Genomic DNA, 111,526 nt, shown 5'->3' with positions numbered 1-111,526 from the left:
AACCTGCAACTCACCTGAAAAAATTTGAGGTATAAGCGTGCAGTCGAATTCATTGTCTAGGAGGATTTACGCGTTTTATACCTCAATAAGGTGAATTCTGTTTTTCCATATCATTTACCAAAAACATGCTCATAATATCTGTGCCCTCTTTTTCTCTGAAGTTTCAACCGTTTTCAATGGTGTTAGAATCAAGTTAGATATTATATAGAATTTCATCGCATTTTATGATATTACATTATTTACAATAGCTAGTCCAGCTTTAGCAAAGCATAATTGTAAAGGATTTTTATCAAATACTTTGACTAGATTTAGATTTTGCTTAATTCAAGTACATCGCTATAAAACAAAGCACTCGAGTTTTCTAAGTTTCCGAAAATTTCAACTGCTCACTGAAAGTCTTGTACAGGAACAGAAACACATAATCCGCCGACGTCTTTCAGTCGACAAAAGTCATTGCAGTCTTATGAAAATGACTCAAATGATTGGCTCCTGTTTGCTGCGATGATTTTATTTCTTTCTTGGGTGAAATCGGTATGAGCAAGTAGATATATAACCTCACATGGAGCCACCTCAGTAGTAAATTTGATTTATTAAACTTCACAGTCGTTTTGAGACATACTGGCGCAATTCGAGTATTCAAAAACTTGTACACCCTAGGTGTCCGATGACCATCGGTCCTGACCTTTTTCTTAGAGTATCCCTGCAATCTTCTTCTAAGAGTACGCCGTTGTTTTGTACTCGACTGCTCTGGGGTAGAATAGTGGGAAATATTTGGCCCAATTCCAAAGAGTTTCATGTTTCAATTCATTGTCAACATATTGTTCAGGTATCTTTGGCAAAACAGCTGAAGTTTGTTCACTTGATGACAAGAAACAAAGCATCGGTGGGAGAATTAAGTTATCTAGTTAAGTGAAATTAAATTAATGTATACGTAGCGCGACCAAATAAATTTTTTTCCTAAAACATGGTTTAGTAAATTCTCTTAAATCTGATAGATTTCCAGCTAACAGACCCATAATTTGTATAATGTTATTAATCAAAAGAATTTTGCAGTTCTTTCGGGACTGTTTTTTTTCTTTTCCAGACCCTTTAGTTCTTTAGGAAGTAAATTCTAATCCTTTGACGCTGTTTTTACAATTGAAGGTTCTAATTTTTGATTGTGGCATGAATTTAAAAAATATATCACAGCTTCCAATGTTCTCTTTGATGCAATATGGTGGAAAAAGATTGGGTATCTGGAGGATTTTGGGCCGGAAACTTTATCTCTGTCAGATGCCTTCGAGGTTTCAAAATTGTTTGATTTTGACAGTTGGTTGATGTTTCAAGTCTATTCAACCATTCAGTCAAAAAAAGTGATGTATGATGGACGTTTTAGTACCCTGGTTGAGGCTCCGGAGCAAACTCACCCCTGAGTAGAAAGAACGTAAGAGGTCAAATTGACATCTAAACGGATCCGACAAGAAGAAATTACCTCTGACCAGACCATATTCGGCCAAAGCGACTTCTGAACAGATCATATTAGGCCAAAATGACTTCTGAGCAGATTAGGCTAAAATGAGTTCAGAACAGACAAACAGACAACAGGTTAAAATTACCTCTCTTATCAGAATACGTAGCTCGACCAAACAATGTTTTTTTTTCATAAAACATGGTTTAGTGAATTTTCTTAAATTTGATCGATCTCCAGCTAACAGACCCATAATTTGTATAATGTTTGTAATCAGAAAACGTTTGCAGTTCTTTCGGGACTGTTTTTTTTTCTTTTCCAGACCTTTTAGTTCTTTAAGAAGTAAACTCTAATCCTTTGACGCTGTTTTTACAATTTAAAGTTCTAATTTTTGAGTGTGACATGAATTTAAAAAATATATCACAGCTTCCAATGTTCTCTTTGATGCAACAAGGTGGAAAAAGATTGGGTATCTAGAGTATTTTGGGCCGGAAACTTTAACTCTGTCAGATGCCTTCGAGGTTTCAAAATTGCTGGATTTTGTTAATTGTTTGAAGTCTGTTCACCATTCAGCCAAATACATTGACGTATGGTGGACGTTTTAGTACCCTGGTTGAAGCTACGGGCTAAAATCACGCCTGAATAGAACATAAGAGGTCAAATTGACATCTAAACGGACCCGACTAGGAGAAATGACTTCTGACAGACCATAATAGGCCAAAATGACTTCTGAACAGACCATATTAGGCCAAAAAGACTTCTGAACAGATTAGACTGAAATGAGTTCAGAACAGACAAACAGACAACAAGTTGAAATTACCTCCCATCCCAGAAAGACTTCTGAGCAGACAGACCATCCGTGCCAGAATGGCCTCTTATAAAACTGTCTCCGACAAAAATTTTTTTATTGCACAGCACACTATTGTAGATTTAAATTCATTTCCAATCTGACTCCAGACGACGGGAAGCCTTTCTAACACATACGTCACCATCATCGCTCTCCAGAATTTTTCTTTTACAAATTCCAGGCGCTCAGTTTCTGGTTGTAGTGATAAACATTTTAAAGCGTTTTTGGAGGTAATTTGATTTAATGATAGAAATTATAACAGTGATATTACAATACGTAGCTTCTGTTTTTTTGTAAACTTGATTAAAAATGCTATACATATCTCCTATAGAGATTAGTATTAAATTTTTTTATTTATTTGAGCGCTTTTATTTATTCGATATAGCTTCTGATTAGACTAAGGGGCGGTCCAACGCATCTCATCCAGCATTCCACTGCTCAAAGATTTTTTTTTGTGCTGAAAAACGGTTCTGATCAGACACTATTGCGATCGAAAATGTCGCCGACCACGATATCTTCTGTTGGTAGATAGGCAAAAATTTGTACTCTCGAGCGTACCTGGTGGCTAGGAGCAGAAATTTGACCTCAAAATTAGTAACAACAGAAAACTTTAACGATACTCTACCTACTATGCCCGTTATATGCTACCTTTTAAGATACCCAGGATGTATGACGGTCAAATAAATTCAGTCAAATAAATTGATGTATGATGGACGTTTTAGTACCCTGGTTGAGGCTCCGGAGCAAACTCACCCCTGAGTAGAAACAACGTAAGAGGTCAAATTGACATCTAAATGGATCCGACAAGGAGAAATTACTTCTGACCAGACCATATTCGGCCAAAACGTCTTCTGAACAGACCATATTAGGCTAAAATGACTTCCGAGCAGATTAGGCTAAAATGAGTTCAGAACAGACAAAAAGACAACAGGTTAAAATTACCTCCCATGCCAGAATTCGTAGCTCGACCAAAAAATGTTTTTTCCTAAAACATGGTTTAGTGAATTTTCTTAAATCTGATAGATCTCCAGCTAACAGACCCATAATTTGTATAATGTTTGTAATCAAAAAACGTTTGCAGATCTTTCGGGACTGTTTTTTTCTTTTCCGGACCCTTTAGCTCTTTAAGAAGTAAATTCTAATCCTTTGACGCTGTTTTTACAACTGAAAGTTCTAATTTTCGAGTGTAACATGAATTTAAAAAATATATCACAGCTTCCAATGTTCTCTTTGAGGCAACAAGGTGGAAAAAAATTGGGTATCTAGAGGTTTTCGGGCCGGAAACTTTAACTCTGTCAGATGCCTTCGAGGTTTCAAAATTGTTTGATTTTGGCAATTGATGTTTCAAGTCTGTTCACCCATTCAGCCAAATACATTGACGTATGATGGACGTTTTAGTACCCTGATTGAAGCTCCGGGCCAAAATCACCCCTTAGTAGAACATAGGAGATCAAATTGACATCTAAACGGACCCGACAAGGAGAAATGACCTCTGAACAGACAATATTAGGCCAAAATGACTTCTGAACAGATTAGGCTGAAATGAGTTCAGAACAGACAAACAGACAACAGGTTGAAATAACCTCCCATGCCAGAATGACTTCTGAACAGACAGACCATCCGTGCCAGAATTGCCTCTTATGAAACTGTCTCCGACAAAAATTAAGTAATTGCACAGCACACTATTGTACATTTAAATCCATTTACAATCTGACTCCATATGACGGGAAACCCTTATAACACATACGTCATCATCGCTCTCTAGAAGAACATTTTCTTACAAATTCTAGGCGCTCAGTTTCTGGTTGTAGTGATAAACGTTTAAAAACGTTTTTGGAAGTAAGTTGATTTAATAATAGAAGTTATAACAGTGATATTACAATACAAAGCTTCTGTTTTTTTGTAAAATTGATGAAAAATGCTGTACATATTTCCTATAAAAAATAAATAATATATTTATATAATATTATATAGAATTATATAATACTATTCTATATATTTTCTCATTAGACTAAGGTGCGGCGCAACGCATCGACGATTTTTTGGGCTAAAAAACGGTTCTGATTAGACACTTTTGCGATCGAAACTATTGCCGACCATAATATCTTCTGTAGGTAGATAGCCAAAAATTTGTACTCTCGACCGCACCTGGTGGCTCTGAGCAGAAGTTTGACCTCAAAATTATTAACAACAGAACACTTTTACGATATTCTGCCCACTATACCCGTTATATGCTACCTTTTAAGATACCCAGTTTGAGGTCCCAGACCGACAGTCGATGTGTCCAGAACAAAACGAACGCACAAGGGGTGTCTCACGAAAATCTGAGCATACTCTGGTTTCAACGCACGAAGAGTGCAAAAAAATGTGGACGCACGATATTCTGGAGATAGAGACTGGGACATGCTCAATTTCGGCCTGGGACTTCAGTCTGGGTGAAAATGCAAATCAAATTTCACCGCAGAATTTATGCTGAAAAACGAACCAAATTTCTATAGTGACAAGGCGACTCGGTAATGTGTAGTAATTGCACATAAGGTTCTGGCCCAGCTCATCCACAATTTTGGCATGGTTGTCTACCAATTGAGGAACATAGAAAAACCCAAAATTTCAAGTTTTTTTTAAGTTGGTGTTTGAACAAAAAGATAGCCTCCAAAGCAAATAACTCAGTGGTGGAGTGAATAATGGTGCATTAGATTGATGAGATGTGCAAATATTTAGAAAGCAAGTCAAGACAAACAGCAAAATCAAACAACAACAACAAAAATTAGTTACATCAAAAACTTCAAGTCTGTTTTAAAAAACAAAATTTAATACCAAAGTCAAAATAGCGTCAGATAAAACTGATATTAAACAAAATAACTTTTGATTGACCAGAAAAGATATGGGACTACTCAATAAAAAGGTAACAATTAGACAAGAAAGAACAGAGTTATAAATTTCGCAAAGTTGTAAAAGAACAAAGAACAGTAAAGTTGTAAATTTCGCTTATTTTTTTAAAAACAATTAATTTCAAAGTAATCAAAACCATTAGAAATGAAATAACATATCCCATATGTGTACGATTAAGAATTTTTCTATAGAAGGAATTAAGAACTGCCGGTATTCAATTTTTCATGCGGTTACAAAAAGAACAACAAAAAGACAACAAACAAAAAATCAATTAAAACTTGGCAGAAAACGCTTTCAAAACCGTAAAGCCATACTATGGCCAACAAAATATGTTCTATTGCACTTTTTGAGAGCACCCGTAATGTATTACGTAACATCTCATTAATGAAGCTAGATAACAAGTAGCTAAAAATGAGTAAAATGCAAAATTAAGCAACACTTCATTTTTTTTTCGAAAAAAAATAGTTCCAAAGACATTAACGCCATTAATTACAGAATGAAAAAATTAAGCAGGTTTGTTGATTCTTCCACAGCAAGCCCTTGAGAATTGAAATTATCCAGAATATGTCTTAGTTCAACAAAAAGAACGTCAAACATGACAGAAATCAAAAATTAATTTACCTTTTTCCCGTGTCGAAACCAGTAAAGTCAACAAATTCTTTAAAAGCATTAGATTGTGTTACACGACTCCCTCTTGCAACCTTCTTTTGACAACAATATTGTCATATTTGGCCGGTTTTTAACGAAACTAGATAACAAACAGACAATAAAATTGCGAAGTTACAAAGTGTCTCTTTTTAATTTATAAAACAATTGTTTTCAGAGTCATGAAAGCCATCAGCAAGCTACTAATATCAAAATATTGGATCATCTGTTCTTCCATGAAAAGTCAATGAAACCGGGTCATTGTACTGGAATTTTCATACGACTAAAAAGACAAAGTAAAAAGGACAGTTAAAGACAAAATTTTAAAAATTCAAATCAATTCTTCGAGAAGATAGTGTCGAAGCCGTTAAAAGCGCAATCTATATCTTCAAGGATTTTAATATTATCAACTGTACGTTATTTAGAAATTCAATAATGTGATATACGAACTCTCAATAACGAGATAATGTGAAAAAACTAGAAAACGTGAAAAATGAGCAAATCCCTAAAAAATTTTAAAAATCGAGAAATCTAGTAATATCAAAGCCAGAAAAACATAACTTAAGGCGTAAAACCGCAAAAAAGATTGAATCTGATTTCAATAGAAAGAAAAAGCATTCTTTCATTGCTGACAATAAGCTACAAGATGACCAAACTAAGGGGCAAATTTCAATAAGTCATTATTTATTTAAAAATCAAAAAGTTTTAAAAGTCAAAACAACCATAAGCTTTCAAGTAATCAACTAGATACAACAATGTGGAGTTCATTAGGAATCCAACTGGACCTATCATTAGTAAATTTTGGTTTGAAATGTTCTGTTATTTATTTAATGTAGAAAAGATCGATTTTTCGAGTAAAAAAGACCGACTGATTACAATCCGAATAATTTTTGGATTATACCTGTCCAAGATTGGTTCAAAACTAGACCTGCTAAAGCTGTGTGTCTATTAGGAACACTTAATTGTTCGAATGTTCTAGATATGGATATTTTGTTTGTTAAAACCTCAAAAATAGATGATGCGTTTTTGATAAACAACAATTATGATCATCAAAATTTAGCAAAAAACGGCCAAGTTTTAATTACAGAGCACTCTCAACGGAATTTGAAGTAGAAAAAGACCCATTTTGAGTCTAAAAAGATTGTGGTAGTGGTGTTTGGGTCAGTACGTCCGGTAAATTTATTCAAACTGGACTAAAGAAACTTATTTCGTGCTGTTTTTGATGAAAATTTTTAATTTTGAAATATTTAGCCAGAATTTTTGAAAAAAAAAATAATAAAAATAGCCTACAATAAAATTTTTTGTTTTTACAAATAAAAATAAACAGCATTTTTAAAAAAAAAATTAACAAATTTTAGCAAAATTGACAAAGTTTTAATCAAAATTTCCGGAAATTCTGAATAAAATCTCACCGGAAATCACTGTATTTTCTCAAAATTTAAACCTCGATAACTCCCTGTAAAAAACGAAAGATAAAAAAACTTTTTAATTCCATATTCTACGCTGGACCAGCTTTCTAATGATACCAGTCTCAACTCTCTACGATGAATATATCGATCGGTCAAAATTGACTGAACAAAAAAACCCATTTGAGTATATAGTTCCTTCCCCCTCAAGAGGGGTCGGAACAATTAGCATTTATTTTGCATTAATTTCGTTTTGCAAAATTCAGCTGAATATCTCATTGGTATTCATTTTCAGGAATTATTTGCTCTAAAAACTAACTGATTTCAAGACTGAACACTAGTCAACATCAAAACGCGGTCCAATATTTTTTATCAGAACAGTTGCCAAAAATTTTACTAATTAAGATTGAGGCAATAGTGGATCCTAGCTATAACTATTGATGAAAAGCCAATTGATTTCTCGGACAAGATTGTGAACAATCTTGTTAGCAAGCACTTTGCAACGGATTGAATTTTGCGTTAAGAAAAACGTCTTTTTTTTGAATAATTTGTTATTATACCTCGTTTCTACGGTAAATTTTGGCGAGGAGAATGGCGTTTGTAATAGTGTACTGTTAGGACTGCTCGACCGTCATTTGCAAAAAGCTGTTATTTGGTTCTCAATGAAAGAACTGTTTTGTTCCATAATTATTGCGCTAATTGTTGTTTTCAGCCGTGGCATTAAAACTTGTTTACACTATTTTACAATATTCTAATGCGTATAAATGGTTTTTCTCTTCAGTATATTAATTCGGCAGTATTGTAATTCGACAAAACAGACTGAGTTGACACTAAAACAAGATTACTAAAATCATGAAATATCCACTCTAAGAGGTCATTATTAAGCAATTTATTTGCATTGTGTTTTGTATGTAAATCTCTATGTACAAAATTTGATAGCTAGCAGATTCCTCAGAATTGGGAAGCAGTTTTCCTTTTCGATTTCTTGTTGTGGGCTCTCAGCACATAACACTTTAAATTTCTTTATCATCTAAATTATGGTAATGATAGAACAATCGAACTGTTTCAAAATAGATTTCAAAAAAGCGCCTTAGTTATAATGCATCTCCTCAAAGTCCTTTGACGCTTACAATAAGGCTGATACTGGTGCAGGAACACAAAATTTGTTCACGTCTTTTGGCCGAGGAAACAGATCACAATTGAACGGAAAGGGCTTAAAAATTTGTTTCTTGTGAGTCTTAATAAGTGCGCTGGTCTCTTTGTCAAACTCTTTAACAGCAAGTCGACACACAGCCCTACACGGAGGCATAATTTGAACCAGAGGTTCGTCCAACTTTATCGTCGCATTGTTACATACTGGCGCATAGAGCGTGCTCAGAAAGAGATAAAGTTTTGGCAACTCAGTCCCAGTGAGATTCGTGATTTTGTTCATTTCGTCTGAGAGTAAATCGATAACTTCAACTTCGATATTGGGTAAATGTCGATCGAAGCTTTTGTCCCAATTCCCAAAGGGCTTCATATAATTGTCAATGCAATGTCCAGGTATAGGTTTCTCTGTCCATGGAAATATTGCCGTCTGTCCACGCGAGGAAAAGGGCAAAGTCATAGATAGGACAAAAGCAAAACCAACCAGCTGCTTCAACATTGTAGCGAATTTTGCACGATTAAATCTAGTAATTTAATACAGAAATCAAATGTTTTAAAACTATACAAAAGTCAAATAAGAATCTATTTACTAAAGTGCTTAATTTGGGTAAATTAGGATTGGGCAGATGAGAAGAGCGAATGATCCATCTTAACAAAGAAAGATTATTTTAGGGGCAAAGTTGACTTGTGGGTTCTTGTCGTCTTCTTAATTTACTTTAGACTGGTTCACTGGTTTTAGGTATTTTCGTCAATCAGTCAAACATGATAAAATTTAACTGTCGAAATCTTTTAACTTATAATATCAAAGGATATTTGCATTTTGACAGTTCCCTTTTGATACAAAACCATTAATCACATATCTAAGCTCAAGCGCTGACTTTGTAATCAGTCTTTTGCTCTGAAAATCTCTCTCTCTCTCTCCAATTATTTCAGTATGTGCGCATAATTTACGCTCCGTTAAACTCAATTTGCTTTAAAAATTAGTATTCTCTATGAGGTTATAACAAAGGTAGTGAGAGGTAATGAGAGCAAAGGTAATAGTCAAAACGTAAGAAATCTGATTCACTATTGTCAATGATTGATTGTTCAATCCCCTGCCACATAATGCTGCCTACGTGAAAATGGACCCTCACTCAACCACAAATTTTGGTTGATCGCAGCTTGACCAATATAGGTTGCAAAGATTATATTGCTCAAGAAAGTAAAGAAAGTAAACATAAACAACAAAATACAATACTGCTTATTGGAAAGATCAGGTGAATTGTAATGAAGTATATAAATAGCAGCTGAAAAAAAGTTATTGGCTAATGCTCGTCATTTGTAATTGATAGTTACATTAATTCCTTGCAATTGGCAAATATAAATGGAAGCGTAGGACTTTTCATCCATCTTACCGAAAAGGAAGAAAAATTAGTTTTCAATTGTTGAGAACTTGAAAACGGGAACTTACGGCTGACTGAAATTTAATTTGCCGTCAAACACAAATCTGCAAAATGGAAGCCTAAAAACTATCTATTTGACCAAAAACTAAATAGAAGAGCGAAAAATTGAAATTAGTCTTAAAAACAAATACTACTTATAAATGACTCTTGTTATTTTCGTTATAAGAAATTGTTGTAAAATGTTACACAGAAAACTTTGTAACTCTTTGTTATATAGAAAACAAAATTTATTGAAACCAAAAATGCACTCCTTTAGAATACTTAAAGTAAACAAGGAGGCTCGGTAATGTGCGTACGCACATAATGTTCCGACCCCGCTAATCCACATTCTTAACTTAATTGGCTACCCAAATTATGAAGAGATCAAAAACATAGATATCGTTCAATAAACAACCAATGGAATATAATAATGCCAAGCTAGAGGGCCGACGACAGTTTTTGATAATAGAACTACTAAAAAGGACCATTAGAAAAATCAAAAATCAAACATTGTGTACGACCACAACTCGATGTCTACAATAAAAAAAATCATAACAAAATCAAACTCGCGTCAGATAAAATCTAAACAAAACAGTTTAACGTATGCTTCATTAGAAAAAATACGGAACCAGGTCTCATTGCTACTGGTTAACAGGTCAACAAAAAAGTGAAAAAATAGCAAAGAGGTGCAAAGTTAAAAAATTCGTTTCATTCAAAATTTCTATTATTGAAAACAATTAACTTTACACATTTATTAATGTCATTAGATATCACCTGAAATCACTGAGATTTTCCTTTATATCGCCGTAGGAAGCAATTGAGACATAACAGAATTCAATTTTCAATTGCACAAAAACTTAAAGACAATGGGACTTACGATTATTGTTATAAACCAAAAAGAAAACAAAAATCCTCTAAAATGTGCAAATATATAAAAGTCTCAAATATTTATGAAGTCTCGTAGTAAAAGTAGTAAAAAAGGCGAGAAACAAAAGTTTGAAGCTAAAACTGTTTCAAGGGTTAATTTATAGCTCACTGCAAACGGGTTGTTGAGTGTGTTTACAAAGACTGAACTACAGTTTGACCGAAAATATATTTTAAAAAATGACAAAGCTCAAAAAGCCAAATTTGTTTTGGAAACAAGTTTTTCCAAAAGTCATAACAGGTTTAAGATTTCAACAAAAAGCAATGGTTTAAGTTGCAACACCTCAGGAAGCCAAATGGGCCTATTAATATTAAGACCACGACACGTCCCAACAAAATAACAAATTTATAGCAACCACACAAGGAAGCCAAAACTTCAATCAATTTTACAACATCACACTATTCAAGGCACTATACTTATAAGATGTTACCTGCAAGAACTGTAAACCATTTTTTTCTCCTCATCCTAACATCAACAAGCCTTCCTTATAAAACGACAATGTAGACACGACAACAAAAAGAAACCCGAAAATTGAACAGTATATAAACCTCGAAAACTTTTGTTTGAAAATAAATGGTCGAACTAATCAGTCACAACGTATAACAAAGCGCAATAAAAGTGGAGGAATCATCAAGAAATTGAGTTTTATTGTGACCAAATTGAAAACAAAGGAGACAGTTGATAGAAACTGTTTTAAAAAATTTAGTTTGAAATTCATTAAACCAAACAGCTATAAACTGAAATCTTTACCTAGGTGGAGTCATACACCCTGGGAAAGCAATTGAAACAAATCGTTATCAGGTATATGACGAACAACAACAAAAGGAAAGACAAACATAGGAAAAACAACAAAAAATCAACACAATTTTTTGAGATAACTTGGTCTCAGCCCAAAAAGCATAAACTATTCAACAAAAACAATTAAAACATACAGATACGCATTTTTACAACGCTGTTAAAATTTACTACTTTGCTTTCTTTCAATTAGATTTGACAACAATGTGATAGTTCGAGAAGGAAACGAAATGGACTCATAAGAAATGCAATTACTCTCAAAAATGAAAATGAAAAAAAAAATTATTTGAAAACGCGTAGTATCAAAACAAGGAAAACATAATTTGATATAAGACCGTTTCAAAAAATAAAGTATTACTCTCACGGAATTGGTTTTTGCCTGTTTTTACTGAGGCTGCGCCGGACGTTCAGGGAAATAAGATAACATAGAGGCAAAGTTCAAAATTTCACCGATCTTTTCTTAAAACAAATATATTCAAAGTCATAAGAGACATCAGATAACAACTGAAAAAATTGTCTAGGTTCATCTATACCTTCTAAAAATGTAACTGCATCTTTTATTGGGAACACTAAGACGTTGGGCTACAAAAAGTATAACAAAACCATGAGCTTAACTCTTAAACCATATTACAATTTCGTTGGACATCTTTTTTGCAAATATTATCTGTCATTAATTGAGCCCTGATTTGATTTTCTCGTCAGTAAGTTATGTAAAAACATTTACGTAGCGGAAATGCTTTGAAAAAGTTGTCTTGCCCCATTTAAATCTAAAAATTTTTAATCGTAAGGATCCACGGTGAGATCAAGAACAACCCAGATTTTGCTGCGCGTCTAACAAAACATTCAAATGTTCAAATGATTGCGAAATAGATCAATTTTTAAACAGAATTTTCAGTTTGTTAAAAAATAAATAATGCTTTTTTTGTAGTTTTAGAGTTTAAATTTGCAAAAAACTTGAAGAACTACAATCCATAAAGCCAGCGGGATTTCAACTAGCTCCCTTATGAGCTTAAGAAGATTTCAACCGCAGTTTTAAGGTGTCTACTTCAAGCAAATTTGAAGCACGTTGTCTAAAAAAAGCAAATGTGGTCCTATTTTTCTCGAAAATATTTTGATTTTTGAAAAACTTAGCATAAATTCTAGCCAAAAAATTCGGATCAAACAACTCAGCAACCCTCTTTTATCATTAGAGAGGAAATAAAAAGCAGTACAGTCGAAACATTTTTTTAAGCAAAATTGACAAAAATTTGGTCAAAAACACTGAAAATGTGAATAAAAACAGCAATTATTAACAAAACTTTAAACCTCGATAACTCCCTATAAACAGAGAAAAATGAAAAAATCTTTTTAATTCCTTTTTCTACGCTGCACTGGCTTTCTAATGATACCACTCACAACTCTCTACGATGATTATATCGATCTGCCAAAATTGACTGAATAAAAAAACCCAATTGAGTATATAGTTCCTCCCTCCCTACTAAAGTGGGTGTCAGAACAATAAAAACAAACATCTAGTACTCTCCTTTATAAAAACTACAAAAAATTGAAGGATTTTTTGTACGAATATCCAAATTAAGCCAATTGAAGTATATCTAGTGGTATTTAACTTTGCTATAAAATTCAATTATCCAGAAATACTAGAAAAAGTGCAGTTATTCAAAAAGTTCAAAATCCTTTGCATTTATCCAACTAAAATTTTTGGTTTTGTTCGTTGTTTTTTTTTCTATTGAGTAGTAACAATTTGTCTGAACGGAGATGAAAAAAAATATATCTCTATTAAAACATATTATTTCTCTCTCGAGTCTGAATTTGATTTTCAAGATCTTCTTCGATCTAGTGTCTCATTTCAACAAAGTGACAATTTAATAAATTTATGAATCTGCGAGCAAAATAAATATTAAAAAAACGTAAGAATTTACACGAGCCTTAAGTTTTACAACCACTTTTTATTTTAAATTTTGTCTAAAAAAACCTGAGTCACGTATTCTCACTTAGCTCTTCAATAGCCAAATATAGAACCGCTAATTGAAAGCGTAGGAAGTTCATTAACATAAAGAATTTTGACAAGAAAAACAAAAAAAATTTCTTTGAAAGTTTGGGATGAATTTATGTTATCAGTAAAAAGAAACCGTCGGTTGATGTAACTAACATTTTCACGATTTAAAAATTTCAAGGCAAAACTACATTTATTGGGCAACCAAAAATACCATCAGCTTTTTATAAAACTACTTTTAAATACAACCCAATATATTGGTCTTTTCAACATAAAGACTGCTTTGAGAACTAATTAGTAAATCTTTTCAGAACAGGAAAAAAGTTTGATGAATTTCTCTTGAAATTAAAAATGGAAAAATACTTGCTGGTTTTGTTGGTCTCTCAAAAGTTAACAAATGTTTTTACGTTGAAATAAAAGCTTTGTTTTTGTACAAAAACTTTTAAAAGGAACTGGCTGAAGCAAAATAGAAGAAAAATCATTTCAGGTGAAATACTAAGGGAGACTAGGAATGATTTAAAGGCACCATAAACAGTGAAAATAAAGAAAACGTCGTATTGAAAGGACTGACAATCTGATCTACACAATGCTTATAGATTGTAGCTACCCTTTCGCAAATTCCATATTACATGACTTTTCCCCCTCAAATAATTTTATGAAAATTTTTTTGCTAACGACTTCTTCCATTTATTGCTTACAAAAGAATGTCCAAAAGTATAAATATGATTATAGTTGTATCAAGAACTTATTGATATCAAATTTAACCGACATATGTTTTGCGAAAAAAATCAAAAACTGTATAGGAAGTGCAAATTCTGGATGTTATTTTTCAAGATCTTTTGCAAGATCTTGCAAGATTAGCATGAAGTTCAAAGAACTGGCCCCGAAAACTGCTCAAAAATTTTTTGGATTACTTATCTTCTTCCTGAAATTGTTTGTTTGCGCTCTCGAGAATGTGTACCTCGAGAACATGAACCATTCTGTTGTTTTAATTGGATACCTTGAAAAAATGATGGCAGTATTGACAATTATTGATTCTAAGTATAGCAATAAAAATTTTTAAGAAGACAAAAACCACAAAAAAATTACAATATTTGAATGTTCGGATAAAAACGAAAATTTTCTCTCTAAATTTTTGCTTCAAAGATTAAGAGAACAACTGCTGAGCGCTTCTTAAATGATAGATAAGTTACAAAGAAAGCAAAAGGAGATAGGAGCAAGTAAGAGGAACGTTGAAGTAATAAACTTGTGGTCATTTCCATTTTAGGTGATTGTAAATCAGTTTTGGTTCTGTAATTGACATCAGTATAGTGAACAAGACCAAAATTTAATCAAACATAACTTAGCAAATTTAAAGTTGTTGCGGTTCAATAATGTTTTGATGTGGTTCAATAATTTTTTGAGACTATCAAAAACAGAATAGATTGACTTCGTCGCAGCTAGATTTTTTCTACAAATTGTTACAGTATATCTCAACGAAGAACTCCTTCAAGCGTCTTAAAAGAACACTGAGTACTTTTTGTTGGGGGGTCCGCAGGCGTAACTACTGTGAATATGGACCAATACTGCATTCGAACCAGCATCTCTTACATGCAAGCCTACTGTGCTACCCATTTGCACCAACTGGCCCTAAGCTCTCGAACTCAGGCATCACTTATAACCCATTCTCAGGTTCTTTCTTGATCCTCAAGGCTTCATTTCTCCAGCCAAGTACACTTTCGACAATCAGAGCTTCTTGTTAAACTATGTCAAGCCTAGTTCAAGCACAATTTACGTTAGGTTGTCCTCTCTCAACCTTCTAACACATGTCTTAAAATATTTCCGTTTTTCCGTTTGAGAACTGTGCAATTAGAAACTCTGTAACTTAAAAAAAAGCTACACAAAATTTATTTAAATGAGCTTGCGGAAACACCGACTGTATACCTCAATTGAGGGTTGCATATAATAACTTCTGATTTTTTGCATATGTTATTGATTAAAATTTTGGTCCTTTTACAAAGAAAATTTGGAAAAAATGTAATTGCCTCAGACCAAAAGATTGCATCATCAGACCCATCCGAAGATCCGATGATCAGTTTATCGCTTATTAGTTTGGTGCGCTCATTATTTCGTTCAGATGTTCGTTTGGTCTTTGATTGTTTCATGTTAATTTGTGCGTTCTCGATGGTCTGATTATAAAAAATTTTGAACAAGGACCTCAACCTGGGATACTACAATCGTTGGTTCGTTCAATCGACCTAATAGAATAAAAAATAGTCGGGGATCAGATTTCAGAGAAACATCTTTAATGACGCATCTGCTCAGAGCAGCATGGGTATAGGAACACACAATCTCATGATGTTTTTGGCATCGGAAACTTCTCTCAGTTCAACGGAAATGGTTCAAAAACGTTGTTCTTGGTTACCCTCGTCAGGGTTTCTTCATGTCTTTTTCGTTGCCTCCTGGTTGAGATATATATTTTTTAAATATAAGAAACTGTCGGTATCGTTGTTTTTTCTCTATCCAAAAACGACGAAAGTTCCTCCAATTTTTTGTCAGCATCATCGTTTTTTCAGTATGTATCATAAGAAAGATATGGTATCATCGTCGTTACTAAACGTAAGCGAGATTCGGTATTGTCATTTTTAATCATAAGGGAGACTCGGTATTGTCGTTTTTCAAACCTAAAAAATTTTCGGTATCATCGCTTTTAAGCGGAAAAGATATTCCGTGTCGCTATTTTTCAAGCATGAGAAAGATTTGGTATGATCGATGTCGTCGTTTTTAAACGCAAGAGGTATTTGGTACCGTCGTCCTTAAACGGAAGAGATATTCGTTATCGTCGTTTTTCAAACATAAAAAAGATTCGGTTTCGTCGTTTTTAAACGTAAGAGAGAGAGAGAGAGAGAGAGAGAGAGAGAGAGAGAGATTCGGTATTGTCTTTTTTCAAACATAAGAAAGATTTGTTGTCATCGTTTTTAAACGCAAGAGATATCGATATCGACGTTTTTAACGCGAAAGAGATTTGGTATTCTCTATCGCCATTTTCTTGGATTATGATGATAAAAAAATATCGAAAAATGTTCTAAAGATGATTAAAATTTTCCTGTATTTACTGGAGGTGCTTTCCTCCTCTTTTCTCATTCGGGATGGGGACTAGTTACGGCGGAGTTAGAAACAAACAACTATAGGAAAAATGAGTCCAAACAAACGGTAAAAACTGCGCCCTAAAACTCTCTCCAAACAAAACAAAGAACATAACGTAGTTAAATGTAAGCAGCAAGTCAACATACTGCCCCACACGGAAGCACAAATTGAACCATTGTTTCGGAACCATTGTAACTTGCATCGATACATACAGGCGAACTCAAGTTGCTGAAAAACAGACAAATTTTTAGTAACTCGTAACCGGTGATTTTGGCAAATTTGTTAGCTTCTTCTGTCAGTAAAACATTGTTTTCAATATTGATGTTTTGATGGAAAATTTAGCTTCAGTTTATCATGGTCAGTACAATTTCCAAATATAGGGTTTGGTGACAGTTTCAGTAATGTCTGTTCGTTTCATGAAAAGACTGAAAGCGTTGTTATCAGAATGGTAATCAGTTGGTTGTTTAAGCATTGAGAGCCATTTTGTAGCTTAAACTCTGCTAGCTCAATATCAAAAGCTAGTGTATTAATGCTGCAACCTTCAAAGGAGAATCTATAGTTATTAATGTGCTTAGTTTGGAGGGTTATACGATTTGGCGAATCAGACGACCTTATACGGGTCTGACTTAACAGTTCTCATCCTAACCTCACTCTAGATCTAAATTGGCTTGTCAAAAGGTGTTGTCTTCCAACTTATTTCATTATTGCATTTGCTCATTATTTGAGTTTTATTAGTTTTTTAGTATAGCACATGTTTATTTGTTGTTTATTAGTTCATTGTGTTATTTTTTTAATATCAATAAAGAAGTAGCCGAATTTTGAAAAATGAGTTAATGGCAATTGTTCTTTTTATTCTGAATCACAGTCTTTTTCCAACTTTCTGTCTCTATTTTAATATAAACAATATCTTTTTGAACTCCCAGTTATAAGGAGAGCAACAAAAATCAAAATAAGAATCTCGAGAAACTTTATTTTTTATTCTCATTGTGGGTTTTATTTATCAAATAAGCCACTTTGTTCTTTGAACTGCAGTTTTTTACCCAATGAGCTGAGATGGGGAGCGCAAATCTTCTGGAACGACTATTAAATTTTTCAAATATCACTTTTTTGACGCACTATTTCGATTTCGGAAAACTTTGTCGATAAACATGGTTGAAAAAAACCGACACCCTTGGGGTTTTTAAATGACAACAAGCAATCAAACGTGCAAAAATAAGAACTTTGTCTGGCTTTACAAATTGCAACCAACTAAAAACCAGAGGTTTACACAAGAATTTTGTGAAACTATATCTTGTAATGTCTTACTCAATTGTTGATTACACTGAGATCTAGGCTATTTTGATATTGAAACATGTTAAGAGATCGATTGAGAATATTTGAAACTCTCCATCTAGAGTTCAAATCCATTAGAAAAAAATTTTCGGCACAGATTTTCAGCAATTTTTGAACATTTTTGACACCTGACGAAAAACACAACAAATATCTACTATCTCAGTAGCAAACGTAATGACAGTGGCCTTTTTGGGCACTGTCGTCATATTACTCTCGTCTATATTCTTTCTAAAAAAAATAAAAGTTGCTAGAATAACAAAGAAACAGGTATACATTTTTGCGTTCGAGTAAGCTCCTCAAATTTGAGCAAAGAATTGTTAACCAATGCTATGCAAAGATTTGTGAATTTTCAATTATTTGAAATTTCATTTTTTGCATCTTAACCCAAAAAGGTTAACAAAAGACTTAAATTCGTCCGGGAAAATTTTGAGGTCAGTTTTTCAAAGAGGAAAAAACGACATCTTTAATACTTAATTCTTAAAAATGCCGAACTTAAGATTCTTAGGAAATTATTATGAAATTTTTCAAAACAGGTTTCTTCATAGAATCTATGTTTTCTTTCTCAAAAAGAAAGGAAAATATGAGGCTTTCAACGCTCAACTGGAAGTCAGAGAAACAATACACTTTTAAATCTGTTTTATCCAATAGCTTGGGCAATACAAAAAAAGCGCTATGAGTTAACTTAATCTCAATAAAAATTATTTCAAATTTTTGTGTGAAATTGGGCAAAAAAACATCGATACAAAAAATTGCTTTGAGATGGCAAAATGGACTTTTGAACAAAAGGAAAGCAAAGAAAAAACATTTGTTTTCTTTAACAGTAAGGAGAGCAAAACCGGAAACATGGTTGTTAAAGTGAGCAAACGCAAAAACTCAATAACACATTTTAATCATGAAATTTTCAGTGCCTTTCCAAAATAGAAAATTCACAAAATGCACAAAAAACTCTGATGATGGCAATTTCTTGTGATAAGATTACATTTGTCGATCTTGGTTCTAACCGTTAACCGACACAATAAAAAAATGTAAAACTAGAAAAAATTGCGCATGCATAAGTTCCTAACAACTTAAACAATTATCGAAAAAAAGGTTGCTGTTTCGAAACAGAGATAATTTTTAAGTTCCTGAAGTTCATTGTCCTTCCGGCTTGACTTTTCTTGCCTGAAAAACCAAAGGACTCTTTTTTAGAGAAGCTCAGAAGCTCACAGTGTCTCCAAAAATTGCATAATTGAAAAAGTTGTTTTTTAAAAAGTTCTTAAAACGATGCAAGTCAAGTTACCAAATTTGATTGTGAGAGCATTCTGCTGCACACAAAAACATGTGCGTTTCGTTATATATTTTTAAGCAGATTTTTCAAGAGAATGAAAAATGATTTGATTGCTCATTTTGTTCAAGTTGAAAAAATTATTCGGAAAAAACGATGAACGTCCAGAAAAAAAATTGTGAAAGGGAATTGAAGAATTATGCATAAAAATTGCTAATTATATGAGAAAAAAAAGACGTGCCAAAAATTTAGAAAAGTTTATAGAAGTCTTGAAAATATCAAAATTCGGAAAAGTGGCAACGGCTGTGAACCTTAGAATACCGTTGCATCACTTGATTCTAATTTAGTTCCAATAACTAAACGTTCAACTTTGAAATAATTATTTTTATACAGTTTTTGTTAATAACTCAAACTATGAATTCAATTTGGAAACTCACGTCCCCAAAATTTGTAGCCTGGTAAATTGGCTATAATTATGCAAAGCTTCAACCTGCTATTGTTGACAGTTTCCTACAGATGCGCTCAAACGAAACAATATTTTTGAAATTGTGCTCAACTCTTGATCTTTCGCTATGACCTACTTTGAAACCCAGGATCAAATTACACTTGCTTTTTTGGTTAAATTTTTACTTCGTACTTGGTACAAATTCCTATTTTGGTTAGACCCGTTCTTGCTCGTGCACTTTGCACGTTGCACAAAATTTCTACGTTGCACGAAACTTAATCCCTATTTTTCAATTTCAAGTAACTTGAGTGTTGTTATGAATTGGTCTGTATGAAGTGATTTGCGAATCCTTTCATTAAAATGTTATCAAAAAATTTTTGAAGCGTCCTTGGAAAGTAAATAATTGTCACCCTTACTTGAATAGAATTCCCAAAACATCGATTCCAGATTGTTTGTATTAAGCAGGTGACTACGCAAATGTCAGAAGTATAACAGAACACATGATAATTCAGCCTATCAATGAAACACAGGCACGGCAGTCATAATGGTGTGCTTGAATCTACTTTTTCTCAGGCCCATACCAGTTAGAAAATGCACTTTTCTAACTCACCTGAATTACTTTTGATTTTTTTCTGATCCTCCCCTCAATTCTGATCCCCCACTTCTGATTAAAATATAATACAAATAAAAGCACTGCGTGCAAAAAACAGAACAACAGAACCCGGGTCAGGGCTCATGTTTTCGTTAATTTATAGCTAATAATATGGCTCACAAAAAAGAAGAAGAGATAATACCGTACAGACTAATACAGTCCTAGAGCAAACTTTCATTGTTGGGGCTGTCTGGTTTCTTGATTCGACAAACCCGAACCCCCCCAACTATGTACATTAATAAATAAATTCTCCTTTGTCAGTTTTAGTTGTAAGATAGTAGATTATTATAATATTAAACAAGAAGATTTATTCTGCAAAGTCTGCTGTAATGTTGAAACAGCTGATCAGTTTCGTCATTCTCTTGTATATGATTTTGTTCAATACATCGCATGGGCAGACAGTATTCGAATTTTCAAACCATCCTATACAGGGAGAATGCATCGAAAACAATGTGAGACAAAAGGATTTTGGGAACTGGAACAAAACATTCCATGAAAAGTTAGCTTTCAGCGACATCGAAAGTGTTTCTATACTCGTGCAGGAAACGAAAAAGATAGCTAAAATCACTGGCTATGGGTTGCCAAAGAATTTTGGGTTGTTATGGACGTTGCTTACACCAGTATGTCTCAATGCGACAGTGAACTTTAATGAACCAATGGTACAGCTGGTGTCTCCATGTAGGGCTGTATGTCGACTAGCTGCCAGAGAGTATACTGAAGAGATCAGCGCAATTATGACGTCACATAAGAATCAAGTCTTTCTACCATTTCCCCTTGACTGTCGCCAATTCCCTCGACCGAAAGACGTGAACAGATTATGCGTTCCTCCACCACTACCGCCTTCTTGGTGAGCATCAAAATACTTTGACTGGAAACTTGCGGCATAGAATTGCCTTTAATAGAATTTAATTTGGAATGGATTTCATTTTGTTAGGTTTCTTAGACTAAACAAAATCTAAAGCTTATTGAGTAACATAAAAAAGTGTTTAAGAAATGCTGTTTTGCGCTGAGAATCGTCAATACCAGAAAAGGAAAACCTCTACAGATGTTCCCAAATTTCAACTTTCGAAGATCCTGCAATCTAGTGATTGTTAAGGGATCTATATGTAAGAAACGCATTTTTAAAATAATATACTAAAAAGTTGATCGTGAAGAATTTTTAATCTCATAGAAAAAAATATTTAATAATCGCCAGTTCAGGAGGTTAGTAAGCGTTAACTTTGCGGCGATATAGTGTTAATCAAGTATGTCGTGGTAACTATGCTACCGAAAAAATAATTGATGACTTTGGTTTCTACGTAATCGCTGCAGAACAGCATAGTTAATGAAATCTTGGTTCATAAAGAAAGAAAGAAAGAAAGAAAGAAAGAAAGAAAGAATTTCGTTGTTGAATAGTTGTAAATGAACAAGCAACGTGGACAAATAACGAGATCAGAGCGATCTTCTTTTTCAATTTGCCCAATAAATTACCGACAACAGTGACTTGATATACGTTCGTTAAATACATGCAAAATATAGCATGCAATTATTCAAATAGGAAATCAATTCAATAAACTAGAGTAGCGGTCATAACCGATCATTGATATTATTATCAGCTCCGTTCAAATCAGTTGGAATCACGCTCGCTATATTCTTGGCAAAATCTTTGGAGTAATTTCTATTCTCCCACCCAAATTTTTCCAGCCACTAGTTTACTAAACAAACGGTCAAACAGAAAATTAAGAGCTCCCCACTCATTGGACGAGACATCAGAAACTCATCAGCTAATAGGTGGCATATTTTTCAAAGAAGTCTCCACTCTTAACAGGTAAAAATAAGGATTCAAAGGCTTGCTCGCGTTCCATAATTGCCAATAATTTTGCATCTCTTGCAATCAATATGATTGCAAAATCGCGAATAGCTGTAAAAGAGACTGATTGAAATAAATTATTGAAAGCTAGAGATAGCACCAGCAGGCTTTAAACTTCTGATATCAGCCAGAATGGCGATTCGTTTGGGGGTCTTACGAACAGCATTAAGTCACAGCAGCTTTTTCTCAGCTGCCACTTTTTCATAATTTTCTACACATTTCCGCCTGTTCTTTTCGCGAGCAGCAGAGCTCATGTTTGGTGCACAGTTTTCTTTAATGTTCATTGTCTTTATAATTATCAAAAATCACGTCTTTAAAAAATCAGTTATCCGCAAAACAAAGTTATCAGATGATTAAACTATTAGTTTAGCAAACAAAGAACCGAAGAATAAAGACCGAATAAAATTATGAATTTAATTAACAATGACGAAGTAAGGTTGGTTTATTAATATCGCATGCAAATCACGGCGAAGTAAATCGAAAGAACTACAGCTTAATAAACTTGAGAACTCTGAGAACTCAGTTAAAAAACTGACAGAACTCTTGAGTTTAACTCAAGTTGGTTGATGAAAAAATTAGTTTGCAGCAAAATTAATAGATGGAAAACCTTTTTTCCTAAGCTATTACGTTAAAAAAACTACATTTGGCAATTGTGAGGCTGTTTTTGTATTTCGTTGACGTCAGTAACAGTACCTCCTCACAGATTTTCAATTTACCTAACTGCTGTCCCCGATCAATAACCGATTTGTTAACTATGGTCAACAAGGACACAAAAACATGAATTTGGTTAACCAAACTCACAGATAAGGTAACTTTGATAACAATTTTGAGCTTTCAATCAGCCTAAAAATTATTGCTAGAATTCTTTTAGTAAAAACTTGAGAGCTAATTGAAAGTCCTAATTCTTCGTCTGAGCTATAATAAGAGCACTTTCAAAACTTCTTATTGTCGTTTCAATCCCTAAATAGCGTTGTGAGGGACATTTCTGAAATTAATCATGAACAATTCATTTTTTTCCAATCGGTCGGCTTGAGAAGTTCCTAAATATTTGAAACAAATTTGAACTACATTTCATTGCTGTTCAAATGTCTACAAAAGTTGTCTTGGGCAATGTGACGTCTTCTTGTAATTTTACAGGCGCCAATGTAGTTTTTGCAACGTAATATCAGCTAATTCGTCTACTGAATGTTTTTTGATAAATTAATTCAATTATACGCCATTTATGTGCTCCTCCGGAGATGGCCCAAACTCCACATTACTTCAACGTTGGCCATATATTTTTGCCAAAAAACGGAGATTTAATTTGGAGCAAATTGATTAGGTAAAATTAAATTGAACTGTTTTAAAACCAATTTATCTTAACAATTTCCTTGAAGTAGCATTACACCTCAATCAATGGAAAACTGAAATTTTTGTAAGCTTTATAGAAAAAAACGTCATATAAACAAATAAATAAAAATGAAATCAAACCAAACATGGTTTCCACCATCTTGGTTTTGCCCCACTTAGGGGAGGTTCAACTTCGATAGAGGTTTTCTAACGGATCCCACCCAGAAGTTTAGCAGTAGTATCTGAAATTAGATATTGCTTCCGCTTCAAAGAATTATGTCAATTCTCTAAAACGTTATGGGATTCACCAGAGGCGTATACCAGGAAAGATTGCAGGTGAATGAAAACGCATTGTTAAATTTAACTTCACGAACAAACAAATTTTAAATTTTTTTGCACCGCATCTGTCTCATTTCTCTAGCATAAATCAAGACTTTGCCTCTGGACCTTGTATTGAAGTAGTGTGAATAGATCTCCCAGAAATCAAGTGGATTCAGAATAGTCTGTCTAACAAGTATTTTGTTCAAAAGAAGGAGATCTGTAAGGACCAGCTTGTACCCATTGGGCAAAAGACCTTGGTTAATCAGACTTAACACATAGCCTGACTCCGAGATGTTCAATTTTCTACAAATCCATTAAACACATCTTCTTTGAACTTTCTCCACACGCTGTAGATTAAATTTACTGAGGCACCAAATAATTGATCGGGGGTAGAGAACTGAAAGTAAATAATTTTTAGACAGAACGCAATTAACACTCGCTTTTGCTTCAGCAGGCATAACTCGTCGAAAATGCACTAGCTTCACAATAATAATAATTCTAGCTTTACAATAAAGTCAGTGTGAATTTCGCAAAAAGAGTTTTGAGAGAAATTTACCCTAATATCTCTTATCGACTTGAACCGTTCAATCTGATGTTCTCTTGCTTGAAAAGACAATTCTCGGTCAGCGCGATTTTGTAGAGACATTTTCATAAACTTGAACTTCGTGAAATTAAAATTCAAATAGTTCTTTTTACTCCACGTGATAGCACTATCAATATCATTTTATAAAAATGCTTGATGGGTTCCTGAACCAACAATTTTTGTGTCGTCCGCGAATAAAATCTTTTATTCAAGAAAAACTCTGGTAAATCATTTGTTAAAATCATTTATATAAATCAGTTATATATGAACTCTCGAAACGCAGACTTCATCGAGGAAACTTACAAACATAATTCGATCAAAAAAACGTGTGAAACTACAGTGTTTTCCTTACTTGCGCTGTAAACTCTCAATTTTTCGAAACTCATATTTTTCTAATTTTTTTTTCATTTTTTTCACTATAGGATGTAAAATTTTGTATAAGTTTAATTTGTTTATGGGCTTTTCACACCTCTTATAATTAGCAGAAGAGGCGGACGACTTCGTGAAAACCAAAAATTTGTATTCACATAGTTTTTAGTAGCATTTAAAACTTTCTATGCCAATGGCAAATTATCTGATCTTGCGCAATTTTTAGGACGTTTTATACTTTCCAATTTTGTTAATTTGTGACAGGATAGAAATTTCATTCAAACAAAGGAATCGAAAATTCTATGTTTGTTTAAACATGAGATCAACTTCTGTTTCATTCGTACAGAGCCGATGATTGAAATCTCTGAAAATATTTCCAGGATTTAATTGACCAAAAAACTGCGGTTTGTCAATTTTGTCTCAAAAACTGTTGTTTTGTGTTGAGAAGTGTTCGTCTATTTAATCTTTGGTACAAGAAAAATATTCCTTTTCCTGATTTATTTCCTTCAAAATTGCACAGAGTTATTGTCTAAAACAAGATTCATTTACCTCGTGGCTGAAAAAGCAATGTTTGGGTTTGCGCTCAGAAATTATAATTAGGTCCAAAAATTTTTGCGCCCAAATATAAAACCGTTTACATAGATTGAAAGCGGCATTAGTTTTCTTTTGTTTCATTAGTTCACTATGTTACGCTAGTGTTCACTACTTTGGACTGGTTATGATTTGAGAATTAGATTACTTGAAAAACAAAATTTTTTAATCTAAGTGCCTTCTATGAGATAATTGTCCAACTGTTACCAAAACAACAAACCGCTTTTCAACTGTTTCGCTATTATTCTTCACAATATTTTCTATTCATTTTACACCACCTAAAGTCTGTTCATCCCCTAATCTCTCGGCTGTAGATTTTACTCGATTGCCGCAAAACGAAGAAAGAAAGATAAATTTTTCCTTTATCATAAAAATTATCAACAATTTAATAAATTACATAATACATTAAATAATTCATAATATATATCAATTAAATTTTTCACATATCAAAGGTATCTCGGAGAGGACAGATAAACGTGGCTATCAAGCCCACCTAGTATCTGCCCTGACTAAAGTTAAATAGCTTAGAAGAGAAAACGATAATTAAGAAAAAAAATGCGAACTTTTTGGTATTTTTTGGTTCACTTTATTATTTAGAAACTATTTTGAGTTCTGAGTGTATGTTACTTCAGCTTTTCAACAAACTCACCAAATTTGGTTAATCAACTATTAGACGTTTACCGCATTGGCATTTGTTACTTGTCCATTGTTGTTCGTCAAAGGTTCTTCTAAAGTTTGACTCGTTCTTCTGAAGTCGTGCACAGAGTGATTTTAATCCGTTCCCTTAAATTTGGTTTTAATTCTCCTGAATATCCAGGGTAAAAACCGACCATGCGAATTAGGCGTTCGTATTGTGGATTACGTACAATTTTAGGGTCTTTCCCATTATAGCCCCCCCCCCCCATGAAATTATAGCCCCCCATTATGGAATAATTACCATGTTTGGGGGCTATAGGTTATCTGACCACTAAGGTGGGGGGGGGGACTATAATGGGAAAGACCCCAATTTTAACTCAAAAACATGAACTTTTAAAAATTTCTGCTATTGAACTGTTTTCCTTCCTGTTTTGAACATTTTAAGTTCAACATTTATGCTCAAGAAGTACTCAACGTGATGATTTTCAACGTTTTTTGGTCATCAGACAAAAATTTTTTCCTAATGAAAAGCTTACAAAATTGCTGAATGGAAATCTTCAGAAATTAACGGATTTACCAAAAATACAAATCCTGTCGTCGTTTTGTAATATTTGAACATCAGTTCAAAAATTCTCGTTCTTTTTTATCTTTCTGTTTGAGCTAATAAACAGTCGTAAAGCGTCCAGAACAAGAAAAGTACTTCAAACTTAATCCTTAGAAGTCTCAAAATCAAACAGCTAGTATTTCATTTCCTCCTTTTTGTACTGATTTTGCTTGCTTTTGAATAATGAAAATTTCACATGGAGTTGGGAAACGACGAAGTTGTTCAATTCTGATCTAGAAAAAAAGTTCACCCAAAAATGTGACTACAATATTTACTTAAAAATGCTTTCAACAGCAATGCACGAAATCAAAACCAAGTCTGGATCCTTTCAACAATTGCCCCCTTTTGCAAAAGGGGGGCTATTCTTGAATAGATTTTAAGCGAGCCATTTTATTAACCAATCAGAGACGACTAACTTTCCACGCATGCACATACTATGTTAAATAGAATAGAATAAAATACGGCACGGTATAGCAACTAGCCGAACCGGAACTCTTAGCGAAAAGAATTTCCGACTGGCGGGTCGATGGGCGCGATTCACGCGCGTCGCGGCTTTGCCGAGATAACCCACAGGCGATTTCCGGATTACATCCCACATGAGAGGCATGGCCATGAACAGCGGTCCGCAATTGCGCTTAAACTATTATTCGGTTATCTAAACTGTAGGCCAAGTAATATCGCGGTAAAATATAGCACGGAAGGGGTGGCGATTCTCTACTAGGTACCAAGGGGGGAATTGTTGAAAAGATCCCCAAGTCTTGTAATTGGAATCGAAGAAAGATCAAGCAGTCCATGAAAACTATGTATATGTATTTGACTTTTAACTGTGTTAGATAGGGTGCAACAAATTGGCAACTAGGTCCAGTAGCGTCCAATTTAAGCAATTTTTAACGTTAAACATTTAATTAGAAGACAACTAACTACGCGGCAGCTTTGTTCACAATTTAGAGTACAAACAAAGAGAAGAAGATCAAACATTTCGCAGCCAAACAACATCTTACGAAAAAAACCACCTTACAACAAAACCAATACAACCACAACTTTTCAGATAGCAAGAACAGGAGCGCCTAAATATTACAAGAACAGCTGTTTTTGAAGAGTACGGCTTCATATTCGTCAGTATTTCACCTTAATAACAAATCACGGCGATAAATTTAAGCTTATTTCTCAACAATTTTGTACATCTCTTGTTGAATTTTTAAAACTCTTGATAAATTTGGACAGGGTTTTGCGGGCAGTATGGAAACATAAATCAACTAATTCCTGAAGAGTTGCTCTCGAACGAAAGGCAAGGCAATTTAATTCAGGGGCGGTAGTCTAAATAAATTTTTCCTTATGGGTGCAAAAACAGTTGACCAAGATGGCATTCGGGTCACGAACCTCCCACTCCCTCACCAAAACACTACCCTCTTCTTGCTATGCTGCAATCTATATTATTTTGACAAGCTTTACTTAGGAGTGCGAGTAATAGAGATCACTCAAAATGAAGAACGAAAGCGTGAAAAAGTCACTTGAGAAGTCAAAGAATGTTCTAAAAGAAAAACCCAAAATGATCACGCGAAAAATTTTCATAACATAGCTGGCAGATTGCCAGAAAATAGCCGCGATAGATCTGCAGTCTCAAAAGGATAAAAGAAACAGACCAAAATTTCTTTTTTTAATAAATGCTGATGTTATATTTCTTATTAAGAATCTGTTTATCCCCATGCTACTTCTATTCACTGCACTCAAATAACCTTCAATTAGAGTGACGCACACTCGCTTGACCTTATCTCTTTGAATTAAAGTGATGAAAAGTCAATTTTAGAGTGAGGAAGTCATTTTTGAGTGAGACAAATCACGTGTGACCAAACTTTTTCACGCGAATGAAAACTAGCTCCAATAAGTGAAAAATGGTCACGCATGCACATCATTTGAAATTGCATGAACGAATGAACAAAAAGCAGATTTGAAGTGATTGTGACGTCATATGGTCGTAAAAATCTTGACGACGAAATAAAACATAGGACAAATCCTGACGTACAATTCAAAGAACTGACTAAACAAACAACTAGACCTAGAACGGACTATGAGTCAATTGGGATAACCATTTCTAAAAAAATCAGATAAAAAATCCGAAAATCAATGTCAAAATGCCGCATGTGAACAAAAAACCACTAGCGAGAAAGCAAATTTTGGTTAAAACAAAGAGCTAGGCCTAGAATTAACTATGAATGGATTGAAAAAACAGTAAAAATCAAAGTGAAATTGCCTCATGGGACCAAAAAACCACTAGCGAGAAAGCGAATTTTTGTTCAAACACCGTTTTCTCACTCTACTTTAAAATTAGAGTGAAAAAATTTCACACTGCAAAACCTTTCGCATTTTCGCTCCACTTCCTGTTTCGGCGTGACCAAAATCACTACTCCAATTTGACTTCAAATATCATGAAAATGTGTGAACAGTTCTTAAAAAAAGACAGCGTCCGAATACAATTCAAATTCTTTGAATTGTAAAAAAAGAGAAGGCCAATAATAGCCTCAGCTATCGCTTCGCGGCTATTAAAAAAGACCAACACGTTTACAATAATTGCTACGAACTTCGTTCGAGAACAATTAAAAACGATATTTTTCGTATCCAGAAAATTCAAGTTTGGCATTTTGACTCAAAGGAAAGTTAAGCTTAACTCAGATTCACAAAACTGGTGCCCCATTACCGTTTTTATTGCACATCTTGTGCATGCCAAGGAAACAATTACTAGAGCATTTACATCTAGTCTTTTACTTAAGGCACATTTAAAAAACTAACGTGAAAACCAATGTTAACTTTTAGCTCAGTAAAGGACATTTTGGTTTCACATGAGAGAGTGTCAATTTCACATGAAACCGTCAAAAAATAGCGCATCAAATGCCACTCAGAAATCAAAATTAGCGGAGAGCCATCAAATTTGCGCTGATAAAAACTCCATCTAGACGACACTGTAAATTTAAGTAATTCTGTTTATCACAGCTAAATATATTCTAAACATACACATTGCAGTTAACGTCCATTGTTTTGATTTTAATACCAGACTCGGGGCTACTTCGGCCTTCAAACAATCTCGAGTTTAAAGCTTCTCAATAGGAGGCAGCGCTTCAGCTACTAGCTTGAGAACATCAATAGCATCTTTCCTCCAATTCTGAATATCTTTCGACACTTTACACCAATGCTCCCCGTGCTTCGGATCTGCTTTCTCACAACGCGCTTCGATGTCCTTCAAAGTCTCCTCTTTTCCAAATTGTGACTCGAACTTGTACAGATATGCCCAACTGTCGCCTAAATCTGAGTCCAGTTTCAGCGCTCTGGCAAACCATTCCCGGCTTTTCTGTATTTTGCGGTCGCACCAGAACAGCAAAGCGATGCTGAGCACAACGTGAGGGTCATGTTCGCATTTTTTCAAGGCGTCCAAACTCTTCGATTTGCGTTGTGGCCTGCCTTCCATGAAAATTGCATCTGACCATAATTTTCCGGCTGTTGGACATTCTTGCAATGCTCTCGCCATTAAATTATGTCCAATAACGTGATTGCAATTACGTAATTCAAGTCTTATTGCTTCCAGCCACAAATCTGGATTTTGTGGGTTTTTTAAACGAGCCTTTTCTAGTAACGCTCGAGCACGAATTACATTTTTCAAATTCTCTTCAAATCTTGACAGCAAAATCCATAATGTTATAGAATGCGGGCACTTTTTGAGACCGTCATTGTAAAGTTTTCTGGTCTCTTCTGAATTGCTTGAAAGTTGTTCAAGTTGACCCAGCATCATCCACATTTTGTCAAAGTTTTCATACATTTTGATTCCTTCTTTAGCTAACCGCTTCGCTTCGTCTATTTCGCCCAACGCCCATTCAAGCTTGATCGATTTCATAAGTACACGTGCTGTCATTGAACTGCTTCTTGCGTTTTTCAGCAAAGTTCTCGCTCTTGAAAAATGTCCGTTTTCACTCTCCAATTTAACAGCAGCTAGCCAGATTTTCTCACTATTCGGGTTGGCTTTAAAAGCCAGCGCTAGAATTTGCCTTGCAGCGTTCACATCATTGGCTAACCATTTTGTCTTAGCGCCCATCAGCCACAGATCTTCCGCTTTTGGACAATGAATAACAGCTTGTTGTAACAAAGATTCCAATGTTTCTCTGGAACCCTTCGCCCTTTCGAAATGCGCCGCCTCTTCCCATATTCTCTGATGACTTGGGAATATATGCAATGCATGCATGTAAATAGCCCGGGCACATTCTATGGAACCCTTAGAGGTCATAGTTTCAGCATCATCAAGCCATACGTCTTCTCGATCTTGCTCATCAACGTTCATTCCAACAACATTCGATATTATTGCTTGGCAGGTTAAAATATTTCCAGCTTTCTCGCAATTTTCAGCATCAGTTAACCATTCATCACGTGAAACATCAACTCTGTGACTTCGTAAAGACTCAATAGCTCTTTTGATAATCTTATCAACGTTATCTCTATTTCCAGCCGTGTCTTCAAGCTTTGCAGCAGTTAGCCAAATTTGCCGGTCATTTGGAATATTCTGCCTCGCTTTGTTCAACACTGCTTTTGCATTTTCATACTCTTCCAACTTTGCAAGAGCTAGCCACATGTCAACACTTTGAGGACAGCATTCAACTGCTCGACCAAGCATAATACGCGCTTCATCTTCGTCCTCCAAATCCACAGCTGTTTTCCACAATTTCACAGAATTTGGAATATGTTCCAGGGCTTTTCGGTACACTCGTTTCTTAGCTTTATTGTCAGTTTCAAGGTCGGCAGCCTTCAACCACAATTTAACTGATAAAGGTAACTGTCTCACCGCTTGAGCCACGACAACTTTTCCAGTATCACCAGGTTGCAACCTTATTGCCTCCAACCAACAATCTTCGCTTTTTGGACACGCTTCAGTTCCCTTCATAATCAGATTTCTAGCAACCTGTAGTTTTCCCACGACCTCTTCCAGTCTGGCAGATGCGATCCAGGCAGGTGCGTGACCCGGGTTTGTATCTCTGACAGATTTGAGCAACAATCTCGCTTTCTTTACATCTTGAATATCACCGCCATACGCCGGAAGCATAGACTGCAGGTCAGTTAGATAACCTTTCGGATCAACTGTAGTTTGTCCAGTGACAGAGTCTGAGACTTGTTTCAATTTGATGTCAATTAAAGTGTTCCTTGCTTCTCCCACTTTTCGGAGATCTACACTTGATGTTCCCAACGTTGACAGGGTTCCAGGAGTTGTCAAACCCGCATTCGGGTCAATAGAGCTAGTAGTCGCATCCTGCCCAGCAGCTCTGGCCAGAACCGAGTCTGGCAGTGGTGTCATCTGTTCAATTCGCAAGCTGCGTTGCTTCCTGTTCCTACTATCCCCCACTTCTGGGATGTTCAGCCATTCGTCACTGCTAACATCAGCTAATTTTCGCTTCAAATCAGAAAACTGTTGCTGAATTTTAGGCCTCTCCTCTCTTACCTTTCGGATCTCCTCCTGAAATTTCAACTCTCTTCTGTCTTTTCGTCTCTCGTCCAGTCGCTTGTCAATTGACTCGTAAATCATATCGGCCTCCTCGTCGTCTTTCTCGTAAGGCGCATTCCCAAACAGACTCCCTCCATAGCCAGCGAACTCGTCAAAGTTGGCGTCATTTAAATCTTCGTTCTCGTCTTCCTCATCATCGTCATCATGTTTCTAAACAAACCAAATGATTTATCATTGAAAAAAATCCGTCAATGAAAAATCTACAACAATCAGTTAACATCAAAGGAACTGCTCCCAAGGAATATTCAATTTGCCGTCATTGATACTGATAGCACAAAATAATGAGCGCATGCCACTGTCGGACTCAATAATTCATCATTCTCTTTCGACATTGTTCAAGTAATGAAAGCAGAGCAGAGCTAAAACCAACAACACATGTGAGTATAACGGTTCGTTCAAAAAAAATTAACATTACGAAAACTGCTCATTTGGAAGAACTACAGATAGTGTGCCTATAGAAAAACATCATTTATGTCTACTTCGACGACTATTGATATTTGTGCATAATTTTATTCACAGGGGCAAATTTAAAAGCACCCAAAACTATCAAAAAGGAAAATATTACAGGTCAGTAACTAGTAAAAGACTGTAAACATAATTCGAGGAATTACAAATACAGGACAACAATGAGTCAGAATAAGAAGTGAAGAAAAACTCCCTGTGCAAAAATAGTTTTGTTAAAAATCCGTCGTTATAACAATAAATACTACGAAAAAATGCATGCGACAAACTGAAAACCTACTGCTGTGATGGCCAAAAAATGCGCTACCAACTGATCAATCGAAGAACCCTTAAACAACCGATGTAACACGTCCGATATCTGGAACTATTCAGTGTCCTGGCACGATAGAATACTAAGTGCCAGCTCTATAGGGGGAATTATTGACTGTTGCGCCTTCCTTAAGTTGATTTTCATTTTCTAAAAGGCATTGAATTCACTTTGTACATCACAGCTGGGCTGTAACTTAGTTGAAAACTCAATTGACTGATGTAATGATTAAATATTTAAAGAAATATTGGAGCAAATACTTGAAAAGCTGCAGTTTCTAAGTTAATAACGGAGTAAAATTACTCGAAAAAAAAATCCAAAAACAGAAATTATTACAAGGATAAAGGTAAATTAAAAAACATACCCGGCAGATTGCCGGAAAATAGCCGCCGTTTATTCCCATAACTCTATTGGGATTGAAAGAACAGAAAATATCAACAAAAATTGATTTTCGTATAAAAACATTTTTAAGTGCGATTTATTTTGATGTCATTTTGTAATTGAACATACTCCTGTCTATCAGAGAGAGGCTACAGGGTCTAGTATCAATACCAAACATAGCCGGCAGATTGCCGGAATAGCTGCGAAAGAATAGACCTGCGTGCCATATAATAGAGATAGAAACAGATACAGATCTAAATTGAAAAAAAAAATCAACGCCGCTCAAAAAACTAGGTAAAAACATTCAGCGATAAATTAATAACGCTTGTTAAAATTCATTCCACAGAAGCCTCTTATTAGGGACCTTTACTGCACATATGAGTTCCTTTAACCTTAAACAAATTCAAATTAAACTTAAGTTTTAAAGTGCAAAAGTCATTTTATTGAGTGAGGTGTCACGTATTATCAAAATCTAATCACGCAAATAACGTAAAAACTTTTGCTAAAGCGAGTGAGAAATTACGTCACGCGCGCAAATGCCGTTAGTGAGAGGAAGAAGTCATACAGAAAAAATGGACTTTTTCAGCTTTGCTGTGTGAACAAATGTAAAACGAAAAAAGAGCATCAGACGACGAAACAAAAAACATAGCAGGACAAGTCAAAGTAGTCAGTTCAAAGAATTTTCATTGACTAAACAGAAAACTAGACCTAAAACGGACTAAGAATGGATTGGTAAAACCATTTAGAAAAAAAATTCGATCCAAAAAAACGGAAAAACAGTAAAAAATCAAAGTCAGATTCCCGCATGTGAAAAAAAACCACTAGCGAGAAAGCGAATTTTTGTTCAAACACCGTTTTCTCACTCTACTTTAAATTTGGAGCGAAAAAATTCACGCCGCAAAACCACTCCCTTTTTCGCTCCACTTCCTGTTTCGGCGTGACCAAAATCACTACTCCAATTTGACTTCAAAAATCATGAAAATGTGTGAACAGATCTTAAAAAAAAGACAGCGCCTAAATACAATTCAAATTCTTTGAATTGTAAAAAACCAAGAGCACCGCAATATAGCTTCCCTGAGCTTACAGCTTCGCAGCTATAAAAAGCATTATAGATAGTAACTAAAACTTATGAGAACAAAGTTCAAGTACCGGGCGTCTAAAAATGGGCTTTATGGGTTTATCCCGTTTCTATTTCTGACATTGATTTTATACTGACTCTTTTCATTTTGAATTGCTTTGCTGAGCAGCTGCTGTTTAAAAGCACTTTGAGCAGAATGACAGACGAGTGAAACTAGCCTAGAGAAGTCAAAAAGATTTCACGCAAAATGTCGAAAAAGCGGCAAAATGGGTAAAGATAAAAAAAAAAGTTAGACGAAGTAAAAAAAATAGGAGCGCTATAATAGCCGGCTGAGAAGATGAGCGCGGCTATTAAACAACCCTTGGCCAATATTGGCCGGTCCGATTTCCTCCCAGCTCTGCATCTGTCTAAGGCATTTTGTATTTCCCAATTTATGAATATGAGCACAAACGAAGACTCAAAAGCAAAGAGCGTGGCTCTCTTGGAGCTCCTAAGGAGCGCAAAGCTGATTATTCTTCCCAGGTAATCTGTCTTCTTTCTCGGCAGAGAAATTCTAAGCTCATTGTGTCAGCGCCCTTGAAGCTGAAGGACAGGTCTACCAGTTCAAGCGAGAATAAGTAGACAGAAAGCTGCTTCATCGATCACTCGTTGCTGGTATTCATTTTTCTTTACAAGTTCGTGTCATTTGTATGCTCCGGTAAAAATTTCAACTTTTTGACATTTGAAGCAAACTTTTGACGTAGAATTAGGTCTAACTAAATCTTGATTAACCAAGACAATTAGAAATGATGTCTAATCTTGAATCATCCTGAAATGTAGTTGACGTATGACAAAAAGTTACCCTTTGTAACGGCAGAAGAGCAGAATCTCGAAATCAAGGCGCACATCGAGAAAAATGTCACAAATGAATCTCGCTGTTCGTTTTCTCATAGATGTGTGCATCCTCCCTTTGGACAATTGAGGGCATAAACTAAAGTGAAATTTTCATTGCAAGCACACACAGATGGAATCTTGACCAAATACCACCACAGCGTAGAGCAATACCATCACGAAATTCGTTTTCCGTTTAATTGAAAAGATATTCCTTCAGTGGCATAGCCTTCACCCATCTTTGATGCTCCTTCTTAACTGACAGGATCAAGTGAGCTTTCTTAATTCGGTCTTAAAATTTGTCTTTTTTATTTGAGAACAAACAGTATTTTATAAATTTCAGATATGGCTATCAGTTCCATTTACTCATTTTCAGGGGGCGATAGAGATAGCACTTGAAAGCTCGATCGACCTTTTGTATTAATTAGATTTTCAAAATGCTTGAGCCACACTCCCGTAACGATAGCGAGAACTTCCCGGTACTTTGTATGCGGTATTTTGTATGCCGAAATAAACTCAGTATTAATTCATCATTGATCGCTTTCTGACAATCTAGAAAAAGATGGCAAACAATGGTGATTGAAAGAGTAAAAAAAGTTGGGTTAAAGTGAACAGATGAAGTGAACGTCTTCTGGCAAAAATTTGGAGTGATGGGAGATTTGTGATCTGTGAAGTTGTTGTCTGGACATTTACTTCCAGACCTCAAAACACTACCCAAAGATCTATCGACTATTTCTTTTTATCATGTGAGCAAATTCGCTTTGCATTTTCAATAAGTTGTTATTTTAATATGATATGACAATCAACGGCAGCGTAACGTTCCTTCAGCGACTCAAGAAGTTTTTGCGGACATTTCAGAGAGCTGACTGCGCTAGTTACCATAATCCTCATACGATTTTCAATTATTTATTTTTTATTTTGTCAGCAAGAAGTTCAGTTATAGAAATCTCATACATTGGAATTGCAAGCGGATCGCCTTGTGTGGCAACTCCTTGAGATGAAAGCGTTTCCGATTCATGTACGGATTTGACAGTTCACGTTATGAACTGCACGAAGCGGCATAGAGAAAGAAGGACAACAGTTTTCTATGTTACTGCAAGATCTATTCCACTTTTCGTCCCAAACAAAGTTGTTGCTCTTCGCCTAGTATCCTCACATCGTGATTCGAGTTCCTTCACCTATATTGCGCTTTAAGACCCATTCTAAGTCAATTGTCTAACAACCCAGACACTTATCAACGATTATCATCTTCCACGCGTAACAGGGAAGAAGGAAAGTCAGATCGACAGTTCCCATGTGCTTTGATTGTTTAGAACTGGCTGCAATGGGCCATGGCTTCAAGGCGTCCGGATTTCCGACTGTCTAACGGACGAGTCATTAAGTTTGTCAAATATTGACTGATGTTATGGCAAAACGTTCGGATAATCATTTCACAAAATGTACCTTAGTTTTTGGTTTTGGATGTTTCTCATGTAATACCTGATGGACAATTTTTGTCTACCTTGTCAAAGGAAAACACACACCTTTCCTGGATAGCCTTTGCTTCAAGACAAGGAGTCAAGGTGCCATTTTGATTGATCTAAGCTTGTTTTAAAAAACTTGTTTTGCCAGCGTCATCCTCTGTTTTTGTTCTTGAAAGTAATGGGCGGAGTATCACCATTGCGCATGAGGGCGTTTCCCCGTTAGCCTGTGATGGTGGCCGACAAAATTTTGCTTAAGATGTCGGATCACTTAAACCTTCTCTTTTGCTCGGCAATATTAAAGGACTGCCCTTCAGCGAAGAACCTCCCTCCAGATATTTTTGATGAGGTTTTTTCCATTAAAATTAAGCCAATACCTGCTGGGCTGAGAGCGGGTTTCTACCGAGGCTTGTGAAATTTGGATTTCATTAATACCAGCCCGTTTTTCGCACATCTAACACATCGGAAAATTACTCTTACATTTTGAAAGTTCCTTAAGTTTTGAGTTCTGATCAATAAAACCTGCCATTACATCTACTATACTGTTTTTTTTTGGTTAATACTGTAGCATGGTGGCCAGGTTAGCAAGTGTAGATCCTTTGAGTGTACTGTTGCCCTTGTCCCATGGGGTCCAAGAACTTATATTCCAATGGAAAATTTTTTCGCTAAAACTAGAATTCTCTTGGGTTTCAAACGAGAGGTCAGCATTAACCAAGAATAAAGTAAGGCAGTACACAGAGTTTATCAAAATTAACAATCAAAAACCATTTGAATTCATTAAAATTTTTCAATTGAAATACTTAGAGACATTTTTGTACTGAAAACACGGAAAGTCCGATATTCTACGATCGTTAATCATATAAAAAACAATTTATTCAAAACACTAATTATCTGTTTCAGGTAACTCAAAATGTATTAGTTGTTGTGTGGTCTACCACTTCTACAAAATGAAACATAACCGACTAACGTCGGACGAATTGCTCTCAAACGACCCACCCGCGAGAGGTTGGCTTCGTCTGTAGCTAGCCACGGTTTAGTGAGGCTAGCTTTAGCTTGATTCGACTCTGCAGTTTTAGTTTTCTAGCTTTATTAGTAAACAAATAAAAAACCTGATATTTTAAAAATTTGCAAGAATTTTTTTTAAAATATTGCAAAATTTAAAAGAAAAGCTTCCAGATTTCGCAGTGAAAATATTAAAAACTATTTTTTCTTTTTGGAGTTGTGTTAAGTAACCTATCTGCAGGACTTGAAAAGCTTCGTTGGCCAGTAATTATCGTTAAACTCAGAAAAGGACAAAAATATTCAAAAATTTTGAAACTGCAAATTTTTACAAAATATTGCACAAATTCAAGATATAAAAAATCTTCAAAACCATTTCAGTCTCAAGAGACTATCCAGTTTACCTATTTCAAGCTTTAAGTAGTTTCACTGGCTCATAAAGATCCACAAGCTGGAGTCCTTAAAATATTGATAACCATTTCGGTTACGCTAGAAACTATGCAGCAGTTTATTATCAAACCTGATGAGGTCCCTAGGACCCCGGTGCCGCAAAAACGATAAAACATCGAAAAGATTTTTAAAAAATTGAAAAAATTACAATTTTTTTAAAATTGCTGATTAAATCTTGAAAAACATTCTATTACATCTAGAAGCTATGCAGTAACCTATAATCAAACCCTAGAGGAGGCTCCTCGGCTCTTGAGGCTGGAGAAACCTTAAAAACGACAACAATTTTCAAAAACTTGAAAAAACTTGAAAAAGTTTTATCAAAAAAAATTGCAAATATTTGTCAAATTAAAAAAACTGAAGGCTATTCGATGGCAAATCAAATTTTCTCAGTAACTTATTATCAAACTCTTAAGGACGTTTTTTGGCCCCTGCGAAAGACGTGAATAATGAAAAAAATGTCAAAAAAATTGAAATAGCACGTTTTGTAAAAAAAACGCTGAAATTCGTGATGTTTAAATGTTGAAACCACTAGAAACTATGCAATTACCTTTTAAAAACCCTAGAGGAGGTTCCTTGATACTTAGGGCTGAAAAACTAAAATAAAATGACAAAATTTTTTAAAAAACTTGAAAAAATGAAAACATACCCGGCAGATTGCCGGAAAATAGCCGCCGTTGATTCCAATAAGCATGATTGGGATTGAAATAACAGATATTGAAAAAAGTTTTTTGTACAAAGACATTTTTCTAAGTCCGATTTATTTTGATGGCATTTCGTAGTTTAACATACTTCTATTTCTTAGAGAGAGGCTACAGGGGCTACTATCAATAACAATAAGCATTAGAGATGGTATATAAGACTTATAGAAACGACGTTCAAATAGCGGGCATCTAAAATTGGGCTTTATGGGTTTATCCCGTTTCTATTTCTGACATCCATTTTTGTACTAACTCTGTTCATTTTGAATTGCTTTGCTGAGCAACTGATGTTCAAAATCACTTTTAGCAGAATGAGAGAAGAGAGAAACTAGCCTAGAGAAGTCAAAAAGATATCACGCAAAATGTTGAAAAGGCGGCAAAATGAGGTAAAGCGAAACATTTTTTTATTCGACGAAGTAAAAAAAAGGAGCGCTATAATAGCCGGCTGAGAAGATGAGGGCGGCTATTAAAAATTAGTATGAAATTGCGATCGGTTGTTCGTCAGTAGCCACGGGAGGCGGTGGGCAACAGTGGGGGTGTCTTCAACCTCTAAGAACCGCCCTTCACACCATAAGTATAAGTCTCCGAACACTTTGAGCTGAAACAGAGCTGAAAGGCTCTAAGAGCACTTAATGCCCGCTACGCGCTACCTATTTATCCCGTTTTTGAGGACGAAAAGTCAAAAGCGTCAGACGAAAAATCGCATTTAAAAAAACCGACAGGACTAATATAATTGCTACAAACTTCGTTTGAGAGCAATTAACAACATAATTAATAATCCACCAATCTAGGCAACTTTTTCTCTTTAAATCAATTAATTTATCCAGGTACCTTTTTTATCAGAACCAAATTATTCCATTTTACAATTTTGGCCGATCAGTTTAGTCATCAAACGATCTATTTTACAAAATTACAAGATTTGAATTTTGCAATAAACCAACATCCTATGACGAAAGTCTTGTGAAAAGGCACATTCGAATAGTCTCCAAAAACATCATGGCACAGCGGCCCTAAAAATTAATTATCTCATTATAAGGCGAACATTTATTTAAGTGTTAATAAATACAACCGCATAAGAAGGCGTGCTGTGATTTTTTCATAACGTTAAACCATTTGTGAGCTAATTGAAGCGCTTCATTAATTTGGAACTACTGGCCCAAATTTCTCTCTCTCTCTCTCTCTCTCTCTCTCTCTCTCTCTCTCTGAAACCACTTTTCCCTGAATTCACTGTTCAGTTCAGTATGATGGAAACGGTAGACAGCACTCAAAATTTTAGTTTAACTTTGATTTGTTTAAGGTCCATTATCAATTTTGTTAATTTGTATTTCTATGTTGGTTGAGGAAATAAAAATTTTGACAACTCGGTACCACGAATGTGATTCAGACCAAGAAATTGATTATTTTTCATGTTGATATGCGTAAATCTAATGCTTAAGCTAGTGCTTATACATTTCAAGTTCTCCACTGTTGGGGTCGTCATATCCTTTCATTGATCCAGTATCACAGTTTCTACAGACACACCACACACGCAAAAATTCCATTGAACAGCTCTTATTTTGATTCCACGTGCTATTTATTAACGTACTCTTTGCAATCGTCAAGTCTTCAAAATGAGCTGAGATGTTAACCCACATGCTCTTTTACCGGCAAAGTGACGTTGTTGATTTGACAACACGTGCAGAGGCGCAAAAAGACTGCCACCAAAGAGTGCTTCCAAATGCATAGATCAATTTTGTGGTGAAAAAGTGCAATCCTTGGTGTTTCTTCGACAGCTATATAAAATCGAAATCTGTTTCAAAATGCAACGTGTAGCCATCTCTGCCGTTCGTGCGCATCGGGATAGTAATTGCCCGAAACAAGTTTAAAAGGCTGTTGATCCAGCTGCAGTAGGTTTAGTCAATCAAGATATCTCATTTTTGCGTAGAGATACAGCTCAAATTAATTTCATGATACAGTACCATTTGTGCTAGAGGGGTAGCAAGTTTCAGCCAGTCATTTGATTGCAATTGATGACCAATGCTGTTCTTCAGTATACTTTCCAAAAATGTCATGAAAGCAAAAAATCTTAGGTTTTAATTCGGTTGCCCGTTATTTCATGGCAAGCCACAAATAGCTAGCCAAAAACATGCCAAATTAACCTGAAGTTTGAGTTTTTAATCCCTGGTTCAGAAACATTGAGAACCAGCCATTAAGCTGTAACAAATGGAGTCCATAACTAGAAGCATCATTTAGAATTCAATAAATTTTAGTTTCCTTCTTTGTTTTCTTAAATTTTAATTATCTGTTTTCCATTTGATCGTACATCTTTTGGAAGTGCAACCACTAAAAAGAAATTTTATGGATCTTCGATGTTTTGACTAGCTTCTCTGCAGCTTCCAAAATTACTTCCCACAGGGCAGGCAATTCCAGCGCCAGCGGTTGCACGTTAGCCAGGAGACTGCTGTCAGCATTGCCGCCTTCTCTTCGTCAAATGATGACGTGATGACTCGGCCTCTCTTTCGTAGTTTGGCAATGACATCGGGGCTGGCCTGGTCGCCTTTGGCTACAACAACTGCGTACCCTCCATTTTCGTTACCATGTGATGCAGAACCATCAGTGTATAAATAGATGTCTCCCTTAAGGTTCCTAAGGACATCTAGCGTCGTTTCTTTCGGACATTTGGTTCGGGCCCCAGCTATGGTGTCCGCGACTGTCCAGTTTGAGGCATTGCATCCTTCCAATTGCGGTTTTTCTTTGTCAGGTTGTTGGCAGTTTTGTTTCTCCAGTTCGTCGGGGAGAGCTGAGAGTAGTCAATCACTCTGCACTGCAGTCAATCACTCTGCAGTCAATCACTCTGCACTGCTCTCTGGAAAAGAAACAATAGCACAGCTGGAATTCGTTCCTGCCTGGACAGCCACCACTTCAAAGTCATCATCCAATGGATACCAGGGCATTCAGATGTCGCAGGGAATGAACTAGCAGACTCCGCGTCCAAAAAGGCAGCTGTTACGACTATCTCAGAAGCCGAACCGACGTCCCTTCGAGCCGCATTGAGCTGCATCAGAAGAACTTTCAAGGACCCCGAGCCCTGCCACCATCGTGCCAAACTCACCTACAAAGACTACAACTTCAAGGCAGAAGCCAAAAAGATCACGAGCAAAGAGGACGCTGTCCTACTAGCACAGCTCCGCAGCGGACACTGCAAACTACTGAAGGCATATGCCAATCTGTTGGACCCCACGGTCGACCCAACGTGTCCCTTGTGCACATCAGAGCCTCAGACCCTCGAACACTGGCTGGATTGCCCAGCCACGGCCAAAGACCGACTTGAAATTTTTGGCACATGCCAAACCAGACTGGAATTGCTGACTGAGGCACCCGACGGCGCAGTGGCGCTCGCCAGACGAACTCTGGGCGCCTAAACCACACACACACGCGCGCGCCAGCGGTTAACGCTACAAAGGCCACGAGAATATCTATTCCTGTCTCTCTTCCGTGGTCTAGTTAGCTATGAGGATCTGAGATACTCCTTGGCTTTCAATTGTTTCAAGTTGGACCGCTTTACAACAAGTTTGACTAGTTCTGCTACTTGAACGTATTCAGAGAAGTATTAAGAAATCAGAGGTATTCACCTGTTTTCATTCATATAGGTGAGTTTGCTTTTGAATTTTTCGAGCTTATCGAAAAATGAGTCAGATGCATTTCAGATAGGTAGTCTGGGGAAAAGAACCAAAATGTCTAAATTTAAATTTTCAGCCAATAGAAATGGTCGGTACACAAATTTGATACGATTGGTAGTAGTTTGATTTTGATGAAAAGATCAAAAAGCACAATACGATCAATACGATGAAAAAGATCAAAAAGCACAATACGATCAAAACACTAAAGAAAAATCTCTTTGATAAAATTTTCGCTATTGTTGTTTCAACAATTTTACGCAAAGATTGAGAAAGATAACGGCGCGATTGAACATTTCACTACAATTACCCAGACAGTAAGAGGCAAAGCCCCCAAGGAAAATCGGTAAATTTAATTAAAACATCTGTCTTGACTTGAAAAATTTGTAATCTGGACTCGAAAATAAATTCATCTAAGATGTGAGTAGTTTAGTTGTAGGCATATTCAAGAAGTTCGAAAGATCACAGAGGAAGCGTCATATGCCAAAAGAAGCTCATGGCTGTAAATAATTTTTCAGACCGAAATTATTGCAAGCCTCATACTTACAAATGTAGTAAACAGAGGATTCTTTCGTTGTCGCAAAAGAGAGATGATGACGCCATTACCAGACGACTTGTGTAGTAACAATGCTGCATTTAATGAAAAAAAAGTAGTGAACAAAATGATCCAGTTAATTGAGTGCTTATTTCAGTTCGTCAACCAGAGTAATGTACAAAATGAAACACTAACAAGTACGTATTTTTCAGTTTTAATCAGGTCGTCACTTCTGTTTCTGATCGCTTTCCTTTTGTGCTGTTGATTCGTTGAGTTGTGAAAAACGTTCTCTATTCGATGCAGCAACTCTCTGGAAGATTGAGAAAGGTAACGGCGGGATTGACAATTTCGCTACAATTACCCAGACAGTGGCAAGTACCCCCAAAAGGGACAAACATGTGAGGATGTCGTGAGTTGCGAGAGTTGTCGATGATCAGCTCTTCTAATGTTGTCACACCTCATAAATTCGCGTTTGAAACTTTTTATGAAGCAAAATTGATCAAATTTGTGTAGTATTATTAGAAAGAAATTTATGTCTAAGCGGGTTTAGCAACACACAACTTGCAGTCCAATTTACAGTTGTCTTGAGAAATTATTGCCATGAACACACCTACAATGTATCCGCGTACATTTGTTCTTTCATTGAAGTTTCCGAAGAAAAACGTCCAGTAGATGTTGCTAATGTATTTTTTGTTCAAATCGGGCCCAATATTTTGAAAAAAATTTTGTGACTCAGTCATTTATGCGGGATTGTCATCAGTGCGGGATAAGCGATTTTTGCTAGATTTTATCTATCCTAGCGAGAATTGACGTGTTCGTACATTTTCTATGATTTCTGTTAACTCGGGTTTCAAAAACCATGATGTCCCCTCAAACGTGACAAACATGTGGACATGTTGTGCCTTTCTACTAACAAATAAGTTAGCAAAAATTTTCAAACAACCAAAATTATAAGATGGTCATAGTAGCTTGAGGTGTCGGTTAGCATCAATCGTGTCACTGTCTTTTAAAAAACTTCAATAGTTTGCATAATGCCTTTGTTCGACATCCAAGCAGCTGAGCAATAAGCTTGAATGGGCACGAGGTACCATTATATGCATTAAACTATGTTCTCCAGCCGCAGTGTTGAGATATAATTTTTAACATTAAGGCAAGATCCCCTTGAAACTCACCCCCTTTTTAGCTCAGTGTCCTCTAAGTTTGTGTTCCTATTTCCCTTGATGTGATGTAGTTTCGTTTTACCAACAGTAAGACTCATCGTATTTTAGCTAGAGCAATTTGCTAGTCTATCTCGCTGACTCAAGGTCAGTGTAGTTTGTCATTAAATTTGTCATTTCAACTTTATAGTCATTAAATCTATATGCTGATTTGAGAAAGAATTCCTTCTTAAGGGGATTTTCCACGTCGATCAGAATTGTACTTGATATTATTTTGGATGAATAATTAACAAGTTACCATATTTCCCAAGTTTCATGATTACCACTGTGCTCTGACAGCTCTCGAATACCGCGGATCCTTATACCCATGGTTGCGTTTGACTTGGCCGTATTTTTAACGGCTCCAGCGTAGCTTGCTTGCTTTTGTGCAGATACATTTTGTTCTTCAGATTGGATGTCGGCAATATTTTTTGTTGACTTTCCGAAATTATGTAAAGACGCCATTTTATCCTGTAACTAGATCTCCTGCTCACACGTTTTTCGGTCTCTTGAATTTTCAACATTAACTTATTTAACGACCATAGTTGTGTTAAAAATCTACATTTTTGTTACCGACAACTTGCTTCGGACGTTTGTTCCACATCTTAGACACTTTTAGTGAAAAAATTCTTAAAACAAGTGTGATTCTATGACTATCAACTGATGCTGATTTTGTCTATTCAATATTCAACATCGCTCTAGCAATTTGCTGCTCGTTCTTGAACAATTCGCAGAAGATACATGTATAATATCGCACTCCAAAGAAATCAAGGCCTTCATACAAAAACCAGTAGAAGTTTTCAAAAAACTGATAAGTATATGAAACAGAATATGTTAACATTGAAGAGATGAAACCAAAATACTTGTTTTTCTGAAAAGATCAGCCGCAGTCCGAGGAATTTTATTATAATGGAAGGATCATAAAACCGGAGGCCATTTGTCGTTATATGGGCTGATTGATTGACAATAAATTGAAATTTGACTCAACTAAACAAAATCTTGATGAAAATGGCGACTGCTATTAGATCAATCTCTTAGTGAGACATCTAATACCGTTAAAAGCACATATTGTTCTTTTAAAATCATTTGTCAGTTACATTTCAATTTCAGTGCAGATTTTCTCCAATCTCTGTCAGCCCCATCATTTCTGAGAATAAACACACAAATAAACTGGGGAACAAAGGTTTTCCATATGCGTAAAATGTGACAGCGCAAGCAATCGTCTAATAAGAAATTAATTTTTTCCTTCAGAGCTTTTCAATTAAAAAAACTTTTCTTTTAGTTTTTCATTTAATTAAGCGTTATAAGGAAAGCACTCAAATATCCAAAAAAATGTCTTTCAAAATTTTGGGAAAATATGAGATGAGAAAATTCCCCAACTGTCCAGTTTTTTTTCCGAAAAACATGTGTCAACCTACATCGAGTGACCAATCAATAGTCAGAAATTTAACGAGAAAGTTAATAAAGTGGAACAACTTGCTAATAGAAATCAGGAAAGAAATAAATAGGTTTAAGAAAATAACGAGAGAAATGATCAAATTACAAGAACCAGTTCCAATAGATAGACAAGTACAAGGTTTTAGAAATTATTTCTACTAGTATTTTGAGGACCAAAAATTTCATATGCTTTTAAAGTGTTTGTTAAATGTAAATGTTTAACCAAACTTTTGTTATGGTTACAAAAATTTGAGCTTACATTTTACAGATTTAAAGTATAACTAAAAAAAGCAAAGCCCCAAAGGAAAATCAGTAAATTTAATTAAAACTGTCTTGACTTGAAAAAATTTTTAATCTGGACTCGAAAATAAAATCATCCAAGATGTGAGTGGCTTAGTTATAGGCATATTCAGGAAGTTCCACAAATCGCAGTGGAAGCGTCATATGCCAAAAGAAGCTCATGGTTGTAAATAAATTTTCAGAACCGAAATTATTGCAAGCCGAATACTTACAAATGTAGTAAACAGAGGATTCTTTCGTTGTCGCAAAAAAGAGATGATGACGCGATTACCAGACGACTTATGTAGGAACATAATGCTGCATTTAATGAAAAAAGTAGAACAAAATGAAGTGTTTATTTCAGTTCGTTAACCAGAGTAATGGACAAAATGAGACGCTAACAAGTACGTAATTTTCAGTTTTAATCAGGTCGTCACTTCTGCTTCTGATCGTTTTCCTTTTGTGCTGTTGATGCGTCGAGTTGTGAAAAACGTTCTCTATTCCATGCAGCAACTTTCTGGAAGATTGAGAAAGGTAAGGGAGGGATTGACAATTTCGCTACAATTAACCAGACAGTGGCAAGTACCCCCAAAAGGGACAAACATGTGAGGATGTCGTGAGTTGCGAGAGTTGTCGATGATCAGCTCTTCTAATGTTGTCACATCTCATAGATTCGCGTTTGAAACTTTTTATGAAGCAAAATTGATCAAATTTGTGTAGTATTATTAGAAAGAAAATTATGTCTAAGCCTTGGGTTTAGCAACACACAACTTGCGGTCCAATTTACAGTTGTCTTGAGAAATTATTGCCATGAACACACCTACAATGTATCCGCGTACATTTTTTCTTTCATTGAAGTTTCCGAAGAAAAACGTCCAGTAGATGTTGCTAATGTATTTTTTGTTCAAATCGGGCCCAATATTTTGAAAAATATTGTGACTTTCTTACAGAGAAATTTGATTCTGAGGAAACTGTCATCAGTGCGGGATAAGCAATTTTTGCTAGATTTTATCTATCCTAGCGAGAATTGACGTGTTCGTACATTTTCTATATTTTCTGTGAACTCGGGTTTCAAAAACCATGATGTCCCCTCAAACGTGACAAACATGTGGACATGTTGTGCCTTTCTACTTACAAATAAGTTAGCCAAAATTTTCAAACGACCAAAATTATAAAGGTCATAGTAGCTTGAGGTGTCGGTTAGCATCAATCGTGTCACTGTCTTTTAAAAAACTTCAATAGTTTGCATAATGCCTTTGTTCGGCATCCAAGCAGCTGAGCAATAATCTTGAATGGGCACGAGGTACCATTATATGCATTAAGCTATGTTCTCCAGCCGCAGTGTTGAGATATAATTCTCTTAATTTTAAGTAACTTCACTGCTTTTGATTTTTAGTATCCAATTTTCCTTCGATGTTAGATTAATTTTTAACATTAAGGCAAGATCCCCTTGAAACTCACCCCCTTTTTAGCTCAGTGTCCTCTAAGTTTGCGTTCCTATTTCCCTTGATGCTATGTACTTTCGTTTTAGCAACAGTAAGACTCATCGTATTTTAGCTACAGCAATTTGCTAGTCTATCTCGCTGACTCAAGGTCAGTGTATTTTGACATTAAATTTGTCATTTCAACTTTATAGTCATTAAATCTAAATGCCGATTTGAGAAAGAATTCCTTCTTAAGGGGATTTTCCACGTCGATCAGAATTGTACTTCGTATTATTTTGGATGAATAATTACCAAGTTACCATATTTCCTAAGTTTCATGATTACCACTGTGCTCTGACAGCTCTCGAATACCGCGGATCCTTATACCCATGGTTGCGTTTGACTTGGCCGTATTTTTAACGGCTGCAGCGTAGCTCGCTTGCTTTTGTGCAGATACATTTTGTTCTTCAGATTGGATGTCGGCAATATTTTTTATTGACTTTCCGAAATTATGTGGAAAAGAAGCCATTTTATCCTGTAACTAGATTTCCTGCTCACACGTTTTTGGGTCTCTTGAATTTTCAACATTAACTTATTTAACGACCATAGTTGTGTTAAAAATCTCTACATTTTTAATACCGGCAACTTGCTTCGGACTTTTGTTCCACATCTTAGACACTTTCAGTGAAAAAATTCTTAAAACAAGTGTGATTCTTTCACTATCAACTGCTGCTGATTTTGTCTTTTCATTCTTCATCATCGCTCTAGCAATTGGCTGCTCGTACTTGAACAATTCGCAGAAGATACATGTATAATATCGCTCTCCAAAGAAATCAAGGCCTTCATACAAAAACCTGTAGTAGTTTTCAAAAAACTGATAAGTATATAAAACAGAATATGTTAACATTGAAGAGATGAAACCAAAATACTTGTTTTTCTAAAAAGATCAGCCGCATTCCGAGGAATTTTATTATAATGGAAGAATCATAAAACCGGAGGTCATTTGTCGTTATCTGGGCTTGTTGATTGGCAATAAATTGAAATTTGACTCACAACTAAACAAAATCTTTATAAAAATGGCGACTGCTATTAGATCAATCTACTTGGTGAGACATCTAATACCATTAAAAGCACGAATTGTACTTTTTAAATTACTTGTCAGTCACATTTCAATTTCAGTGCAACTTTTCTCCAATCTCTGTCAGCCTCATCACTTCTGAGAATTATCATACAAATAAATTGGGGAACAAAGGTTTTCCATATGCGTAAAATGTGACAGCGCAACCGATCGTCTAATAGGAGATTAATTTTTACCTTCAGAGCTTTTCAATAAAAAACTTTTCTTTAAGCTTTTGATTTAATTAAGCGTTACAAGGAAAGCACTCAAACATCCAAAAAAATGTCTTTCAAAATTTTGGGAAAATATGAGATGAGAGAAAATTCCCCAACTGTCCAGTTTTTTTTCCGAAAAATATGGGTCAATCTACATCGAGTGACCGATCAATAGTCAGAAATTTTACGAGAAAGATAATGTGGAACAACTTGCTAATAGAAATCCGGAAAAAATAAATAAGTTTAAGGAGAAAATAGCGAGAGAAATGATCAAATTACAAGAACCAGTTCCAATAGATAGACAAGTACAAGGTTTTAGAAATTATTTTTACTAGTATTTTGAGGACCAAACTTTTCATATGCTTTTAAGGTGGTTGTTAGATGTAAATGTTTAACCAAACTTTTGTTATGGTTATAAAATTTTGATCTTACACTTTACAGATTTAAAAAAAGTATAACAACTCAAAAATCCGATCTGTCAGTTACAATATTTTAGATTCGGATTATATGTCCTCTGTTTCTTATATATTCTATGGTTGGTAGGTATACGAATCTGATTCGCTCCTCTTATGGTAGTTTTTTATTGTGGTGACTAGTTTTTGTACAATTGCCAGCTTTAGTACCAATACAACGGAAACTAATTTGATAGTGTGAAAATATGACAAACAAGCCTCGCTGGCAAGCCAAATTTTTTAACTGTTCAGAATTGTATCGCCCAACCCCATTCCATCAAGGCTTTTACAAAAAGGCGCTAGATTTTGTCAGAAATATGTAAAATAATCGGTTTATACGCTAGGAAGAAACTTTTGGTAACGGTAAAAGAGCGCAAAGAAAGCCTTCCATCAGCATTTATTTGAAGAATCAATAATTAAAAAAGAAATTATCCCCTGATGAACATTAAATCTAGTCTTCTCACAGCTCAGGAGCAACGTGCATACCACCGACTACAGGCGTAACAGACCGGACGAAGGTGTGAAGGACCTTTATTCTTTCAATTTGGAGTGAAATCTCATCTACAATTTTTCGCGTTTCGTTTCTTAACACAGCACTGTTTAACCAGACGCCCGTTCATTTAAATTCTGTTATTAACAATCTGGCCTCTGAAACTTCTAATTACGCCGAATTCTGGCTATTCAACTTACTTTCTTGGGAGGAGGAGCATGCCTTTCGTCTGTTACATCACTCTGTTCTCGAGCAGGTCCAATATCAGATCGCGTTGTAAAGCCTGTAGCTCCTCGACCAACGCCTGCCACATACCCAAGAGGAGCTGGCAGAGCCAAGAAGTCCTTCTTTTTCTTACTCACTAGAGCAGCATGCATCGCAACTGAAAATGACGTTTCTCAGGCAAATTTTTACACGATCCCAACCGCCTAGGCTGCAAAACTTTGTTAAAGAATACATTTTTATTTCAAAAGAAATTTAAATACACACCCCCATAACTGGGTGAATATTGGCTGGACCGGTGTCCTCCCAGTTCTAAGTCTACATAAAGCATTTTATGTTCCCTTTATATCGCAACCTCGTACTCGAAACCATAACCTCGCAATCCAGAAAACCAATAATTGAAGCACTTGCTGAGGATTTGAACCACAATTTATGGTTCACTCCATTCTGGAATTGAGGAAAAAATTTGATACTACCAACCAAAAGCGGCTAGTCACGAAGCTAGGCATGTTTGGCGTTAGAGCTTTCTTGGCTAGAGTTGAATCTCCAGGAGTGATATCAATGTGCTGCTATCAACGATGCAAAATTATTAAATACTTACCTGTTGTTGTTGTAGCCGCTGTGTTATTCTGTCGGGAGCTCCAGGAGGGCTGCCGTTTCCTTAGGTTTAGTAGTATAGTTTAGTAGTATAGTTTAGTAGTATAGTTTAGTATAGTTTAGTATAAATTGGAATACTACTAAACCTTAGGTTTAGTAGTATTCCAATTTATAATAGTCTGCCTTCTAATATTAGACTGAAAACAACATCGAAAGCTTCCTTAAAAAAACAACTGAAAGAATATTTTTGGAAAGAATTTTTGAAGGACCCAAAAGTAACTGATATTAAAGATGATATTGAGAGCATTAGATTTTAATTTTAATTTTTAATCTTCACGATGTACATATAAAATTGTGAGAACATTTTATGTTCGCATTTTAGGCCATTTTTTAATAATGTAAGGTCAAATTTTTAGTTAAGTAATTTAATTTTTAGTTAAGTAATTTAATGATTTTATAATTTTACATAATGTTATATTCTTAACTTTACATTGCCTCTTTTACCATTTGCTTTTTATACTTATGTGTACCAGAGGAAATTAACAATGTTCTTTTTTTTTGTATAAAATTTCAAGCACTGTTCAATGTTTTCCACCCATTAGTCAGTTCAGTTTCAGCTTGACAATTAATTTTGTAACAATGTTGCAATTCTCGTTGTAGTTTCCCCAGTTCGTATTGCTTGATTGAACCTCAGATCTTCGGTCTTCAGCTCTGTAGGATTTTTTGTGCAGTTGAAGACATGGTGTATCGTGTGTGTGTGTGTGTGTGTGGGGGGGGGGGAGGCATCACACTTAGGACATTTGTCTTCAAATTACTCCTCGATTCTTGCCATATAGTAGTAGTAGATTAGGCTTCGAAGTTCGTTCTTCAGGGTATTGCCCATTCAATTGTCCAGATTCATAAGGTTCTGATTAATGTTGCAGTTTCCACACTTGCATACAATGCGCCAAGTGCATGTTTTCCTCTGTGTACTGATTGCAGATATAATGCCAAAAAATTTTTATTTAAGCTTCTACCATAATTTGAATAAACTTTGAGCACTAAATTGTAGAGAATTTTTGTCCGGTCGAAAATATTTTCGTCGCTTCTTACTAATCGAATTTTGTTTATTTGTAGTTGTCCTCGGCTATGTTGACGAGTGGTACTTTCCTGAATACTGTCTAAGTTCGATAGTTCAACGTCGTATTTACCTTGTTTTAAAGCCATAGGGTATAATACGTCGTGCATCTCAATATAAAGGCTGAGAGGCAAAAAATTCAAGGTAAAAAGTCGCTGTTTATAGCTCTGCTTTTCGCTCAAAATCCATTTTGTGGCAATTTTTTGAAACTTTTTAATTTCTTTCATTTGCTACTTATTCGGAAACCATGCCTGTGAGCAATAGGTAACTCTGGTACAACGTAACTTAAATAAGCGTTCAGTTTAGATTTTTGTTCACACTTTTGAGAAATATCTTTTAAGCTTGAAAAAAACACATAAACCTTTTCGTTTTCTAAAGGAGCAGTTTTCATTCCAATTTAGATTTTCTGAAATTTGGAGCCCAAGGTCTCGCTGGTTTTTTACTTGATCTAGCTTATGGTTTTCAATAGACCCCGTAATATTTCCCTTGATGTTCAGAGGTGAGTTTTGTTATAATTTAGTCTCATTTGATTTTCTTTGCACCATGTTGGCAAACTAGAAACTGCTGTTTCAGTATTGCATTGCTTCTCACTTATCAATTTCTTATCATCAGCACAGCCATAGCAAATTATTTCAGTTAGGTTTTCAGGAAAGTCGTTTATGAAAAGAATGAAGACAAGAGGTCCTAATATAGGACACTGTGGGACAGATACCTCATTGTTGATATTAATATATTGTTTGCAGTTCGTTAGATACGACGATATCAATTGAATTAACTTCCCTCCAACGCCAATGTTATAAAGCTTTTGCATCAGCATGTTATGTGGTACAGTGTCAAAAGCTTTTGCAAAGTCAAGATATAAGATGCTTAGGTCTTTGATCGCTTCATTATCAAAATTTTTGTACACTGTATAGAGAAATATTAGTGAATGCAGTTGTCGATCGATTTCTCCTGAAGCCAAATTGATTTTCACAGACTTTGTGTCTTACTAGTTCGTATATTTCATCAAAAACAATTTTCTTGAGTACCTTGGACATGCAGTTTAAAAAACTTATGGGTCGGTAGCAAGTTACATCTGATTTATTACCGTCTTTGAAAATGGGATTTATTTTGCTTACTTTCCATTATGTAGGATAAGTTCCCTTATTCGTTATTGTTTGGTACAAGAATGTGACTGACTTTGTGATTGAACTAAAACAATTTCTCAGCAGTAAATTTCCAGTTCCGTCTTGTCCAGTAGACTTGTGGATATTAAGATCTTTGAGCAGGTTTTCGATTTTTGCGGAATCAACTTTGATTAAATTAGGATTTTGTTTTGTGCATGTTGTTGGTATTTCTGTTTTTAGATTAAAGACGCTCGCAAAGAAGAGGTTGAAGCTATCAGATTTTTATTTATCTGTGGTTAGCTCCATACCCTTCCAAAACATTATAGGAGGTACTTGTGGATGTTTGCAAATTGATGAAAGATATCTTCGTATTTTGTTGAATTGTCGGCTTTCAAAAATTTGGGCTTCATAAACTGAGAGATCATTATCAACCGCTTTACGAAAATCTACTTCTATTTTTTTAATCTTCAGTTTGAAGCTGAGATTAGATATTCCACTCGCTTTTTAGTGTTTAACTTATTTATCATATGGGATGTTCCATTTGAGATCCATGGTTGTAAATTTGTCAGATTTTTATTGACAAGCTGTATTTTTTCAAATTTTCTGTTGCGTTGGTATGTGTAGAATTGTTCCAGAAGAAAATCAACATTACTGTTGCAAAAAAGAGTGAAGTGATCAATTGTAAATTTGTAATTAAGCTCCTTACAGTCAGTATCTTTATAGGCAAACTTGTCACTCGCTTTTATTAATTGTGCATCAAGGAAGAAGTTTATTTGAGTGCGAATTGGAAAATGGTCGTAGCAAGGTTTGTTATTTATCCTAAAATTCTTGAACAGCGAACGGTTGGAGGTACAATTGAGAACTATTTCTGGATTGTTGCATAAAAACAAATCTAGTTGACTTGGAGCTACATTTGAGAGATTGTTTTCTATAAAATGATCTAAAAATAAATCTTCGTAGATTTTTTTGAAGATATATTTGCCCAAGAAGTTTCTGTAAAATTGATGTCACCTGTAAGCACAACTAAGGAATTGGTGTCCACAAAAGAGTTTTTTAATTTTTAAAGAAGGTTTAGGAAATCGTTTACTGCCCAACATTAGTTGCTTTGCTCGGAAGCATTGTATTTGCAACAAATTATAAGTGAAGACATTGGAAGTTTGATCTTAACAACAATAACGTCATCTTGGATTAAAGGAATAACCACATTTTCGTGTTTAAGGGATGATTTTACAGCAATTAAAACTCCCCCATGTTTACTTTTGAAGTCAGTGATTTTCCTATTTTTTCGATATATAAAATAAGAGGGTAGAAATATTGTTTCGTTGGTGACCTCAGCAGTTAATCTTGTTTCTGTTATGCAGACAATGTCATAGTTGCATGTTGAAAGACTATTAGCGAAACTTGTTTGCCTGTTATGATCTAGCGGGCTTTGAGCATTACTTTAGCGCTTCTATGTAGTCATTCTTTACTCGTTTGGCCTTTTTCATTGACGTTTGGAATGATAACCCAATTATCGCCTTCTTTCTTGTCGAGTTCAAGATGCCGAATACGTAGCCATTTTGAATGTATTCCGCTAGTGATCAGTTCTCGCCTTTTCATTAAAGCTTTGTTTTCTTCTTTTGCGTCCTCGGTTGACAATTCAGTACTGATATAAAATGATCTATCGTTGTACTTATAGTCTTTCAAGCGGCTGACTGATTTCAGGATGAGACCTCTACTAAGTTCGCTTGCTGTATGAACAAGGATTAATCTTTCTCTTTTGTTTTCAGGATTGTATATTCCAAGTCTCACAAGTTTGCTGATTTTTCTGTCCTCGATGTTTAGGTGCTCTAATATTTATTATACATGGCAGAGGTCCTCTTGCATTCTGTCAGCAGCCTCATTGGATTTTGACTTACTAATTCCTCTAATTCCAATTCCGAGAGTTTTTTTGATTGAAAGTCTGCGGTTTGTACACTACTTTTCCTGCGTTGTTTGCTCCAACAACACTTGCGTAAGATTAATTTGGGTATTTGAGACTTTTGATCTGCTTTTGCATGTTATCCAGAGATATGTTAGCTTGCTCTATACTGTACGCAAAGTTTGAGATTTTTTCGTGGAGTTCTTTAAATTGGTCACTCAGAGCTGTATTATCAGTTGATTCCATTTTTAAAATCGTGTTGTCTTTTTTCCCGGCGCATTCATTACAAATGTGGAGTAAGTTTTTCTCATATTTGATTAGGACGTCGATACAAATTTTATCGAAACCAGTACACTCTGGTTTTAGGCACACAGTTTTTTGGCAGTGAACGCAACAGAATTTGTGTTTGTTGATTTTGCTAGAGCAAGTTGCACAACTGTTTCGTGTTTTTTGTCCGTTTGTTTCGCTGTTACTACTTTTAGGGACTGGCGTATATTCATTGGGTTTTGTCATTATTGAAAAAATTTTGCTTTCAAATAATGCCTCGAAAATTTAGTCTCTGTCTCATGTGTAACCTGAAGGTCACAGCGAGCAAAGTATCACCGCGAGAAGATAACTGCCAGCAAAAAAACACCAAAAGTTTCTTTTCTGTCTCTATGTAAACTGAAGGTTACCTCGAGCAGAGAAATAAAAGGGAAAACAAACGTTTTGACTATCCACTGAAGGAACCACAATTGCGAAATCCGGAACTGTGGCACTCAATCGTTCGGCCGTTACCTTTTCGTCGTATTTCTGGGTCCTACTATTTGTAAAGGAAGTTATCTTTGAGCAAATTTTTTAGATTGTTGATGCCGTTTTCGTTTAAATGCGCTTCGTCTCTGATTTTTTGACACTTTTTTTGACATAGTGGTTGGAGCTACGAAATTTCCAATTAACGTCCGTCTTTTGTTTGAGTAATTCTTTTAAGGATTGAGCTCTGGCGAAATTTTCGCGCGGGGGTATTCCGATGACAAAAACTTTTTTCGCAACATTTGTAAATTTGTTTGCTAACTCAACAAGATCTTTTGCAAGTTCTTCTATGTCAGCTTCCAAATCGTCAGTTCCGTTATACAAACTGTTTACACCCCGAAAGAGAACGATAAGTGTATATTTATCTCTGGCTGGAAAAAAATTGTAGAACTGTTGGATTTGTCCACCAGGGAGAGAGAGAGAGGATATTGAAGTTCCCAAATTCTAATTCCCGAGCTTGCGAACCGGCAATAAGTAGGCGGCTTGTGGGTGCAGATTTGAATATATGATACCTCATTCGTTACATACAAAGACGGTCTCTAAAACCTTACCATTGGAAGTCTATAGTACAAGGCCATTCATTCAATTATTGAAAAGACACTATTTAATAAGTTTATTACAGGACTCTCCTATAGCTGTATAGGAGAGTATTGTAACCAGATCTTAAATGGGAAAAAACTAATCTCGTTTTCCTTGGCAGATGCTCTTCTGAAGTCTGATGTTACGTACCTGTTTCTGAAGCATCTTATTGTGATTGACTTTTTAATCTTGTTATTTTGTAGAGTTCTGGAGTGCTTTAATCGTTATTTGTTTGCTGCTAAACTCTGTGGCTCCTTTCGTGAGGATGGGTATATCCACCACCATCATCAGCTCTTTTCTGTGAGAACGTAGTCCTCTTTTGACAGCTGTTTCCTAGCAACTTCTTTTCCTACATGTATCTACTGGACGTTAAATCTTTTTCTAGGTCGAATTTAAATGTTTGGTTTCCCAGAATTTGTCTAGTCTTGCTTCAAAAGAATGTACGTTTCCACATTTAATCACTTCTTCAGGAAGTTCATTCCACGTTTTGACTATTCTTTTCGTGAAAAAGTTGTTCCTCAATTTTTCGTTGCTCTTTCCAGTTAAAAACTTTTTCGATTGTCCTCTAGTTCGACTGCTCGTGTATCTCTGAAGAAGTGCTCCTGAGATTTTGTGGTCGTATCATCCTGATGTCAACTAGAAGGTCTCAATCATCTCGCCTCTCATTTGTCGAGAGAAAAGAGTTGGCATGATCTCATGATCTTTCAGTTCAGACACTTTTTCCATAGCTCTCCTTTAAACATTTTTGATAGTTTTGATCTTTTTCTGCTTCCATCATTCCACACCAGAATTGCGTATTCGAGGTGAGGTCTTGCCAAGGTATCTGAAATTGTTCAGTTATTCTGTTGAAAGTTCTCCTGATGAGGCCGAAGATCGGGTCTTTCCCATTATAGCCCCCAATGAAATTATAGCCCCCCATTATAGTATAATTACCATGTTTGGAGGGGCTATGGGTTATCTGACCACTAAGCTGGGGGGCTATAATAGGAAAGACCCCAAAGATTTTGTTTGCGATTTTCACTTTGTTGGCGCTCTCTGCACAATATTTCCTACCAACGAGTCTGCTCTTCCCTAGATGAAAAACTTTGGCTTTCTCAAGGAGGAATGGAAGAACCCACTTCTTGCTCCCATCTTCCAGGACAAACAAGTCTTGCTGGAGCCACTCACCGTTCGAAAAGCAGCTGACTTCACTGAAAATCTCTAAGTCGTCTTAAAACATGTAGACTGGGCTCCGAACACAATCTGGAGATCCTTTATGAAGCTGCTATTAAGACAAAAGAGGATTGGTCCCAGGACGCTACCTTGCGGCACGCAACTTTTGACATCTTGTTTCAACGATTACGCGCAGTTCAGCGTGACATGCTGTTTCTGGTCACATAGGAAAGCTTCGATCCACTTAAGGACTCTTCTTCTGATTCTGTATGACCACACGTTTTTAGGAGTTTTTTGTGAGATACTTTGTCAAAAATTTTATGGAAGTTACAAAAGATACAATAGATACATCATTTCAAAATATCCATGATATGATCAAATGGATAACTTACTCTTCATGTCACTTTCCTTAGGCATAGGTTTTGACGTGCTTAACGTAGCCAGTGTAGGTGCATATTTTTGTGTAGATTGAGTGATTCTGCTAGAGATTTCGCTTGATCTAAAACAGGGCATCCATCGCTTTGCTTGCCCTGCGGGTGAAGTTTTCGTACCAAGAGAGGTTACTGTTCAATATCACTCCTAAGTTGCGTTGACTCATGACAGTGGTGCGAACTTTCTTCATTAGGTTAGCTTGCAGGTTGCCTCTCAGATTGAGGGGTGTCAATTTCTTGATCTTTGACATCATTTTGTTTGAAATTAGACAATTTTCGGTCGGGTAAGCTAAGTTGTCCAGCTGATCCTGATTCAGTCAAGTATCTTTGAAATCATCTGCGTAATCGTAACTGCTTACCTCATCTAATGACTCAAGCAGATTGCTAATAAAAAGCATTATAACAGGGGGCTGAGGTTGGACCCCTTTGGGACACCACTTGTTAATGGTTTAAGGGACAATCTGTTGTCTTATTTGCGAATATATTGCTGTCTGGTTTTTTTTATGATTGGATTGTTGAGAGAAGTTTTCCTCCAGCGTCAAAATTTCTAATTTTCTGTAAAAAATCTTGTGGAGAACAGTGTCAAAAGTTTTGGCAAAATAGAGATATAAAATTGACAGTTGGTATGTGTCTAGCTTGTCATAGTGATCGAAGATCTGATCAAAACTTAAACTAAGATGGATACTTGCTGACCTTCGTTTTTGAAATCTGAACTCGGCTCTGTTGCCCTCTTTGAAAATCAGCGCTGATTGACAAGTCTTCCAGGTGTCAAGGAAGGTACATTTGTTCAAACATGTTTTGAGGATTAAGGTGAGCAATTTACCGAGGTATTCAAGGAATGATTTAAGAATAAGATTTCCAACATTGTCGTGTCCAATGGGTTTTTTAAGTCTAATTGTTTCAAAAAGTTGTCAACTTGACTTTGATCTATGGTTTTTTTGACTCAAGTTTCCCGGCGGAAGAGATATTACGTAGTCCATTTGGTTTTTCCGAAAAAACACCGATGAATTAGTCCTTGAAAAGTTTGCATTTTTCATCGTTATTTTTTGAAGTACTAGAGCCGCTTCTCACCCTCTGTGGGATGGCGGGGTCTTTGCGAACAAATTTAGGAAAAGTTTGAATCCAACTGAAGGTTTTTCCCACAAAGAGTTTAGACTCAAATTGAACGAGGTCTACTTCGGACGCCATCAGGATTTCTTTCTCCAGCCTTTTTATTTTCACCACCCTCGCCAGGCCTTGATTTGTTTTGCGCTTCATTGTTTCCAATTCCTCAATGGTGTGTGACATGGGCCCAGTGATCCAAGGTTAGCGCTTCGGTTGATCTGAGGTTGATTTTGTGATAACTTGTCTATTTTTTCCCATATCCAGTCGTACCATTGCTCAAAAAGTTTGTTTACATTGCTAAAACAGTAGGGCATGAATGGTTGTCTTCTCATCGAATCATTCATACCACTCCTATCAGCTCTGCGGAAAGCATAATGACATTTTCTCAAATTCTCCGCTCTGCAGTTGCCGTTAGTGCTTATGGTGATGATGTTGGGACAATGGTCTGAGATTCGGCCGGTTAATTTGTTGATGAAAGAGGGATCAACTCGACGGGTGAATACTATTGCTGGCCTATCAAATAGCACGACGTCAAGCTGAGTCTTGGTGTGTTGAGCGAGTAAAGTCCTTTAACTTTTCAAGAAATCGAGTCTCATAATCCTTGAGCGAGGAGAACATTTCCCAGTTTGTTTGTGAGAAACTGATATAACCGATGACCATAATGTCACAATGTTCAGAGGGAAGAGCAAATTTTAGGTCTTGAAAATCTTTCAGGAGACTTAGAACTCATCATAAGACCATTGGTAAGCACTCGGGGTAGGTGCGTCGTAACTGCAGCATAGGATAAGAGTTTTTTCGCCTAATTGAGTTTTCATTACCAGGTAGTATGGCTTTCAGCATTTTACTTGCTGAAACTCATGCGCACTTTAGTACTCATCCGTGCTTTCATTATCCAGCGTCTGTGGCGGTCCCGTCGTCCTTTTATACATTGTAATTCTCCAGGAAGACCGAGGCGGTCGTGACATTCTCTGTCAACTAGGTGCCACAAAAACAGATGATATCGTAATTCGAGTTAAAGATACAGTTGGACAGTTTTAGTCTTCTATTGAGGTCTAGAATTCTTCTCGTGTTGTATGTCAGCATTTTCACTTCCTGTACTCGAAGGTTAGTTTGCTGGTTTGTGCTCGACTGAGCCATTCAAATTGTTTTGCTACTTCACTATCTTTCAGGGAGAGCCATTGTTTTCTTTGTAACACATCAGGCATCAGGCGGTTTCTCACACCAAAGGCGCTCGCATCAAAGCCCTTATCAATGAGATTTCCTCTTTCATTGAGACAATTGTTTTATTTTTCAAGACCTTCTTTCAACATTTCAAGACTGATGTATGATTTGAATTCTTTGTATTCTTTCAGTCAGTTCCATGCTGATTTGAGAATTAGATTATTACAAAAGGCCTTTTCCGTATTGAGGAGCAGCGTTTGAGGTTTGAGGTCCCTTCTGAGCGTTGAAGTTTCCATCTCTAACAGCATTCAACAGTTTACTGTCATCGATTTCCGGGTGGTCATTGATTATGTCGATAGCGGCAAGGTCTTCCCGGGTTCTTGCAAGCTCAGTTTCAGCCTTGCTCTCAGGTATTCCACAAACTCGGAGTCTTAGGGTTGTCCTGTGGACAATGAAGGAGGTGACAATTTTTCATGGTTGCACATTTTCAACTGCTGATCGGCAACTGGATGGTTTACCTTTAGTTGCTTTCACATCATTCCAAAGATGAGTGATGATTTCACTGGATTTTTGCTCTTTATCGGTTAGGGCTTTCATCTGTTCCTGAAGGTTCTTCAGTTGAATATCTAGTTTGGTACTCGGTTCTTAAACAATTCTATTAATTAGTTTGTTTTTTTCCGGTTTGCAGTCATTGCAGATGTGGTATAGGTTTTCATCAGGTGTGACGAGAACTTTTATTTCATCGTCGGCGAACAGAGTGCATTCTGGAGCGAGGTGTAGGATTTTGTTGCATGCGAAGCACAAAATTCTGGCTCTTTTCATTGTCTTGCTGCAGTTGAAGCATGACTCGCGTATATTGGTTTTGTTGGCCAATCTGGAATGTTTGGGTTGAATCAAAGGGTTGGTGGGAATGACTCAGGGAATAAGGTCCAGCAGATTTTTGGAAATCACGTCGGCCCTTCGATAGATACTTAATCTCAACTTAAGCTAATGGACCGTAGTCCAAGTCTATGAAAGTGGTTATCAATCCTGGGGAAACCTAATGGCAAACTTTTGGAAAAACATCAGCTGACAGTTAATTCACTCATTAGCAAGGGCTCTAGCTGACGGAGGTGCACGTGGGGTTAACATACCCACAGTATATGAGCTGGGACTCCTTACTGTTTTTCTCCACAGTATTTTTTTGTTCAGGGTGCCAGTTTTGAACAGGCGCTTAAGGTTTTTCAGACCGTCCAGCGTGAGATAGACAGCGTTGTTTACTTGACACATCTCTTTGCCGGGATAGTGACAAACTCCCGTGAACTTCCAGTTAGATGATTTGCTGAGATCTAGTAGGATTATGTTGACCACCTTAGTTTTTTCCGGGTTCTGGTGTCATTGTAGGAAGACAAGTCCGAAAACTTCTTCAGCTAGAGTGGTTGTCACGTTTGCTAGGTCCTTCAGATTTTTGGAAATGCCTTTGGAATTTCGATAATTTGTTGTACCGCCTTTGTTGAAGCGGTCGTTTGAACCGATGAATAAAATGATGACTGTGAACTTCTTCGCTGGAGGTAGGAAGTCGGAGTAATTCCTTGTTCTACCTCCTGGGAGAGGGATAGAGAAGAGAGAGAACGTTCAGTACAACACTCTTCAATTGTACTAATTGAAGTTCGCTGCGTTTGAAGAATTGTGGCTTTTACTACACTTAAGAGTCTGAGATGAGACGAAGGCTGCTGTCGGCTTTCCTCAGGGCGTGGAATCTCAATTACTGCTTCAAGATCTAAATGATGATCAGTGATAAAGGGTAGGGTCACCACGGCTACCCTCGAAATCTGTTTATCTGAAATTCACCTATTTCAAAACTTTTTGACCTTTTTTTCTCTGCTGCTGCATTGGTGTGTGGCGTGAATGTGTACCTGTAGACGTTTACTGGTGACACTTTTAGGTATCTTGGTTCCGGGAAGTCTATCACCACTGGATTGAGTTTGTTGATCATTTCCACTGTTGTTTCATTGCTTGAGATCTTTCCTTATATTGAGAAGTTGACTGCGTACATATCCAGTTTCAGCTATTTATGCCTGCTCGCGTCGAGAAAAAATCCAAAAATTTTGTTAGAAATGCGCTGAAATGCGCTTAATTTTCAAAAAGTTAACCGCAAAAACACTACATAATAGTGCACTGATATGCGCTGAAAAGTGCTGAAATTTTGTAAGAAACGCGCTGAAATCCGCTGAAATTTCATAAAGTTCAGCTCTTTTCTTGCGCTCCGAGGCTCGAACCCCGACCACTGTGTCTCATCTATCAATTAATCCACTGCGCTATTGAGATCTGAAATGCTTCCCATTTAATTTGAATTTTTGATAATAAAACGTTTGATATGAAATTATGTGCTGAAACTTATGTAGGAAGTGTGCTGAAAATGCGCTGAAATCATGTAAAAAATGCGCTGCCGATATACTGAAAAGGTGCTGAAAGTTGTGTAAAAAATGAGATGAAAATGCACTGAAATTGTGTGAGAAATGCATTGAAGGTGCGCTGAAATTCTAAAGTTTCAGCGCCATTTCGAAATTTCAGCGCATTTCAGCGCATTCAGCGCATGTCTTACATATTTTCTGCGCATTCAGTGCATTTCTGCGCATTCGGCGCTGACATCTCGACCCGGGTGTCTGGACATCACATTTTTGCCAGGTAAACGCAGAAAAGATTGGGTGATAGGACTCCACCCCGAGGCACGCCGAACCTAATGTCGACGCATTTTGGTTCTCTGTCTCAGAACGCTACCATGGACTTTCTTCCATGGTGATAACACACAAACCAATTGACAATTCATGGGTCTAAAGGGCCGTCAATCACGTCTTGGAGTAACACGTTATGAAGTAACATATCGAATCGTTGGAGTATATCGACTTGCAGTATATTTGTCCTGTGGGCTGGTTTCTTTCTGGTGAACCCCTTAGAGATATCTTAGAGATATCAGTCTTTAGGATGTTTAGAGCTGTAATCGTTGAATAGCGTTTTTGAAAATGTTATGTGTTGCGGTAAACATCCTTTTGACCTTCATATTTCGAGCGCTTCAAACTTCAATTCAAAATGACATCTGCAACAAATGCAACAATAAATTACCACGTGATTTGAACTAAGAAATCATAATCTATATATTAATTCAGTGTCGACGTAAAAGGCACCATGTTTAAGCTCCGAGTCTTCACATAACGGCCCTTAAACATGGTTTCCTGAGAAAACGACTGGCAACAGTCGGGTTTGAACCGGGGGTCTAAGGGTTGAGGAGCGGGAGTGCAATGCGTTGAGCTAAGGAGCAGGCGAGTCGCGTATTTTGTCGGGATTTTTGTACACTAACGCTGCAACCGTTTCTCCTTCCTCCAATTCTCACCTCTTTTCACATTTTTCGTGCTCCATGTCTGTCCTGACACTATCTATCTTCTCTATCTATCTTTTTATCTTCTATCTATCTATCAGTGACCGAAAACTTGCCATTGCCACAACAGTGTCTGGCCGTAAACTTATGTACGTCATAAAACCAATGACTGATTAGCCGTGGATGCAAAAATATTTCATTGACCGAAATGCTGCCTGTGCCAAAAAGGTCAACGACAGAAAAACTGCGGATGACTGAAATTTGCTGAAAATTGACTGAAAATTTGCTTGTAAAAAAATTTTCATCACCGAAAAATTTATCACACAAAAATAGTCCTTGAATAACTTGTGCCGATGCATCACAGATATTGAAAATAAAGATTCTTTAAGTAAATTTCAATCAACCAAAAGTTTTGTCCACAACGTTGCAACCGTTCCTCCTTTCTCAAAATCTCTCCTCTTTTCATATTTTTTTGTGCTCCATGTCTCTCCTGTCACTATCTATCTTCTCTATCTACCTTCCATCTATATTTTAAACGTAACTCCAATACCTACACCAACATTTTCAAGGTCATAATCTTCATATGTTTTAAGGCGCCTTAAATATGCACCAAATCGTTTTGCATGCTTTTTGAAAAATGTCAATGACCGAAAACTAGCCATTGCCAAACTTCGGTCTGTGACCGAAAAGCTACCTATGCCGTAAAAGTCAATGACTGATTAATCGTGGATGCAAAAATAGTTCATTGAAAGAAAAGCTGCCTGTGCCAAAGAAGTCAACGACCGATGCGGATGCAAAAATAGGTCAATGACTAAAAACCCGATTATAAAAAATGATTCCATCACTGAAAGATATGTCACACAAAAATAGTCCTTGAATGACATTTGCGAATGCATCACTGATATTGACAACAAAGATTAAGTAAAGGTCAATTATCGAAATGAAATCGAAGATGAAGAATGGTCCATTTAAATGATAGCAAAAATGATAAGGAAATGTAAAACACCTAGAAAGAGATGCAACATGGTCAAGCTTTTGTGTGTTTTTTTCTATTGCCTTTTTCTGTATATCTTTTCTCTTTCGTTTTAATTTTTCTTGTATTGCTTCTCTTTCGCTCTTTTTTCTCCCTCTTTCGCTTTTCTTTTCTTTCTTCCTTTTCTGTATGCTTTCTCGGTCTTTTCTGTTTTTTGTCTTTTTTCTCTCTCTTTCTTTTCTGTTCTTTTTATTTGTCTTAATTTTTTTGTCGTTCCTCTTCCGCTTCTCTTTACTTCCGCTTCTCTTTACTTCCGCTTCTCTTTAGTTTCTCTTTTTTTCCTTTCTGTTTTTCTCTTGCTTTTCTCTTTCTTTTCTGTCGTTCTTTTCTCTGTTGCTGTTTTCTGTCTCTCCTATCTCTCGCTTTTCTGTCTGTTCTCCCTTCTGTTTCTTTCTTTTCTCTTTCTATTCTTTTTTTCAGTTCTTTTGTCTGTTTTTTCTGTTCTTTCTTTTCCCTCTTTCGTTTATCTCTTGCTTTTCTCTTTTATGTTTTAGCTCTCTGTCTTTCTTTCGTCTTTCTTTTGTCTTTTTCTCTTCTGTTTTTTCTGTCGCTTTTTTCCTGTTTTTTTCTGCATTTCTGTCTTTCGTTATGCCCTCTTTTGTTCTTCTCTCTTTCCTCTCTTCAGTTTCTGTTTTTTCTCTTTTTCTTCTCTCTCGGTTGTCTCTTTCTATTCTGTCTTTTTTTGTCTTTCTTTGTTATTTTTTATCTTTTCTGTTCTGCCTTTTCTGTTCTTTTGTTCTGCCTTTCTTTTCTGTCGTTTCTTTTTTTTCTCTCTTGTTTCTCTATCTTTTTTTCTGGTCTCTTTTTCTTCTTTTCGTCTATCTCTTTCTTTTTTTCTCACTCTCAATTTCGTGTCTTTCTTTTATTCTCTGATTTGTTTCTCTTTTGTCTTTTCGTGTTTTTTCGCTCAATTTTCCTTCTCTCTCTCTTTCTCTCCTGTTTTTTTTTGCTGTCTCTTCATTTGTCTGTCTTCTTTCTTTGGTTTCCCTGTCTTTTTTTCTCTGTCTTTCTTTTCTCCTTTCATTGTATTTCTTTTCTTTATTTTCTCTCTTTCGCTTTTTCTCTTTCGTTCCGCTGTCGTTTCTCTTTCCTTTCTGTTTATCTTTTTATATCCTTTTCTCTTTTTCTTGTTTTTTGGTTGTCTTTCTTGTCTGTTCCTTTTCTTGCTTTCATTTCTGTTCTTTTCCTTTCTTTTTTCTTTTTTCCTCCTTTTTTCTTCTCCTTTCTGCGTTTCTCCTCTTGTTTCTTTGTTTTTTGCTTTTTTCGTTTTCTATTCGTTTTTTCTTCTTTTCCTTTCTTTTTTTTATTATTTTTCATTTTTTCTTTAGTATTTTGTTCTTTTGGCATTCCTCTCTGTTTTCCTCTTTTTCTCATTTTTGCCTTTTTCTGCTATTTCTTTTCTTTCTTCTTTATCTTTTATTTTTCTCTTTACTCTGTATTGTTTCCTTTTCTCTTTCTTTTCTGTCTTTTTACTCTCCATTTTTCTCTTGTTTTTCTCTTTCTTTTTCTTCCTCTTTTTCTTCTGATTTTCGTTTCTCGCTTTCTTTTCTCTCCTTATCTTCTTTGTATTTTTTCGTTTCTGTCTTTTCTGTCGTGTTTTCTGTTTTTCAATTTATCTCTAGCCTTTTTCTCGTTCCTTTCTGTCTCTCTTCTCTATCTCTTCTCTTTCGCTTCTTTATTTCTTTTCGCTTTCTTTTCTATTCCCTTTCTGTCTATCTCTTTCTTTTTTGTTCCCTTTTCTCTTTTGTTTCTTCTCTCATTTTGCTGTTCTTTCTGTCTTTTTTCGTTTCTTTGCTTTTTTCCTTTTTAACCTTCTAGTTTTTCTTTTTAACCTTCTATTCTTTCTAATCCTTCTCTCTTTCGTTCCTCAATTTCGCTTTTAGGATTTTGTTCTTTTCGCTTTCCTTTCCGTTTTTTCTTTCTCGCTTTTCTCTTTCTTTTCTACTTTTCTTAAGCCTTTTCTCTTCCTTCCTACTCTATATTCGGCTTCTGTCTCTTTTCTCTGCATCGTTTCTTTTTCTCTCTCTTTTCTGTCCTTATCTTTTTTTTCTTTCGTTTCTCGGCATTTTTTCTTTTTTCTTTTTTTTCTCTTCTTTTCTCGCTTGCTGTTTTTCTCGTCCCTTTCTGTTCCTTCTTTCTGCTTTTTTTCTCTTTTGCGTTTCTCTTTATTTTCATTTTCTTTTCTCTTTCGTTTTTGTCTGTCTTTTTTAATCTTTCTTTGCTCTCTTTTCTTTCTCGTTTTTCTGTCTCTGGCCTTTCTCTTTCCGGTCTTTGGTTTCTTTTTTTTTTTGCTCTTTTCTTTTCCCTCTTTATTTTGTGTTCTTCTCCTTTTTGCCTTTCTACCTTTCTTCTTTTGTTGCCTTTCTTCCCTTTTGTTTTTTCTCCTTTTTCACTTTCTGATCTCTGTTTTTCTTTTCCGTTCATTTTCTACCTTTCTTTCCTATTCTCTTTTGTTCCTCCTTTAAGTTTGTTTGTTTTTTATTCGTTCTTTTCTCTCTCCTTTCCGTTTTTTCTTTATCTCTACTTTTCCCGTTCTTTTGCCTTTTTTCTCTCTTGTTTTTCTCTTTATTTTTTTGTCCTTGGTTTTTGTCTTTCTTTTTCCTTTCTTTCTGTTCTTTTGAGCCTTTCTTTTTTATATTGTTTCTTCTTTCTCTGCCTTTCTTTTCGTTCTTTCAAATGTCTCCTTTTCTATCTCTTGCTTTTCTCTATCTTTGCTGTCTTTCTTTTCTCTCTTGCTTTTCTTTCTTTTTTTTCGGGTTTTCTCTCTTTTCTGTCTTTTGTTTCTGTCTTTTTCCCCTTTTTTTGCTTTTTTCTTTTCCTTACTTTTCTCGTTCGTTTCTTTTTTTTTCTGTTCATTTTTCTGCCTTCCTCTTTTCTTTCTTCCTTTTCTCCTTTTTTCTTTTCTTTTCTCTTTTTCTTTTCTGTTCTTTTTTGCATTTGTTTTTCATTCTTCTCTCTCTTTTTTTCTCTTCTATTCCTCTCTTTCGTTTTTTTCTTCAATTTTTTGTTCTTTTCTCTTTCCTTTCTGTTTTTCTGTCTCTCGCTTTTTGTTTTTTTTTTGCTATCCGCTCTTTTTTTCTCCCTGCCTTTTTTGTCTTGCTTTGTTCTTTTCTTTTCTCTCTGTCATTTTGTTCTTTCTTGTCTCTTTCTTTTCTTTTTTTCTTTTCTGTTCTTCTTTTCTGCTTTTTTTCTTTCGTGTCTTTTTCTTCTCTCTTCTTTTTCTTTGCCCTTCTTTTTTTCTTTCGTTTCTCTATTTTTCCTCGATCTTTCATTTCTGTTTTCTGTTTTTCTCCTGTGCTTTTCTCTATTTTTCTCTTGCCTTTCTCTCTTTCTCTTTTTCTTCTTCTTTTCTGATTTGCTTTTCTCTTCAATTTTTTTTCTCTTTCGTTTTTCTGCCTTTTCTGTCTCATCTCTTTCTATCTTGATGTTTTGCTCTTCTTTCTGTTTTTTTGTCATGTCTTTCGTTTATCTTTCTTTTCGCTTTTTTTCTCTTTTCCTTTGTCTTTTTTTTATGTCTCGCTTTTCCCTTCCGTTTCTTACTTTTTCTCTTCTTCTTTCATCTCTTGTTTTTTCTCTTTCTCTATCTTCCTTTTCTCTTTCTTTTCTCTCCTCTGTCTCTGTTTTGTTTCTCTTTTTGTCGCTTTTTGCTTTCATTTTCCCCGGCTTTTTGCGGCTTTTCATTTTCTCTTGCTTTTCTCTTCTTCTTTTCACTCTTTTCTGTCATTTGTTTCTCGATTTCTTTCTCTTTTTTACTCTTTCTTTTCTCTCTCTTTTTTGTCTGTTTTTTTTTCTCTTTTTTCGTATCTTTTTCGCTTCTCCCCTTTCATTTGTCTTTTTTGTCTTTCATTTCTCTGTAATCTCTTCTGTTCCGTTTTTTTCTATATTCTCTCATTTTCTCATTTTATCTCTTTCCTGTTCTTTTTTTCTGCCTTTGTTTTCTCTCTTTCCTCTGTTTTTTTCTCTTTCGTTTCTTTTTCTTTTTTTAATTTCGAATGTTTAAGCTCCGTATCATTGCATGTTATAAACGCTCCTTAAACATGCAGCCTAACGTATAGCATGAGTTACGCTATGCCACCATGTATAATCTTGTTGTCTGTAGAAGTCTTAATGCTTCTTAAATATTCAAGATGGCAAAGCCAAAACCGTCGTTGGACAAAAAATTGTTGGCACTTAGGGGTTATATACACAAACCAAACACATCGGTAGCGAAACGCTGTGCCTATTGCTTTTGAACGAGGGGCATAAATTCCAGCCCAGGTGATGCAAAGGTCTGAATTTTTAACCTTCTATTTTTTAAAATGATTTTCTGTGATGCTTTTGCGGGCCTGCTAATTTCATCTGATTTTATCAAAAACACTTGTTTCCTTATGAGCTTGAGTTCTTCTTAAGCATAAAGCATTTAAGTCTTTAAAGCGTTTAAAGCAAGTCTAATTAGCAAAAATAAGTGTTGCGACGCAACATTATGAAAGGAGGATTTTGGGCAGTTTTCGTTGATGTCTAAAAGTGGTAGTACCCGTCTAAATGATACCGGTCTATAGAAACTTGAAACATTAGGAGGCTTAACGGGTTTCAGTAAGAGAAATCTCGTCGGTGTTTTCCATATAGCTGCGATCTTGCATGCATTGAACACTTCTTTGAGATTGCTAATATCCAGTTCAACCAGATGTTTGAGAAGTGGATATGACATCCGGACCTATCCTGTTTTGATTTTTGCAGCTATTAATGGCTTCCTCTGTTTCCTTCCCGTTGAAAAAATCGATTTCGCTTCGGGCAAGTTACGGAGTCTAGGATGTACTTCTCTTGACTCCCGAGATGAAGTTTGCCTGGCGACCTGTGAGAACTGATTATTGGACAGTTAAGCATTCTTGTTGTTGTCACTAATTGATTTGCCAGTGCAATTAGTAGCCTGGTTAATGTTGGAGTTCAATTTTCATGCCTTTCATAGCATTCAGATCATTGAAAAGTTTGGAAGTCTTTTTTCACCCACCTAGCTCACTGACAAAGTCCCTCCTTTTTTCCTGTGATGGTTTAAGTCTATCTGTTATTATCTCTATGTTCAGTCTGGCAATCTCTGGAAGAAGGTCAGTTAACTTTAGCCTGTTGCGTTCCTCGAACATTTTGACAACTTCTGTGGCCGTCTCTTGGTATACCTTTTCCTTCGTACTTGTTGTATGATCTTTCCGGATTCTTTTTTGACATTTTTGACCGGACTCAATTCAATATGAAATCTGCAACAAATGCAACAATAAAGTACCACGTGATTTGAACTAAGAAATCATAATTTCATCTGATTTTATCACAAACACTTGTTTCCTTTCGAGCTTGAGTTTTTCTTAAGCATAAAGCATTTAAGTCTTTAAAGCGTTTAAAGCAAGTCTAATTAACAAAAATAACTGTTGCGACGCAACATTTAATGGTCCGCCGAAAAATAGGTTAACGATAAAATAGTCAAAGCATTAAGCATCCAAAGCATTCACTCTCTCAAATATTTGCTGATATCCTAAAAAGGGGAAACTTAAAGGGAAATTGAATGCGGACCCCCCACTAGATACCATCATCCCCCCACATGTTATTCAAGATGATTACCTTGTATAACTAGGTTTATTAACCCAACCAAGGGTCCCGGTAGAGGATATCTAGTGGGGTAACTGTATACTCAAGATTCTGCATATTTTTTGAAAAACTTCAGGGGAAGTCAATCTCTCTCTCTAGTTCTCATCGAAAACTCGGTTTTTGTTAGCTTACTTTGCCCCCTGAAGTACTAAGACTAAGTTCGAGCGTTAAACCTGGCCGCACTTTTTCTGGGGGGATAGATACAACCCTATATTTACGATTTTCACGCTATTCTAACTTGTTTTCTGAGTTTTTAGCCACAAAGATTTACAGCAATTGATAAAGACAAAGAATATAGCCAGCCAGAGAATACAACTAAAGAACAGCATCAAAAGCAAAGCAAAGAACAGTGAGACAGCAACACATCAGAAATATGCCAGAAAATCTAGAACTTCGTCGAAAGTCGGGTGGAGCTCATGGAGGAGTTGCAACAAACCTCTACAATGAAGCAGACGGCATAATGAACAAACCGTTCACACTTCTCAATGAAGACGACCCTATCCAACTGCAGCAGATAGTTGAATTTTTGAAGAAGAAGCAGGCCTTCCTATCTGAGCAGAACCAGAAGGTTCAGTCTCTTTTGATGATCCCGACAACTTGAACGATGAAATTGTTGATACAGAGGAGTACGATGACAAGAAATGCCAAAACATTGACTATGTTTATCGGTTTGTTCGTCGAAAGACTAGAAACTTGTCACAAGAGAGCTCATTTGCAGCCGGAAACACCACGATTTCGAGAAATTTGCAGAACATTAATCTGCCGAAGCTCGATTTGCCCCGTTTTTCCGGAAACTACTTGGACTGGATCTCGTTTTTCGATCGCTTCAAGAGAGCAGTAATAGATAACGATCAGTTGACAAACAGTTTGAGATTACAGTACCTGAAGTCAGCAGTGGAAGTAGAAGCTTCGAAGCTGAGTAGAAGCTTCGAACTTCAATCACAGTCACCGACGACAACTTCAATATTGCAATGAAAATTTTGCAGAACCGATACGACAACAAAAGATTGATACTGCGAGCCCACATCCATGGGATTGTTTCCTATCGACCAGTCTCAACTGAAAACACGCAGGAATTACAAAAACTTGTCGACACAATGGAAGAGCACAGACTTTCTCTTCGGAACATGGGACAACCAGTTGAGCATCAGGACCCCTTCTTTGTCTACTTGATTGCAGAAAAACTGCCCTCCAAAACACGAAGGTTTTGGGAGCTTTCTTCAAAGGGAAAGGACTATAGAGCTATCAGGAACTAAGCACTTTCCTGGAGGAACGTGTTCAAGCCTTGGAGTCAGCAGCAACAGTTCATCAAATATCGAAGAGCGATCACATTCGCAACAAAATCAAGGACAGAAAGAACTTCACACTCATGTCACGACAACGAATCAGCAATGCGAATGTTGTGAAGAGGAACACCGGACTTTCAAATTTGGGCAGTTCAAAGTTTTAGGTGTCATGGAGCGAGCCCAGCTGATCAAAATCAAAGGACTTTGTTTCAATTGTGTACGACCAGGACACCGAGCAGAGAACTGCGGAGGTTCTTCATGCCGCCAATGTGGAAGAAAGCATCACACCTTGTTGCATCGAAAAATGCCCATCAAGTCATCAATCACGTGAAAAAATTGTTTGGAAAAAGCCGCAAAGCCAACGCAGGGAAAAAGGAAAAGGTTACATCTGGAGCTTCAAGCATTAATTCTGAACAAACAACTATCGATCAAAAGATAACAGCAGCTCTCACGCATGAAGACAAGACACATGAAATTTTTCTCAAGACAGCAATTGTTCCTGTTAATGTAAAAGGGGAAATCGTATATCTGCGAGCAATTCTGGACTCTGCATCTCAGAATAATCTTGTAACTGAAGCTGCAGTACAAAGACTTCAGCTAAAGAGAAAGAGGAACAATACTCGTGTTTTTGGACTCGGAGGAAATGAAGTCTCAGCTAATCGCAGATTTGTTGACCTTTGCCTTCAGCCAAAAAACAAAGCACAAATTATCATTGACGCGTCAGTTTTGACAAAAATGAAAAACGATTTACCTTCTCGGTACATCAACAGAGACAATTGAGAGACAGTAAAGGAACTACGGTTGGTTGATCCCGACTTTAACAAACCAACCCAAGTTGATCTCAGCATTTGAGCTGGACACTAAGAAGACTTGATGGTTGGAATTAACCGACTGAAAGAACCAAACATTCCCGTTACTTATCGACTCTCAGTATACGGTTGGTTAGTAATCGGACGCGAAAACGTGCAAACTTCCAATTCTTCCAGTTTGCAAACCTGCTTTGTATCATCATTTGAGGACAACTTACAGCGTTTTTGGGAAATTGAGGAAGTGCCTGCAACTAAACATCTGACCGACGAAGAAAGAAGATGTGAAGAACACTTAAATTCAACCACAAGAAGAAGGCCTGAAGGAAGTTTCATCGTAAAACTGCTCTTTATGAAAGAATTTGGAGAACATGGGGATTCTCTGTAGCAAGCACGACGAAGAATTAGAAGTCTCCTTCATAGGCTTCAAAAACAGCCTGATCTGTACAGACGATATAACGAGTTCATACAGGAGTTCATTAAACTAGGACACATGGAGGAAGTACCCGCAAATAAGATGCTACTGTCAAAGAAGGAAAGCTATTATCTCAGCCATCCCTGTGTGTTCAAAGACTCAAGTACAACAACGAAGCTGCGTGTAGTCTTTGATGGTTCAGCGAAGACTACCAGTGGAATTTCTTTGAACGATAGACTGATGGTGAGACCCAAGATCCAGAAAGATCTCTGCAGCATCTTGAACCGTTTCCGTATGTATCCTGTTGTCCTTTCAGCAGACATTGCAAAAATGTGCAAACAAGTGCAACTGGATGCCGAAAATAACGACTATCATCAACTACTTTGACAGGAACCGAACTCAACAGATATAAAGACATTAAGAATGACACGTGTCACGTACGCAATAGCATCATCAGCGTTCCATTCTGTTCGTCCATTACAGGTTTTAACGGAAGGTGTTACGGACAAAAATGTAGAGCTAGGAATCAGGACAGACATGTACGTCGACGACTTGTTGACAGGAGCACCCGATCTGGAAAGTTCAATGAAACTGCAGGACCCAACCATAGCAGTTCTTTCAGAAGCAGGGTTTGAGATTCCCAAATGGACTTCAAGTAACGTAGAACTTGTTGAAAGATTACCTGCAAACTTTCGAGAAGCTACCGACGAGATGACAATTAAAAGCGACGACTACAGTATAAAAACTTTAGGCGTCAAGTGGAACCCAAATCCAGACCACTTCAGTTTCACAGCAAAACTGGACAAAAAAAACACCATCTACAAAACGCGAAATACTGTCGGAAGTCACCCGGCTCTTTGATCCTTTGGGATGGCTTTCACCTACAATAATACAGTTCAAGACTTTTGTACAACTGCTTTGGATGAACCGACTTTGATGGGACAAAGCTTTGTCGAAAGGTCTTCCGCAACAGTACAGCCGACTCACAGTTCAACTGAGGGAATTGGAAAATATTACACTGACAAGGAAGGTAATTTCGATCTCACCAGCATCATCGGACACTGAACTTCACGTCTTCTGTGATGCATCAACTACAGCCGACGCAGCAGTTGTGTATATACGACAATATTTCGACCGATCGGTTCACACAAGAATGTTGTCAGCAAAGACCAGAGTTGCACCAATAAGGAGCTTGTGCGTTCCCCGGCTGGAACTTTGTGCAGCACTTCTTAGAGCAAATTTGGTGATAACGGTATCATCATCTTTGAGCGATCAACGTCTTCCGACACCAAAGGTGTACGCTTGGACAGATTCAATGGTAACACTTGCTTGGCTGCAAGAATTTACAAGAAAGTGGAAGACATTCGTTGCCAACCGTGTTGCAAAAATCCAAAACATTATTCCATCCAGAAAATTGGAATTTTGTGCCGACGGAGGAGAATCCTGATGATGGCGCATCACGAGGGATTTCGGTCGCAAACCTAGTCAAACACAGCCTTTGGTTGAATGGAGCCCACTGGCTAGAAAAAAAAGCAAAGATTATTGGCCGAAGGCGGAATCAATAGAGGAACATCAATCCGGAGTGAACAACGAAGTGCAACGAGAAACACTGAAGCAAACGACAATGGTTGTTACTCAGGAGAACAACTCTATAGTTCAGCTAATTCATCGAATATCCTCGTTTGCAAAACTGGTTCGAATTTTTTGTTATGTCGAGAAATTCATTCAGAAGGCTAAACAACAAAGCCAGAAGACCTTTGCGTGCAGAACAGATCAAACTCAATCCGATATCAAATGCTACTCACAGAAGAAAAACCTATCATCAAAACGATGTCAACTGAAAATGTCGGAAGCTGCAACAGCATCTGAATTTCAATCACTTTGTCAACTCAGCTCTTCAGATCTTTATCATGGACGGATTGCCATATACAGTCTGATTCAAAAACTTTACTTGCATGAGTTTGATGCCATTGTTAGTCAATCATCTTCATCAATGACAGAAGGAAAGTAATGACGGAAGGTAACAATTCAGACGATGCGTATTCACATAAACCCCTTGGTAAAGTTGAGGTAGGTAATGTTGGTGGGGTTGAGGTAGGTAAGGTTGAGGTTGGTAAGGTTAAGGTAGGTACGGTTGGTCAATGTAAGGTAAGTAAGGTTGGTAAGGTTGAGGTAGGTAAGGTTGGTAAGGTTGAGGTAGGCAAAATTGATAAGGTTCAGGTAGGTAAGCTTGGTACAGCTCAATTAGGTAGTTTAGATAAACCAAGTTTCAACGAATTGGAGCAACATGTAGGTACAAGTGAAGAAGAATTGATCAACAGTACCACAAAACGAAAAAAAAGCTCTTGCCAAAAAAGTTGTTCGCCGAGGCGGACGACTAGCAAATTCGCCATACAACATTGACAAGAAGTTTCCTATCCTATCTCCAAAAGATTCGCCAAGTACAGTGCTTCTGATTCGTGAAGCTCATGCAAGGAATTTACATGGAGGCCCACAGTTAACATTGTTTTATCTTCGACAAACAATTTGGATACCCGGAGGACTATCAGCTGTAAAGAAAATTATTTACAACTGTAAGCCCTGCATTCGCCACGACGCCAAGACTCTTCAGCCGCAAATAGGAGATCTGCCAACAGAACGTGTTGTTTCATCATTTGCTTTCACCCACACTGGTTTGGACTACTGTGGATCTTTCAGCACAAAAGACTGCGCGCAAAATTGCAGAAGACCTATTTTGCCCTTTTTGTATTTTTCAATACAAAGGCCGTTCATATGGAAACAGTGACAACGTTGACTAAAGAGGACTGTCTGGACCCCATAAAACGTTTTACAGCACGACGTGGACCGCCCGAAAAAAATTATAGTGACAACTCGAGGACTTTCATTGGAACTCGGCGAGAAATTGAATTTCGTAAATTTTTAATGGACAGAGAATTCAAGGAACTGTTAGATGCCTTCACTACATGACATCAGATAAATTGGTTGACAATTCTTCCACGGACGCCTCATTTTGGAGGTCTCTGGGAAGCCGCAATAAAATCTATGAAGAGAAATTTTTACAGGAGTGTGGGGACAACAAAGATGTCCTTTGAGAGTTTCACAATCTTGATCACTCAATTTGTTGCCATCCTCAATTCTCGCCCGCTGACAGCCACTTCTAGCAATGCCAATGACCCTTCAGCACAACAACCGCTCATTTTCTTATTGGTCACCCACTAACAGTTTTTCCGGAGCCATCTCAAGGAGACAACCGGACACTAAACAGAATGTTCAAAAGCATCAACAACATTGTCAGACAATTTTGGAAAAAGTGTTCCGTGGACTACTTGACAACACTTCAACATTGACCAAAATGGCACGAAAACAAGCAACAGTACGCCTTCAATGACATTGTTATTATCAAGGAAGACAACAAGCCTCCAATGCTATGGCCACTGGCAAGGATTACAAAAATTTTGGACGGAAATGACAAGATAGTACGAGTCGTCCAAGTTAGAACTCAAACAGGACTCTACATACGACCAGTAAGCCGGCTTGTTCCATTAGAGAAGGAAAACGCAGAATCTCAGTTACGCAAATGGAAGACAGCGGATGACTCAATGGATGAGGATTGACAAGTCAGCAGCACAGCGCTTTTCAATACAACAAGACCGGAAGGACCACAATGATGATGATGATAATGACCACGAGGATGATGATGACGACAACGACAAAGACGATGATGACGACTACGACGACGAAGACGACAACAAGGCAAATAACAATCAATTTCAGAAAACAATTTCCTTGTCAAAAATTTTCTGTGAAGTGTCTTGTGTCAAAAGGTCTCAAGTGACTTCAATATTACTTTTCAATTTATCTCGTTCAATGAGGCCGGGTTACGTTGCGGTAAACAAGTTTTTGACTTTTTCATATTTCGAGAGCTTCTAAACTTCAATTCAAGATGACATCTGCAACAAATGCAACAATAAATTACCACGTGATTTGAACTAAGAAATCATATATTAATCTGATTTTATCAAAAATACTTGTTTCCTTTTGAGCTTAAGTTCTTCTTAAGTATAAAGCATTTAAATCTTTAAAGCGTTTAAAGCAAGTATAATTAACAAAAATAATTGTTGTGACGCAACATTATGAAAAGAGAATTTTGGGCAGTTTTCGTTGATGTCTAAAAGTGGTAGTACCCGTATAAACGATACCGGTCTATAGAAACTTAAAACATTAGGAGACTTAACGGGTTTCAGTAAGAGAAATCTCTTCGGTGTTTTCTAAATAGCTGCGATCTAGCATGCATTGAACACTTCTGTGAGATTGCTAATATCCAGTTCAACCAGATGCTTGAGAAGTAAAGTGGATATGACATCCGGACCTATCTTTTTTTGATTTTTGCAGCTATTAATGACTTCCTCTGTTTCCTTCCCGTTGAAAAAATCGAACTCGCTTTTGGGCAAGTTACCGAGTCTAGGATGTACTTCTCTTGACTCCCGAGATGAAGTTTGCCTGGCTACCTGTGAGAACTGTTTGTTGAACAGTTAAGCAATCTTGTTGTTGTCCCTTTGATTTGCCATTGAAGTTGATAGCCTGGTTGCTATTGGTGTTCTTGTTCTTGCCATTCATAGCATTCAGAACCTTGAAAAGTTTGGAAGTCTTTTTTCACCCACCTAACTCACTGACAAAGTTCCTCCATTATTCTTGTGATGGTTTAAGTCTGTCACTATCTCTATGTTCAGTCTGGCAATCTCTGGAAGAAGGTCAGTTAACTTTAGCCTGTTGCTTTCCTCGATCATTAGACAACTTCTGTGGCCGTCTCTGGGTATACCTTTTCCTGCGTACTTGCTCTATGAAATTTCCGGATTCTTTTTTGACGATATTTCTGGAGGTTGTTTCTCCTTTCTACACTTATTTTAGAGCTTTTGCGTTAGCGAATTTTTCTTCTGTATATTTGGTGAAGCTCTCCCAGTCAGCTTTTCGAAAATTCAGAAAATTACGCTTTTTCCGCTTGAACTTTTAGGTCTTCGCTACACATTGTTATGGTTATGGTTATGCATAATGCTTGGGCTTGCATTTTTGTCAACTTGAATAACAACCGCAAGAGACAAAAAACAGCTCCATTCACAGGTTGTACTTTTCTAAGACAAAATTTTCGTTAATGTTTTTAATCCGTTAACAAATTTAGCTTAATTTATTGTCTGTTCATATTTTTATTATGAACTGTTCATATTTGCCTATTATGAATCAGGCATAAACAGGAGCCGCTTCAAGCCAAGGTGGATGCCATGGTGTTCTGAGAAAGTTGTTTGGGGAACATCACGAACGAAACACTTGGATGCCAGAGCGTCAAAGTCTTGATAACCCTCTCGAGATCTCAAAATCGTGGTGATATCAAGTTTTAAAAAATATAGAATTTCCCAAAATGAATTAGTTACTGACTTGAAGTGTTTTTTGGATTTAATATATATCAAATTTTTGTCCTAAAAAACTTTTGTGCTCTGTGCGATTATATCTGGTCATCGAAATCATATAAACAATTAGCTAAACAATGTTTGTTTGCTTTGAAACATATTCTGCTCAAAACCTATCCCTCTGTTGACTTAATTATTTTTTGTCCTATTTAGTACTTCAATTTTTGTTTTTGTGTAAAAATATTGTTCCTTTCTCAATTATTGCAATCAATTAATGTCACGAATGTCAAATACCTTGATCTGCAACTTTTGCTCCCTACTATATCTCTCTGATTTCCTTCCTGCAATTTCTTTCTAATAGGTTAATGAATCTGCACACGATGAATTGCAAAAATCAGTGATCAGTCAGAGTAGATGCCGGAAACAGCTGCAACTGACACGGTCTCCGTGAACACCTCGCTGTGCAATGAAATACTATAAAAAAGTGTTTAGAATTTCTCGCTCAACATTGATAGGAACAGATTGTTATTGGCAAGCAAATTTCATCGGACTCAACAAAAAGAAAGCGGGACAAAAATTTGTCGACGAGTTTTACAAAATTTTGAATCTCCTTGCCAAATAAAAGCAAAGTTTGCAGGCTTATCGATTAAGGTCACTGCCACATTTCCAAAAGTAACTTTTCTATGTGAGAAAACAGTGAAAAAATGGTATGTGTCGAAAGTGTTCACCAGGCGACTTCAACAGTGGGGAAAGATCCAACCAACGAGCTTTCAATGAAACTAACGCACTGTAAATTAAACTCCGTAAACGGAATTTCAGCTAGGAACAGGATGATTTGACTCTTTTTAACAATTTAAACAGAGTAAACATCGAACGAATGTAACTGCGTCAGAATACTTTCTCCGGAACACACTCAGTGGGAAAAATGTACTCGACCTACTCCATTAAACTCACCACAATCCTCTCAAACCAATCCACAGTTTTTTCTGTCCAGCACTTATTCATATTTGTTCCCCTCTAAACCTCTACATTTAAAAACATCAGCGCAACGGTAGTTAAAAAAGGCCTCGAAAACTGATGGCAGCCAGGCTCCGTCAGCTTTAGACCCCAGCGAAAGGAGAGAAACTTCGACCAGCTTGACAGAAAATTTAGCTGATGTTGCCAAAACATTATTCAAGACTGCAATCAAGCTAGCAAGGGAAAAAAATTCGATGATTGCATACAATGCTTGTTGCCGGATAACACTCAACAAAAATGCCGGCGTTCAACCTAAAGGCGTTGAAGAAGTCTTACTAAGTATAATTGATAACGAATCAGATAGCGCCTTGAAAAGGACTTTTGCTTTACGGAGAAAAAAGCCAGCTCTGACTTTGCCAAAAACTATGGGATGAAATATTCAATGAGGTCTGCTGATGATGCTCCCGACAAGAAAACAGTGTTCCTAAAACGGTTAAAAATGCTTCAGTTGTCAGTCATATTTGCAAAAAAGTTGTCATTCTGATTTAAGCTCTGTTCTTCGATAATCATACAACGCCCAATCGGTCATTTTCCTAGCCGGCAATTGCCTGAGGTCCAAAAGCGGCTGCACTGAGGGAGATCTTTTTGCCATGGCTTGAAGCAATCGATTGAGTTCATGCACAAATCAAAGATGACGCAAAATGATTCTCGAAACAGCAGTTTTGTTCAAATGTTGAAGAATGTACTGAATGAAATCAGGAAATTTTCTGATTATTTTAAGCATTATGTATAAAAGCTCGGGAAAATTTCTTAGCAACGACATCGCAGCGTGCTTCAGAAGCATGAAAAAGATCAAAAACGTAACTGTTGCAGAAAAATTTAGTCCTTTTCAGGAGAGGGCCAAAACACTAACCTGCTTTATTTGATCAAACAAATCCTAACGATAAAAATATTCTCTTGAACGCACAAAAATTCGATTTTTTTTGCTGCCATAGTTCTCTGAATCGCCACTCACTAACAGTACTAGCCGGTATTCGCTACCAAAACATAAGAGTGTTATCCTTATTAGATAGCCAATGAAATAGACTACAGGACTACGCGGCAGTCAACCGCTTCTGTCAAGCCTCTTGGGAGTGGTCATGGTGAAAATTTCCACCTCATGCAGAATAGTTTCACACAGGACTAATGAATTAAAAAGATGGAAACCTTAAAAAAGGGATCCGTTGCATCTTAACCAAAATCAAACGTCGCGAACTCAAATCTCAAACTGGTTGTCTGCTTGTCGCTGGAATTGTTTGGTTCATTGGGTGAATCATACCTCCTTTTTGCTGTGGGACTTGGATCAACGATGCAAAATCAACTCTTGAACAGACAAAATTTATGGTTGTCAAGGCTCAATTTTGGGTCAATTATTATTAGTAGTCTTTTTAAACGACCTCTCAAAACCAGTTGAAAATTTGATCCAGATTTATTAGCTGATGAAGCTAAAGTTTTGTTCGGAAAACAGAGTGTTGCATGATGTCGATCCGAATATCTAAAATTGAGGAAGTTGACTCATTGTTAAACGTCTCACGGTTAGACCCCTACAAAGATGCTCTAGTGCTTTCTTGAATACTGGTGTACCTCCAGAACCAAAAAATTTTAGGTTTCTATAAACAATGCAAAATATACGCAGGAGAAACATACCATGGAGTCCCTCATTGCTGGGCCTCTACAATTTAGAAATTTTTATAAATGTAAAATCTCCCAAGTACCAATTGTTTTTGATCGCTGCTTATTAGCTGATGACACTAATCTTTTGTTCCGCAAACAGCCTGGTACAGGTTGTGGGTCCGCCAATCTGGACGATGTCAATGTCATACGGCCAAGCGTAATAAGTTTCTTTTAAGGTTGAGAAATCTCGAGTTATCTGCTTTAAATTTGCAGACAAACAGTTTCCAAAAACTTGTGTGGGCCGAAATACTTGCCTGCGAAACCGCGAAATGTTTGGGTTTGCGTGTCGACTGAAAACTTAAATTGAACCAACCAGTCTATGCAGTTGTCAACACATTTGGTGGGCATATATCTCTGATAGTTTTGCTTGGCTACTTTGTAACCAAGAAGTTATATATAGAAGTGCTATGATTCCTTAGTGATACAATTAATCTCATAAAGAGTTTTAGTATATGGTAATAAAATCAAACAAGCTCTTCTACCAAGTATGATATTGCAGAAAAAGGCTCTAAAAAATTCTATTTCAAAAAGAAGTAATTTTCTAGTGAAACTCATAAAAATGAGAGTGAGGTTAATAGTATATATGAGTTCAAACACATTAGTAAGGTTAAAATTATATTTGAGATCTAACTCGTTGAACTCCCTTAAGTTCAATTTAACATCCATCAGGAAATAACACTCGTCTTTTTTATTTTTCTGTACCACAAATTTAGGAATTTGTGGTGTCGTGTCAGGTAGCTATAATACTCATCAGCTCATTTTAGTCTCCTCGTAAAACTTCATTAACTTCTGTATGATTGAGGCTGCTATTCATCTTAATTAAAAATGCAAGTATTGCAAACGTTATTGAAATGAAATCCTGCAAATATCAGCATTTTTGTTGAGAATGTGGATGAAAATCATCATGCATTAAATTTGCTGAATTCAACTTTTCACGAGATTCTTTCCCTGGTGATCGATAAATTTGAAATCCTGCAAGAATCTTGCAAGAAATCTTGCAAGGGAATGCATAGTTCTTCCATTTTGCTTGCAAGATTCTTGCAAGAATTGAATCCATCTTGCAAGATTCTTGCAAGATTTTAAATCCATCTTGCAAGAATCTTGCAAGATTTTGAATCCATCTTGCAAGAATCTTGCAAGATTTTGAATTTAAATTTACCTTTTTGTCCTGGTTACCTGGCTGCTTTTTTATTGTTGGTTGAGCTGAAATAGTTAATCAATTGTCGGATAATCTTCTGAAGTCAAGTTAAAACCTGACTTTTTCGAGATTTTCCAGTATAATTTTTGTGGTTCATCCCTCCTCCTTTTTCATTCCGGGCTGGGGACCGGCAGTGGCGGAGTTACTGAAATAAGCTATAGGAGTACTGATTTAGTACGGCAAAAAAACCGCACTTACACAGTTCTCCGAAACAAACAAAACGACTAAACCAGACAAAATAAATCAATATAAATGCAAAATAGCGAACAGGGTGTCGGAAAATTATCTCAAGTCAAGTTGAAAAACAAGACTTTTTCGAGATTTTCTGTACAACTTTTGTGGTACTCTTTTGTTGTCCTAAAACACTTGTACCAGGATTTATTTTTTGGCCTTGATTGATATCTTGCAAGATTCTTGCAAGAATCTTGCAAGTTTTGAATCATCTTGCAAGATTCTTGCAAGATTTGAATCCGCTCATCACTAGGGTTGGCACAGAATTACTTTACGTCTTGCCATCGACGAGCCTATTGAGATGGCACAGAGACCTTCTAATTTGTTTAAATTTTCAGTGGTCTGATTTTCATAAAAGCTGTTACTCATCAGTAAAATAATTTCATAATCATCTTCTCTTCCTGCCTTAAAAGAAACAAACGCAAACTTCCTCTCTTCAAAATCATCGTTTTTCAATCACAGCAAAAAAAATTAATGGGAATAAGGGGGATTTGTTAGATTTTGCCCCACGAAATTACCATCCAAAATGACCTCCGTTAAAAAGAATATTATAAATGTTATATTAGGTGTAGTGAAAGATGTTTAACTTAACAAATAAATCTAATGAATTTTAGCCGAGTATTCGAGCGACACTTGAAGATGTTAACGCCCTTTGGCAATTAACTATTTATCTTGTTCGACAATCAGACCAAAAAAATGAGCAGACAATTTTTTTACTAGGAATTTTTTGACTAGTATGGACCAACAGGAGTAATATAAATGCTGCAAACAACTTTTGTGAACTATTGATGACTAGACTCAGAAAAACCATAAACACAGAGGCCTTTTCGTTTTCTTAAATTAAAGTTGTCGCAAAGAAAACCCAACTTCCTTTCCAGAAAAAACAACAAAATTAGCTGAGCAGAAAACTGTCAGAGAAAACAACCCTAGTTGAGAAATCTTCGGTTTTCAAGCATAAGAAATGGTCGGTATCGACATTTTATTTCTAGCCAAAAGTGTAATTTTTTCGTCGGCATCATCAATTTTGCTCGTTATTTTACATAAGAAAGGTTCGGTATTGTCGTTTTAAAAGGTTAGGGATATTCGGTATGGTCGTTTTTAAACCTAAAGAGATTCGGTTTGTTGTTTTTCAAACATAAGAAACCTTTGATATCGTCCTTTTCAAACATAAGAAAGATTCGGTAGCGTCGTTTTCAAATATGAGAAAGATTCAGTATCGTGGTTTTTAAGCATACAAAAATTTCGGAATTGTCGTTCTTAAACTTAAGAGATATTCATTCGGTATCGTCATTTTTAAAGCAAAAAAAGATTTGGTATCGTTTTTTTTAAACGCAAGAGATACTCAGTATGGTCGTTTTTTAACGCAAAAGAAATCCGGTATCCTCATTTTTAAACGCAAGTAATGTTCGATACCGTCATTTTCAAACGCAAGAGATAATCGATATCATTGTTTTCTTGATGTAGATTTTATAAACAATTTGTCGGAAAATGTTCTCAAGTTGAAAAAAAAATCCACTTTAAAACGTTCCTGTATTTTTTGGAGGGAGGTCTTACCCTTCTCTTATCTCATCCGGGCTGGGGACCGGCTACGGCGGAGTTACACACAAACAAAAATGGGAAAAATTAGTCCAAGCGAATGGCAAAACCATCGCTCTAAAACTTTCCTCAAACAAAACAAAACAAAAGATAACATAATAGAGCTACAATACTGTCGGAAAATTTTCCCACGTTGATTAGGAAAACAATCATTCAAGATTTTTCAGTATTTTTTCAGGGCGTTTACCTACTCCTTTCTCATCCAGGCCAGGGAACGGCTACGGAGAAATTCGAAGAGGGTTATTTTAGTTCCAGCCAACATCGAGGGCGTCACTTAATATCCAAAAAAATTCTTTTCATACTAAAAATATATCCAGGACACCGTTTTTATGCCTAGCCTTGGCTGAGAACGGTGTTTTATTACTTCCAAGTCTATACTAGGGCACAAATGATTGTGTCGATGCTTTCTGTTGTTTAAGACATGACAATATTGCATCTCCTTTGCGATCAAAGAAGGACACAACCGATGCTTTCTTACTTCTAAAAAAACGACGATACGGCATGTCCCTTGCGTTTTGATGACATAGAATCTCGCTTATGCCTGAAACGACGATACCGAATATCTATTACGTTTAAAAACGACGACAGGGATTATTTTTGTTCGCAATCAAGCTTATCGAACCAACAGAAGAATAAACCGACATTTTTTTACGTGGAAACCCAAACATACGGCACCTTTCTTTTTATCGTTTTTGTTTGGTCTTCTCAAATAAGGAAAATTAACCCTCTTCTCCTTTTTTAAGCCCTTACAATGAACTACCTTGTTCACCGCAACAACAAAAATTGAACTGGCCACTTTGAAGAGATTGGGGCTTTCACTTCATGACCCCAACTACCCAAAAGAGGAACTATGCTTTGTCCAAATTAATCTTTGAAAACCAAAAACCCAAAATTGAATCTACTCAGCGCAAAGAAACGCAAGATCTTGAGTGAAATGAATACAAAAGAATTACATCTGTAAAGAAGAAAAAGTAGACCAACCTCTCTCACTACCCGTACCGATCACAAAGTGTGAATCAGCTCTGAATAAGCAGCAAAATCATTATGTTTTATTCATGACCCTTAATATGTTCATGTCACATTTAAGAATTCGCAGTCTGCGTTTTGGGGGATTACTTCGAGCATGATTTTCTTTGTTATGAACTCCTTCTGAAGTGTTAAGGCAAGTGGCGAATTTTATCGGGAGCATTACTAACTAGCGTCTGAATTTTCTCTCAGCGTCAATAATACGCGGCTGATCTTATCTGGAGCATAACTAATTAGCGTCTGAATTTTATCTTAGCATGATCGTTATTGGCATTGGCGACTCGATAATTACCACTCGCTCACTCACTCTTTCTCTCTTCTATCTCGCTCATATTTACTTAAGCGGGGCAATTAAATTGCACCCACTTTTTTTTCGGCTACACAATTTTGCAAAACCATGTGCAAATGCATGAATTCAATTGATTCAATGAAATAGATGGTTAATTAGATGGAATAGTTCATGATATATTTGCAGGTTCATGACAAGTTTGCAGGTTCTCAAGTTCATTTCCCAGTACATTTCCCTATTTCTCAGTCGTTTCCCATTTCTCCAGTACATTTTATCGATGCCTATCTTCTTCAATGCAAAAATTCCGTGGTATGTTTTAGACTCCGCATCAGCAATTGTGAACATCAATTCTCTCTCCTTGCATTCAAACACCGACATATGTAATTCAAAGATCACCTCCATTCTTCTAATAAACAAAATTCAATCAACAGTTAACAAAGGCAACAAAGTCAGGAAAACAATTTTCAATCAGATCTGAAATACACAACATATGAAGACCATTGAGTCTACTATTCAAAAGCTGGAGAAAGATAAACATAGATAGACTGATTAACAGTGGGATTCACACCCCATGGTCGAAAGCCCGAAGCTTGTGCTACTTATATATATACATTGGTGCATTCACATCTTTCAGGTGGAAATGGTGGAGGTCGTCGAAGGTGGGTGGCGGCCTTTGGCGGAGGTTGGTGGCTGAGGTCGTCGGAGGTGGGTGGCGGTCGGTGGCGGAGGTTGGTGGCTGAGTTCGGTGGAGGGGGGGGGGGTCGGTGGATGTCGATGTGCGAGTTAGTTGTGGTGTAGTTAGTAGAAGTAGCTAGAAGCTCGTGAGGGTATCGCCATTTTAAAATACTCATGCGTGAGATCGAGTTATTCGAAATTTTCAAAATTTGCTATGTACAGTCTGTCAGTTCCTTGTATGTACAGTCTGATGCAAAACATTCTGTGCAGTGTTGACCAAAAATGTAAATGAGGCTGCGAAGAAGAAGGACAGTTTGGGATGTTTCCTAATCGACTCTGGGCAGATTGTCAAAAGTATTTATACTGATTTTTGTCTGGTACAGTAATGGTTACAGTCGATTGTCAATGGTACAGCAATGAAACTCAGTGTGACCAAGGTACGGGTAAGAATACGCTATAAAGTGCGTTGAGAGGGTGCAAAAAAATCATTTCCTCTATAGCATTATAATTTGAATTTGACAAAAACCGATTTGAAGGTGGTCTATCTCTAAACTACTTAGAGCCCATGAAGATCAATCAAAGCTCGTCCTGTGCAACGCCGATACAGAGCAGACATAACATCGTGCGCTGTCCGGAAGTTAAATCCAGATGGGTCACAACAAAGGCGGATACACCAGCATCTTTTCTTTCTGAATTTTTGCTAAGATGTCAAGTTCGAGGTGAAATTTTACTCGGTTGAGAGATCCGCCTTAGTCAGAGATCCATTTCCACTGCAGATCATGCTTGACTAGATGTCAATTCGAATGTCGGTTTTGATAATCGTTACATTAGAACATTTTTCGATTTCAATTGATAGAATTCTTACGCCTTCTCCGGCCCCAAGAACATCGCCGATGACAACAAGTACCACAGAAAAAGCTGAATTACGAAGATCCGGTTTTCTATATTGAGAACAACAACTTTACAAAACAAACAGCAGCAAACGTGATGATGAATCATCCGATTAAACCTTAAGATATAACCAAAAAAATCTCCTTTACGCTACTCCGAAGCTCAGTTTCTGGCACTAAGGACTGCGGAGCGCTGGGGCACCCTGATGACATAGATATTTTTTGCAAAAGCAGAAATGGAGGAAGGGAGGCCAATCCAATCTCAAATATCGTCTATATTATCGTTATGTAATCTATTCTTTTTTATTGCACCTTATGATATTTTATTACCGTACAAATTTGTAGTTGATCTGTTGCCCTCGGGTTGATCAACTGACCTTTAAGAGGAGTCGTTTTCCTTATATTAACATTTCAAATTTTTTCAAAATCTATCAATAAAATATTCATAAACAATTTAGAGGACCGATAAATTTTGAAAGGCATAATGGGACGTTCAAAGTGAATGAAATATTTCGAAAAGAGGATATGGAGTCCTTAAGAAGCGCAAAGCTAATTTTCGATCTCAGATAACTCTTGATACCAAAAGATCTACCTTCTTTCTGTGCACTAAGTCTTAAGGAAATAGCTGCAGAACACATGAAGCTGAAGAGACAGCTCAACCAGTGCAAGTTGAGATGAATAAATAGGAAGTGATTGTTGTTCGTTTTTTTTTCAAAAAACAGTTAGAGATATTTGTATCATTTGGTAATGATTTCACGACAAATTTTGCCAGCGGATTGAACATTTTTTAGCCCGATTTTAGTGTCTTTTAACAATGATTCGCGATTAGCTTTGATGGCTTATCCTGCGTCATTCTCAATTTTCGCCAATTTGAGATAAAAAATTTTCCTCTGCAGCAGCTGAAGCTCGACCTCACGGCGTGTTTCAATGAGAATATTTGATAATTAATCAGGCAGTTCGTTGTGCCTTAGATGCGTTCAAGCTCCCTTGGAAAACAGAGGACATGTTTCACTGGGAAATGTTTGTTGCTGCCACGCACTGATAACATCTCATTTTGATTCCAACCATAATAGGGCAATACCACCAAGAAGCCCATTCTCATTTAGCAAACACAAATAAACACAAACAAGCATAGCGTTCAACTAAATTTGATGCTATTTTTCTCTTGCAAGATCAAGTAAGCGAATATCATTTTTTTTTCAATGCGGCCTTTGTCGTTTTTTAAGAATAGACGTTTTCTTTTTACATTTTTAAATATGATTATCTAATACTTAATTGGTACCATTTAGTGGTAAAACGGATAAAGGCAGAGCAATCATCTGGTCTTAAGATGTTCACTTTACCCTCGTTTCGTGGTATTTTGAATTGTGTGTTGGATGTTCTGCAACTAAATTTTTCGAATTCAGTTATTACTGATCTTTTTCAATTTTCTGAAAGAAAATTGTCAACATTAGGTTTATACGACTCAAAGTTGTTCATTTGATATAAACTGATTATTTGAATGACTTATGTACGCTCTTTTCCCATTAAAAAGTAAAGATTTTTTACTGCAATTATTATATAAAATTTTGAGCATAAGCTATCAAGCCGATAGGCCAAAAAGCTATCGGCATTGCGCTTAAAATGCAGTATTGACTTTGCTAATCGAAAACACCACATCCTTGAACTTTCAATCGAAAGAGTGAAAACACCTAGCCCTCTCATTTTTTTGCTGGCATTGGAAGTTTTATCAAATTTTTTGACGACAACCAAAACTCGGTGGGCATTGATCTTTAGAAAATAATTTATTTTCTATTTTATATTTAATTTATCTAAAAATCTTGACGGCCTTCTGTACTCCTAAAGTAGCGGTGCCCACCAAGTACCGTGTTTCATTGTGATCTCCAATTTTCTGCGTAATTCATTCCGTACTTCAGCCATGTCTTTTTTTGCAACAGTGTTTCAGCCAGTTTTCATGTAACAATGCTTTTTCTGCCTACAAAATTTTTTCGAGTTTTTGCACTACTAATGGTAAATCATCTACTTTCCTATTATTACTGCAATCGTTGCAAAATCTTTAAACATCTTTTATTCCCCTTTCTGTTTCATCTCGGAACCCTGGAGTTATACCTTAAACTACGTTTCATATTTTTTACACGCTAAACTTTTGTACTCTATGAGCTTGAGATTGCAATCGTGACACATTTTATGTTCCGTTTTTGGTTGCTTAAAATTTTTTTTGAAGACACTGTAATTCTAAATAGATTTCGATCAAAATCAACCTAGAGTAACCACAAGTGAACCCGCATCGCTAATGTATTTCTGTTTTAATTTTGATTTCAAAGATGATATTGATTTTTCCGAGCAAATAACATTTGAATAGATATTCTCGAGGAGTACTCGAACAATTTGCTGACAGAAACTTTTGTGTAATAGCTGTCAATTCTACAGCAGATATAATTTTATATTTCTCTTGTTCTAATGTGCTTCGAATTTTCTCGTTGCCTTCAAAGAAGATGTTTCAGTGTTTGCTCACAATTTTTTCCAACAATGTGTGTGCTCGAAATGGTCTGATTAGGTCGATTTCGAGCGCACACGTCAGCCTGGTAATTCTGTCCAAGATTTCTAGATGATATGGTATCTACTCTCTGAAATTGACTACTGGTAGCGCAGTAATGTTTCGTTTTTTTTTGCGCATGTGTACTGAGCCATGAAACCTGATTGGCTGTACCACAGTACAACGCATCATTTGAGATATTTTCGGACATAATTTTACATATTGATGATATGATCTGGATTTCTAATGTATTTGTTCAATTTTATCTCTTGAGTTAAGGCAACTGTGTTTCGGGAGTGTTAATATTATGTAATTTTAGTCAATATTGACCCCTCAGTTTTTTAGTGTTTTCATAAGTCGGGGTCTAAACAAAGGCTGAGCAAATCTTCTAGAAATTGCACATATTGACTTTTGATTGAATTCTTTAAATACATACTTGTGAAGAAAAAATTGAGGGAGCCGTTCCCGAGTTGACCACTATAAAGCTCTTTCTTGATACCCATATCGAAGCCATTTATGGAGTCTATAGTAGGGTTCATACTGAGTCATTCATGCTTCTTGGATATGGTTCCCAAGACAGGTCAACGGTCGGGGTTAGAGCTTTGGCACATGTATTTTACTATGTAAGGGCATTCTCACGAGTCCTCTTAACTTAAAAAATGCTTCACAAGAACTATGCTCGCCATTTGGCAAGTCTATGCGCTGATCGGCTAACAGAATGTTGGAAATAAAAACGCACGGCAACAAAAAAGCTCAGTAAGTTCTTTATCTGTGACGATTCTCCAACCGGATATGAGTTCAGGTGATCTTTCATATCATTATATGAAATAATAATGAACACAAATACTTTCTTCCTTGCGCTATAGTTATCGGAATTTCGAATGTTTATGTTTATGAGTTAATATTTTAAATTCATCTGGACAATTTTTCGAGTGCGGTTTGGATATAATTAGTTAAATCTCTAGTAATAAAAAGCGAATTAAAAACTTGGGTAAAGTAATCAATGAAAGGTTCAATTTTGAAGTTCTCGAGAATTTTTGGAACGGAACAGCACTGCCTGTAAAATAATTGATTTTATAAACAATCCATTAATTTCATTGTTATGCACTGTTTCTTAATTAACTATGTTTTTGAAACGTACCTATTATTTAACCCTTTCAATAATCTGCAAATTTTTTAGCGAATGATTGGAGGCTTTCAAGCCAGCTTTGTTCGTATTGTTGGTTAATTATTATTTTATTCTAGTTCGTATGCCCATCATGTCATACAAAATAAGGTCGCTTTTGATTACCACTTTCACCCATTCGATGATTACTAAAATGACGGTGGCCTCCTCAAATGAAACTGTGCCTACTCCACGCGAGGAATCTCTCCTTTTAAAATTTCTTCAAATAAAATCTTCCTAAAAATAATGCACATAACTTGAGCTTATGAGCGCACGGGGGGACAAGTTGTTGCCTTGTCATAAATGATTATCGCCAGGGCAAATAATATCTTGGGTTCTTTTGAGTGAGATATCGAGCCTGAGAACAATGTCAAAAAAAATAAAAACTTAACCAATAGCTTTTGCGACAAACAGGGAGACTCAGTAATGTGCGTTCGCACATAATGGTAGATAGGTGGGAGTAGATAAGTAATTGGGATAGGGAGGAGGGACTGTTATGGGAAGGGAACTTCTCAAAATGACCGTTCGACCTTAAAAACTAATTAGCAAATGACGAAAAAATTTTAATCCTCGATCGAGCACAAACAGCCATCGTCTGAAATAACGAATGTTGTGTCAGCACTTATTTTAGGCCTTTACTTCCGACAAATTTTTAGAGAACGTGCTGAAGCAGCATATTTAAAACCCTTTTTAATGAAAAACGACCAAATTTTGAAACAATTAGCCAAAAAGTGAGCCAAACCTGACTGGTCAAACAGTACAAAAGTCCTCTTTTATCTTAAAATAATATTGAAAACAACGTGAAAAATAATAGATGTGTTACCTTTTTTTAAAAAAAATATCTTAAACTGATAAAACTTTGAGCAAAATTTACGGAAATTGTGAACAAAATCTCGTCAATTGTCAAATATTCACAAAGATTTTAAACCCCGATAACTATTCGAAAGAAAGGGTATTAAAAGATATCCTATGAAATAAATATTCAAACTTGACCGGTTTTTTAATGATACCACTCACTCTCAACTCTATCATGAAAATATCGATCGGTCAAAATTGACTGTTCAAAAAAAATCCAGTTGAGTTCCCCCTACTGTTGTGGTATGGGAACAACAAAAATAACGGTATAAAATGATGGCAATCATCATGAGTGTACAACTCTTGGAACAAACCAAAACAATTGTAAATGTTCAATTACTTATGGTGATAAAAATTATAACATTTCAAATAATCTCCCAAATCAGTTGATCTGCCAAAAATTTGGATCTGTTTTGCACGTTTAACTGTCTGCATAATTTAAAAGCATCACATTAAAACGACAGTAGATCAATATCAATTTATCTATTTATAACGCTTAAGCATTTTTTGAAACTCAATTTTTCGGCATAAAGCGGATGTTTATTGTTTTTCTAAATATGATTTATTACCAAACTAAAAGTAATTGGAGTATTAAGCTCACTACAAGGAGTGGTTACCTGGTGGAATATTCAACTAGATGTTGTCTTTGTATGCTGAAGAGTGCAACTGTTTGGAAGACACAGATAATGGATATTTCAAAGAAAAATCGACCGGAAAGGTGGAGAACTGCTGGGCATATTGTCTCAAGTACCCAGACTGTTTTGCCTTCAGCTTTGATGTAAGAAAGAACAACCATAAAAATTGTATACCTTTTCATCTATCCCTGATGGCTATTGAGCACTCAAAGGGATATTTTTTAACCACTCATTTGGTGCTTTAGGGATTTTAACCAAATGTAATCTCACATGATTGTGGGAAAGAAAAAAAACAATTTTCATCGGTTTTTTTGAAGAAAAAATGGTCATTTATTTACAACAAGGATTCTGGCATTTTCATTGCATAAGACATCTTATCGGATAAAGAAATTCACCCACTCAATTTTTTTTCTAGTGGGGCAGTGAAATGTTTTCTTATTTGAGTAAATTTAAAACTGATTGCAGAAGCAAAGGCTTAAAAAGACATATGGTAAAACTAAAAGAGCACGGCAGCAAATATTCTGAATTAGGTAATTTTTGTTAGATTTTGAAAAGTTTTCTTTAGTACCAATCATGCGTTAAAACGCCGTGTTTACAAACGATCCCTTGGAATATGAAAAATTGGAATAAAGAGTGATAGAAATTATAGACCATATGTAAAGAAGAGCCAACAGAAAAAGACCTTGATAATCAAATTAAACATATAGAAATTTTGTTAAATCGACGTGGCGCTGAATATTATTACCAATATGAGTCCGCTGACGGCAATAAATATTTCATAATTTGTCGAGTGATGCCAGAATTTTGAAACAGAATGTTTTTTTGCATTCTAAAAAACTTAAAATCATGTTTTTAAAAATTTGGGAAAATATTAATTTTTCAAGAATCACTTTTATAAACATATGATATAATTGGTCCTTATAGCACTAGAAGAGATAATCTCTTTAACCTTGGAAAACGAAATGCAATTCACTCATTTTGCTATTTAGTTTCCCCTTGCGCTTATATTTTCATTTTCTTTCAAATGAGTGGATGAAACCCTCACAAGTATCTCGTCAGGGAACTTTGTTTGATTTTTCACAACTTCAGCAAAAAAATCCCGACTTGGGCAGTTACCCCTAAAATCATGGAGGTTCAACCTGAGTAAGAGTTGTATATCCTTGTAATTCAAGGAGGCAAACCCGCTTGAAGAGACATGAAATCAAATCGCAAAGACTGGCTGAGAATTTTAAATATTTTTCACCAAGCGGAGTGAAAAATATAATTTCCATTGGTATCGGTATTAAAATATTCAAGACAAGAGAAAAATTTAGTGAAAAGAGACATACCATCATTTTACAAAAAGAAAAGTTTGGCGGGAACTAAACTAAGAAATTGATCAATGAATTGCTCGGTTTTCATCTATTCTGTTCCAAAAATTTTTTTATTATGGAAGCACTATCAGTTTATTGTAAAAAATTTAAATTTGCCAATCTGGTTTCTATAAAACCCAAACTGATAAGTTTTTTGAGCTGATAAAATTTCTTTTTCTTGGTAAGTGCTTTCAGCTATGGTTCTTTGTGACAAATATGTTACTAGCAGACTTAAAAACAAACCTTATTGTGTCCTAACAAGCCGGCTAACTAAAATAGTATCTATCATTTTCCCACGTTCAAACCCAAGTTCAAAGCCAAGTTATTAACAGACCACGCTCGTCCAATATAGTCTATGATATGACTTTAGCAAAACTCAAGCAAACAGCTGGACCTTAGCTTGACCAAAACGTCATTTTTGACTTTTATTTGATTAAATTTGTCACGCTGGTCTTTTGCATAACCCAATTATGAATTGAATCAAAATAATGAATTATTGAATCAAAATAATGAATGACTAAAAAGTGGTCGTTATTTTGTCAAACAATGATTCGAACAAAAATCTTTGAATCTATTCTGTTTTAACCCCCAGTAATTTTACGCCCCCAGTTACAAATTATATGTTGTTATATAGCACGTTACTATGTAAAAAACAGCACGTTCACCTAGGGGGCGTAAAAGATATAAGCGCACTAAGCTGGGGGGGGGGGCAAAACAGAATAGATCCAAATCTTTTAATAGGTCTGCACCTTTTTGCTTCAAAAACGTCACGTGCAGTTTTTTGTTCACTATGCCACCTTCATGTTTCGCAGTTTTGATGAACTACTACTAAATCAAGTATCTGCATTGTTTTTTTAACTTCAGCAATCAGTTTTTGGAAGCAACAGCAACTGAAAAACGGCTTATCATGGCTAATGGGAAGAAGACGATTCTAATTAGGCTACCTAGTTTCATTCAATCAGGTAATGCTGGAAATTGCTCCCGCTGTCATAACTGCTCTATATTAATAGTTGACACAGTTCTTAAGTCCTGTTTAGTCTTTCTCCGTTTCTGCGTCTCTATGTTCACAAGGTGAAAAAACAGAAAAGTTTGCAGAAAGTGGACCTATGAAAAGACTTTGCTCGACTGATGAGAATACCATGCTCGACCGATGAATATTCCTTGACTGTATTATCAGAATGCTATTTCTTGACCCATTAAACGACTATGCTCAATAAAATGCTCAAGAAAAGACTTTTGCTCGACCGATGGGAAGACCTTTCCTCGTCTTTAAGTAGGAAGCTCGATTGTGTAGCTTCAGTCAATAAAGGGCCCCCCATTGGAACTTTCTATTCTTTTCAGTTAAGGGCCAAACTTGGGGTAAAATTTGCCCATAAATTTTGTTTTTTCATTTTACATGTTTCCGATTTTCTTTAAAAAGAAATGGCGACTATATCGGTCAAATGACAGCGGTTTAAGCACTAAGCTCTGATCCTACAAGAACACTCCATAGATGCAGCGAATTACCTCTAATATGTGATCAGCTCAGAATAATTGCGGCTGCAATGTGTTTGTTGAAGTGACACTACTAGTTTTTCAGGATGCACTGAAAGAGTGCAAACTGATGACTAGAGACCAGTATGGACCCTCGCTGAATGGGACCCGCATTCGGATTTGTGAGTCGGACAATCTCTACAGCAGGAAAAAAACATACCTGTTCAAGTCATACAAAGAGGGAAAGACTTATGACTGCAACTACCTCAAGGAAAATAATGGCATTGGTATAGAACATGTATAATAATCTTTCAAACACCAGTCGAAAGAATTTATTATTTTTTCAATGGAACAAAACCAAACTGCTCCGATGGAATGTCCCCTTCTATCATTTGGCCCCTTTTTTAAAACAGTTTTCGTCGCAAGACAATTAGTTTTTACACTCAAAATAGTTAAAATTTAAATTGTGGTCAAAGTAAAAATTTATCATTTTGCTTGGTCGAGGTGTCAGCGCGGTTTAAGCTCATTATTTCGTAACAAACGCGCTAAATGCGCCAAATTTATTTTAAAAATGAGCTGAATGCGCCAAAATTCAACCCAAAATTCTTTACACAATAACGCTTTGAAACCTGTTAAAACTTTTTGGTAAATGCGTATTTCTAAAACAATTTCAGCGCTTTTCAGCTGTGCACCAATTGAAAGCAGTTGTGCCATTTGCGATCATGAATGTTTTTGAGCTCTTGATTACGATAGCTGCCTTTTTATTCCGACCCACTTGTTGGGGGAGTAACTATAATCAAATTGTTTTTTTTTGCCCATCAATTTTGGCCGATCGATATATTTATCCAAGAGAGTTAAGACTGGTTTCATTAGAAAGCCCGTCAAACGTAGAATATAGAAATAAAAAGATTCTTTTTTGAATTTCGTTCGTTACAGGGAGTTATCCAGGTTTAGAGTTTTGTGAATAGTAGTCTGAATTTCAATGTTTTTATTCACGTTTTCCGAATAAAATTTAATTGACAATTACCTTGGTCAACATAACGGTGGTTATCAACACCACAAATTTATTTTCTACATGTCTTTAATTTTTTCACATGTAAAAACTTTGTTTTTATTCCCCCCACTTTGCTCAGGTAAGAATAAAAATGGTAGGATTCCACATTAATAAGGCTCCCATTTGCTGCAAGCGTTTGGGCGGCTCGTTGTAAAAAACCAATCCGTACTTTTTTAAATCTGGACTCGTAATTGAATCTGGCCAAAACAAGCGAGCCAAAAGTAATGAGGCACAACCCTTGATCGCAAATGTCGACAACGATTGCGACAATAATGGATCAAGCAACCTCATCCTCTGATCGGGCGAGCACCCAAAATGCCAAATAGTCAACTATGGAGCCCGTGCCAACAACATCGCCACTAATCCTCAAATAGCGGTGATTGCCAAGGATTGAATGAGTTTACAGAAAGCTACAGACAATCCTTGTGCCTGGAAAAAATGGTTGTCACTTAATACAGCCAAACGCTTGAGTTTTTTTGAAGGTTGTCGATAATCTGCCAAGGATTTCGAAGGCGAGGAAAAATTTTTATTCCAATTTTTGAGGAGTTATTGTCATGGAGGCAATGTTTCGCCTCATCTGCCGCATGAAGCGCATATCTTGCCTTCGTAGTTGCATTAGTGAAAGAGTTGGATTGCAGCAACGAAGTAGAAGTTATGGCAGTTCAATTAATTAAACGCAGCAGGTTTCCCCGCTTTCCAAGTCGGGACAAAGATGTCGCCGGGAGTGATTGGCTTTCTGGAACAAGTTTCATTCTTTCCACTTCTGGTGAGAGATTCGCAATTGAGCAAGCAGATACTATTTTATCTCGAATCCCGTCATGTCTTGCAATTTCGTCACTTCGACTGTGACACGCAATGGCATGATCCCCATAGATGTCAAGAACTCCTGTTTTACAGAACATCATTTTGATTAGTAGACAGGGACACCCAACCTCTATTTTGCACTAACTCTCAACACATTTGGTGCCATATGAAGCCCAAGAGCTGGAATGGGGGAACAGACAACTATGCTCCAGCATGTCGAAGTAAAAATGAGAGAAACTGGGCGGTTTCTATCTCAGAAGCTAGATTTTCTTTGCAGTTATTTGGGTTTTCACCGGTTATTTTTGATAAGAACTTTAGAGGACAGAAGAAAAACAATGTTTGATGCTTTATACTGGTCTTGGCTTACGCGAACACCCAACCCTGATAGGAATCTTCTGGAAGATGAGTTTCAAGGATATTCTCAAGTTTTCCTGGTGATTGGCATCAAATTCTTTTAGGGATTTAATAACTGTACTTGTGGGTGTTTGACAACTCACGAAATACACCATTTTGAGGACCCCAATGCTTTGGCGTACGACACCTAACGCGCAATTAGGGTCAGCAGGGTAGTTCATCTTTTGACAAAGTACCCTTATATTCCCTATTCTTTGGTTAATTTTCTTGCAGACAAACTCTGGGGCTCCTAACGCAGCTCCAAGGACCCCGAGGCCAGATATATCATTTAATTTTATTCTTATTTTGAGTCTGTCTAATTCCACCGAGGACCACAGTTCGCACTTATCAACCCTGACGAGACCGGGATCAGGTCCGAGCTCGCATAGAAAATTCCAAGATCTAATAAGGTCGTCGTTTGAGCCCACCAAGACACCCTCATCTAGATATCAGGAATTTTGTTGAAGCTCTGGCGACGATTCCTGAATTTTCTCTATAATGGACCAGAGCGTCAGAGAAAAAAGAGCGGATGGCCCAATGAATCGCCTTGTCGGATACCGCTTTGTCAAAATTGTTGTCAATTTTGCTTAAAATTGTAAAAATTGTTGACAACAATGTTATTGGTTTTACTTTTATAGAGAATGCTTTGCGGTTGCTTTTTCCGAGTCCTTTCGTTTATTTTTTGCTACATTTTTCAAATATCAGACTTTCAAAATAAAATAATGCTCCAAATACGTATTTTTTTATACCAAATTGTTTAAGTATGCCGGAAGTAGATGCCTTAAATTTGCTGTCACAAACTTTTAAACCTCTAGAAAAGGCTAATTGTACTTTTGTTTTCTTTAGGAGTCTCCTGGAATTAAAACTTTGTCGGCTTTTCAAAAATATAAATCTTTGGTTTACTGAAATATTTCATTTGCTAACTGATCCTTTTTGCAAACATATGGAGCATTAATTGTTTTTTGGACGTGCTGCAAAATGGGGTCGAGGTTTGGAATAATGAAATATGCTTCAAACTTATGCATATTTCGCTGTAATAGCCATCAATTTTAGAAATGTTTACAATTTTGCAAAATGATTTTTTAGTGAATTTCCTTTCAAAGGAACTAATAGTGCGTTGGTTAACTTTCACCTTTTCTGATAATTATATCAATCAACATTGACACTACAGTCGATCTCCAAGGAACCGAAATTTAGTTCTCGCTTTCTCTGCCGGCCGTGACACTTTCACAATTAATCTGTTCACAATATAGTTGACTGTCTCTGTTTAGTTCTGGACGGGATATACGAGGGTAAGATCAGAGGACACACTGTCGACATCTTCTGCAGAGTGGTCCTCGTGGAGACTCCAGAAACATACTTGGCACTCGACTCCGCAAGTTTTTTTTTAATCTAATGGATTCCATTTTTTAATAATCTTTTGTTGATTTTTTGTCATGAAAACAATGCGCTTGCTATAGTGTATTTCACTTCATTGAGGGCTTTCCTGCATGCTTTGGGGGAGCATTAAGTGAAAGCTGTTTCGGAAGAAACCCAACTTTATTTTACATAGGATATAAACCCCCCACGGAAATTAACCCCGCTTGACTATGTTAACGAGCTGCACATTTAGCACATTCAGCTCATTGGGGGTTCATTTCCTATCTTCAATTATGTGGCGGGTTTCTTCCGAGGGAGTTTATTTCCTAGAACTCCAAAAATTTTAGTCCCAGTCACAGGAAATATCGCCATCGCATGCTGGGTGTGTGTGTGTGTGGGGGGGGGGTGTACCTAATATCTGAAGAGAGCTGATTTTCTGGATGGTTCTATTTATTATATCTCCCCATTTTCCTGCTGACATGTTTTATTTTGTATACTTTTAGGTTTCCAGTACATGGTCAGGTGGTGACTTTGCCAAGAACCCATTCCTTCCAACTATAATAGTGTACACAGGGGGACTGGTGAGGGTGAGGTACGACCAGTGTCTCATCAATCTGGATGGTCTGGATAAGACATACGCAGCCCCACTTCCACTCCCAATCGGAGACACAGAAGAGAACTATGACTTCGCTGGAGGTTGGTATAGCTCCACACTCGACGTAATTGAAAATAATTTCTAGCTATATTTTGCAGCCAAAATAGTACTATACATCTCGGTCATAGCTTAAAAGTATATTTGTTTGTCAACACAAGATTTTAAATTTGTGTACCTGAGAGAGTTGTTTTTTTTTAGCCATTGTAGTGACCAAAAAATATGTTTGTGATATATCGCCAAGCAGAGAAAGAGTTTAAGTTGAAACTTGGATATATAAGGTATTTTTTTTGCAAAATGCTTGGGAAGTGATATTATTGAATGGGAATATTTAAACACAGATTCATGCAGGGTCAATTTCAGAATGAAATAACAGCTGAATAAAAGACACATGAAACAAAACAATAACTGATGAGACATTTTTTGAAAATTGACGATAGAATTAGATGTTTCTTGACGAAACAAACTGATCAAAATATTGAAGTCTGTTATAGATTAAGAAATCAACCTTTGAAAATGGAAGTAACGAATAACTGATAAAAGTGCAAAAAATAATAGACAGTGGTGAAAATATAGGACAGATTCAACGACCAATTTCGAGTAAAGAAAGATGAGCTCCGAAAACCCTATTGTGTAGGTTTTGCTCGTATATTGAAAATGAATATGAATTCTTCACACTGAAAATAAGAAGAAGATTAATAAAATTGCTTATTTATATCTATCTTAGGATAGATATAAAAAACTAAAGCAGTAATTCTCTTAGTTTTCTTATTCTTGGTTAGTGGGAACAGTTCATGTACATTTTCAATCTACGAGTAAAGCCCGCGTAATCGGGTTTTCAGAGTTAATCCGTGTTCACTCGAAATTGATCGTTGCGTACTGTAATTTTCGTATGACAGGTATAGGTGGGGGTGGTACTTGCTCCTCTGGAGTAGATGGAGAGGCTACTCTGGACATGAGGAGCACAGATTTCTACTGGGCAGCCAATGTGGCATTCGAATACAAGGGGGAGGGACCCGTCTCTTCTGAGATCACAACCCCACCTGCTAATCCAGCCAATGACAGACAGTATCTACACTACTCAGGTAGATTCGCTGACTTCAGTAGGTTCCGTTTCAAACGTAAGAAAATATTGAAATGTGGGGTTCTGTTGATATCCCGGACTACACTAAATTATTTTTTCAGCGCTGAATCATGATAACTTTTGTTCTGAATTTTGGACTGCCAAGTATCATGATCATGTCAAAAATTAGGCTGATCAGAGTAAAAAATCAGGACAACCTAGTTTCTCTGAATTTGTTCTGAACTACATGACAAAATCAGACTGCGGCATTACTGATCAGAACAAAAATTCAGCCTGAAGAAAAAAATCTCAGAAAAAAACTCAGAATGAAAATACTCTGAATTTATTATGAGAATAACGAAAGAACAAGCATGAAAATACTCTGAATTTACTAAGAGAATAACGAAAGAACAATCTAAAATTAATTCATTTCAATAAATATTCAGTCCAATTAGTTCTTCTCTGTTACTGGGGAAAGAATACCCTGTTGAGGGTCAGACCCACACTCCCCCCCCCCCCCCCAGACACACACACATATTGATGGGTGGGGGGGGAGTGTGGGTCTGACCCTCAACAGGATGTTCTTTCCGGGATCTTCTTCCCAAGATCTTCTTTCATTTCTGAACTCCTCATTTGTGAACTGACGATTTGGCACACCCGCTCCACCTCTGGGAAGAAGGAGAACACTTCAGCGATGTGGTGCCTCCGTGAACCGACGATGTGGCACACCCGCTCCACATCTGGGAAAAGGAGAAACACTTCAAGGATGTGGTGCCTCCGTGAACCGACCATGTGGCACACCCGCTCCACATCTGGGAAAAGGAGAAACACTTCAAGGATGTGGTGCCTCCGTGAACCGACGATGTGGCACACCCGCTCCACATCCGAATCAATGAGTTGAGCTGAAACAAAGCAAACCAGAGCCAAAACTGTAGTTCAAATAAGTTTTGACCCCCCCTGTTACATATATAGCACGTTAGTATGTAAAAAATTGCACGTGCGCCAGAGAGTTATTACGATTACAGTTTAGTTATAACTATTATAACTTAGATAGTAGCCAAAGGTCAACGTCCGATAAAAGTTTTACTTTTATAAATCATAACTAATATTAACTGATATTAGCTATAAGAGATATTACAACTGAGAGCTGCCACCATCTTATAACACACCTTATGCATGGTTACACTTCGAAGCTTTATTCGACTTCTTATAGAAGAAACTTTTTATCAATAGGTTAAAATCGTTTTTAAATTACACTTGTATTTACGTTATGTTATTTAAAGTAAATCTAGAAAGATTCGGTGCAAAACTGGGCTCATTATGTACTGGGGGCACAAACATTAAAGACCGTTAGTTTTCAAAAGTTTCATGCATTTTCATGTGCCATTTAAAAGGAATGCGCATTAGAATTCATTAATGCGCATTAATCCGTAGTTCACATTTTGCGAGTTTCAAAAATGAAATAAACGGATTGGAAAGTGGGAAAAGTATCCGTGGTGGTGGTGGTGGGGGGGGGGGGGGTGACGCAACAACAGATCCAGCTTCGCAGATTCGTGGGGCGGAACAAAAGATCCGTGGTGGTGGTGGTGGTAGTGGTGGTGGTGGGGGGGGGGGGGTTGGGCTGGCGAAAGAAGTGACTCTATAGTTGCTGGCCTTTCTCTCTGCATTCAGCATTGTATCTTCTACTTGGGTGCTTCAATTCGCAGACTCAGACTCCTTGGTGGTGGTGGTAGTGGTGGTGGGGGGGGGGGGTTGGGCTGGCGAAAGAATTGACTCTATAGTTGCTGGCCTTTCTCTCTGCCTTTCTCTCTCTTCAATTCGCAGACTCAGACCAGAATAATACAGAATAGTCCGACCCCCCACCCCCCCCCCACCCCACCACCCCCCCCCCCCCAACACAGCCACCGCCACCACCACCACACCACCACCACGGATCTGTGGGTTTTTCAGAAACTGAGTAACGTGTCCTTAAGGTCTGGAGGACCCCATTTTGCATGCAATTATATCATGGTCGATTTTGTTTGGTGAAATCGAAAATTTCAAATTTTGCATGAATTTTGTCTGATCATGGTAAAAATCAAGTTTAATCTGTCAAGTACAAAATCATGATTAAAAAAGTTTTTCTGAATTTGTCCTGCTCATAAAAACCTATAATTGGACTGTAAATATACTGATTCAGAACTGATTTTACGAGTTACTATTGGAATGTAAAGATTCAGCGCTGAATTGTCCTGGGACTAGGGTCCGGGATCATCATTTTATACGCAAGAAAATGTTCGTTTTAAAAAAACGCAAAACACCATCGAACTATTCAAAAAATTAAGGCAGGCCACGTCATGACGCGCTTTCAAAAGATAGTGCAAACTTATTGAAAAATTTTCCTTAAATCATTGAAAAACTTATTTCAAAGATATGAAAAATTCCTTCTCATTTTGAAAATAAAAGCGGACACGGTAAATTTCTATAGAGGACTAGTAAATTAGTTCATTCGCAGCATTTTGATATGATTATAATAAAACAAATACTTGAATAAGTATTATATATTTTTTTTGTGTTCCAAAACCAAATAACAATTGCCTTCGTTTGGAAAGAAAATAAACTGACAGTTTCGTCCGTCTGAAAACCAAAGAAGAAATCTAAATCAAAACAACTGAAATTACAGAAAACAGGAAAGGGATTTCGTCCAATTTAGTCGAAATAAGACCAGATTTAACGACATCTAGAACAAACTTTGTCAAACGGTTGGCACAACTTAATCAACAGTATTGAACTCGGTGAATAGTGTGACGAAATAGTAACTAAAGATTGACGAGCCTTACTTTACTATCTGATCCACATGCAAATTGAGCAGTTTCGAGAAAATTCAGGTAATTTTCTGGAACTATCAACTCAGTGATAAAAATTTTTTTCTGAGTATCTTACTAAGTATGGAAAATTTATCCTAATTTTAAGGGGAGAAGTTAATATAAATATAGTAGTATAATTGAGAGTGATCAGCTGTTCACTGCCAAATGAGTAACTGATTGATGTAGCTCTGCAACTTTTCGTACCAGACTTTAAAAAGTATCATCAAACAACATTGAAATTTCTACTTCACTGGAATGAAATTTTGAATTTAGGCAACATCTTAATTTTTTGGGGAAACTAGTAAAATAAACAAAAAATCCGTTTGTTTTCAAGCGTTTTTCATTTTTGCTACAGTTGGTGTTCCTAGCAATCTAGAAACCAGCTCATCACTGCCTAGGGATTTGCTTTAAGCAAAAAAGAAAACAGTTAAAACCTGTTCAATTAATCGTTTTGTTAGAACGTTTTAGAAAATGTTATGATTAAAAAATGGCTAGAGTTGCTCTTAAGAAAATAAAATTTACTTTATTTCAAAATTTTTGCAACTTTTTCTTATAATGGATGACGTAGATAGTCTCTGAACTCACATGGTTCAGCATGGTTTTTTTAGACATAAAGAAAAACATCTGATCAGCTTTTTTTGAGTACAAATAATCTGGAGAGAAGTTGCAGGGAGCAATTTATAGAAAAATTGTCAATCATCATTTTTCCTTGATGTATTTTTCAGGGTGAAAAAATCACTTCCGAAAGACTATCAAACCACCAGAGACTACTACAATTGTAAAACCTAATGTCAAAGAATTCCCCAATGACACATTCATGCAACATTGTTTCTAAAGAGAATCAAAGATCATATATTTCATTTTTGTATGAAATCTGAGCATCTCTCATCAAAAGAGTCGAACATGTTTCTATGAACCCTTGCCAAACTAAATTTGATTCTAGCACCATCCCCAAGAATTTTTATTTGCTCTCGTAGGAAATAAATAAACATCTATTTTGGGTAATGGCGTATAGAAATTGAAGTATATAGAACATTCAGTGGCTAAATAAGAAACCTAAATAAAAAAAATTAGGTTCGTGGTTTTCATTAGTAATATCAAATTATTCATTGATGGTAATTTCCTTTTTTCGAAAATCCAGAACTTTTATCAGATTTTTTTTGTAACAGTGTATTTAAATTCGATTATACTACCAAGTTGAACAAGGCCTGATAGCCTCGATAAAAACTAAGGCAGTATATCTTGTAAAGCCTTGGCCATGTTACATCGCAAGATAACATCACGACATGTAAGATCTTCGAAGATTTTAGCATGGGTATTAAGAAACAGGATCTTGGCAAGGTAAAGTCGAATGATTACCCATGACATGACATGCCGATTAGTAAACATTAAATAGCCATTTTAGACAAGATTTTTTAAGAAATTTCAAGATTAAGTAAAAGATATCCAGATTTATCAAAAATTGTCAATATTTATCTTATTTATTTACGATCATTGATCTACATATTGGGTTTCAACCTATATGCCAAAACTTTTCAATTTGCCCCAAAACATTTTTTGACATATATTGATAAGATCTTGTCAAGGTTTCAGCAAGGTGTTCCAAAAATTATTTTGCCCACCGGGATCGCGACAAGAAGTTATCAAGATCTTGCATGACACAGCGAACTGACTTCATTTTTGACTCACAGGGTGATTTAATGTTCACATTGGATGCGATTTTCCTATGTGTATTTTTTTCTATTCCTCAACTCCCAACTCATTTAGTGAGACTACGAAAACCTAATTCCAATCACTCGCCAGGCTGAGGTGCCAGACCAAAAGTCGATATGTCCAGACCAAAGTGAACGAACAATGGGGGCGTCATGCGTCAAAATTACACGATCTTGAAAAACGAGTGAGCTCACGAAAATTTGGACATAGGCAACTTTAAACGCACGAAAATCTAAACTTTGCCCGAGAAAAAACTGTGACGGCACAAAAGTCCTGGCATACTCATTTTTGAGCTCACGGAAAATTTTGAAAGCACGAAAAACGAACAAATATTTTTGAACGCATAAAAGTCTGGTGAGCGCACGAAAGTCTGGACAAGAATGCAAGAAATTCTGGCTATAGAGGTTTTTCCCATCTGTTATGGTCTGGACATGCCTGATTTGGTCTGGCACTTCAGCCCGGATCAGATTAAATTACGAGTTCTGACCCTCCTAAACCTACATAAACGAAACAGTTTAATAACCCTCATAGTATTTTGTGTTATACTTTGTTCTGTGTTAAGGGAGAGGAGAGTGTGCCCATGGTCGACCAATCTACTCATCTGGAGGAGTGTCAGCTGAGATAGACTACCAGATTCCACTTGTATTCAAACATCGATAGTATCACTTGCACATATGACTAATACTACTGTTTCCATATTTTGCTTATTGGATTGTTAAAAGCTTAATCAACGCGCAATTGAAATAATTTTTCTTTTCAGCAAATAGACTAGGAAAATTTAAGTGCGAATGTTTCCAATTCTGATTCTTAAGGGCGTTTTTCTCAAAATTCAAGTAAAATTTGAAATTTTTTTATAATAGCGCCCGTTGCACATAATATAGTTTATAATCAAAGTCCAGATGCTAAAGTAAAATCGAAACACCAGCAAAAATAATAATTATTTTTTTTAACGAAAGTAGAACATCTTTTAAAACTTTGACAGATGGAGTTGTAACAATATCATAAGCCTTAAAGTATCAATTAAACTTAGGACCGAAAATGCACAATCGATTCACAATATTTATTAGCCTTTGCCTATATGCTGACTGCGGGATCAGAAGTTAACTTTATGAATTTGTAAGATTTTAAAATCTTAATTATAGTATACTCTCCACCGACTGTCTGATACCAAGCATGATATAGTTTCAATTCACATTAAATCTTTAGCAAAGTGGGCCAATTTCTGTGCTCAATACCGACTGTCAAATTTCACCAAAAAAGTTTACCAAATAGTTGCTCCGAACCCACTTAGGTGGCGGGGGAGATTTTATGCTAACCTGGGTTTTCTGTTCAGTCTACTTTTTGCCGATCGCTATATTTGTTGTAGAGAGATGATCATTAGAGAGCCCATCAATCGTAGAATCTTTTAATTGCAGGGTTTTTCCGAATTTTCAATTCGTTTCTCATGAGGAGTTTTTGATGTTTAAGGTTTCGTTAACCTTTTTGAATTTCACAGTCATTTGGTTCTACCAATTATTTCTACCTTATTTTTCTACCCAATTAGAAATATTTGTGCTGTTACCTTTATATTTTCAACAATAAATCATTTGTGTTGTCGCAAAGCGATAACAATGCTTTTTGGCCTCATCATGATTTCTTACAATCTAAAAGATTTGAATTGAATAGAGTCGATGCATTCATAGTTTTTCCAACGTTTTGATATCAATGAGATGCAGAATTGGTGTACGAATAGTTACGCTGCATTACTGAAAGGAGCAAAAAGTGAGAGTTTAAAACTTGAATTAATTTCAAGATACTTTTAAGTGGAATGAAAAGTTGTTGTTTGAAAATTTTTTGATTAACTTTTCATCACGTGCAGTACTTTAATTTATTTTTTCATTTTTTGACCTGTAAAATCTTTTTATTTCACTTTTTGAAAGCCCTCAATGGAACCCCAGTGACTTATCTTGTTTTTCTGAGTTTTTGAGTTTTTTTTAGTTTTTGTGGTTCGGTTAATCGACTTTTAACTTAATCTCTTGTAAATCAATCTCTTGGATTTCTAACGGTTAATAGATACAACTGTTTGATTTCGTCAAGGGGAGATCAGTGGTTACAAGAATTTCGATACTCTATGTTTCTTTTAATTAAATGGTTGTGATTTTGTGGTTTTGTTCGTATTTGCTATTGTTCTTTTTAACTTATTAACTTTTCTCATTAATCATTTTTTTTAGAATTAAATAAGGTGTAAATCAATGAAATCTTGGTTCATAACCAATCAATGATATTATTTGTTATCAGTTTAGTTCGAATCAGTTGGAATCAACCTCGTTACCGTCTTGGAAAAATCTAGAGTCATATCTCCTGTTCTCCCGCCCTAATTTTTCCCGCAATTGATTTACAACCCATACGATAACACCTAGAATTTTGCCTTATATTCACTCCTCATATATATTTACTCCTCATATTACCTTACGGAAATATGTAATGTAGTATGCGTTTTACGGGAAAAAATGTTTTCCATAATACATTGTAGAATAATCACATTACGGAAAATTCTAACTGTCGACCGAAGGAGGTATAAAAAGATATTTGAATCTCCCAGTTGACAGCCTGTTGCTTTTCATGGTTTCCAAGATAATTGTTTACCTAAAACTTACTGGACTTGTAACAATCTCTTAAATGATAGATCTGATAAATGCTTTTGGTTCTTTCCTAATGATTTTTCAAAAATTTCATCGCATAATCGCATCAATAACGAATTACATATAATGCAGCATAAAATAAAGTCTTTAATGTATTCAATTTGTCGATATAGAGAAGGATACTATTTGCATTGCACTGAAAGTTGAATAAATTGGTCAAAAGGTTTTTTTATAGATTAATATATCTAAGATAAGTCTAATATAGATTTTATCAAATGTCACGCCACTTGTAAAATTTGTGAAAACCTACTTTTTCTCGCAAAATGTCGCAATAAAAATGGATACAACTTGAAATTCAAAAATCGGTCCTAAACAAGTTGTTAGCATCTATAATGGCTTGCATTTGAACACCATTTGGTGAATCGAATGTTGGTGGGACAAATTAAGGTGGATTTGAAAGTTGAGTAGGTAAAATAGTGATTTTCTGGGGGTGACCGAATTTATAAAAGTTAGTTATGATTCGGAATTTACCTCAACATGCTCAAACTTGATAGGGAGTTAGTGCATACCTTGAGGCAAGTTCCGCTGTTGTCAATTCCAGGGAATTTGTTTTAGAGATACCATGGGGGGAACTTTAGACTTCCAAATAAGGCTTAGATTCTTGAGTTCATAGTTTGACCGGTTGATTAATTGGTAGCGTCATGAGTCTGATACGGCTTTTGTGTTGGTTTGAATAGCTTAAGTAGAAGTCAGCAATGTATAAAGAAGGCGTTCAGGTCATTCAATTGTTCTTTTAAAGTCATAACGAACTCTACGTAAGTGAGGACCATTTGTTGTCCATAGCAGCGGTTTGAACAAAGTTGTTGTTCACGCGTTGTAATACGTCGTGATTCGAGTAGTTGCCAAGAGGGAGTAAACCAACATGGTTGTTGTTGTGGCAGCAGAGCTATAGAAGGCTCCAAATAACTCTGACATCGTAGAGGAGTTCAACTTAAGTAATAAAAAAGAGAGAGAGAAGAGCTGTTGTGAAGTGAAGTTGGTCTTTCTTGATAGAAGAAAGACTTTTGTAAAGAATATCGAGAGCCAAGAACGAGAGATTCGTGAGGCTGATATCAGAGCAGATAACTTTACTTACTCAGTTTGATTTAGAGAGTTTGGGATCTTGTGATAAATTCCATTATCTTAATTTGAATTAATTTCTGTTGCTTAAAACCCAAATTGATTTATTCTTGATTCTGTTGATTTATACTATCAAATTATATCAATTTATCTTTGAGCAACCGAGTTGATTCTGAGCCGGAGACAGAGCAAGCCGGGGACACCGTGAGTAAACTTTGTAGAAAACCTTTCCACCAAAATAAACCTTTCAAGTTAGGATTTCGGGTGGTAGTGTCTCCCCGCCTATTAACCTAGTCTAAATACGAAATTCTACAGTGGCGCTCCTGGGTGGGCCGGTTCTCTTCGAGTACACTTACAATCAGTTGAGCACGGAGAGTAATCCGAGCTCCGTTCGTGACGAAGAAGTCCTGTGTTCATAAGTAAGCAATGAACGAAAACGAAAGACAGCTTTTTGCGGAGGCTGTGGTCGTGGCTCAAAACCAGTTGGCGGTTAACAACACAGCTGGCAGGCCCGAAAAGTTCCCGTCGGCGTTGTTTCCCGATTGGTTTTCATGGAAAGCCCACTTTTCATACCTCATGGACAAACATGGTTGGACGGATGAGCAGGCTCGAAGCACAATACCTACCCTTCTTGTTGGTTGGGCGATGCAGGAGTTTAATGCCATGCCCCGACACTATCGAGTTCAGGAGCAAGACCAACCCGCTCCCACTCTGGCAAGAATGATGACGTACTTGGACCCGAGGATGTCACCCTACAGGAATCCGAGGACAGCGAGAACAGAGTTCAAGAACTTGGCCCAGGGTGAGAAAGAGGATATTCGAGAGTTCTCCAGACGGGTGAGGTCGCTTGGGGAAATTGCCAATGCCACCATGAATGCAGCTACGAGGGATAACATGAACCGAGAGCAGTTCATCGATGGGCTGTTTGATCTAGAGATACAGGAATTGCTTCTGCGGGAGGACCCCAACACGTTCAATGATGCTGTTGATAGGGCCCTTAACATCGACGCAATCAGTCGAGGATCCAGAATGAGGCAGCGCAGGCGGTTGGCAACCACCAGGTACCTTCAACAGTCAGACCAATTCGTGGAAAGACATCATGTTCAAGCTGTGAGTGGACAAATGGAACCCGACATGATGAAGGTAGAAATGGACGAGATGAAGAAACAAGTAAAGAATCAGGCAGACATGATTAAAGGGATGTCCGAAATGATGACTAAATTTGTCAATTCGGTAATCCTCGGACCACCGAAAGAAACAACAGGAGATCAGGACGGAAATCCGCGCCGATTGTTCAACCCGTACCCCGAAACCAGCCGCTACGGCCAGAACTTTGGCAGCACCGATAGGAAGCAGTCTGGGACCTTAAAGCAAGGAGTCCGCTGCTACAATTGCTCTAAGATGGGACACTACGCGCGGGAATGCAAAGAACCAAAACAGAACCATTTAAACTAAGACGGGCCGGGAGTCTCCAAGGATTTAGGAAAGAAGGTTTCATCCCGGCCGAAAACAAGCAAGATTCAACTAATAACCGTGACACTTTAAACGATATAGAAGCAGTCAACAAACTACCGGAACCACGGTTTCTCAAACCCAAAGTTGCAGTGAAGGGGGAACCAGACAAACGAACTGGAAGTATTACAGTTACGGGGGAGGTAAATGGGACTCCAATAGAGATTTTGGTGGACACAGGAGCTTCAACCAATATGATAAGATCTTCCACATTTGACCAACTTAAGGAACCGCGAAAACTGATGCGGTACCGTGGACTACTGGAGGCAGCTGACGGTCGGTATGTAAACGTTACAGGATCAGCAACAATTCATCTCAAAATGGGTGGTATTGATGACGAGTGTGAAGTCCTTATAATTGACGGACTCAAAACGGAAATGATTCTCGGACTCTGGGATCTTCAAAAGCATAATTGTGTAATCGATTTGCAGACCAACCAATTGTGGACAGCCCCAGTGGAGTCAGCTATAATACCGTTGAACAGCGGAAAATTGTGGGGAACTTCGCAGAATGGTAACACGAAGCCGACACATGAAGCCGAAACGAGAGAAGCGGTCCACCAGATCCTGGAAAAAGTTGGCAAGGAAGACCAAGTAGAGGTTATGATGGCCTCTGGGAGTATCTACGATGAGGATGGTGAGCATGACGACAACTTAGGACCTAACAGAGAAGAGGAAGAGGAGACCTTAGCTGAAGGGGCGATTAGAGGCCAACAAAACTTATGTCTAAATTCAGGGGATGAGGTCAAGATGCAAGCTGGTGAAGATGTTGTTCCTCTAAATTCACCTGAACAGGAAGCCGAGCAAATTTTGAAGAAATGTGCCCCGGAAGCACGAGGAGATCACTGGATAGCACTGCGGGACCTTGTCATCAAATACAGAGACGTGTTTGCCTTGGATGATTCCGAGATGGGATCTACCGCCGTGGTCGAGCATCGGATTGAAACGGGTAGCAGTAAGCCTATCAAGGTACCGCCACACCGAATCTCACCAGCTAGGATACCAATCATCCGGGAAGAAATTCGAAAAATGTTAGCGAGAGGGGTGATACAGCCATCAAGAAGTCCGTATAGTGCGCCAATCGTACTACAGAAGAAGAAAGACGGGAGCTGGAGGTTCTGTGTGGATTATAGGAAACTGAATGATGTCACTGTGAAGGATGCCTATCCGATGCCTAACCAAGCCCAAGTGTTTGACGCTCTGAGAGGAAATTCATTTTTCTCTTCTGTGGATCTAGCAAGTGGATATTGGCAAGTTCCTGTAGCCGCCGAACATAGACATAAGACCGCTTTTGTTACCCCAGACGGAGGTCTCTATGAGTACGTCCGAATGCCCTTTGACCTGTCAAATGCGCCCGCAACCTTCCAACGACTTATGAACGAGCTATTTCAGCAGGGTCTCTACCAAACTAATCTCATCTTTCTGGACGATGTCCTCACCTATAGCAAGACGGCAGAAGATCACTTGAAGCATCTCGAAGAAGTGTTCGTGACGTTACGTAATGCAAATTTAAAATTGAAGCCGAAGAAGTGTCAGCTTTTCCAGAGACAGGTGGTGTACCTAGGTCACGTCATCGGAGTAGATGGAACGTCCCCCGACCCCGAGAAGACGTCAAAAGTTAAGGAATGGCCCGTTCCCAAGACAGTGAGAGATGTCCGGTCCTTTATTGGATTTGCTAACTACTATCGAAGATTCATCAAGAACTTTGCAAGCATCGCCAAACCCTTGCATGATTTGACTAAGAAGAGTGCACGATTTGAGTGGACCCCAGCTCAGCAAGCATCTTTTGACCAGTTGAGATTAGAGCTGGTGACTGCCCCCGTTCTCCAGTACCCAGACTATTCAGGTTCATTCATTGTAGACACTGACGCCAGTAATGTTAGCATTGGGGCAGTACTTTCCAACGAAATCAATGGAGTGGATCGACCCCTGGTGTTTTCGTCACGAGTGTTAAGCAGGACAGAGATGATGTACTCGACCACCAAAAGAGAGGCTTTGGCGGTAATACAGGCCCTGAAGTGGTACCGACCATATCTGTTGGGCGTTCCATTCGTCCTAAGAACTGACCACGC

At 36.7% G+C, this 111,526-nt stretch overlaps 2 protein-coding genes across 3 annotated transcripts; one reads left to right on the top strand and one right to left on the bottom strand.

Annotated features, from left to right (window-relative positions):
* Nucleotides 1-29,566: 29,566 nt before the first annotated feature.
* Nucleotides 29,567-56,007, bottom strand: LOC142345840 (pre-mRNA-processing factor 6-like). Of its 2 annotated transcripts, XM_075398247.1 has the most exons (3): nucleotides 55,994-56,007; nucleotides 49,861-50,044; nucleotides 29,567-32,304 (listed from the first exon to the last, which is right to left on the bottom strand). In XM_075398247.1, exons 2-3 carry the CDS (start codon nucleotides 50,035-50,037, stop codon nucleotides 29,704-29,706), a joined length of 2,778 nt encoding a protein of 925 aa, XP_075254362.1. In that variant the 5' UTR covers nucleotides 50,038-50,044; nucleotides 55,994-56,007; the 3' UTR covers nucleotides 29,567-29,703. The 2 variants fall into 2 exon arrangements, with proteins under 2 accessions (XP_075254362.1, XP_075254363.1); XM_075398248.1 differs by lacking the exons at nucleotides 49,861-50,044; nucleotides 55,994-56,007 and having other exon boundaries at nucleotides 29,567-32,023; nucleotides 32,092-32,226.
* A 35,489-nt stretch (nucleotides 56,008-91,496) lies between these two features.
* LOC142346262 (uncharacterized) lies at nucleotides 91,497-104,945 on the top strand. The gene is made up of 6 exons (XM_075398776.1): nucleotides 91,497-91,637; nucleotides 94,426-94,606; nucleotides 97,842-97,945; nucleotides 98,433-98,625; nucleotides 99,481-99,666; nucleotides 104,766-104,945. The coding sequence occupies exons 1-6, from the start codon at nucleotides 91,497-91,499 to the stop codon at nucleotides 104,861-104,863; spliced, it is 903 nt and encodes a 300-aa protein (XP_075254891.1). The 3' UTR covers nucleotides 104,864-104,945.
* Nucleotides 104,946-111,526: the final 6,581 nt, after the last annotated feature.

Source organism: Convolutriloba macropyga, chromosome 9, assembly GCF_964194025.1.
Source record: "Convolutriloba macropyga chromosome 9, txConMacr16.3, whole genome shotgun sequence".
Lineage (NCBI taxonomy): Eukaryota > Metazoa > Xenacoelomorpha > Acoela > Convolutidae > Convolutriloba > Convolutriloba macropyga.
Note: the sequence above shows the minus strand (reverse complement) of the source record. Positions and strands in the feature narration are given on the sequence as shown.

Coding starts and splice junctions, on each gene's coding strand:
- LOC142345840 (XM_075398247.1), bottom strand. CDS start 50,037: ATGCATGCTGCTCTAGTGAGTAAGAAAAAGAAGGACTTCTTGGCTCTG. Junction 32,305..49,860: donor ATGCTCCTCCTCCCAAGAAA/GTAAGTTGAATA, acceptor TGGTTTGTTTAG/AAACATGATGACGATGATGA.
- LOC142346262 (XM_075398776.1), top strand. CDS start 91,497: ATGTTGTCTTTGTATGCTGAAGAGTGCAACTGTTTGGAAGACACAGAT. Junction 91,638..94,425: donor GTTTTGCCTTCAGCTTTGAT/GTAAGAAAGAAC, acceptor CTAGTTTTTCAG/GATGCACTGAAAGAGTGCAA. Junction 94,607..97,841: donor CAAGGAAAATAATGGCATTG/GTATAGAACATG, acceptor GTCTCTGTTTAG/TTCTGGACGGGATATACGAG.